At 38.7% G+C, this 144,179-nt stretch overlaps 2 long non-coding RNA genes across 8 annotated transcripts; both read right to left on the reverse strand.

Annotated features, from left to right (window-relative positions):
• Positions 1-19,408: 19,408 nt before the first annotated feature.
• LOC118833059 lies at positions 19,409-93,720 on the reverse strand. Of its 7 annotated transcripts, XR_005009271.1 has the most exons (15): positions 92,711-93,719; positions 90,859-90,999; positions 89,953-90,091; positions 88,956-89,091; positions 87,723-87,863; positions 86,823-86,963; positions 86,081-86,223; positions 84,682-84,822; positions 83,245-83,388; positions 82,219-82,360; positions 46,294-46,487; positions 44,596-44,715; positions 41,449-41,562; positions 40,744-40,803; positions 33,548-33,562 (listed from the first exon to the last, which is right to left on the reverse strand). It is a non-coding gene; the product is annotated as an uncharacterized LOC118833059 (long non-coding RNA). The 7 variants fall into 7 exon arrangements; XR_005009272.1 differs by lacking the exon at positions 40,744-40,803 and having other exon boundaries at positions 33,506-33,562; positions 44,529-44,715; positions 92,711-93,720; XR_005009270.1 differs by lacking the exon at positions 40,744-40,803 and having other exon boundaries at positions 33,508-33,562; positions 92,711-93,714.
• A 9,750-nt stretch (positions 93,721-103,470) lies between these two features.
• On the reverse strand, positions 103,471-109,436 carry LOC118833018. The gene is made up of 2 exons (XR_005009267.1): positions 107,228-109,436; positions 103,471-105,212 (listed from the first exon to the last, which is right to left on the reverse strand). It is a non-coding gene; the product is annotated as an uncharacterized LOC118833018 (long non-coding RNA).
• Between the last annotated feature and the right edge of the window lie 34,743 nt (positions 109,437-144,179).

Below are 144,179 nucleotides of genomic sequence, written 5' to 3' on the forward strand. Positions count from 1 at the left end.
TCTCAGCACCATGGGAGCTCTGCCAATCAATGTTCTGAGAGCCGCCCCCTAGCTCTGACACTGCGGTTTGGTGGCCCAAGGCAGTCCTGAAACTGTGTGCGCTGAGGCCTTTCCTGGCTCTCCTCGGCCTTCCTCTCTGTCCTCTGCCAGCTCTCCCCTGCTCTTCCTCCAGCTTCTTCTCCCAGGCCTGCCCTCTGTAGGCTCACTCAATCGGACAACTCTGGTTCTCAGGCTCAGGACATCTCCCACATTTGGTGTTTTACAGTCCCTTTCTCAGCCCTTTGATACTATTTGTTTCACAGACTCTCCCAAGTCCACAATTCCACCTTCTGTTTGAAAATCCATTTTTAACATCCTGAGCTTAGACCACCAGCTTAGTGCAGAAATTTGCCATTCTAAGCTCTACCCAGCCTCCAGTATATTCTCTTGCAATACATTTCCAAGTCAAACATTCTACATTCTAAAGAATCTACCAGCCCTGTCATTTCATGTTCAAAGTCTCCCAAGTCTGATAATATTTGAGGGTTTTGTTTCTTTTCCATTACTTATTCCGTTATATTAAATTAAATATATGCCTTATCAATGTTGTTCAGTTGTTTCAGTTGTATCCAACTCTCTGTGACCCCATTTGGGGTTTTCTAGGCAAGGATACTGGAGTGGTTTGCCATTTCCTTCTCCAGCTCATTTTACAGATGAGGAAACTGAGGTAAACAGGGTTAAGTGACTTGCTCAGGGTCACACAGCTAGTAAGTGTCTGAGGCCAGATTTGAACTCATGAAGATGAGTCTCATGAGTCTTCCTGACTCCCAGCCTGGTACTCTATCCACTATATCACCTTGCTGCCCTGTCCTAACAATACAATTATATAAATCACAAATGGTATCCCCTTTTCCAATTGGGTACTTAACACATTATTTGTTAAAAAAAACCAACAGCAATTCCTATTCATTACCAATAGTAGAAATATCCGTAAGTCTTACTATGTTAAAGCAGTACATAGAATTTCTTTTTGTCAGCAGAAATTTTTTATGATTTTCACTCAGCTAAGGTAATATATTTTTACATTTCTTCATTGGTTATGTTTCAGGTCCTGAATTTTAAATGAGTACATCGATATGGTTCTGATAGAAATTATATTGAAACATATGCTGCATGTCAATAATCAAACATTTTGATATTGGTTTTTAAATTTACTTATGACTCCCCCCGAATTAGACCTCTGAGCACAGGGACAAAACTCATGCCAAGTAATTCTATTATTGTGTGTTCTCAGGACCATCTGAGCTCTGGTAATCTGTGTTCTGAGAGCCTTCTCAGCTCTGATACTCTGCTGTTTTATGGCCAAAGGTAGTCCTGAAATTGCATGTTCTAAGGGCCTTGTGAGCTCTAATTATCTGTCTTCTCACTGCCCTGCCTCGTCTAACGTTCCTTTCTCTAGGGCTTGTCTCGGGCCCAACCTTCTCCGTGCTGACATGCCATGAAATCAGACCAGTTCAGTTCTCTGACTGACCATCTCTCACTCCTGCCATCTAAAGTTCCTCCCAAGTTTGGTAATCTACCTTAGAAGGTTCCATCCAGTTCAGCCCCTATTGCTTCTAAATAGCCTCCAAGCTCAGGCATTCAGTGTTGGATATACTCTCACATATCTTTATCTGACTTCTGTGTCAGCAATCAGGTCTGATATTCAGAGCCAGGACTAGGGTCCAAATATATTCTCTTGGAATCTCCAGGTTAGCCATTTGGTTCTCTAAAGACTCTTCAAGGCATATCATTTTGTGGATAAAATCCCCTCCTGATTCTTATATTCTGGGATTGTTTTTTCCTTTTCATTTATTTCTTCAATTCTAACATATTAAATTACATATATGCATTAGTAATGCACAACAATTCGAGAGCAGAAATACTCTCTTTTGAATTCTATTTATTTTTTTCAATGAATACTGACCATTCATTAACAATAATGGCGATATATACGGCAGCCTTAACCATTCAAGACACTGAAAGTAATTAAGCTGTTGTTGGTTATTTTTTTCCCTTTCCCTTTCCTTTCCTTTCCTCTTTTTTATTGGAACCAGATTAAGCACTGTATGTTTACCTTTCATCTTTGATTATATGATATAAGATATGAGTTTCAATTCAGAAATCATGATTGTGCCAATACCAATTATGCTGAAATAGATGTGGGATCTCATACCCTAACAATACTTTTGTGTGTGTGTGTGTGTGTGTGTGTGTGTGTGTGGGGTGTGTGTGTGTGTGTGTGTGTGTGTGTGTGTGTGTGTGTGTAAATTTGCCTGCTCTTCCTCATAAACTGGAACTCTGAGCAGAGAAACAAAATCCTTCCCAGGGACAATATCATGTTTTCTCAGGACCACGTGAGCTCTGATATTCTGTTTTCAGAATGCTCTGAGTTCTGACACTTCAGTTTTACAGCCAAAGCTAGTCCTGAAACTGCATGGTCTGCAAAGGCTTTGCCAGCTCTGAGATCCCTTATTTTAAGTGTCTCCTGAGATCTATCATTCTCTTCTCTCTGGCTTCTCCCAGCCTAACATTCTGGGTGCTCAGATCTCTCAGAATTGGACAGTTTCAGCTCTGTGACTCTGACCATCTCTGACTTTCTGTGATCTAAGGTCTCTCGCAAGTTTGATATTCTAGGTTGGAAGGCCCCATCGAACTCAGGCCTCAAAGTCTGTCAATTTCCTCTCACCTCAGACATTTTACATTGGACATACTCTCTCAAGTCTCGTATTTTGGCTTCTTTATAAACTCTCAGTTCTGATATTCAGAACCTCGACTATTGTCCTAACCCTCAAATTCTCCATTTTAAGCTCTATCTATCCTCCAATATATTCTCTTGAAAGGAACCTCCAAATCAGACATCCTATTCTCTAAAGACCCTTCAGCCCTGTCATTTTATTGTCAAAGCCCTCTCCCTCCTCTGAAATCCAAAAGTTTTTTTCTTTTCACTTATTTAATCAGTTTTAGCATGTTAAATGACATCTGCTTATTAGAAATAGTTATTTAAAATCACAAATTGTTTCCCTTGTGAATCCTGTGTACTTTATTTTCTCTATAAATACGGCCCATTTATTAACAATAATAGTAATGTATATATATCCAAGCAGCCTTAGCTTTGGATAGAATAGCCTGCTTTAACTTTTTTTGTCACTTACCCTCCCCCCACCCCACCTTGATTAGGTACTGTATATTCAAATTTCCACCTTGGCTAGCTGATTCAGGACTTGAGTTTTAGTTGAGAGAATCACCAGCATGTAGATTTAAATCATACGTTCATATAGGCTGCGTCTCATACCTTAATAAACATTTTTATTGTTGCTTCAATTTACTTGTCCTTCCCCATAACAAGCAACTATAAGCACAGAAACAAAGCTTGTCCCCAGCAACAATATGGGGTTTTGTCCCCTTTTCATCTGCTGGTCTACCTGGTTTCAACTCCAAGGAACAAGATGCCCCTCCCAGGATAAGCTCATCCTTTCTGATCTCATCACCAAGCTATTAACTCCAGCCTTGCTGCCATTTCCCTCAGCTTCCTCTTCCCTGATTGGAGGGCAGAGGACCAAATTCCTCCCTTTGTAGTAGCCTGAAGTTGGACTCAGCTCACTGTACTTTGTCTCATTACTCTGCCTGCTTTCAATTCCATGGAACAAGGTGCATCCCTTGCCAGGCACTCCAACCCCTTTTCTGCCTCTATTTGTGTATTATCCTCCCCCATTAGATTATTAGGATCTTGGCAGCAAGGGCTTTTTTCCTATTCGTATTCCTGGCAATTAGCACAGTGTCTGGCACATAGTAGGCGCTTAATAAGTGTTTAATGAATTGAATTAAATCAAGACCACCTGAGCTCTGATAATCTATGCTGTAAGAGTCCTCCTGACTTTGACATTGTATGGTTTTGGGGAAAAATTCTGTCCTGAAATTGCCTGCTCAAAGAGCTTTTCTAATTCTGATATCCCTTCTTCTCAGTGACATTCCCCTCTCTATGGCTTCTCCTGGGCTTGACATTCTGTGTGTTCACATCCCATGGAATCAGACAACTTCATTTGTCTGACACTGACCATCTCTCAGTCCCTCCCAAATCTGATATTCTAGATTAGTTGAGAGTGTCTATCTCAGGCCCCCTTGATACAAAATTGCCTAGAAACTTGGATATTGGATAGACCTTCTCCAGTACCATATTCCGGATACTCTGTCAATTCTAAGTTCTGCTATTCAGAGCCTAGACGGCCATCCCAGCACTGAAATTTTCCATTCTAACCTCTATCCATCCTCCAGAGTTTTCATGAAAGATACCTCCAAGTCAGACATTCTATTTTTTAAAGACTCTGCCTTCCTATTCTGTTTCTCTAATTTTCAACATTACTTTTTTTCCTTTTCACTTATTTAATCAGTTTTAATATATCACTATATTTGGTATATTAAATGGTTTATGTTTATTAGCAATATAATTATTTAAATTCACAAATTGTTTCCCCTGCAAATCCTGTGTCATTTTTAAAAATAAATACCTCCTATTTATTCACGATAATAGTGATGTGCATGCAGTATTTTTTGTCAATTATTTTTTCTTTCTTTCCTTTTTTCTTTCTTTTTAGGCTTAAATCCTGATTTGGCACAATATATTTAAATTTTCTTTTTGTGTGACTAAGAGCATGATTTTGAATTCAGAGGATCATCATTGTACTTACTGATATTATATTAAAATATATTACCTTATATACCATAGATATCCTTTTTCCAGTGTTTTTTAAATTTAACTTCCCTTCCATAGAACTTGGACCCCTGAGAACATAAACAAGATTCCTTCCCTGCACTAATACTGTGTGTTCTCAGGATCATTGGAGCTCTGATCATCTTTGTTCTGCCACTTTTTGTTCAAAGTAGCCACACTCAGGTACTATTCAAAGGTTTTTTTTTTTCTTTTCACTTATCTATTCACTATGATTATATTAAATTATATATATGTTCAAGCAATACAAATATTTAAAATCACAAACGGCTTCCTTGGTAAAATTGGGTGCTTAACATCTTATTTGTTAAAAAGAAGTCTCCATTCATTGCCAGTAATTGATGCAGCAACAGTAGCCTAACAAGATTAAGGCACTACATGGAATTTTGTTTCCTCAGCATATTTATTTTTTTTCTGATTTCCATCTGGCTTCTCTATCAGTCCTGCAGTATATACTCTTGAAAGGCACCTCCAAATCAGACATTGTATTATCTAAAGACCCTCCCAGCCTTGGGATTTTAAGATCAAAGTCCATTTCCTCTCTAATATTTAAAGGGGTTCCCCCCTTTTTACTTATTTAACTGGTTTTTTAGTATGTTCAGTGACATCTATATATTAGTAATGCAGTTGTCTAAAATGACAAATTTTTGCCCTTGTGAATCCTGGGTACTTCCTGTAATGTTTTTAGAAATGCGGTAAATATTCAATAACTATAATAATACTGTATACAGCAGGCTTACCCTTTGGAAACACAGCAAGCAGTTATTTTGGGGGGCAGCTTTTTATCCTCTTATCGTTTTCATGTTAATCCAGATTAGGCACTGCATATGCAAATTTCTGATTCAGGACATGAGTTTTAATTCAGAAGATGACCATTGTGCTTCTAGATATTATATTGACACATATGTTGTATTTAATACCATAAATATGTTTGAAAGTTTTTAAAATTTAACTTGTCTTCCCCATAACTTCCTCATAACCCTGAGCACATAAACAAGACTAATTTCCAGCAATGATAGTATGCTCTCAGGCCCATCTGAACTCTGATCACCTTTATTCTTAGAGCCTTCTTAGCTCTATGATCAAAGAGTTTTCTTGGCTCAGATATTACATCTTCTAAGTGTGCTTCTGGCTTTGATTTTCCCATTTCTCTAGCTTTTCCTGGGCCTGACAATGTCTGTCCTCCTCCGACTACCTTGCACATTTTGGGATCAAAAGTCGCTCCCACATTTGATAATCTAAGCTCTATGGCCCCATCTAGCTCAAGCTCCAGTGATTGCAAGTTGCCTCCAGGCTGAGACATTCTATATTGGACATAGTTCTTAAGTCTGGTGTCTTTGTTAATAATCAGTTCTGATATTCAGAGCCTAGAATAGGGTCCAAATACATTCTTTGAGAAGGCAGCTCTAAGCTGGACATTTAATTTTCTAAAGACCTTCCCTTGCCTATCATTTTAATATTAAAAGCCCTTCCCACCTTTTGTTCTCCGTTTTCTCCTTTTTGCTTATATCTTCAGTTTTAGTGCATTCAATTTCATCTCTGTATTAGTAGTGTAATTATTTGAGAGCACAAATTCTTTTTCTTTTGACTTATGTGTATTTACTATATTTTTTCAATGATTACTGACCACTTCATAACGTTAATGGTGATATCGACAGCAGGTTTAACTGTTCAAGGTCCTGAAACTAATAACTGTGTTGTCTGCTATGTCTTCCTTTTTTCCCAGTTTTTTTTTGTTTTGATTAAAGGAGCTTTGGCACTGTATGTACCCCTTTGATCCTTGACTGGGTCATACAGGACACTACTTATGATTTAGAAGATCCCCATTGTGCTCATGTCTATTATACTAACATATATGCGGGATCATCTACCCTAAATAGACTTTTTTTTTATGTTCGTTTGCCAGCTCTTCCTCATAAGGTAGAACTCTGACCACAGAAACAAAACTCCTTCCCAGGGACAATATTGTATTTTCTCAGGATCATTTGAGTTCTGACAATCCATGTTCTAAGAGCCCTCCTACCTCTGACACTGTATGGTTTTATGACCAAAGGTGGTTCTGAAATGTGTGTTCTGAGGCCTTTGCGAAGTCTGATATCCCTTCTTCTAAGTGTCTGCCCAGCTCTGACATTCCCTGTATGTTCAGATTCCTCAGAATCAGACCATTTCAGGTCTCTGGTTCTGACCATCTCTCACTTTCGGTGATCTAAAGTCCCTCCCAAGTTTGATATTCTGAGGTGGAGGGCCTCATCTAGCTCAGGCCCCATGGATTCCAAATTGCCTCCAAGCTCAGACATTCTATGTTGGCCATACTATGTCTCATATTCTGGATTCCATGTCACCTCTCAGTTTTGACACTGAGAGCCTACACTGCCATCCCACAACTGAAAATTTCTATTCTACGCTCTATCCACCATCCAATATATGGTCTTAAAGGCAACTCCAAGTCAGTTCATTTTCAAAAGACTCTGCCATCCTCCTTATTTTAAACAGCATCTCCCTTCTCTTATATTCTAGGAATTCTTTTCCCCTTTCACTTTATCATTTTCACTATGTTAAAAGTCATGTGTTTATTAACAGCTGTTGTTTCAATCATGTCCAACTCTTCTGAACCCCATTAGGGGTTTTCTTGGCAAAGATACTGGAATGGTTTGCTATTTCCTTCTCCAGCTCATTTTAAAGATACAAAAACTAGGCAGTCAGGGGTTAAGTAACTTGCCCAGGGTCACACAGCTGGTAAGTGTCTAAGGCTGGATTTGAACTTGGGTCTTCCTGACTCCAGGCCGAGTTCTCTATCCACTGTGCCCCCTAGCTGCCTGGTATTAACGATTATGTAAGATCACAAGTTACTTTTTTTTTGGTAATTCCTGTGTCCTTATCAGATTCTCTCCAATAAGTATGACTCATTCATTAACAATAACAGTAATATTATTATTGATATATTTATACTATACTTATACTACGATTATTTTTTATTTTAATATCATGTGAAGACATTGCATGCATTTACATTTTTGTCAGTTATATTTTTTTTTCTTTTTAATTCATGTTTGGCAATGTATCTTCAAGTTTCTGATGTGTGAGTTTGAATTCAGAGATTCAACATTATGCTTATGGATATTATATTAACATAAATGTTACATTTCATACCATAAACATACTTAAAATTTTTTAAATTTAAATTGCCTTCTCAGTAACCTAGCCCCAAGCTCATAAATAAGACTCCTTCCCTGCACTAATAACCTGTGTTCTCAGCCCCAGCAAAACTTTGATAATCTGTGTTCTGAAAGCCCTCTGACATTGCCATTTTATGGCCAAAGCTTGTCCTTAAATTCACTGTTCTGAGGTCTCTGATATCCCTTCTTCTAAGTATCCTGCATTCTCTGAAATTCTATCCTTGTATGGCCTCCCCCTACATTATGCAGATCCCACAGAATCTGACAATTTCTTTTGGTCTGACCACCTTTAACTTTCTTTCTTCTAAATCCCTCCCATGTTTGATTTTCCTGGTTTCAGGGTCCCATCCAGATCAGTCACTCTTTAAAAAAATTCTTTTTGTTCAATTTCATTTTATTTTTAGTTCTAAATTCTCTCCCTTTCCCCATCCCTTCCAACATCCATTTAAAACACAGTATATACAAAATGCATTACAAATACGAAATCATGCAAAACATACTTTCTCCTTATGTGTGTTCCAAGGAGAGAGAGCGAGCGGGGGGGCGGGGGGGGGACGGGGGGGGACCGGGGAGAGGGGTAGAGGGAGGGAGGGAAGGAGGGAAGGAGGGAAAGAGAATGATAATGAGAATGAATTGCTTCACTTAGCACTGAGTCCATTGGCTCTCTCTCTCTGGAAGTGGGTAGCATTTTTCATCGTGAGTCCTTTGAAACTGTGGGGGGTCATTGTGTTGATCAGTGTTACTAAGCCTTTCAATTGATTATCTTTATAATATTGCTGTTAGAGTGTGTATTGTTCTCTTGATGGGGTGTATGAGGTGTTCATAGAGTACTAGCACCTCTGGTGAGAGGGCTTGCTGAGCCCTTTTTGAGGGCTGCTCATCCACATTTGGTGTTTACCTGGCACCCAGCTCTCACCTGAGGCTCCATGAAGCTGTAGCAGGCACATAGGCCACATCCTGGTAAACCGACTTGGCAGATGGCTAAATGAGGTTGAGGGTAACTGATGGGCCTCAAACCCATTGGTAAATTGGGGGATATCTACCCCAAGCATGCGAAGACTTCCCCTGGCAGAATGGATGAATGAGAACAATTTGTTCAAATAGTCATGGGGGCAACTGAAGCAGGTGCTGTGGAGCGCTTAGAGCTTGGTCAGACATTGAAGATGCCAAGGTTCACTGTATCCCAGGCCATTACCAGTTGTCTTGACTTTTGTCTTGCCATTGGACTATAATGACTTGGGAAGAGAGAGTGAGGCTGATGACTGTGCAACTCTGCCTCATTTAAATTCATTTCACACACAAGTCAAGACATCACCCTGTGATGTCATTGGTCTTCAAAAATGAAGGGCAAACAACAATGTTCTCCTGGTTCTGCTCATTTACTTTGCATCAGTTCATGTATGTCTTCTTAGGTTTTTTTCTGAAACCATCCTCTTCATCATTTCTTATCAGATTCATATAAATTGACGTCAGCCATTTTCCAATTAACGGACATCCCCTCAGTTTCCAGTTTTTCACCACCGTAAAAAGAGTTGCTATAAATATTTTTATACATGAGGTTTTTTCCTTTTTCTTTGATCTCTTTGAGCATGTAGGCCTTGTAGGGTTTTGAAGAGTCAAAGGGTATGCACAGTTTAATAAGTTTTGGGGAATAGTTCCAAAATGTTCTCCTGAATGGTTGGACTAGTTCACAGTTCTACCAACAGTACATTAATGTGCCTATTTTGCCACATCCCCTCTAGCATTTGTAATTTTCCTTTTCTGTCACTTCGGCCAATCTTATGGGTATGAGGTGATACCTCAGAGTTGTTTTAATTTGCATTTTTCTAATTATTAGTGATTTAGAACATTTTTTCATATGGCTATTTATAGCTTTAACTTCTTCCTCTGAAAACTGCCTGTTCATATTCCTTGACCTTTTATCAGTTGGGGAATGGCTATTATTCTTAAAAGTTTGGCTCAGTTCCCTATATATTTGAGAAATGAGAACTTTATCAGAGAAATTTGTTACACGGATTCCTCCTTCCCCTTCACCCCTGCCAGCTTTCTGTTTTTCTTCTAGCTTTTGGCTGCCTTGGTTTTGTTTGTGCAAAATCTTCTGAATTTTAGGTTGTCAAAATTATTCCTTTTAACTTCCTTGGCCCTCTGTCATTTGGCCATGAATTCTTCCTCCACCCGTTGATCTGACAGGTAATTTCTTTTATACTCCCCTAATTTGATTATGCTATCACACTTTATCTAAATAATGAACCCATTTTGAGTTTATGTTGGTATATGGTGTGCCTAGTTTCTGTCTGACTAATTTCCAGTTTTCTCAGCAGTTTTTGTCAAACAGTGAATTGGGTTTATCAAACGCTGGGTTACTGTGCTCATTTGCTTCTATATTCCTAACCTGTTCCTCTGATTAAACACTATTTCTCATCCAGTCCCAAATTGTTTTGATGATTACAGTTTTGCATATAATTTGAGATCTGGTACTGTTAGGCCCCCTTCCTTCTGGTTTTTTTTTCATTGATTCCACTGATATCCTTGACCTTTTACTCCTCCAGATGAAATTTGTTATTGCTTTTTCTAGCTTTATAAAGTAATTCTTTGGTACTTTGATTGGTATGGCACTAAAGAAGTAAATTATTTCATGTAATATTGTCATTTTTTCTGTTGGCTTAGCCTACTCTTGAGCAATTAATATTTCTCCAATTATTTAGATCTGCTTTTATTTGTATGAAGTATTTTGTAATTGTGTTTGCATAGTTCCTGTGTACGTCTTGGAAGATAGACTCCCAAGTATTTTGTACTGTTTCCAGTTATTTTAAAAGGATTTTCTCTATCTCTTCCTGTAGGGTTAATGCTGACAATTTGTGTGGGTTTATTTTATATCCTGCAACATTGCTGAAGTTGTTAATTGTTTTGACTAGTATTTCAGTTGACTCTCTAGGATCCTCTGTGTAAATCATCCAATCTCTGTCTCTTTTGGCTCTCTCTGTTTCAGGTATTGAGAACATATTTATATGATAGTAGGGATTTGGTAAGACTCCCTTACCTATTTTTTCAAGTAGTTGACATAGTATCAGAATTGATTGTTTTTTAAATTTTTCTTTAGAATTTGCTTGTAAATCTGGTCCAGGTTTTTTTTTTATTTTCTTAAGTAGTTCATTTATGGCTTGTCCACTTCCTTTTTCTATGATTGGGTTATTTACGTATTCTATTTCCTTGTGTGTGAGTGTATGTGTAGTGTCTGAGGCTGGATTTGCACTCAAATATTCCTGACTCCAGGGCCAGTGTTTTATTTGTTGCACCACCTGGCTGCCTAGACGATTAACCTAAACAATTTATATTTTTTGTATATATTCATCCATTTCATTAGATTGTTAGCTTTATTGCCATATAGTTGGGCAAAATAAATCCTAATAATTGCTTTTTTATCTTTATTTGTTATGAATCCATCCTTTGTGTCTTCTATTTTATTAAATGTTCATTTTTTCCCACTGTAGGATTATGTTCAATTTTGCTGGCTAGATTATTCTTGGTTGTAATCCTTATTCCTCTGCTTTCTGGAATATCATGTTCTAAGATCTCTGTTCCTTTAAAGTTATAGTTGCTAAATCTTATGTGATTCTGACTGTGGCTCCACAGTATTTGGATTATTTCTTTCTGTATTTTTTCCTTGACTTCAGAATTGAATTTCAGCTATAATATTTCTGGAATTTTTCACTTTGTGATTTCTTTCAGGAGATAACTGGTAGATTCTTTAAATTTCTACTTTGTTCTCTGGTTCTTAGATATCTGGGCACTTTTTCTTTGTGATTTCTAGAAATATGATATCTAGGCTCTTTTTTCCCCCCGTGGCTTTCAGGTCAATCAGCATTTGTTAATCTCCTACTATGTTCCTGGCAGTATATTAATCACTTGTGATATAGAATGAGACAAAAGACCATCCCTTTGGGGGAGACAACATAAGAAGATATATACAAAGCAAGATACATACAGAATAAATAAGAAATAATCAACAGAGGGAAGGCACCAGAATTAAGAAGGGTTAGGGAAGGTTTCCAGTAAAAGATGGAATCTTAGTAGGGACTTAAAGGAAGCCAGGGAGGTCAATAGAGAAGAAGAGCATTTCAGCCATGGGTGACAGCCTGAGAAAATTCCCAGAGATGAGAGATGGAATGTCTTGTTTATGGAACAGCAAGGAGGCCATTGTCACTTGATTGCTATGTGCCTGAGAGTTAAGAAGACTGGAAAGGTAGGAGGGACTAGGTAATGATGGTCTTCCAATGCCAAATAGAGCATTTTGCATTTGATCCTGGAGGCAATAGGGAATCACTGGAGCTTATGGAGTGTGTGTTGGTGGCAGAGGGTGGGTTCTGATCAGAATATGATTTGGTGCATTTTCTAGGTCATTGTAGAGGGCAATGTGAAGGGAAGGCAAAATTTCTACCTCTCTTCTGCCATCTTGCCTCCACCTCTCTGGCACAGGCACTCTTGATTCTAAGTTGCCTCAGAACCCATTCATTTTGCGTTCCACATTCTCTCCCAGGTATAATATTCTGGCTTTTTTGTCAACTCCTACTTTTCACACTTAGATCTGGAACTCTTGTCCCAGCACTGGAAGAGTCTATTCTGAGCTCTCTCCAGCCTCCAATAGATTCTCTCGAAAGGGCCCTCCAAGTCAGACACTATTAATGATGTTCCCTCTTAGCCGGGGCATGTTATAGTCAACATCACTCCTTCTGCTGCTATTCTAAAACAGTTCTTTCCTTCTCTTATTTCTTCAGTTTTATTATATCAAATTACATATATGTATTAGTAATGCATAACAATTTGAGAGCAGAAATTTTCTTTCGCATTGTAATGATTTTTTTCAATAAATACTGACCATTTGTTAATAAAAGTAGTGCTATCTTTAGCAGCCTTAACCCTTCAAGACACTACCTGGGATTATTGTTAACTATTTTTTCTTTCCCTTTGCTTTCTTTTTTTTTAAATTAGGACCAGATTGTTCACTGTATGTTCACCTTTCATATTTGATTGTGTAATGAAGGACATGAGAATTAGTTCAGAAGATCCCCACTGTGCTGACGTCAGTTATACTGAAATATATGTGGCATCTCATATCCTAAAGATACTTTGTTATGTTTGTTTACATATTCCTGCCCTTCCCCATAAGTTGCAACGTTGAGCACAAGGAAAACAAAACAAAACACAACAAAACTGATTACCAGCAATGATACTGTGTGTCCTCAGGACCATCCTTGTTCTGATCGTCTATGTTCTAGGAGTCCTCCCAGCTCCGACACTGTTCAGTTTTACGGCCAGATTATTCCTGAAATGGTATGGACTTTCCTGGCTCTGATATTCCTTCTTGTAAGTGTGTTGCTAGCTCTGATGTTCACTTCTCTTTGGCTTCTCCCAGGCCTGACATCCTGGATGCTCACCTCTCATTGAATCAGACAATCTCTCATGCTCTGAGTATCTCCCACATTCTGTGTTTGAAAGTTCCTCACACCTTTGATATTATGGGTTGGAGGGCCCATAGGCTCCAATTCCTTCCAGGCTTAGACATTCTCTATTCTATATGCCCCTCCCAGTTCCAGTATTCTGTCTTCTATATGAAAACTGATTTCTAATGTCCTGAGCTTGGACTGCCACCCCAGTGCAGAAATTCTCCATTTGAAACTCTACCCAGCCTCTGAGATGTTCACTTGTAGTGCATCCCCAAGTAAGATGTTATACCTTCTAAAGTATCTCCTGTGTCATATGATCGTAATGGAATACTATTGTTCCAGATGAAATGATGATGGAGATTGTTTCAGAAAAACCTGGGAAAAGCTGTATGAACTGATTCAAATTTAAGTGAGCAGAATTAGGAGAACAATTTAAATATAACGGCAATATTGTAAAGATAATCAGTAGTGGAAGACTTAATAATAACTTTGATCAGTACAATGATCCAAGACTATTTCAAAGGACTCATGATGAAAAATACAATCCACCCACAGAGAGAACTGATGGACTCAGAGAGCAAATTGAAGCTTTTTCTCCCTTCCTTCCTTCCTAACATGGCTAATGTGGAAATTTGTTTTGCATGACTCCATATTTGTAATGAATTTTACATTTCTTGCCTTCTCAATGGCTGGGGCAGGTGTGGGAGAAGGGAGAGAATTTGGAGCTGAAAATAAAATACAATTAACTATAAAGAAATAAAACAGAAGATAAAGAAAATGTAGAATCTTCTGGCTTTGTCATTTTTTGTTCAAAGTCCCCTTCACTTCTGTGATATTCAAGGATTTTTTTCTTTTGCTTTCATTTGTTCATTCAGTTTTAGTATATTAATTTACACATCTCAGCAACACAAATTTTAAAATGACAAATGGTGTCCCTTTTAAAAGTGGATACTTGACACTTTGTTTAAAAAACACTCTCCATTCCTTATGAATAATAGGAATCTCAGTAGCAGTCTTACCAGAGTAAGAGTGCATGAAATTAGTTTTTCTGTGCATTTTTATTTTTTTTTCCAATTTTCATCCAGCTTAATATATTTTACTTTTCCTCATTACCTGTGTAATCATGGTGCTGATATAAATTATACAAAATACATATTTTGTTGTGTTTTAAATTTACTTGTCCCTCCCAATAAATTGGAACTCTGAGCATAGAAACAAAACTACTTCTCATCAGTGCTATCGTGTATTCTCAGGACCATCTCATGATCTATGTCCTAAGAGCCCTCCCAGTTCTGACACTGTAGGGTTTTATGGTCAAAGCTCATCCTGAGTTTGCATATTCTAAGGATTTTGTGAGCTCCGACATTCCTTTTTCATGCTTCCTTCCCAGCTCTACCATTCCTTCACTCTGGTTGCTCCTGGGACTGACATTATGGGTGCTCAGATCCCATGGAATTAGACACTTGCAGTTCTCTGGCTCCAAGCTCAGACATTCTGTGGTGGACACACCCTCTCAGATCTCATATTCTGGCTTCAGTGGCAACAGTTCTAATATCGAGAGCCTGAACTGCAGTCCAAATATATTCTCTTGGAAAGCACCTTCAAGTCATACATTCTATTTTTTTTTTTGAAGACCCTCCCTACCCTATCATTTTATGGATAAAATCCCTAATATTCTAAGGTTGCTTTTTCCTTTTCACTTATTTCTTTCACTTTAATATGTTTAATTACATATATGTATTAGCATCCTTCTCCAGATCATGCCCTCTAACCATAGGTGCCCCTCAGGGTCCTCTTCTCTTCTTGATTTAATTACCATCTCTATGCTGATAATTCTGAAACCCACCTCTCCTGCCGACCTCTAATCTTGCATCTCCAACTGCCTTTCAGACATCTAGAATTGGATATCCAGTTAACATCTTAAACTATACATATCCAAAACAGAACTCATGATCTTTCCCCTCTTCCCCTCCTACTTTTGCTACTTCTGTCTAGGATAACACTGTCCTTCCAGTTCCTCAGGCTCACAACTGAGGAGTCATCCTGGACTTCTAATTCTCTTTCACCCTCCAGATGGAAGATGTTGCCAAAACTTGTTGCTTTCATCTCTACAACATCTCTCTAATACATCCCCTTATCTCCTCTGACACTGCCACCACTTTAGTTCAGACCCTTATCATCTCACCCTTGGTCTATTACAATAGCTGCTGCTGGGTCCTGCCTGCCTCAAGTCTTCCACCCCCTCCACATCATCCTCTTTTTAGCCACCGAAGAGATTTTCCTAAAGCATAGGTCTCTGACCATGTCACCCCTCTACTCAATAAACTCCAGTGGCTCCCTATTACCTCCAGGACCAAATACAAAATGCTGTTTGGTATTCAAGGCCTTCATAACCTAGTTCCCTCTCACCTTCCCAGTCGTTTTACATCTTACTCCCTAGAAGGCACTTTTGATCCAAGTGACGCTTGCGTCCTTGTTTCATGAACAAGACACTCCACCTCTCAGTTCCTGGTGTTTTCTCTGGCTGTCCTCTGTGACGCAAATGGTCTCCTTCCTCAACTCTGCCTACTGACTTGCCTGGATTCCTGTGAGTCCCACCTAAAATCCTATCATTTACAGTAATCCATTCCCAACACCTCTAAATTCTAGTTACCTGCCCTCTGTAATCCTTTGTATATATTTGTTTGGTTGTTGTCTCCTCAATTAGATTGTAAACTCTTTGGGGGCAGGGACTGTCTTTTGCCTTTTTTTGTATACTGGGCTCTTAGTGTGTGCCTGGCACATTGTAGGTACTTAATAACTGTTTATTGATTGGTTGATTAGCAATACAGTTGAGAGCACAAATTCTTTCTTTTGAATTATGTGTACTTAATTTCTTTCAATGAATACTGACCATTTGTTAACAGTAATAATATCTATAACAGCCTTAATCCTTCAAGACACTTCATACATTTATGTGTCATTGGCTGGTTTTCTCTTCTTTCTTTCTCTTCCTTCTTTTCTCAAATTAAGCACTCTATGTTCGTCTCTTTGTGTGATATAAGACATGAGTTTTAATTGAGAGGATCACCATTGTGCTAATATCAAACATACTGAAACATAGCTGGCACCTCACACCCTAAATATACTTTGTCATGAAAATTTGCCTGCCCTTCCTCCTCAGTTGTAATTCTGGATACAGAAACAAAACTTGTTTCCAGCAAAAATGCTGCATTTTCCCAGAACCATCTGAGCTCTGATAATCTGTGTTCTAAGGCCCCTCTCCCCTTGGACACTGTGTGGCTTCATGGCCAAGGCTAGTCCTGGAATGATATGTTCTAAGGCCTCTGCTATTGCTTCTTCTTTGTGCCCTGCCTGTTCTGCCATTCTCTTCTCTGTGGTTTCTCCCGGATCTTACATTCTATATGGTATAGGCCATATTCAGTTTATATTCTATATTCCCATCAAATCAGCCAATTTTTGTTCTCTCTCTCATTTTGTGTGTTTCAAAGTCCTTCCTCCCAAGTTTGATAGCCCAGGTGGCTCAGGCCTCATTGATCCTAAATTGCCTCTAAGCTCAGACATTCTATGTTGGACATACCTTGTCAAGTCTCATGTTCTGGCTTCCATGTTACCTTCCAGTTCTGATATTCAGAGCCTCAACTGCCATCCCAAGTCTTGAAATTCTCCTTTCTAAGCTCTATCCATTCTCCAGTGTTCTCTTGGAAGGCACCTCCAAGTCCCATATTGTATAGGATCAGCCCATCCTAGTTATTTTATGTTTCTATCCTCTCATATTCACAGGTCTTTTTTTCCCTTTTCACTTAATCAGTTTTTATATGATAATTGAAACAAGTATATTAGAAATACAATCATTTCGCACCTGGCTGCACTACTTTGGGACCTGTCTGATTTCTCCATAATGCCCCTGGGAGCTCATTGAGACCACCTTATCATCTGTGAGATCTCCTCCACCTCTGCCTGATTGGAGGGTGGGGTCATAAACTCCAAACCTCTATTTAAAGAGAGAGGTGAGGGCAGACATCTCACCTGGTTGCATTACTTTGGGGTTATCTGATTGACTTCACCATGCCCCAGGGGCTGGTACCTCCCCTCCCAGCCTGGTCCCAACCCCACCTTTTCAGCTTCCTTTTTTGTTTTAGCTTCTCTCATTAGGTTATAAACTCCTAGAGGATAGGGACTGTCCTTCTCTTTTTGTATTTGCATCCCTGGAGCTTAGCATAGTGCCTAGCACGTAGTAGGAGCATAAATCATTGTTTGTTGCCTATTGGCTAAGATCATGAATTGTTCCTCCTGTGAAACTTGATTACTTACCTTATTTTTTTTGATAAATACACCCAATTCATCATTGTCAATAACAATAATATGTATGACAGCCCACTCCCTTGAAAACACTGCATATGTTAACTTTTTTGGTCATTGACTTATCATTTCATTGTTTTCTGATTCCTGATTGGACACTGCATATTCAAATTTCTACTTTGGCTGTTGTGATTCAAGATAGGAATTTTAATTCAGAGGATCACCATTGTGATTCCAGATATTATATCAAAATATATGTTGCATATTATATGATAAACATATTTTAAAAATGTTTTAAAAATTTAACTTGTCTTTCCCATAACCTGGACATACGAACAAGACTCCTTCACAGACAATGATGTTTTATATTTTCAGAAGCATTTGAGATCTGCCCATCTTTGTTCTAAGAGCCCTCCCAGCTTTGACACTGGTTTTATGGCCCTTGCTGGTCTGGAAATTATGTTCTAATGGCTTTCCTGGTGCTGATACTCCTAAGTGCCTTGCTAGGTCCGACACTCTTTTCTATGAATTCACCCAGGCCTGTATGCTCTGTATACTCTCATCCCATAGGATCAATTTCTCTACAAGTTCTCTGACTGCCCTCCACTCTCTTTGTGCTAAAGTCTCTCCCAAGTGGGATATTCTAAGTTGGAGGGCCCCATCTAGCTCAGACCCCATTGATTCTAATGTGCCTCCAAGCTCAGACATTCTATGTTGTACATACCTTTGCAAGGTCTCATTCTGGTTTCTCTGTCAACTCCCAGTTCTGACATTTTAAGCCTGGACTGCCATCCCATCACTGAAATCCTCCATTCTAAGTTCTGGCTAGAATTCTCCAATATGTTCTCTTGAAAGGTACCTCCAAGCCAGACATTCTATTTTCTTTTCTTTTTTTTAAAATTCAGTTTTATTTTCAGTTTCAATTTTTCCCCACCCCTCCACCCAATGAGAAGGTAAAAAATACAAAGCCTTTTACAAATATGAAGTCATTGAAAACAAATTTCTGCCTTGCCTTAGCCAAGTTCTGGAAAAAAAAAAAAACAAACACATACACACAAGAAAAAGAAATAAAGAGAAAAAAATCTGCTTCGATCTATGAGAGTCCATGAGTTTTCTATCTGGAGATAGCATGTTTCATCATGAGTCCTTTGGAATTGTGGTGGGTTATTGTGTTGATCAGTTACTAAGTCTTTCACAGCTGATTATCTTTACAAAATGTCTGTTACTGTGTATATTGTTCTCCTGGTTCTGTGACTTCACTCTGCATCTATTCCTTGAAGCCTTCCCAGGTTTCTGTGAAACTGTCCCCATCATCATTTCTTACGAACAGTTCTTTGCCACCACAAAGAGCTGCTATAAATATTTTTGGGTACATATGGGTCATCTTCCTTTTTCTTTGATTTCTTTGTGGTATAGACCTAATAGTAGCACTGCTGGGTCAAAGGGCATGCATGGTTTAATAACTTCGAATACTTGGAGTAGTGTCTAGTTCCACCATTATTAAGTAATGCTTGTCACCTCCCCTCCAGCATTGTCATTATTCTTTTTTTGTTATCTTAGCCAGTCTTGTGGGTGTTAAGTGGTGCCTCAGTTATTTTCATTTATATTTCTCTAATTGTTAGCAATTTATTTTTTCTTATGTCTATTTATATCTTTAATATCTTCCTCTTAAAACTGCCTATTTAACAATTGGGGAATGCATCTTTATTTTTATAAGTTTGGCTCAGTTCCCTTATATTTGAGAAATGAGACTTTTATCAGAGAAACTTGCTGCACAGATCTCCCCCTGACAAGTTTCCTGTTTTTCTTCTATTTTAGCTGCATTGGTTTTGTTTGTCACAAACTTTTTAAATTTTATGCAATCAAAATTATCCACTTTACTTCCTGGGAACCTCTCTTTCTCCTGTCTGGTCATGAACTCTTCCCTTATCCAATGATCTAACAGGTAATTTATTCCATGCTCCCCTAATTTATTTTATCACAGTTTATGTCTAAATCATGTACCCATTTGGAGTTTATGTTGGTATATGGTATGAGATGTTGGATTAGGCCTAGCTTCTGTCTGACTGCTTTCCAGTTTTCTCAGCAGTTTTTGTCAAATAATGAAGATCTTTCAAGATGTGATGTGAATTGCTAAGATGTGAATGAAGTTTTCCTTTACAATTTCTTATATGACCTGTAGAGCCTTTTTCATATTGTTCATAGCTTTCAGGTATTCCAGTGGTTCTTAAATTATCTCTTTTTGATCTATTTTCCTGGTCAGTTGTTTTTCATATGAGATATTTTACACTTTCCTTTTCTTCTTCTTCTTAGTTTTTGGATTTTGTTTTCTGTTTCTTGATGGCTCTGGTGTAATTAGCTTCTACTTGATCAGTTCTAATTTTTAAGGTCTTACCTTCAGTGAGGTTTTGTACTTCTTTTACCATTGGGACAATTCTGACTTAAAAGGAATTATTTCCTTTAGTATTTTTGTACTTCTTTTACTAAACTGTTAAATCTCTTTTCATAATTTTCTTGTGTAGCTCCTGTTTCCCAGTTTTTCCTCTTCTGCTCTCATTTGATTTTTAAAATCATTTTGTTTGCTCTCTTTTTAAAAATCTCTTTCCTTAACTCTTCTAGGAATTCTTATTTGACTTATGTTCAATCTGCATTTTCTTTGAGTCTTTACTTATAGATGTTTTCAAGCCATTGTCTTCTTCTGACTTTGTTTCTTGAGCTTCCCTGTGTCCACAGTAGCTGTTTATGGTCATGTTCTTTTTGTTGTTTGCTCATTTTTCCAGCCTATTTCTTGACTTTGGACTTAAGAGTTGGGCTCTGCTTGCCTCCAGTGGGAATGACTGGCCTGAACTTCTGTCTTGTATGTCCTTCTGCTGCTTTCACAGCTCAGTCTAGGGACCTTAAACTTTTTAGTGCTTTCAAAGTGGTGTGATCTGGGGAGAGAGAGGTGTGGTCACTGCCCTCCTGGTCTGGTGCTCTGCAAATTCCTGACTGGGTTTGGATCCATTGGCTTATGTGTGATTGAGTGTGTATAGGCTGCTGCTCAACTCAGTCTCCATTAACCTGCTGAGAGGTTCTGCAGATTCAGAGCCACTGACCTGCTGGCTCACTCTTGGTTTTCGTCACCTAGATCTGCCATTGCAGGTTTATGTGTGGGGTCCTTTAAAATGTTGTGTGAATTTACTTTTTTATCAGTTATTTTCTTCCTTCATTGCTTTCCTTTTTAATCCAGATGAGGCACTGCATATTCAACTTTCCATTTTGGCTGTGTGATTCAGGACATGAGTTTTAATTCAGAGGATTACTATTATGCTTATAGATATTATATTGACATATATGCTGCATTTCAAACCATCAATATACTTTTTAAATGTTTTAAAATGTAACTTACCATTCCCATAACATGGACCTCTGAGCATATAAACAAGCAATGATAATGTGTGTTTCCAGGCCCATTGGAGCTCTGCTAATCTATGCTTTAAGAACATTTTCAGATCTGACACTGCAGTTTTGGCCAAAGCTAATCCTGATATTGTATATTCTCTAGATTTCCTGTCTCTGTTATCCCTTCTTCTAAGTGCCCTGCCTGCTCTGATATTCTGTCCACTATAGCTTCTCCCGGGCCCTCCATCCTGTGTGCTCAGATCCCACATAATCAGGCAATTTCTGTTCACCGGCTCTGACCATCACTAACTTTCTGTGATCTAAAGTCCCTCCCATGTTTGATAGTCCAGGTTCTAGGGCCTCTGCAGGCTCAAACAGTCTTGGGTCCAAGCTGTCTCCAAGCTCATTCTATGTTCTACCTACTCTCTCAGGTCTGATAGTTTGACTTTCAGGTCAATTCCTGCTTTTTACACTTAGAGCTGGGACTGCTGTCCCGGCACTGGAAGTCTCTATCCAACTTCCAATGTATTCTTTTGAAAGGCACCTCCAAGTCAGACACTACTATAGAAGGACGCTTTCATCCATGTCATCTTATGGTCCCCTTCCTCTTCTGATATTCTAAGGTTATCTTGACTTTGCACTTTCAGTTTTATTATATTAAACTACAGATTATGTATATGCATATATAAGCAATATAATCATGTGAGAGCAGAAAATGTTTCTCTATTGAATTCTGTGTATTGACTTTATTTTTTCAGTGAATACTGACCATTCATTAACAATCGTAGTGATATCTTTAGCAGCCTTAACCCTTCAAGACGCTAAATGCAATTATTGTGTGGTCAGTTATTTTTTCTTTTCCTTTCCTTTTTTAATTAGAACTGGATTAAGCTTGTATATTCAGCCTCCATTTTTGACTATCTGATGCAGGATTTGAGAGTTAATTCAGAGATTCCCCATTGTGCTAACATCAGTTATGATGAAATATAGGTTCCATCTGAAACCCTAGATACCCTGTTACTATTGCTTACAAATCCTGTCTTTCCCTGTCAGTTGCAGCTCTGAACACAGAAACAAAACTCTTTTCCAGCAATGCCATTATGTGTTCTCAGGATCATCAGAGCTCTGTTAATCCATGTTCCAAGAGCCCTCCCAGCTCTGACACTGAGGTTGGATGGCCTAAGCTAGTCCTGGAATTGTGTGTTCTAAGGCCTTTCCTGGCTCTCCTACCCCTTCCTCCAAGTCCTAACTTTCCCCTCTCCATGTGTGGAGGCCTGACATTTTGTATGCTCACATCTCACAATTTGATTGCAGGCTCTGAATATCTCCCCCATTTGGGGTTTTAAGGTCCCTCCCCCCTTCGGTATTATTTGTTCTACATACCCTCCACCGTCTGCAATTCTGGCTCCTTTTTGAAAACCCATTTCTATCATCCTGAGCTTGGATTGCCATTTTAGTGCAGAAATTTGCCATTCTAAGCTCTAGCCAGCCTTGTCTAGTATATTCTCTTGTAATGGAATTCCAAAGGCAACATTTTGTGTTCTCCTAGCTATGTTATTTTAAGTTCAAAGTCTCCTCACTTTGGTCATATTTGAGGACTTTTATTTTTTTTCAATTATCTATTCAGTTTTCTTAAATTACATATGTGTCTTAACAGTACAATTATTTCAAATTGCGTACTTAAATCCTTATTGGTTAAAAAAGAAAACCACTCCCTATTCATGACAAATAATAGAAATATCAACAGCAGTCTTAGCACACTAAGGCAGTGTATGGGATTTGTGTGTATATATTACATACGTACATACGCACACACATCTATTTTGTTTTCTTCAGATTTCTATCTTGTTAGGGTATTTTGCCTTTCCTCAATGACTGTGTTTTGGGACCTGACTTTTAAATCAGAGCATATACATGGTACTGACAGAAATGATATTGAAACATATGTTTTATGTCATACTATTTAAATACTAAATACATTTTTTAAAATTTAAATCTCATTCCCACAAAATTGGACCTCTGCCCAGCCCTTGATACTGTGTGTTCTTTGGCCCATCTGAGAACCTGACACTGTGTAGTTTTATGGCCAAAGCTAGTCCCGAGATTGCAATTTTGGAGACCTTTACCATGTCTGGTATTCCTTCTGCTTGGTGCCCTGCCATTCTCTTCTCCCTGGCTTCTGCCAGGCCTGACATTATGTGTGTTCATGCTGTTCAGAATAAGACTGTTGCTGTTCTCAGACTCTGAGCATCCGTAACTTTCTGTATTCTAAAATCCCTCCCAAGTTTGATGATCCCAATGAGACGGTCCCATCCAGCTGTGGACTCTAAGAGCAAGACCTCCAACCTCAGACATTCTGTGCTGACCATACCTTCTCAAGTCTCATATTCTGAACGCTATCTCACCTCCCAGTTTTAATAGTCAGAGCCTGGCCTGCCATTCCAGCCTGGAAATTCTCCCTTCTCAGCTCTGTCTAGCCTCTAATACATACTCTGGAAAGGCATCTCCAAGTCAGACATCTCCTTTTCTAAAGACGTTCCCAGCCTAGTTTTATAGCACCTCCCTCCTCTGATACTCTAGGGTATTTTTTTTCTTTTCTTTCTTTTCACTTAATCAGTTTTAGTATGTGAAATGCCAGATGTTTATTAAGAATACAATTATTTAGGTAATAACTTGTTTACTTTTAGATTTCTGTATTCTTATATTTTATCTTATATTTTTTTTGTTGTTTTTTTGAGTATTCTTATATTTTAATAAACAAATATGGCCCATTCACTAACAGTAATATTATGTATAACAGCCTTACCCCTTGAGGGCATTGCAATTACTTTTTTTGGGCAGTTCTATTTTTTCCATTTTTTCCCTTTAAATCTGGATTAAGCATGGTATTTTCAAAGTTCTACTTTGCCTGTGTAAGTCAGGACATGAGTTTTAATTTCTAGGATCACCGCTGTGCATATAGATATTATATGGATATGTATACTGAATTTCATACCATAAATATACTTAACATCTTTTTAAAATCTCCATCCCCAAGACTGGAACCCCTTAGCACAGAAAGAAGAGCTCTTCCCAGCAATGATATTAGGTATTCTCAGGACCATCAGAGTTCTGACAGTGTTCTAGGTGGCCTCGTAGCTCTGACACCACGTGGTTTGATGGCCCAGGCTAGTCCTAAAACTGTGTGTGCTGAGGCCTTTCCTGGCTCTCCTAGCCCTTCCTCTCTGTCTTCTGCCAGCTCTCCCCTTCTCTTCCCTCCAGCTTCTCCCAGGCCTGCCTTCTCTGGGCTCCCATCCCACTTAATCAGACAGCTGCTGTTCTCAGGCTCAGGACATCTCCCACATTCAGTGTGGTAAAGTCCCACACCTTTGATATTATGGAGGGGAGGCCCTGGGACCTTACTTTGTTTCCAGGCTCAGACATTCTGGTCTACATGCATCATTCCAAGTCTGATATTCTATTTGAAAACCCATTTCTAACATTCTGGGCCTGGACTGGCATCCCAGTGTGGAAAATCCTCTCTTCTAAGCTCTCTCCAGCCTCGAATATATGTTCTTGAGATGCTTCTCCAAGTCAGACAATCTATGCACTCATCTATTTACCAGCTCTTATTTTATGGTCAAAGTCCTCTCACTGCAGTGTTATTCAAGGAATTTTTTTTCCCTTTTCATTTACTTATTCAGTGTTAATTAATGACATATATACACAATACAATTATTTAAAAACAAATTGCCTCCCCTGTGAATCCTGTATACTTACCATATTTTTTCCCCAATAAATATACCCCACTAATTAACAACAATAGAAACCCTTGGAAAAACCCCATGCTTTTGCTTTTTGTCACTTTTTTTCCCTTTTCAATGTTTTCCTGTTAATCCAGATTAGGCATCATAGGTTCAAATGCCCACTTTGGTTGTGTAATTCAGGACATGAGTTTTAATTCAAAGGATCACCATTGTGCTTATTGATATTACACTGCCATAAATGCTGTATTCTATCCCATAAATATACTGAAAAAACATTTTTTAGCTTCACTTGCTTGGGCCCCTGAACACACGAACAAGACTCCTGCCCAGCAATAATACTATGTGTTCTCAACTCTTGTGATCATTGTTCTAAGAGTCCTCCTGGCTCTGCCACTAGTCCTGAAATTGTATGTTCTAAGGGCTCTCCTGGTTCCGCTTTACCTTCTTCTGTGTGCTCTGCCTGCTCTGACATGCTCTTCCCTCTCTCTTCTCTCAGGCTCTCTGTTCTGTGTACTCACATTCCACTGAATCAGACCCTTTCTCTTCTCTGATCACCTTTCGGTGTTCTAAACTCCCTCCCATGTTTGTCATTCTGGATTCCAGGCCCCACCCAGCTCAGGCATTCTCCATTCTGAGCTGCCTCCAAGTTTATTCATTCTCTCTTCTACACTCTCTCCCAGGCCTGATATTCTGGCTTTTTGTCAACTCCCACTTTTCACACTTAGGTCCAGCGCTGGAAGACTATTCTGAGCTCTCCCTCCAAGTCAGACACCATTATCAATGTTCCCTTTTAGCCAGACCATGTTATGGTCAAAGTCTCCTCCCTCCTCTGATAATCTAAGGTTGTTTTTTCCCTATTTGCTAATTTCTTCAGTTTTGGTATATTAAATTACAAAATATATATTTTCAATACATTTGAGAGCATGAATTATTTTTCTTTTGAATTTTCTGTACTTTACTTTGTCAATAAATACTGACTGTTCATTAACAATAGTAGTACACTGCCTTAACCCTGAAAGACACAGCATGCAATTATATTTTAGTTATTTTTTCCTTTTCTTATTCTTTTTGTTTTAGTCACTATCAGACTAGGCACTATATGATGACCTTTAGTCTTTGACTGAGTGATGTAGGACATGTTTTAACTACGAGAATTACCATCATGCCAAAATAAATTATAACATTATTTAGGTTGATTCTTTTATCCTAAAGAAACTTTTTATATTGTCCAAATTTACTTTGCAACTCTGAGGTCAGAAACAAGTCTCCTTCCCTGCAATGATATTGTGTATTCTCAAGCCCATCTGAGCTCTGCTAATCAATGTTCTGAGAGCCCCACCTAGCTCTTACACTGTGTGGTTTGATGGCCCAAGCCAGTCCTGAAAATTGTGTGTGCTGAGGCCTTTCCTGGCTCCCCTAGGCCTTCCTCTCTGTCCTCTGCCCACTCTCCCCTTCTCTTCCCTTGTCTTCCTTCTGGCTTCTCCCAGGCCTGCCTTCTCTGGGCTACCATCTTACTCAACTAGACAACTCCTGTTCTCGGGCTCGGAATACCTCCCACATTCGGTGTTTTTAAGGTCCCTCACACGTTGATATGATTTGTTCTTCATGCCCTTCTGAAGTTAGATATTCTGGCTTCTATCTGAAAACATTTCGAACATCCTAAGTTTGGACTGCCATAGCTATTAAAAAATTCTCCATTCTAAGCTCTATATCCAGGTTCTCTTGAAATCTATCACCAAATAAAATATATCTTCTAAAGAATATACTAGCTGTCTTTTTTAAAATATAAAATCCCGTCACTCCAGAAATATTCAATATTTTTTTCCTTTTCACTTATTCAGTTTTATATTAAATTACATATATGTGTTAGCAGTATCACAAGTGGTGTCCCTATTAAAATTGGATACCTATAATTTTATTTGTTTAAAAGAAAACACTCCCTATTCATTACAAATAACAGAAATATCAGTAACAATCTTAACAGATAAAGGCAGTGCATGGAATTTTTTGTCCCTCAGCATCTTTTTATTTTTTTCCTACTATCTTCCAGCTTTCCTCATTGGCTGTGTCTTGGGACCTGACTTTTAAATCAGAGCATCAGCATTGTATTGATAAAAAATTACATTGAATCATGTTGCCTGTCCTACCATATACATGTGAATACAGATATAGATTCATAAATTTAGTCATCACTCTTCCCAAATTGGAACTCTGAGCACAGAAACAGGGTTCCTTCCCACCAGTGCTAATGTGTATTCTCAGGCCCATCTGAGCTCTCATCATCGATGTTCTAAGAGCCCTCCCTGCTCTGACACTGAAGTTTTATGGCCAAACCTAGTCCTAAATGCCATGTTCTATCTAAGGGCTTTCCTGGCTCAGGTCCCCTAAATGCCCTGCCACTGTTCTCTCTGCCTTCTTCCAGCTGCCCTCACCCTATTCTGTGCCCTCACATCCCATGGAATCAGATATCTCTGTTCTCAGGTTCTGATTGCAGGGTTGGAGGGTGGAGCATTAAACTCTACCATTCTAGCTCACTCTACTTTGCTACCTTAGCTCTACTTGGGCTCAACTCCATGGAACAAGATTTCCTAGATTCCTCTTGCTCCCTGTGCCCCCTGGTGTCCTCTGGCCTTCCCCAACCCCTGCTGTTTTCCAGCTTCCTCTTATATTATCTTCTCACTTTAGATTCTGAGCTCCTCCAGGGTAGGGGCTAACTTTCTTTTTTCTTGTTTGTGTCCTTAGTGCTTAGCACAGTGCCTAGCACACAGTAGGTGCTTATTAAATGCATATTGAATAGCACGGAATTGCCCTCAGGCCCTATTGATTCTAAGGTGCCCCAAGCTCAGACATTCCATGTTGGACATACCTTCTCAAGTCTCATACTCTGGCTTCCATGTAACCTCCCAGTTCTGATATTCAGAGCCTCGACTTCTACCCAAACCCAGAAATCCTCCATCCTAACTTCTATCCACCCTTCCGTATATGACATTAAAAGGCACCTCTGAGTCAGACACTGTATTTACTAAAGTTTCTCACATCCTAGTTATTTTGTTACTCTGCTTTCCTAGGGCTTTTCCCTGCCTTTTCTCTTATTTAATAAGTTTTAATATGTTAAGTGACATGTTCATAACAATACACATATTTAAGATCACAGATTGTTTCTCTTATGAATCCTATATACTTACCTTCTTTTTCCCAATAAATATGGCCCATTCATTAACAACAACAGTAATCTGAATGGCAGCCTTACCCCCCTGACAACACTGCATACATTCACTTTTTTGTCACTTTGTTCTTTTCATCAGCTTACTTATAATCTTGATTAAGCACTGTGTATTCAAATCTCTTCTACAACTGTGCGGTCCAGGATATGTCTTAACTTAATCGTGCTGCTAGAATTATACTGTATTATATATTGCATCTAACACCTTAAGTATAATCTTTTATCATTGTTTACCTGTTATTCCCTCATATGTGGAAACTGGGAGAAACAAAATTCATTCCCAGCAATGACACTGTGGGACCGACCATCTATGTTCTAAGAGCCCTCCCAGCTCGGATGCTGGTTTTCTATTTGTCTAGAACTTGTATGTTCTAAGAACTTCCCTGGCTGTAATGTTACTTGTTCTACCCACTCTGCCTCCTCTGACATTCTCTTCTCCTACTGTGTGCTCACATTTGGGGGGATCAGACAATTTCTCTTCTCTTGCTGTGACTTTTTCCCATCTGTGTTCTAAGCTCCCCTTTTCCTTTGATAATCCAGGTTTATGTATGTTTGATTCCTAATTGTCTCCAAACTCATTAATTCCATATTCTACATGCCTTCCCAAGTGTGACAGTCTGGCTTCTACATCAACTACTGGTTTTCGTATATACATACATACATACATACATGGGGCTGCCATCCGAATACTGGAATTCTCTGTTAAAAGGCACCTCCATGTCAGACATTCTATTTCCTAAAGGTACTTCCAGCCCTGTCATTTTATGATTAAAGTCTCTTCCTGACTCAGATATTCTAGGGTTACTTTTTCCTTTTCACTTATTCACTTTTATTATATTAAACTATATATATCCACAATGTAATTACTTGAGAGCACACATTCTCATTTTAATTCTGTGCTTATTTTTTTAGGTACTGACCATTAATAGTGATATTTAAAACAGCCTTAACTTGTCAATACAATGCATATAATTACTGTGTTTTCTGTTATTTTTTCCTTTTCTTTTTGAGGGGTGGGCAGAACCTAATTAGGCCCGGTATGCTCACCTTTCTGTGCAGGACATGTTTTCATTCAGAGGATCATCATGGTGCTGACATAAATTATACTGTATTATGTTATATCCCATACACTAAATATGTAGCATTATTGTTGCTTACATTTTACTGTCCTTCTCTATAGTTGTAACTCTGAAAGCAGAAACAAAACTTGCTCCCAGCAACGATACTGTGTATTCTCAGGACCATCTGAGGATTGATACTCCTAGCTCTGATACCATGTGAATTCATGGCGACAACTAGTCCTGAGATAGTATCTTCTACAGGCTTTACTAGCTCTGACATCACTTCTTCTACCTGCCTTGATATCTCTGACACCCCCCTCTCTATGGCTTCTCCAAGACCTGACTTTGTGTGCTCAGACCCCATGGAATCAATTTCAGTTCTCTGACTCTGATCATCTCTCACTTTCTGTGACCTAAATCCCTTCCAAGTTTGATATTCTAGGTTGGAGAGCCCCATCTAGCTCTGGTCCCATTTGATTCAAAATTACCACCAAGCTCATACATTCTATGTTCCACCTACCTTCCCAAGTCTCATATTCTTACTGTCCCACTTCTGATAGAGTCTGGACTGCCATCTCAGCTGATATTCTTCATTCTAAGCTCTATCCATCCTCCAATACATTCTCTTGGAAGATGGTTCCAACTCAGATATACTTAAATCAAAGTAAATTTCAAGTCATGTCATCATCTCCCTGATGTCATGGTCCTCTTAAAAAGTGAAGGAAAAACCACAACCTGTGAATAGTCTGAGCTACCTGAATGGGGACCCAGCCAGTTCCAGTTGGGCAACTCAGCTCCTCCTGTCCTATCCTCCCCTCCTCCCAATAAAGATTCTCAGAGCCCTGTCATTTTTAGGTTTTTTTTCCATTGATTTCTTTAGTTTTGTTCATTAAGTTTGATAGCCTTTTGAGAGCATAAATTGGTTTTCTTTTGAATCCTGTGATACTTTTTTTCAATATATACTGATTAATCCTTAACAAGAGTAGTGATATCTACGTCAGCCTTAACACTAAAAATCACTGCAGCTAACTACCGTATTGTCAGATTTTTTTCCTTGCCTTAATTTTTTTTCCCCTTTGGAATCAGATTAGGCACTGGCATGTTCACTTTTCCGCTTTGTGTGACACAGGACATGAGTTAATTCAGAGTCACCGTTATCGTAATATGAATTATACTGAAATACATGTTGTATCTCATGCCCTAATCATACTTCTTTTTGTTTAAATTTACCTGTCATTGCCCATAAATTGTAACTCTGAGGATAGAAACAAAACTAGTTTCCAGCAACGATATTGTGTTTTTTGGGGGGGAACCAGCTGAGCTGCTAATTTCTATTCTGAGAGTCCTCCCAGCTCTGAAACCATGTGGTTTGATGGTCCAAACTAGTCCTGAAACTGTGTCTGCTAAGGCCTTTCCTGGCTCTTCTCGCCTTCCTCTCTGTCCTCTGCCAGTTCTCCCCTTCTCTTCCCTCTGGCTTCTCCCAGGCTGGCCTTCTGTGGACTCATTCAGACAACTCCTGTTCTCAGGCTCAGAACACCTCCCACATTCAGTGTTTGAAGGGCCCCATCTGGCTCAGGCACTCGATATCTTAAATTGCCTCCAACTGCAGACATTGTCTGTTCTACATAGTCTGGCTTCTAACATTCTGAGCCTAGAATACCAACCCCAATGCACAAATTCTCTGTTCTAAGCTCTATCCAACTTCCCAAATTCTGATGAAATACATCTCAGAGTCTGACGATCTATGTTCTACAAACTCCTCTGGCTTTGTCATTCTGTGTTCAAAGACCCTCACTCTGGTGTTATTCAAGGATTTTTTCCTTTTTATTATTCAGCTTTATTATATTAAGTTACACACTTGTCTTAGAAATATAATTCTTTAAATTCACAAATATTTAACCTTTTAAAACTGTTCAACAAGCACTCCCTATTTATTACCAATTCAATAATATTCTTATCAGATTAAGGTAGTGAGTGAAATTAGTTCCCCCGCCCAGGGTATTTTTATTTTTTCAGATTTTTAGCCTTAGAAGGTAATATATTTTTACTTTCCCTCACTGGCTATATCTCAGGACTAGAGTTTAAAATCACAGTATCAGCATGGCATTGATATAAATTATATCAAAATGTTGCATGTCATACCCTTAAATAGTTATTTTCTTTTTAAATTTAAGTTCCTCCTCATAAATGGGAATTCCAAGCACAGAAATAAAACTCCTCCCCAGCAATGTATGACTTAGAGGGCTCTCAGGATCATCTGAGTTCTTCTCCTATTCTGCTGCATTTTCCCTGCTCTGACACACTGAGGTTTTGAGCCCCCCCGCTCCTCCAGTGATGATGCTGAATGGTCTACGGTCTTCCTTGGTTCTATCACTTGGTCCCTGCCTTGCCATCTTTGCCATTCTTTCTCCTTGGCTTCTCCTGGGCTCACAACCCATGAAGGCCCTTTCTGAGAACAGAGTCTCTCACGCATTGGATAGTCCAGATTCCTTTTCCCTATCTAGCTCAGGCATTCTTGATTCTAAATTGCTTCCAAGCTCATTCATTTTATGTTCTACATTCTCTCCTAGGTCTGATATTCAGGCTTCTGAGTCCATGCTCCTTTCTGATACCCAGAGCCCAGCCTATTATCCAAGTCCTGAAATTCTAAGTTCTATTCAACCTCCAATATAGTCTTTTGGCAAACTAGACATTCTTTCTATTTCCTAAAGATCGTCCCTGACATGTCATTTTACGGCCAAAGTCCCCTACCTCCTGCTATTCTCAGGCTTTTTCTTTTCACTGACTTGTTTTAGTATATTAAATTACATATATGTATTAGCAATGTAATTATTTGAGAGCATAAATTGTATCTTTTGAATTTTGAGTACTTGATTTTTTAAATAGTGACCATTCATTAACAAGTGATAGCTACAGCATTTTAACACTTAAAGAACCTCATGTGATTACTATGTTGTCAGTGTTTGCATTTCTTTTTGTTGGAACCAGATTAATATGTTAGTCTCACTTCTTTAACTGTGTGATGCAGGACCCATGAGAGTTAATTCACAGGCTCACCACTATGCTGACATAAATTATCTATTGCATTTCATACCCTAAATATACTTTATCATTTTCATTTAAAAGTTACCAATTATTCATTGTAAGTTGCAGCTCTGAACAGAGAAGCAAAACTTGAGAACTTTGTTCTCAAGACTATCTGAGCTTTGATAATCCACGTTCTAAGAGGCTTTCCAGCTCTGGCACTGTGTGGTGTTATGGCCCAAGGGTGTTCCAAGTGTATGTTCTACAGACTTTGGTGGCTGTTACCACTTGTTCTACAGATCTTCCCAGCTGGTCTTATTTCTTGCTTCTCCCAGGCTTGTCACACTCTATGCTCACATCTCATGGAGACAATTTCTATTCTCTGACTCTGATCACCTCTCACTGTGTTCTAAAGTCCTTCCCAAGTTTGATATTCTAGGTTGGAGGACTCCACTGATTTTAAATTTCCTCCAGCTCAGATGTTCTGTTTTGGACATACTCTCTCAAGTCTTCTATTTTGGCTTCTATGCCAACTCCCAGTTATAATATTCAGAGCCTGAACTGGCATCTCAGTCTTGAAACTATTCATTATGCTGATACAAATTATACTGAAATATATCTCTTGCACTAAATATACTTAATTTTTTTTAACTCTGAGCAAAGAAACAAAACTCCTTCCCTGAAATGGTATTGTATGTTCTCAAGACCATCTGTTTTAAGTTTCCCCAGCCACTTCTAGTCCTGACATTCTATGCCCTCTTACTTGTTCTGTCTTCCCAGCTCTGACATTCTCTTCTTTATGGATTCTTCCAGGCCTGATGTTCTGCATGTCTAGATCCTACTGAATCAAGCAACAGTTTTCTGGCTCTGACCATCTCTCACTTTCTTTGATCTTAAGTCTCTCCGAAATTTAAAATTCTGAGTGTCCCATCTAGCTCCTGTCCCATTGATTCTAAACTGCCTCCAAGTTCAGACATTGTATGTTGGGCACAACCTCTCATCTCATATTCTGACTTCTTTGTCAGTGTTCATTTCTGATATTTAAGTCTGGACTGTCAGCTCAGCACTGACACTCTCCATTCTAAGCTCCATCCAGTCTCCAAAATACTCTCTTGAAAGACACCTCCAAGTCGGATACTATTCTCTAAGAACCATTGCAACTCTGTTATTTTATTGTTAAACTTGCCTTCTACCACCTCTTCTCTAGGGTTATTTTCCTTTTCACTTATTGTTTTACTATATTAAATTACATATATAGTATATATTAGCAATACAGTTATTTGAGAGCACAAATTTTCTTTTTGTTTTATTTTTTCAGTAAGTTGATCATTCATTAATAATAATAATAGGACATCTAAAGTAGCCTTAATTATTGAAGCTACTACATGCAACTATTTTTACCTTTAAAAAAATGGAACCAGGTTTGGCACAGTATGCTTGCCCTTCCTCTTTCTGATTCTGTGAAGTAGAGTATGTTTTAATTCAGATCGACTTTGTGCTGATATAAATTATATTGTTATGTTTTAACTTATATTGTAAGTATCATTGTTGTTTACATTTTCCCATTCAACCTCTGAGCACAGAAACAAAACTTATTTTGAGTGCTGATAATCCAGAAGAGCCCTTCCAGCCCTGACATTATGAGGTTTTATGGCCAAAGCTAGTCCTGAGATTTGAGGCTGTTGGGGCTTTTTTGAACTTTGATATCTTTTCTTCTACCTGCCTGGCCAGCTCTGACAGTCTTGACATACTGTGTGCTCACATCTCGGGGTATCAGACAATTTCACTTCTGTGGCTCCGACCACCTCTCCCTTTCTGAGTTCTCAGGTCACTACTGAGCTTGACATTCTAGGTTGGAGAGCTGCATTATTTCTAAATTGTCTCCATACTCAGACATTCTATGTTGGGCACACCTTCTCAAGCCTCATATTCTGACTTCTATGTGGGCTCCCAGTTCTGATTTTCAGAACCTGGAATGCCGTCCCAGCCTTGAAATCCTCCCTTCTATCCTCTATCCATTCTCCAGTGTTCTCTTGGAAGGCACCTCCAAGTTAGATATCGTTTCTAAAGTCTCTTCTAATTATTTTATGTTCAAAAGCCTGTCTTCTGATATTCTACAATTTTTCCCTTTTCACTCATTTTATCAGTTTTAGTATATTAAATATTTAAGATCACAGATTGCTTCCCCTGGGAATCCTGGGTACTTACCTTTTTTTTTCTTTTCAATACATTCGGCCCATTCGTTAATAATTGTAATTTCTACAGCAGCCTTACTCCCTTTAATGTACTGTATGCTTTTTACTTTGTCAGTTATTTTGTTTTTCATTTTACTGTTTTCCTTTTCATCCAGGTTAGGCACTCTATATTAAAATTTCTCCTTTGGCTATCTGATTCAGGACATGAGTTTTAATTAAGGATCACCATTGTGTTTATAGATATATTGAAATGTGTTGCATTTCATACCATAAATATACTTTTGAATGCTTTCTAAATTTACTTTTTCTTCCCTGTAACTTGGACAAGATTCCTTCCCAGCAATGGTATCATGTCTTCTCTGGATGATAATCAGAGCCTGTTAATCTATGTTCTAAAAGCCAGCTAAGCTCTGACAGTGTGTGCTTTTTTTCGCCAAAACTAGTCCTGATACTGTATGTTTTAAGAGCTTTCGGAGCTCTGATAGCCCCTCTTTTTAAGTGCTTTCCAGCTCTGCCACTCCCTTCTTTCTGGATTCTCCTAACTCTTACCTACTGTGTGCTCAGATTGTACTGAATAAGACAATTTGTTTTCTGGCTATTATCTCCCACGTGATGTGTTTTTAGGTCCCTCACTCCTCTGACATTAAGGTTAGGAGGACGCCATCTAGTTCAGGCACTCTTGATAATAAATTGCCTCTAAGTTCAGTCATTCTATTCTATTGCACAGGCCTTCTCAGGTATGATATCCTGGCTTCTGAGCCTGGCCTGTCATCCCACTGCAGAGATTCTCCATTCTAATCTCTATCCAGCTTCCAATATATTTTCTTACAATGTCTCTCCAAATCATACAATCTACGTTCTAAAGACTTATTTTTTGTTCAGAGTTCCCTCACTGTGGTGATAGTTAAGCTTCCCTCTCCCACTTTTCACTTAGTCAGTTTTAGTATACCGTATTACATATATGTCTTAGCAATGCAATTATTTAAAATCACAAATGGTGTTCCTTTTAAAACTGGGCACTTAACACCTTATTGGTTAACACTCCCCATTTACTACCAATATCAATAGATTATCTGCAGCACTCTTGCCCGATTAAGGCTGCGCATGTAATGTTTTTTTTTAATTATTTTGGATTTTCAGCCAACTATGGTAATAAACATATTTTACCTTTCCTTATTGACTGTTTCAGGACCTGACTTTGAAACCAGAGCATCAGAAATTGTGCTGATGCCATATTGAAACTTATGCTGTATGTCAAACCTTAAAAATTGTTTCTTACTGTTTTTAACTTTTACCTGTCCCTCCCCGTAAATGGGAACCCTAAGCAATGGTATTGTGGGTTCTCAAGATCATCTGAGCTCTACAAGAGCTTTGTTCTAAGTTTCCTTAGCTCTGACACTCTGATGTTTTAAAGCCACTCCTACTCCTTACATTGTATGTTATAAGGGCTTTCCTGGCTTTGATATCTTTTTTCTAAGTTTTCTGACTGCTCTGACATTCTCTTCTCTCAGATCTAACACTCTATATACACACATCCCATGGAATCAGACAATTTCTGAGCTAGCTCTGACTTCTATCACTTTCTATGATCTAAGGTCCTCCTACCTTTGACATTCCAGGTACCAGGGTCCCTTCTAGTTCTTGATTCTAAATTTCCTCCAAGTTCATTAATTTAATGACATTTTATGTTCCATATATCCTGAGCTCTTATATTCTGGCTTCCTTGTCAACTACCAGCTTTGTCATTCAGAGCCTGTACTTTATTTTTTCAGTAAATACTGAACATTAACAGTAATAGTGATATCCATTGCAGCCTTAACCCTTTAAGATACTGCATGCAATTACTGTACTTTCAATGACTGTTTTTCCTTTTTTTAAACTGGAGCAAGATTAGGCATTGTGTGATCACCTTTACGCTGTGAGTTGTAGGACATGAGTTTTAATTCCGGGCATCACTACTGTGCTGATATTAGATTATACTGAAATACATATTGTATTACATACCATAAATACACTCTATTATTATTTAAAAATTTTTCTTGTCCCTCTGCATGACTTGGACCTCAGAGCACACTGTGAAGACCCCTTATCAGCAATTATACTGTGTTCTTAGGACTTTCTCAGCTCTGACAATTTGTGTTCTAAGAGGCCTGTCGGCTCTGACCCTCTCAGTTTTTAAAGAGACTTATAATCTTGAAACTGTATATTGTAAAGGCTTTCCTAGTAGCTAATCTAACATTTATATAGTACCTACTGTGTGTACTTTACAAACAGCTCTGATATTCCCTTTTCTATGGCTTCTCCCAGGACTGACATTCCATATGCTCACATCCCATGGAATCAGACAAGTTCCCTTTTCAAGCTGAACATCTCACAGTCTCTGGGTTCTAAGGTCTCTCTTAATTTTACTATTCTAGCTTTCAGGGCACAATTCATATTAGGCATTCTTGATTTTAACTTTCCTCCAAGTTCAGACATTCTATGTCCTACTTGCTCCCCCCCCCCACCAGGACTGAAATTTTATACTCTAAACTCTTTCCAAATTCCAACATATTCTCTTCAAATGCGCTTCTATATCAGACATTTTATGTCCTAAACACTCTCCCAGCTGTCATTTTATGTTCAAAGACTCATTTCTGTGACATTCAAGGGTTTTTTTTCTTTTCACTTATTCTGTTATAGCAAATTATATATGTCTTAGCAATACAATGTTTTAAATCCACAAATGGTGTCCTATTTTTCAAAGTGGGTTTTTATTGAAACAGTTTGTTTCAATAAAACAGTCCTTATTCATTACCAATTAAAGCAATATGAATTGTAGTCTTACCAGAACATTTTCTTTTGCATGGAGTTAGCTTGTCTGATAGGTTTGTTTCGAGTCAGCTAAGGCAATATGTTTTTAACTGTCCAATTTGTTTGTGTTTCAAGAACAGTTTTAATTCAGAGCATCACCATTGTTCTTTTATAAATTATATTGAAACGTGTTGTACCTCCTATTAAAAATAGCCTGAGTCATTGTTTTTGACATTACCTCTCCCTCCTCATAGTTTACAACCTGAGTACATAAATAAAACTTTTTGCCAGTGATGATACTGTGTGTTCTCGGGACCATCTCAACTCTAATAATATATGTTCCAAGAGCCCTCTCAGCTCTGACTGGCTGATATGGCCATAAATAGTCCTGCAATGGTATGTTTTAGGGGCTTTCCTAGACAGGTATCCCTTGTTATTAATGTCAGCTCTGACCCTTTCTTCTCTGTGGCTTCTCTCAGGCCTTACATTCTACATACTCAGCATCCTATGGAGTTAGCCAATTTTTGTTCTCTGGCTCTGTTCATCTCTCTCACTTTTTTTGTTCTAAAGTCCTTCCCAGGTTTGATATTTCAGGTTCCAGGGTCCAATCCAGCTCAGGGACTTTTGATTCTAACTTGCCTTCAAGTTCATTCATTTTATGATTGAATGTTTGACATATTTTTCAAGGTCTGATATTCTGTCTTCCATGTTTTGACATTTGGAGCCTAGACTGTTGTCCCACAGTGAAATGCTCTGTTCTAAGCTCTCACTAACCTCCAATATGTGTTCTTGAAATGTGCCTCCAAGTAAAAAATGGTGTTCTATAAACCTTCCCAGACTTGTGATTTTATTTTCAAAGACCCTCCCTCCTCAGATACTCTAGGGTCTTTTTTCTTTTTCACTTATTTATCCAATTATATGTGTCTTAGCAATATAATTCTTTAAAATCACAATTGTTTCCCTTTTCATAATTCTGTACTTACCTTATTTTTTCAATACATACAGCCCTTTCATTAACATTAAGAGTAATATTTACAGCAACCTTTAGACTTCAAGAGACTGCATGCAATTACTTTTTGGTTGTTTTTTTTCTTTTCTTTGTTGTCTTTTGGAGTCAGATTAGGTACCGTATGGTCACCTTTCCACTTTGGTTTTGTGATTCAGTGTGTGAATTCTAATTCAGAGCATCATCATGAAACATATGTTGCATCTTGCACCCTAAATGTAATTTTAAAAATATACCTGTCCCTCCCCGGGAGCACAAAAACCAAACTATTTGCCAGTGATGATGGTATATATTCTTAGTACCATCCCAGCTCTGACAATCTGTTCTACGGTTCTCCCAGCACTGACAATCTTTGCTTTTAGGGCCACTCCTAGTCCTGACATTGTATGTTCGATGGGTTTTCCTGCCTCTGATATCCCTTGTTTAATCTTTCCTGAGGGCTAGGCTATCCTCTTCTTTGTGGTTTCTCCCATCTCCCACATCTGATCTTCTACATGCTCAGATCCCACTGAATTAAACAACTGGTGTTTTCAAGCCCTGGCCTCTTTTCACCTCCTGTGTTCTAAGGTCCCTCCCACTCTTGATAATTCTGAACACCAATGTAGCTCAGGCGCTCTTGATTCTAAATTGCCCTTAAGCTCAGATATTTTATCTACATGGCCTCACAAGTCTGATATTCTGACTCCTATGTCAATGTTCAGTTTTGACATTCAGAGCCCAAATTGCCTTCCCAGGGCATAAAGTCTCTATTCTTAGCTCTAGTCAACCTTGGCCAAGTCAGACATTCTGTTTTGTAAAGATTTTCCCACCCCTGTCATTTTATGTTCAAAACCCCTCCCTTCTATTTTTTTGCCTTTTATTACATTAAATTAAATATAGGTATCAGCACAATGATTTAAAATTAAAAATGTATCCCTTTAGAATTGTTAACTTTTTTTCAATAAATACTCTCTGTTCATTAAAAATAACAGTTGTCTCTACAGTGGCCTTGCCCCTTGAAAACACTGCATGAAATGACTTTTTTGGTCTGTTATTTTTTTTTCTTTTCACTGTTTTGTTTTGGACACTGTATGTTAACCTTTCCTCACTGGCTGCGTTTGGAGCAATGAATTTTCATTTCAAGTATCACCATTGTGCTGATACAAATTATAGCTTGCTTAGCTCTGGCATCCCTTGTTCTATTTGCCTTCCCAGCTCTCATATATTCTATAGTTAATCTCAGGTTTGATATTCTGTGTGCTAAGATCCTACTGACTCAAACAATCTGAGTTCTCAGGCTCTGTCCAGCTTCCATTTGATATTCTAAAGTCCCTTCTACCTCTGGTATTCCAGGTTCTAGGGCTTCATTCAGCATTCTAGTTTTCCTGCAAGCTCAGATATGTTATGTTTAGTGTGCCCTCCCAGGTCTTATATTCTGGCTTCTGTGTGAGCTCCTACTTCTGATAATCAGGCCTGCATCTGCTATCTCAGTGCTGAAATTCTCTATTCTAAACCCTAGCCAACCCCCAATATATTTTCTTGAAAGGTACCACCAAGACTAGACAGTCTATGAATATTTTATATTCTAAGGCTGCTCCTTCCTCTCACAATCTAGGATTTTTTTCATTGTTCATTTGGTTTTATTACATTATGTTACATATGTCTTAGCAAAATAATGATTTAAAATCATGAATGATGTCCTTTTGAATCCTGTGTACTTACCTTAGTTTTTTTTAAACAATAAAAAGTTCCCATTCATTAACAATAAAATAGTAATGTCAGCAGCAGTTTTACTCCATCAAGTCACTGTATGGAATTACTTTTTTGTTGATTGTTTTTACTTCACTTTTTTGGTTTTGTTTTTAAGCCTGACCAGGCCTAGTGTATTCACCTTAGCTCTTTGTCTGTGAGGTTCAGGACTTGAGTTATAATTTCCAGCATTACCACTGTGCTGGTATAAGTTACATTGAAATATGTGTTCTATTTAATTCTCTAAGCATGCTTTGCTATTTATTATTTTCTTTAATTTGGATACCTTTCACTCCAAACACCTGGCCCACTGAGCACCTAAATTTAACAAAGCAAATTCCTTCCCTGTTTTGATATTCTGTCTAAGGCCCTTACCAGCCCTGACAATCTCTTCTCTATGGCTTCTCCCAGGCCTGATAGTTTCTTGACTAATATCTCACTGATTTGCATACTGTGTGTTCTCAAGTTCAGATCATCTCTTACTTTCTGGGATCTAAGGTCTCTCCAACCTCTGATAGTCCAGGCTCTAGGCCCCCATCAAGTTCAGGCACTGTTGCTTCTAAATTTCCTCCAAGTTGGGCCATTCTATGTTCTAAGTGACCTCCCTGGTCTGATATTGGCTTCTATGTTGTCAACTTCAATTTTTGTCATATGGAGCCCTGAATGCCTTTCAAGATCTCTAGCAGCCCCTATATTTCATCTTGAGAGGCATATTCCAGTCCAGATACTGTATGTTCTGATGGCCCTCAAAGCTCTGAAATTCTATGCTATAAGGCCACTCCCTAGTATGATAGTCTAACTTTTTTTCTTCTCACTTTCATTTCCTTTTATTTTATAATACTGAATGTCTCTTATCAATATAATGATTTAAAAGCAAAAATGAGGTCCCTTTTAAATACTCTGTACTTAACACCTACCTTATTTGTTTCAAAAATAGTCCCCATTCATTACCAATAATACAAATGTCAATAGCAGTCCTACCGGAACAAGACAGATCATGGAGTTAATTTTTTTTTAAACCAGATGAAGTACTATATTTTACCTTTCCTTTTTGGGTATGTGGTTCAGGATGAGTTTTAATTCAGAACAACATCACTGCACTTATATAAATGAGGACTCTTACAATATGTGTTCCCAGACACTAGCCATCTCTCACTTTCTGTATTTGAGGCTCCCTTCCACCTCTGAAATTCCAGGTTCCCTGGCCCCATGCAGCTCAAGAATGTCTGACTCTAAACTGCCTCCTAGCTCAGACAGTCCATGCTCTTTGTCAATACCCAGTTCTGACGTTCAGACCCAGACTACCTTCATAGTGCCCGAAGTTCAGACCCAGACTACCTTCGTAGGGCTGAAAGTCACTATGTTCTACCCAATGTCTTATCCTCAAAGGCAGCTCCAAGCTCAGCTATTCTGGCTTCTGAAGACCCTCCTTCTCTGATAGTCTAAGGGTTTTAATCTTATCACTTACTAATTCAGTGTTATCATATTACATATCTGTCTTAGCAATACAATGATTTAAAATCTCAAATGATGTTTCTTTAAAATCCTGTGTACTTACCTTATTTTTCAATACATATTCCACATTTATTAAACAATAACAGTAACATCAACAGCAGTCTTACCCCATCATGGCAATGCATGTAATTACTTTTTTTTCATTTTTTTTCTTTTCTTTTTTTTTTAGCCAGATTAGGCATTGTATGTTCAACTTTCTTCTTTGGCTGTGTGTTCAGGACCTGAGTTTTAATTCAGAGTATCACAATTGTGCTGATAGAAATGATATTGAACCATAAATATACTTTGTATTTTTAAAAATAAATTTACCTGTCCCTCCCAATACCTATGTCATAGGGTAAATTAAAAAAAAAACCACACATAACCACCCTCCTTCCCACATGACATTATGTGTTCTAAGTCCCTTTTCATGTCTCAAAATCTCTTTTCTATGAGCTCTGCCAGCTCTGCTTTTAAGGAAGCTCTTAGTAGTGACATTCTGTATGAGAATGACTCTCCTGACTTTAAAATTCTCTTCTTCTAAGGACCTTCCTAGCTCTGAAATTTAACGTCTCTATGACTATATGACTACTCTCAACTCTGGCATTAGGTTTGCTAAGATCCTAATAACTTGGACAGGTTCTGACCATCTCCCACTTTCCGTGGTCTAAAGCAGTGGTGCCAGACTCAATACAAATGAGGGCCACTAGTCCACACATAAGGATCCCTAAGAGCCACATACTGACTTGACTTTAAATGCAATGTTATCTATGTTTTATTGTATTTTGATTGATTTTGTTAAGTAGTTCCCAACTTCATTTTAATCTGGTTAGGAAAGCACTGGGGAGTTTTGTGGGTGTGCCCAGTGTTTGACATCTTTGGCCTAAAGGCCCTCCCAGCTTGGATACTACAGGTTTCAGGGTCTCATTTAGTTCAGGCATTCTTGATTCTCTCCAACTTCTGAAATTCTATGTTCTAAGTACCCTGGCCAGGCCTATCATTCTGAGCCCTGACTGCCCTCTCAGCTCTGAAATTCTCCATTCTACACTCTCTGGTCTCATAAACCCAGGCACGCTAAGGCTTCTCCCTTCCAGGCCTGGAATTCTATGTTTGATGGCCACAACTGGCTATGATATTTCAGGATTTTTTCCTTTTCTATTATCCACTTCTTTTTATTTTATTACATTGCACATGAGTCTTGTCAACATAATGATTTAAAAGAGAAAATGTTGTGCCTTTTAAATCCTATGCACTTACCACCTTGTTTCAATAAACACTCCCCACCAGATTAAGGCAGTATATTGGAATTACTATTTTTGTGAAGCCTTTTTCAATGGTTTTTTTCCCTAAGTAAGATAAGGCAATGAATGTCCTTTTCCCTTTGACAATGTGAATGAGGATCAGAATTTTAATTTGGAGCATCATCACTTTCTGATATAAATTGTATTGAAACATATGTTGCATCTCATAATATATACTTTATTATTGTTTAGATTTACCTGCCCCATCCTCTAGCTCAGGCCCCTGAGTACATCAAGAAAACTCCAGGACCATTTCAACTTTGCCAGTCTCTGTTCTAAGAGCCTTCCAAGCCCTGCCCTTCTGTGACATGAAGGCCACCTACTCCTAGCTCTGACCTTCTGTTTCCTAATGGCCTGAGTCTCATGTGCCTTATTTCTATGTGCCCTGCTGGCTCAGACATCTTCTCTGCTCCTTCTCCCAAACCTGACATCTGGTACTTTGCTCCCTCAGAATCAGTCTTATTCTCACGCTCCAATGCTCTCTCACCTTCTATGTTTTAGGGTACCCCCCCAATGGCTGATATTCTAGGTTCCAGATTTCCATCTAGCTCAGGCCTTCTTGGTTCTAAGTCTCCTCTGAGCTCATTCATTCTATATTCTACATTCTCTCCCAGGCCTGATGTTCTGGCTTTCCTAGCAGCAACCCATTTTGACATTTAGAGTCTGGGCCGCCACTCTAGTTATAGAATTCTATGTTCAAAACTTTCTCCCACCTCCAGTTTATCTTCTTCAAAGGCACATCCATTGCCAGACATTCTATGTTCTCAAGGTCCTCCCTCCGCTCATATTTTGGGGTATTTTTACTTCTAACTTATTTGCTAAGTTTTATTTTACTACATTATATGTGTCTTAACAATACAATAATTTAAAATCCCAAATGTTGTCGCTTTAAAATTTTGCATACTTACCTTATTTTTTCCAATAAATACTCTCCGTTCACTGGCAGCCTAACCAGAGCAAGGCAGTGCATAAATTATTTTTTTCAGGACTGTTTAGTGGGGGTGGGAGTGGGGGGAAGGGCTGTTAAAGGCACCATATTGTCACCTTTCCTCTTTGAATAGGTACACCAGGACCTGAGTTTTATTTCAGAGTGTCACCGCTGTGCTGCTAGAAATTATACTGAAATAAATGTGCATCTCATACCGTAAAGAGCATTATTGCTGTCTTGTAAATTTACCTGTGACCCCCAATATCTTGGACTCCTGAGAACATCAAGAAAACTCCTTCCCAGGGATGATACTGTGTGTTCTCAGTCTGCTAATCTGTGCTCTAAGAGCCCCTCCTCTCAGCTCGGCCACTCACGCCACTTGGTGACTCGGTGTTGGAAAGTGTCTCCTGGCTCTGATATCCCCAAGAGCACTACCTGCTCTGACATTGCTACTCCCAGGCCTGCCATTCCATAGGCTCAGATCCCAATGAGTCAGACAATTTGAGTTCCAAACTACCTTCCCCCTTCCATATTCCAGACTGGAGGCCCATTCTAGGTCAGGCACTCAATTTAAAATCACCTCCAAGCTGAGATAGTCTCAATGCCCTCCCAGGTTGGATATTCTGCCTTCTAGTTAAACCTCCAACATTATAGTCTCAGTGCCCTCCCAGGTCGGATATTCTGCCTCCTAGTTAAACCTCCAGCATTCAGAGCGATGACCACTATCCCAGTGATGAAATTCTCTACTCTGAGCTCTATCCAGCTGCCAATATGTTCTCTTGAAAGGCCAGACATCCCACATTCTAAAGACCCTCCCAGCCCTGACATTTTAGGTTCTAAGTCTCCTCCCTTTTTTGATAGTCAAGGGTTTATCCCCCCTTTTAATTTATTGGTTCAGTTTTATAACTTTAGATACAAGTCTTAAAAATAAATTATTTAAAATCCCAAATATTGTCCCACTTAAATCCTGTGAACTTACCTTATTTTTTTTTCAATAAATACTCCCCATTCATTAAGAATAATAGGAATAGCGACAGCTGTCTTACCCTTCAAGGCACTGCATGGGATTACTTTTTTGTCGGGTTTTTTTCTTTTCTTTTTTTTTTTAGGGGGGGAGCCAGATTAGGCACAGTATGTTCACGTTTCCTCTTTGTGTGGTTCACGACCTGAGTTTTAATTCAGAGCATCACTATTGTGCTGATATAAATTATATTCAAATAAATGTTGCATCTCATGCCATAAAGATACTTAATCATTTTAAAAATTTACCTATCCCTCCTAATATCTTGACCACTGAGCATCTTGTAAAACAAAACCACCAAAACCTCCTTCCCATCGATGATGATGCGTGTTCTAAGGACGAGCCCAGCTCAGATAATCTATGTCCTAAGAGCCCTCCCAGCTCAGACCCTGTGGTTTAAGGATGTTCTTCCTGACCTCGTGTTCTTAAGGCTTTCCTATATTCTAAAGGTCGATCTAACACTGACATTCAATATTCTAAGGCCCTATCCTCCTCTGATATTTGAGATTTCTTCCCCCTTTTCATTTAGCTATTTGGTTTTATTACATCACTTATGTGTCCCAGTGGTAGAATGACTGAAAATCACAAATGGTATGTACCTTTTAAACCTTTTATATCCTGTGTACTTACCTTATTTTTCAATAAATACTATTTATTCATTTACAATGATCGTAATAATCATAGCAATCTTTCCCCGTTTCTGCATGGAATTACTTTCTTTTTTTTCCTTTTCTTTGTTACAGTTTTTTGGGTTGGGGAGGAGCCAGAATAGGCTCTGTATGTTTGCCTTTCCTCTTTGAATGCTTCAGGACCTAAGTTTTCATTCAGGACATCACCATTTTGCTAATATAAATTATACTGAACTATATATTGCATCTTATACCATAAACTTCATTTTAGAATTTTACCTCTCTCTCATAATACCTTGGTCACTGAGAACATTTAAAAAACCAAACTATACTTCCTTTCCGGATATGATATTGTGTCTCCTAAGACCCTTCCCAGCTCTGCTATTTTGTGGTTTTAAGGTCATTGCTGGTTCTGACATTCTGTGTCCAAGAGCTCTCCTACCTCTGAGATTACTTGTTCCAAGGATCCAAGCACCTCTGACATTCTCTTCTCTACAGCTACTCCCAAGCCTGCCATTCTGTGTGCTAAGGTCACAATGAATAGGACAACTTATATTCTTAGGTTTACCCATGTTTTGCTGTCCATGTTCCATGGATCCCCTCACATTTGATGCCCAAGCTTGGGCGTCCCAACTAGCATAGGCACTCTTGATTCTAAAGTTGCTACAAGCTTGGATATTGTATGAACCCTTCCAGAACTGAGAGAATGTCTTCCACACCCACTAAAAGTTCAGACATTCAGAGCCAAGACTGTTCTCCAAACTAATAATCTCTATTCCAAGTTCTCTTCTAAATCAATCTCCCCTGAAAGGACATCCAAGCCGAGATGTTTTATGTATTAAGTATCCTCCCAGCCCTAACATTTTAAGTTCTAAGGCCCACACCTCTTATAACATGTTAGGGTTTTTGATTTCCTTATTTATTTTTCTCTAATTACACTGCATATGGGTCTTGGCAAAAAACTGATAGTACAAATGGCCTCCTTTTAAAATACATTGTACTTAATACCTTATAGCAGTCAATAAATATTCTTCAGCTCTTAGTAATAATAATCATAATAATCATAATAACAATAATATCACTAGCAGTCTTACCTGATCAGGGCACTATGAGGAACCGTGTGTCTTGTCAGGAATTGTTTTTATTTCTGGAGCCACATATAGGGCTGGATTTTAAATTTATACCTTTAAGCTCTGTGGTCCAGAACCTGAGTTTTAATTCAGATCATCAACACTGTCTGATATAAATTATATGGAAATAAATGTTGCATGCCTTGGCCAACTGATCACTAAAAAAAAAACAAACAAATCTCAAGGATGACATTGAGGTGTAAGGCACCACCCAGCTCTGAAAGTCTACTATGACCTCTTAGCCCCTCAGCTCTGAAATTTGGTCTTTTAAGGCTCCCCCTAAGTCAAATATTCAACATTCTATGTGCTCTCCTGCTTTGCTATCCCTTGCTTTAGATGTCATTCCAGCTCTCACATCCTCTTCCCTATGGCTTCTTCCACTGTACTATGGTCCTACTGCCTCAGACCATTTGTGTTCTCAGCCTTAGCCCAGCTCCCATTTTCTGTCTTCTAAAGTCCTTTCTACCTCCCATGTTCCAGGTTCTAAGGCCCCATCCAGATCAGGCAGTCTGGATTCCCAATTTCCTCCAAGCTCAGATATTCTATGTATCACATACTCTCCCAGGTCTGATATTTTGACTTCATTGTCTACTCACAATTGTGACATTCAAGGTCCGGACTGCCTTCCTTGTTCTGAAATTTTCTAGTCTATTTTCCTTGAAAAGTACTAAGACCTTCTCTGTGCTAAGGCCCCTCCCAGCTTTGACAGTCTTTATTCTAAGATCCATCACAGCTCTGTCATACGACTCTAAACTCTGACATTCCCTGTTCTAAGTTGTCTCCCAGCTCTGACATTCTCCGTTCTAAGGTCCCATCCTCCTATGAGTTTTGTTTTTCTCTGATTACACTGCATGTATAAGACAATAAGTGATAATACAAATGGTTTCTCTTTGAAATGGACTGAACTTAATACTTTATAGTAGTCAATAAATACTCTCCATCCATTATCAATAGCAGAAATCTCAATATAGGGTTTAACTGATCAAGGAATCACTTAGTTTTTTGGAAGTTGTTTTTAGTTTTTTGAGTTTCATAAGGGAATAAGCATTTATATAGTGCCTACTATGTGCGAGGCATTGTGTTAACACTTTTACAAATACTATCTCATTTGATCTTCAAAAAAATTGAGGTACGTGCTATTATTATCCCCATTTTAAAATTAGGAAACTGAGTCAAGGTGAGGTTAATTGACTTGCCCAAGGACCACAGAAGTAGTTAAGTGTCTGAGGCTGAATTGGAACTCAGGTCTTCCTGATTCCTTAATTTAAACCATCACCACTATCCTAACAAATTACATGGAAATAAATATTCCATTTCAAACCACAAATATCTATTGTCACTGGGTTTTCAATTAAATTGTCCCTCTCCATCTTTTAGCCCACTGAGTACATAAAAAACCCATCTTCTTAGTAATTACATTGAGAGTTCTGAGGCTCTTCTCAGCTCTGAAGATCCACATTCTATGACCCAGCCTCAGCTCCGATATTCTGTTGTTGGTTTTTAAGACATCTCCCAGGTCAGACATTGTGGATTCTATGGCTACTCTAAGGCCTGTGTTAAGATCCCACTGTCTCTGTTCCTAAGTTCTCACCATCTCCTACCTTCTGTGCTCTAAGGCACCTCCCATGTCTGATATTACAGGTTCCAGATCCCCCTTCAGCATAGACACTTTTCATTCTCAATTTCTTGCCAGCTCAAATACTGTGTACCGCATACACTGCCAGGTCTCATCTGGCTTCAGCATTCATTCTCAGTTCTGCTTAGCCAGCTCTAATACTCTGTATTCTAAGCTCTCTCCTATCTATACCATTTTTCTTTCAATAACACTTCAAGGCCAAGACTAATAACTCTGATAGTTGATGGTCAAAGGCAACACCTTATCCTAAAATTCTAGAATTTTCTTTTCACCTATGTATTTAATTTTATCTTATTAAAATGATTATGCCTCATCAATACAATGACTTAAAAAGAGAGGAGAAAGGGAAAGGAATAATCATTTATATGGTGCCTACTACATGCCAGGCACTGTGTAAGTGCATTAAATATATTATTTTTATTCTCACAACAACCTATGATGTGAGTGCTGTTGTTATCGGCATTTTACAGTTGAAGAAACTGAGATTAATTAACTAATTAAGAGGTTAGTTAATTCAGTGTATGGCCAAGTATATCAGACAGTCACCACTTACCTGATATAAATTATATGGAAATGCATTTTCCATTTCAAACCACAAATATCTTTTGTTATTGAGTTTTCTATTAGACTGTCCCTCTCCATGGCTTGGGCCACTGAATACATTACAAAAACCTATCTTCTCAACAATAATGTTGAGTTCTAAGGCACCTCCCAGCTCTGAAGATCTCTGTTCTATGATTCCCCACATGAGGCCCACAATATTTGAAGTGCAGCCAAATCAGATTAAAATGTAAATGTGGAAATTTGAAAATATGTAAAAATAGAAATATTTAACAAAATAAATAAAATACAATAAAACCTAAATAACATTATATTTTAAAACTAAGTCAATATTGCAGCCCACAGGGATCCTTACGTACAGTTTTATGGCTCCCATTAACATGTGAGTTTGACACCACTGGTCTAAGGCAACACCTACTCTGAAATTCTACGTTTTTCTTTTTGTTTCTGTATTTCTTTTTGTCTTAGTGAACTTTATATGTCTCTGTAAGAAATTGATTTAAAAGTGGAAATACTATGCCTTTTACATATAATGGTATTGTTTATCCTTCATGCTCAAAGAGGACCAAAATGACATCACTGTGTCGGGGGTCAATGTACAGTATGTCTGGCTGTGGCTGATCAGACTAATACGTGCTTGGAAGGCTCTACCACAGGTCAGGCACAAATAGTCTGTATGACCATTTAGGAGGGAGATGTCTCTAAATTGGTCCATCTTACATTTCTTTTGAGTAACCCCAATTCTGCTTGGCTCATAGAGCACAGGTCTTTCTATTCCTCATACTTTACCACTAGCAGGATTCTCATTTAAAGGAATCAAAATTTTTTTCTAATTTTTGAGACAGATAAGACCATATATCTTAACTATTCTACCTTCCTGAGATGGGTGGGAAACTGAATTGTAATTCCTAGCATCACCTTTGCGTTAATCTAAATCATACTGAAATAACTGCCACAATTCTTACCATAAATAAACTATGTTATTGTTTTTAATTACCCATATGTTCCCCATGTACTGTCCACTCCTTCTCAGCTGTGATCCTGCTAATTCTAAGGCCCATGCCAAGACTGAAAATCAGTGTTCTAAGTCTTCTCTCAGCTTGAACATTATGTGGTTTTCAGGCCACCCCTGAAGCTGACATTTAGCATTCTATGTGATCTCTTAGCTCTGATAGCCTCTTTTTAAGTGCTCTCCCAGGTCTGACATTCTTTTCTTTGTGGCTACTCTCAGGCTTCCTCGTCTGTATGATAAGGTGCCAATGGCACAGACCATTTTTCTTCTCTGGCTCTGTCCACCTCTCACTTTCTGTCTGCTAGTGTCCTTTCTACCTCTGCTATGTCAGGGTCTAGGGCCCCATCCAGATCAGGCATTCTGGATTCTAAATTTCCTCCAAACTCAGATATCCTATGTGTTACATACTGTCCCAGGTCTCATATTCTACCTTCAATACCTACTCCCAGTTTTGAAATTCAAGGCCCAGACTACCTTCTTTATTGTAAAATTGACAATCCCTTGAAAGGTACTTTCTGGCCAAGATATTCTATATTTGAAGGATTCTAACAGCTCTGACATACTATGTTCTAAGGCCCTTCCCTGGTTTATAATCTTTGTTCTTTTTTTCTTTTCATCTATTTATTTATTTTTATCTAATAATACAATGTATCCTAGAAATGATGATTTAAAAGCATCAATATTGTTGCTTTTAAATACATTGTCATTTACACCTTATTATAGTCAAGAAATACTCCATATTTTTTACCAGTAGCAGTCCTAAGCATTCAGGAAACTAGATCGAATCAAATTAATGCCCATTTGTTACTTTGATTTGATTTCATTTGATTTGCTATGCAGTTCTGCCCTTTGAACCCAAATATTCCAATATCTAAGCTCTTCTCTCCCTCAAACTTTCTCCCTTAAATGGCACTGCCTAACCAAGACTTTCTATGTGCTTAGGACTCTACAAGCCCTGAAATTTTTTGGTCTAAGGGCCAATTCTCTGAGGATATTCCATAGATTTATCGGTTTGTATATTTTTCTCTTATTGCATTGCCCATGGGTCTGGGTCAAAAAGTAACAGCATAAATGGTCTCCCTTTAAAATGCACTTCTAATACCTTATAGTAGTCACCAGATACTCTCCATCCATTCTCAATAACAGGAATATAAATAGTCTTACCTGATCACAGTACTCCAAGGTATTACTTGACTTGTCAGGGATTGTTTTTTATTTCTTGGAGCCATAAGGCACTCAAATATAAACTTATACCCTGGACCATCTGGGCCAGGATCTGAGTTTTAATTCAGACAATCACCACTCTCATAATATGAATTGCGTAGAAATAAATACAGCATTTCAAGCCACAAACATCCTTTGTTACAAGAATTTCCATTAAGCTATCTCTCTCGATGCCTTGGCACTCTCAAAACATGACAAAACCCATGTTCCCAAGGATGCCCTTGAGAGTTCTGAGGCGCTTTCCAACTCCAAAAATCCAGATTCTATCACACCTCCTAGCTCTGTTGTTACATAATCCTCCTACACCAGAAAATCAAAATCCAATGTGCTCTCTTGCTTTGCTACTCCTTGTTCTAGGTGCCCTTCCAGCTCACATCCTCTTCTCTCTGGCTGTATTCAGGATCCATAGTCTCTGTGTAAAGGTCCCAATGGCTCAGAATATCTTTACTCTCTGGCTCTCTCTCCCACCTTCTGTCTTCTAAAGTTACTCTTCCCCCTCCTATTCCAGGATCTAAGGCCCAATCCGGATCTGGAAATCTGGATTTTACATTTCAGCCAAGCTCAGATATTCTATTTTTTACATACTCTCTCTAGTTGATATTCTGCCTTCAGTGTCCACTTCCATATGTGACATTATGCCTACCCCTGTTCTGAAATTTTCTATACTACCTTCCCTCCCCTCTCTACTATTTTCCGTAGGAAGGAACTTTCTAGCCATGACATTCTGTGTGCTAAGTACTCTAACAGCCTTAATATTCTATGTCCCACCCTGCTCTAAAATCTAGGCCCTTTTATCTTTTTATTTGTTTTAGAAGACTGCAAATGTGTGTTAGTAATATAATGATTCAAAAAACTAATGTCTCTTTTAAATATACTCCCTTGAAAAGTTATTGTTAGGCAAAAAATACTGGCTATTCATTACCAATAGCAATCTCAAGTCATCAAGGATCTGCATGGAATGAAATTGATAACCTTTTGGGGGAATTTTTGTTTTTTCTCTCATGTCCTTTTGCCCTCCCAGCTCTCTTCTGCCTGGAATATTCTCCCTTGAATGGCACTTCCCAATGTGCCAAGGACCTCCATCTTCTGATATCTTATATTCCAAGGACAAATCTTCCTGTTATGTGTTCTATTCACTTACTGGTTCATTTTTCTCTTCTCGCACTGTCCCTGGGTCCTAGTAATAAAGTGACAGCGCAAATAATCTCCCTTTAAAATACTTAGTACCTTATGGCAATCAATTAATACTCTCTGTCTATTCCCAACAGTAGTAATGTTAATATCAATCTTACCTCATCAAGGCTCTATAATGAGTCATTTGTTTAGTTGGGAGGTTTATTTTAAAAAAAATTTAAGCTATATGAGGCATTGTATTTTTTAAACTTATACTTTTACTGTTGTGATGCATGACATGAGTTTTAATTCAAACAAATGTCACACTCCTGGTATAAATTAAATGGAAATAAACCTTACACTTCAAATGACAAATCTTTTTTTGTTTCTGGGGTTTCAATGAACCTATTTATCCCCATGCCTTGGCACCCTAAGGGAAAAATCCCCAACTTCTCAAGGGTGATGACACGGAGAGTTCTGCTACTCCTACTGGCTTGAAAACCCAAGTTCCCTGGGCCCTCTTACCTCTGTGATTTCTGATGCCTCCTACATGGGACATTTAGCATTCTGTGAGTTGCCTTTTACATGGACTATTCTTCAAAGGTTATTGGAGGCAATGAATGCCCATAGGCATGATCAAGAGCAGTATTAAGTAATCAAGGAAATGCACTGAATAATGCATTATATAATATAATAATTTGTTTTTTGATATTGTGCAGTTCTTCCAACTGTGGTCTAATATTCCATAATCTAATTTCTTTTCTACCTGGAACATTCTCCCTTGAATGGCACTACCTAACCAAGACATTCTATGTGCTAAATTAGAGGCAGCTAGGTGGCTCAGCGGATAGAGTGCTGGGCCTGGAGACAGGAAGACCTGAGTTCAAATCCAGCCTCACACACTTACTAGCTGGGTGACTCTGGGAAAGTCACTAAATCTTGTTTGCCTTAGTCTACTGGAGAAGGAAATGGCAAACCACTCCAATTATCTCTGCTAAGAAAACCCCATGGACAGTATTAACGTGTTATGGTCCATGGGGTCACAAAGAGTGGGACAGGACTGAACAGCAACAACAAATGTAGCTTTTGAAGTCACAAATATACTTTGTCACTAGAATTTCAATTAACCTGTCTCTCTTCATTCCTTGGTTCCCTAAGAATATGAAATAACCCATGTTCTCAAGGATGCCATGGAGAATTCTGTCCTCACTCTAATGATAGTACTCTAAGCTCTCTACTACTTGGAAAATTCTCCCTTGAATGGCACCTTCTAACACCAAGTCTTTCTGTATGCTTAGGGTCCTCATGGCTCTGACGATATGTGTTCCAAGGGCAAGCCCTGCTATGATATTCTATCCATTTGTTGGGTTAGTTTTCTCTTATTGCACTGTTCATGGATCTTAGTTATAAAATGACAGTACAAACAGTCTCTCTTTCAAATGCTTTAGACTTAAAAGCTTATGGTAGACAGTGAAGACTCTCCACCCATACCTCCAAACAGGAATTCATTAGTAGGTTTTACGTGATCAGGACACTACAAAGAACTATGTCTTTTCTCGGGGCCTATTTTTATTTTGTGGAGTCATATGAGGTACTAGATTATAAACTTATACCTTTGATTCTGTGGTCTGGGACTTGATTTTTAATTCTTATAGTCACCACTCTCCTGATATAAACTATTTGGAAATAAATATAGCATTTCAAGTCTCAAATTTCCTTTGGTAGTAGGATTTCAAATATCCTGTCCTGCTCTATGTCTTGGTGCCCTAAAAATATTTTTTTAAAAACCTTCTCATGGATGCCACTGAGAGGTATAAGACCCCTTACTAACTCTGAAAATCTAGGTTCTATCACACCTCCTAGCTCTGTTCTTACAGAACCCACCCACACCAGAAATTCCATGTTCCATGTGCTCTCTGGCTCTGACACCCCTTGTTCTAGCTCTCACATTCTCTTTTCTATGGCTACTCTCACATCGCATACTCTAAGCAGTAAGGTCCCCTTGGTTCAGACTATTTTTGTTCTATGGCTCCATCTAGCTACCACTTTCTGTGTTTTAAAGTCCTTCCTATCTCTCATTCCAGGTTCTAGGACTGGGTAGTTCTTATTCAATCTATCCCTGGAATATTCTCCCATGAATGGCACCTCCCAGTCCAGACTATTTATGTGCTAAGGATTGTCCTAGTTCTGACATAGTATGTTTTAAAGGCAAACACATACATGAAATTCTATCCATTTCATAGGTTGTTTTTCTCTTATTGCACTGCCCATCTATTAAGTTATGGTAGTGAACAAATACTCTCAATCACTTTCCAATAACAGGAATTTCAAGAGCAGTCTTACCTATCACTGATATCCTGTATTCTAGGTACCCTCCCAGCTCTCACTTTTTCTCCTTTCTGGCTAGTTTCATGGCCCATGTTCTATATACTTATGCTCACAGGCTCACACTATTTTTTATTTTCTGGCTCTGTCCCTCCTAACTTTGATAGTCCTGGTTTAGAGCTCATCTAGATCTAAGTTTACCTTCTAAATTTTGTCCAGCTCTAACTGGAGCTTCAATCAACCCATCTCCCTCTATTCCTTGGCACCCTAAGAATATAAAAACCCATCTTCTCAAGGATGACATTGAGATTTCTATGGCCCAAGTATGCTCTGAAAATAATCTAAATTCTACTGTCTTTCTTACCTGTCTAATTTCAGACATTCAGCAGTCAATGTGCTCCCTTTTAAAGGAACAGTACTTCAAAAGTTATTGTGGGCAATAAATTCTTCCTAGACATTGCCACTAGCAGTACTTAGTAATCAAGTATCTGCATAGAATGAAATTGATGATCATGTTCGTGTTTTTTATAATGTGGAGTTCTTGATCATAAACTTTTATATATATATATGTGTGTGTGTGTGTGTGTGTGTGTGTTTGGCTCTGTGGTCTGAGACTTCAGTTTTAATCCAGTCACCACTCTCATTATACATACATACATATATATATATAAAATCTCAATATATGTAACCAATTCAAGCCACAAATGTCCTTCATTTTTAGGTTATCATTTAACCTGTCTCTCTGCATGCCTTGGCACCCTGAGAACTCAAAAAAAAAACCCATGTTATTAAAGATGAAAATGACAGCTCTTTTTTTATCTTTTAAATATTTTTTGGTACATTTTATTCTTACAGCACCTCAACTTTCCTCCTGTAGCCCTCCCCTTCCTTCAATAATCCAGTGATCTTTTTTCCTTTCCATATCTTCCATGATCTTTCTAAATCTTGAAAATGAGAGTTCTAAGGCCCCTTCAGCTCTGAAAATTTGGTTCTATCACACCTCCTAGCTCTGTTCTTACAGAATCCTCCCACACAAGAAATTCCCTATTCTGTGTTCTCTTCCTGTAACATCCCTTGTTCTAGGTATCCTCCTAGCTCTCACATTCTCTTCTCTATGGCTACTCTGAGGTCCCAAAGTCTATGTAGTAAAAGCCCCCAGGCTATCGTATTCTATCTATTTATCAGTTTGTTTTTTTTCTTACTGCACTGCCTATAGGTCGTAGTAGTAAAATGACAGTACAAACGGTCTCTCTTTGGCATACCTTGGACTTAAAACCTTATGGTAGTGAGTAAATACTACTGATTAATTCCCAATACCAGAAATATCAATAGAAGTCTAACTTGATCATTATACTTCCAGGAATTATTTGTCTTGGAAGATTGTTTTTATTTTTTGGAGGCATACTAAGGTACTAGGTTATAAACTTACGGATTTGGCTGTGTGGTTGGAGACTTGAGTTTTAATTCAGGCAATTACTAGTCTCCTGATATAAATTATAAGGTGATAAAGGTAGCATTTCAAGCCATAAATATCCTTTGTTCCCAGGATTTCAATTAACCTGTCTCTCTCCATGCTTTGGTGCCCTGAAAACATTTTTTAAAAAAATCCTTCTTCTAAAGGATGCCATTTAGAGTTCTAAGGCCCCTTCTAGCTCTGAAAATGTCGGTTCTAGGTAGCTAGGTGGTGCAGCAGTGAATAGGGTGCCAGGCCAGGAGTCAGGAAGACTCACCTTCCTGAGTTCAAATCTGACCTTAGACAATGCTGTCTGACCGTGGGCAAGTCACTTAACCCTGTTTGCCTCGGTTTCCTCAGCTGTAAAATGAACTGGAGAAGAAAATGGCAACTACTCCAATATCTCTGCCAAGAAAACCCCAAATGGGGTCTCAAAGAGTCTGACACAACAGAAACAAATTAACAACAAATGAAGGTTCTATCCTGTTAGCTCTCTCCTTTTGGCACTCTTCCACTCCAGGAAGTCTACTTTCTATGTGCTCCTTGGCTCTGGTATCTCTTGTTCTAGGTATCCTCCCAGCTCTCACATTTTCTCCTCTCTGGCTACTCTTAAGGTTGATGCTCAATGTGCTTATGACCAGTACATCAGGAGAATTTTTTGTCCTCTGGCTTTGTCCATCTCCTAATTTTTGTCTTCCAAAGTCACTCCTATCTCTGACACTCCAGGGTAGGTTCCTCTAGATTCAGTCACACTAGATACACTTTAAATTTTGTCCAGCTCTACTTGGAGTTTCAATTAACCTGCCTCTATTAGCCAGCTAAGAACATAAAAAATAACCATTTTGTCAAGGATGACGAGATTTCTATAACCTATAATGGCTCTGAAAATCAACATTCTATTGCCCTCTTACCTCTGTAAGACCCCTTCTACATCATACAATTAACATACTACATATATACCCTTCTAAATGCAATGTACTTCGGTAGTTAGCAGACGCAACTACTTCCTGGTCATTACCCAGTGCAGTCAGAAGTAATCAAGAATCTGCAAGGATCAGATTGATTGATTCATCAACCTGATCAGATTGATTACCAATTTTTTTCCTATTTTGATATGATGCAGTTCTGCCCTCCCAGCTCTAATAGTATGTATTCTAATCTCTCTTTTACCTGAAATATTCTGCCTTGAATGGCACCTCTCAGCGTCCAGCTTTTCTAGGTACTAAGGAACCTCATAGTCTGACACTATCTGTTCTAAGGGCAAACTGTCCCATATTTTATCCATTTATTGATTTATTTTTCTTTTACTGCACTGATCATGGGAATTAGTCATAAAGTGACAGCACAGTCTCATTTTGAAATGCCTTATCACTGATGCTTTATGGTGGAAATGAAATACTTTTGATCCATTTCTAGTTATAGGAAAACCAATTTAAGTCCAGTCTGATTAGGGCACTATAAGGAATTTTGTTGTATTGGTAGATTATTTTTATTTCTTAGAAACATAAGGCTCTTGATAAATTTATACATTTGCCTGTGTGGTCTGGTACCTGAGTTTTAATGTAGAAAATTATCACTCTCCCAATATATATTGTGTGGAAATAAAGGTAGCATTTCAAGACACAAATACCATTTCTAACAAAGGTTTCAATTAATCTGTCTCTCTCCATGCCTTGAAAAGGCATGAGAACATAAAATAACCCATGTTTTCAAGGATGCCATTGAGAATTTTAAGGCTCTTTCTAGCTCTGAAAATTTAGGTGATAACTTCCTAGCTCTGTTCTTTCTGAACAGTTCCAAACCAGAAATTCAACATTCTATGTGTTCTCCTGCTCTGATAGCCCTAGTTCTAGGTGCCCTCCCAATTCTAAAATTCTTTCCTATAGCTACTCTCAGAATGCATACTCTACATACTAAGGTCAACTGGCCCACACTATTTTTGTTCTATGGCTATGTCCTTCTCCTACTTTCTGTCTTTGAAACTCCCTCCTACCTCTCATATTCCAGGTTCTAAGGCTTGTCCATATCTGGCAGTCTAGATTCTAAATTTCATTCAATGTTCTGCTTTTTAAAGGCACCATTCTTCAAAAGTTATTGTAGGTAATAGATACTCCTTGATAAATAATATCAGTCTTAAGTAATCAAGGAACTGAAAGGAAGCAAATTGATGACCACTTGATGAGGGGAAGGGAGGCTTTTTTATTTTTCTATCATGCAGTTCTGTTCTGCCAACTCTAATAGTCTTTAAGCTCTCGTACCTGGAGAATTCTCCCTTGAATGACAAACCAGTCAAGCTTTTCTATGTGCTGAGAACCCTCACAGCTCAGACACCATATGCTGTAAAGGCAGACCCTCCAATGATAGTCTGTCCATTCATCAGTTTCTTTTTCTCTTACTGCACCGCCCATGGGTGTTCATTATAAGGCGACAGCACAAATGGTCTCTCTTTGAAATATCTTGCACTTAGTATGTTAGTGAGTCAATATCGTGACCCACTCTGAATAACTGGAGTACCAATAGAAGTCTAACCTGATCAGGGTTGGACAGAATCAGTACAAGGAATCACTTGCCTCAGTGGATTGTTTTTACTTCTTAAGAGTCAAATAAGGCTCTCAATGACAAACTTATAATTTTGGTGTGTAGTCTGGTACCTGAATTTTAATCCAGACAATCACACTCTCCTGATATATACTGTATGGAAATAATGACAGCATATCAAACCACAAATATAATTTCTTACTAGAGCTTCAATAAACTTGTCTCTCTCCATGTCTTGTCGACATTCAAACAGAAAATAATTCATTTTCCCAAGGATGACATGGAATATTCTATGGCCCACAATGCCTCTGAAAATTTAAGTTCTCTCCCTCCTCTTCCCTCTCTAATTTCACATCCCTCTGAGACAAGACATTCAGCATTCCAGGTGCTCCATCTTAAATGCACTGTACTTCCAAAGATATTCTGGGCAATAAAGGCTCCCTAGTCATTATCAATAGCAGTACTGAGTAATCAAAGATCAGCAAGGAATCAAGTCAATGATCATTTTGTTGTTGTTCTTTTAATGTTGTGCAGTTCTACCCTCCTCACTCTAATACCCTGTACTCTAAGTTCTCATATATTTGGCAATTTTTCTAATGGATGGCATCTTCCAACCAAGTCTTTCTATGTGCTAAGGAATCTTAGAGCTCTGACATGTTAACTTCTAAATATAAATGCACCTCTGATAGTCTATCCATATATTGGTTTGTTTTTCTCTTACTGCCCATATAAGTCTTAGTCATAAAATGACATAGAAATGGCCTCTCTTTGAAATGGCTTGTACTTGAAACACTATGATAGTGAATAAATGCTCTGGATATTTTCTGAACAGCAGGAAAATCAATAGAAGTCTAACCTGATCAGCATTACACTACAAAGAATCACTTGTCTTGGGTGATTATTTTTATTTCTTGGAGCCATATAAGGTATTTGATTATTAACTTAAACCTTTGGCTGTATGAATGGGGACCTGAGTTTTAATTCAGATAATCACCACTCACCTGATATAAATTATATGGAAAACATGGTAACATTTCAAGCCACAAATATTCTTTGATTCTAGGGTTTCAATTAACCTGTATCTTTACATGCCTTGGTGTCCTGAGAACATAAACCAAATCCATCTTCTGAAAGATGCCATTGGGAGCTCTAAAGGTGACTTCCAGGTCAGAAAATATAGGTTCTATAGTACCTCACAGCTCTGTGCTTTTGGAACCCTGTCACACCAGAAATTCTGCATTCTATGTGCTCCCTTCCTCTGACATCCCTTGTTCTTGGTGTCTTCCAAGCTCTCACGTTTTCTCCTCTCTGGCTATTCTCATGGCCCAAGTTCTATATACTCATCCCCCCTGGCTCCAACTATCTTGTATCCCTTGGTTCTGTCTATATCTCAATTTTTTTTCTTTCAAAGTCTCTCCAAATATCTGATACTCCAGGATTATGACTAATCCAGATCCAATGGTCAATCCTCTAAATTTCGTCCACTTCTAACTGGAGTTTTATTTAATTTATCTCTTCTCCTTGGCTCCTAAACAAGCCTTTCTTTGTGCTAAGGACTCTCATCCTTGTCATTCATGTTGTAAGGGCAAACCCTCCTATGATGTTCTATCCATTTATCTTTTTAAATTTTTTTTCTCAAATACAGCTCTAAAAGACTCATGAGAAAGACTCCAGAGAAAGAATCATGGCGTCTCAATGCAGATTGAGGTAAACTATTTACTCTCTCTTTTCCCTCCCTTTTTTTTGGTTTTGTTTCTTCTTTCTCATGATTCATTCCGTTGGTTATAATTCTTCTTTACAACTTGACTATTGCGTAAATAAGTTTAATGTGAAGGTATATGTAGAACCAATATCGGATTACAGGCCATCTTGGGGGGGTGGGGGAGGGGGAGAAAAATTTGGAACCCCAAAACTTGTGGAACCAAGTGTTGTAAACTAAAAATAAAAATAAACTAAAATTTTTTTCTCTTACTGCACTACCCATGGTGCTTAGTCATAAAGTGACAGTGAACCGCACTTAATCCTTATGGTAGTGAGTAAATACTCTCCATCCATTCCCAATATGGGAATATGAACAGCAGCATTATCTGATCAGGGCACTACAGGGTATGACTAGTCTTGTCAGGGGATTGTTTTTAATTCTTATTGTAGATATATATATATATATATATTGTAGATATATATATATATATATATATATATGATATTCTGTTCTGCAACCTGAGTTTTGATGCAGGCAATCACTATTCTCCTGATATAAATTATGTGGAAATAAATATAGCATTTCAAGTTACAAATATTTCTCTTTAGTAGGGTTTCAATTAAACATGCCTTAGTGCTGAGAACATAGAGAAACCCAGGTTCTCAAGGATGCTATTGAGTGTACTGAGGCCCCTTCAAGCTCTGAAAATCAAGGTTCTATCTCACTTCTTAGGTCTGTTCTTTCCGAACAGTTCCAAATAAGAAATCCAGCATCCTGTAGGCTCTCATGCTCCGATATCCCTTGTTCCAGAAGCCCTTTCACTTCTCACATTCTTTTCTCTATGGCTTCTCTCAGGTCCCATAGTCTACATACTAAACTTCCACTGGCTTAGACTATTTTTGTTCTATGGCTTTGTCCTCCCAATTTCATTCTAAAAGATTGCCTCCTGCCTCTCACATTCCAGATTCTAGAACTTGCTGCAATCAGACAGTCTGGATTCTAAACTTCTTCCATGCTCGTACTGGAGTTTAACCATTCTCTCTCTACTCCTCGCCCCACTGTAAACATTAAAAAAACCAAACCCATCTTCTCAAGGATGACATTGAGATTTCCATGGCCTATGTTGACTCTCAAAATCTAAGTCTGATTGTCCCTCCTACCTCTCTAATTTAAGAGCCCTCTTACATCAGACTTCCAGAATAATATGAGCTAACTTTTAAATGCACTGTTCTTCAGAAATTATTGTAGGCAATAAATATTCCCTAGTCAATACCAATAGCAATCTTCTGTAATCAAGGAACTGAAAGGAATCATATTGATGACCATATTTTATCCTATATTTATATGATGCAGTTCTGCCCTCCCAGCTCTAATAGTCTGTGCTTGAAGCTCTCTTCTCCCTGGAAAGTTCTGCCTGAATGGCACCTCCTAGTTAAGACTTTCTATATGCTAAGAGCCCTCAGAGCTCTATCACATTTTTCCTAAGGGGTGACTCTTATTCATTTATTCATTTATTTTTCTCTTAATTCATGCCCATAGGTTTTAGTAGTAAAATCACAGCTCAAATAGTCTCTCTTTGAAATTCCTTGTACTTAATACCATATGATAGTGAGTCAGTACTCTCCCTTCCATTCTCAATAATGAGAATATCAATAACAATGTTACCTGATCAGGGCACTGTTGGGGGATTGTTTTTATTACTTGGAGCCATATAAGGTCCTCAGTGAGAAACGTATACATTTGGCTCTTTTGTCTAAGACCTTAGTTTTAATTCAGATGATTACCACTTTCCTGATATAAATTTGTGGAAATAAAAGTAGCAGTTCAAGACAGGAATATCCTTTGTTACTAGGGTGTGATTCAACCAGTCTATCTTCCTGCCCCAGTGCCATGAAAAGATAAAATAGCCCCTCTTCTCAAGAATGACATGGAGAACTCTATGGCCCACAATGCCTCTGAAGATCCAAGTTCTATTGCTCCTTTTATGTCTCTAATCTCAGACCCCTCCAAGATCAGACATTGAGCATTCTATGGCTCCCTTTTAAATGTACTGTTCTTTAAAAGTTACTGTGGACAATAAATGCTCCTAGTCATTACTAATAGCAGTCATTAGTAATTGAGGATCTGCAAAGAATCAAATTAATTACCTTTTCCTTTTTTAATAGTGTGCAGTTCTACACCCCTCCCCAAATATTCTGTACTCAAAGCTCTCTTCTCCTAGGAAAATTCTCCCATGAATTGTGCCTCCCAATCAGGTCTTTTTATGTGCTAAGGACCCTCATGCCTCTGACACGTTCTCTTCTAAGAGCAGACCCTCCTATGATATTTTATTCATTTTGTGCTTTGTTTAGTTCTCACGTTTTGCACTATCTGTAAGTCTTAGCTGTAAAGTGACAGTACAATTGATCTCTTTGACATGACTTGTACTTAAAAGATTATGGTAGGGAGTAAATGCTCTCTATCCATTCCCAATAAGAAGAATATCAATAGCAATCTTATCTGATCAGGGTACTATAGGGAATCACCTTTTGGAAGGGGATTGTTTTTCCTTGTTCAGGCCATATGAGATACTTGATTATAAACTTATATCTTTGGCTGGTGGTTTGGACCCCGTGTTTTAAGTCAGACAATCACTTCTCTACTGATTTAAATTCTATATATGGTTATAAAGGTAGCATTTTGAGCCAAAACTATCCTTTGTTACTAGGGTTTCAGTTATCCTGTCTCTCTTCATGCCTTGATGGCCTGAGAACATAAAGAAAACCATGTTCTCAAGAACGCCATTGGGATTTCTACCCATTCCAGCTCTGAAAATCTAGATTCTATAACACCTCCTACCTCTGTTTTTTCAGAACATTTCCAAACCAGAATTTGAACATTCAAGAGGCTTTCCTACTCTAATATCCCTTGTCCTGGATGGCCACCCAGAGGTCACATTCTCTTCCTTATGGCTGCTCTCAAGTCCCACTGGCTCATACTATTGTTTTTAATCTCTATGCCTTTCTTCCACTTTCTGTCTTGAAAACTCTTTCCTATGTCTTATATTCCAGGTTCTAGGGCTCATCCAGATCAGATGGTCTGGATTTCAGATCACTTTAAGGACCTTAACTGAATTTCAGTTAATATGTCTTTCGCTATTTCTTGGCTACCCACTAACATAAAACCCTTGTCTTCTCAAAGCAAATTTAAGCTCTATCGTCCCTGTGACCTCTCTAATTTGAGAGCACCATTACATCAGATAGTTAGCATTCTGTGGGCTCCCTTTAAGGATTATTCTTCAAAAGCTATTGGAGGCAAAAGACTTCCTATGTACTAAGGATCCTCATAGGTCTGACACTATATGTTCTAAGGGAAAACACCTATGATAGTCTATCCACTTACTGGTTTATTTTTTTTCTTACTGCACTGCCCATGCATCTTAGTCATGAAGTGATAGGACAAATGATCTTCCCATGAAATGTCTTGCATTTAAACCTTATGGTAGTGAGTAAATATTCTGGATACATTCAGAATAAGAGGAAAATGAATGAAGTCCAACATGATCAGGTAACTACAAAGGATCACTTGTCTTGTCAGGGGATTGTTTTTACTTCATGGAGACCATAATGCCCTCAATAACAAACTTAAACATCTGGCTGTGAGGTATGGCATCTGAGTTTTAACTCAGACAATCACACTCTCCATATAGGAAAAAAAGTTCTAAAGAATGCCACTGAGCATTTTAATGCCTCTTCTAGCTCTGAAAATCTTGGTTCTATTGAACCTCTGGCTCTGTTCTTTCAGAACAGTTTCAAAATGGAAATTCAACACTCTACAGGCTCTCCTGCTCTGACATCATCCCATATCCTAGGAGCCTTCCCAGTGTTTACATTCACTTCTCTAAAGCTACCCTCTGGTCGAATAGTCTGTGTACTAAGTCCCACTGGCTCGGACTATTTTGTTCTATGGCTCTGTCTTCCCACATTCTTTTTCGTGAAATTCCTTCCTACCTCTCTTATTCCAGGTTCCAGGGCTCATCTAGATCCTGCAGTCTAGATTCTAAATTTCTTCCAAGTTCTCTCTGGAGTCTCTCTTTTTCTCTCTGTCTCTGTCTCTCTTCCTTCACCACCTGGGAACATAAAAATAAAACCTATCTTCCCAGGGATGACACTGGGATTTCTATAGTTCTGAAAAATTAAGTTCTATTACCCCTCTCATTTCTGTAATTTCAAACCCCTCTTAAAGCAGACATTTAGCAATGTATTAGTTCCCTTTTAAATTTACTGTTCTTCAAAAGCTATTGTAGGCAATAAATATTCTCTACCCATTCCCAATAATAGGAATAGCCATAGCAGCTTTCCCTGTTCAGGGCACTACAAGGAATCACTTGTCTTGTGAAGGGATTTTTTTAATTCCGGGAGCCATATAAGGCTCAAGATGTTAAACTTATACCTTTCGCTCTGTGATCTGTGACCTGAATTTTAATTCAGACAATTACCACTCTCCTTATATAAATTATATGGGAATAAGGGTAGAATTTCAGTTCAAAAACATCCATTGTTATGAGTTTTATGTAATCTGTCTCTCTCTATGCCCTGGGGCCCTTGAAAACATAAAATAATTCTTCTTCTCAAGGATGAAATGGAAAGTTCTATGCCCTATACTGCCTCTGAAAATCCAAGTAGTATCATCCTTATTATCTCTCTAATTTCATTTCCCTCTGAGATTGGACGTTCAGCATTCTGTGTGCTCCCTTTTAAGTGTACTCTTCTTCAAAAGCTATTAGAGGCAATAAATAGCCATAGTCGTTGCCAGTAATTAGCAATATTGAGTAATCAAGGGTCAGCAAGAAATCAAATTGATGACCTTGTTTTTTTTTTATTATTTTGCATTTCTTTCTTCCCAGCTCTAATAGTCTTTACTCTAAGCCCAATTATACCTAGAATATTCTCCCTTGAATGGCACCTCCCAGTAAAGATTTTCTATGTGCTAAGGATCCTCCTAGCTCTCATACTAACTGTTCTGTGATATTACATCCATTTAGTGGTTTATTTTTTTCTTAGTGCACTGCCCATAGGTCTTAGTTCTAAAGGAACAGTACAAATGGTCTCTTTTTGAAATGTTTTATACTTAGTACTTTATAGTAGTGAGTCAATATTCTCCATCTATTCCCAATTACAGGAATATCAATAGCAGCCTTAATCAATCAGGGCACCAAAAGGAATCATGTGTTTTGTTGGCAGATTGTTACTTGGAGTTGTATCAAATCATAATGACAAACTTATACCTCTCACTATGTGGTCTGGGATCTGAGTTTTAGTTCAGACGATAACCACTCTCTGGATATAAATTATATGGAAATAGAGGAAACATTTCAAGCTACAAATCTTTTGTTAGTAGGGTTTCATGTAACCTGTCTTTCTCCATGCCCTGGTGCCCTGAGAATACAAGGCCATAACTAAAAGGAAACTATGGATGGTCTGACAGCCCATATTGCCTGTGAAAATTGAAGTTCTATTACCCCCCACTCCCGCCCTTCCCTTTCTAATTTCAGACCCTTTCCAGATCAGACATTCAGCATTCTAGGTGTTCCCTTTGAAATGTGGGTGATAAATGCTCCCTAGTGATTACCAAAAGAAGTAATCAAGGATCTGCAAAAATCAAACTGATGACCTTTTTCTTTTTCATATCATGCAGTTCTGCCCTCTCAGCTCTAATATTCTGTACGTGAATCTCTCTGCTACCTGGAAAACTCTCCTGTAAATTGAACCTTCCAACCAAGCCTTTCTATGTGCTAAGGACCCTCATGGCTCTGACACATTCTCTTCTAAGGGACACTTGACTATGATATTCTAACCATTTATTTGTTTGTTAATTTTTCTCTTATTGCACTGCCCATAGTTCTTAGTATTAAAGTGACAGCCCAAGTAGCCACTCTTTCAAATGCATTTTATACTTATAAACTTATGGTAGAGAGTAAATAATCTAGATCCGTTCCAAAAACAGGCATATCATTAGAAATCTAACCTGGCTGGGCATGCAATTAAAAAAAAAACTAGAAAAAAAACCAACTTAAAAATCCTTAATTAAACACCAAATTGGAAATCCTGAAACACTGATTTAAGAAAAACATTGGACTAATAAATAAAACTAGGAGCTGGTTTTAGGAAAAACCAATAAAATAAACTATTTCTTAATGTGATTAAAAATAAGAAAGAAGAAAACCAAATTACCAATATCAAAAATGAAAAGGACTACCAATGAAAAGGAAACTAACACAATTATTAGGAGCTATTTTGCCCAATTACATGCCAATAAATCTAACAGTCTAAGTGAAACAGGTGAATATTTACAAAAATATAAATTGCCCAGAGTAAGAGAAGAGAAAATAGAATACTTAATACTTAATGCTGTCTCTTAAAAAAAGAAATTGAACAAGCCATCAATAATCTCCCTAAGAAAAATCTCCAGGACCAGATAGATTCACAAGTGAATTCCATGAAACATTTAAAGAACAATTAATCCCAGTACTATATAAACAATTTGGAAAAACAAGAAAAGAAGGAGTCCTGCCACATTCTTTTTATGACGCAAATATGGGCTGATACTTAAACCAGGAAGAGCAAAAACAGAGAAAGAAAACCATAGACAAATTTCCCTAATGAATACTGATGCAAATTTTTTAAATAAAATACTTGCAAAGAGATTAAAGCAATATGTCATAAAGATCATACATTATGACCAGGGCTGGTTCAAGATTAGGAAAACTATCAGCATAATTGACTATATCAATACCAAAACTAACAAAAAATACGTGATTATCTCAACAGAAGGAAAAAAGCTTGTGATAAAATACAATACTCATTCCTATTAAAACACTAGAAAGCATAGGAATAAATGGAGTTTTCTTTAAAATGATGAGTAGTATCTACCTAAAACCATCAGCAAGCATTATCTATAATGGAGATAAGCTAGAAGCCTTTCCAGTAAGATCATGGGTGAAGCAAGAATACCCATTATCACCAATATTATTCAATATTGTCCTAGAAATGCTAGTTTATAGCAATAAGACAAGAAAAAAATCAAAAGAATTAGAATAGGCAATGAGGAAACAAAACTATTACTCTTTGTAGATGATATGATGGCATACTTAGAGAATCCTAGAGAATCAACTAAAAACTTGTTGAAATAATTAACAACTTCAGCAAAGTTGCAGGATTTAATACAAACCATAAATCATTAGCAATTATATATTTTATATATATATATATATATATATTTATAAAACCAATAAAGTCCAACAGGAAGCGATAGAAAGAGAAATTCCATTATTTAAAATAACTACAGACAATATAAAATACTCAGGAGTCTACCTGCCAAGACAAACCCAGGAACTATGTGAACATAATTATAAAACACTTTTCACGCAAATAAAGTCAGATATACACAACTGGGAAAATATTAACTGCTCATGAGTAAGCCAAGCCGATATAATAAAAATGACAATTCTACCTAATTAAAAAATGTGAAGGAAGGTGGCCTAGCATATTAGATCTCAAACTGTATTACAAAGTGGTAATCATCAAAACAATCTGATACTAGCTAAGAAACAAGAGTGGTGGATCAGCAAAATAGATTAGGTACATAATACACAGTAGTAAATTGCCATAGTAATCTAGTGTTTGATAAACTCAAAGATCCCAGCTTCTGGGATAAGAATTCACTATTTAACAAAAATTGCTGGGAAAACTGCAAAGAAGTTTGGCAGAAACTACACAGACTGCATGCTGAGATAAGGTCAAAATGGGTACATGAATTAGATGTAAAGGGTGATATAATAAGCAATTAGGGGAGCATGGAAAATTATACCTGTCATATCTATAAATAAGGGAAAAAATTTATGACCCAACAAGAAATAGAGAGCATGATGGGATGAAAAGCAGATAATTTTGATTACATTAAATTAAAAAGATTTTACATAAACAAAACCAATGCAGACAAGATTAGAAGGGAAGTAGAAACTGGGAAAAAATTGCACAGCAAGTTTCTCTGATAAAAGTTTCTTTTCTCAAACATATTGAGAACTGAGTCAAATTTATAAGAATACACATCATTCTCCAATTGGTAAATGGTCAAAGGAGATGAATAGGCAGTTTTCAGAAGAAGAAATCAAAGCTTTCTATATAGTCATATGAAAAAAGTTCCAAATCACTATTGATTAGAGAAATGCAAAATAAAACAACTCTGAGGAATCACCTCATACCTATCAGATGGGCTAACATGACATAAAAGGAAAATGACAAATGTTGGAGGGGATATGGAAAAATTGAGACACTGATGCACTGTTGGTGGAGTTGTGAACTGGTCCAACCATTCCGGAGAGCAATTTTGAACTATGCCCAAAGGACTATAAAACTGTGCCTTTGACCCAGCAATACCACTACTAGTCTGTATTCAAAAGAGATCAAAGAAAAAGGAAAAGCTCTTTCTGTGGCAAGGAATGGGAAATGGAGAAGATGCCCATCAATCAGGGAACGGCTGAACAAACTGTGGTATGATTGTGATGGAATACTATTGCGCAATAAGAAATGATGAGCAGGATGGCTTCAGAAAAACCTGCAAAGATTTATATGAACTGATGCAAAGTGAAGTGAGAACTAGGAGAACATCATACACAATAACAGCAACATTGTATGATGATCAACTGTGATTGACTTAGCAGTTCTGAGCCTTACAATGATCCAAGACAATTCCAAAGGATGTATGATGAAAAATGTTATCCACTTCCAGAGAAAGAACTGATAGAGTCTGAATGAAGATTGAAGCATACTTTTTTAAAAACAAATTTCTTTCTTTTTCTTTGTCTTTATTTTTTGTCTGTATATTTTCTTTTGCAACATAACTAATATGGAAATACGTTTTGCATTACTTTACATGTATAATCTATGTCAAATTGCTTGCCTTCTCAAGGAGGATGGAATGAGGGACAGAGTTTGGAACTCAAAATTTTAAAAGAGAAATGTTTAAAAAAATTACATGTAAATGAGAAAAATTAAGTTAAATTAAAAGAAATCCAACATGCTCAAAACACTACAAGGTAGCACTTTTCTTTGAGGAATGTTTTAATTTCTTAGAGACAAATAAGGTACTCTATTATAAACATATACCTTCAGCCGTGTCGTTTGGGACCTGAGTTTTAATTCAGACAATCTCCACTCTCCTAATATGGAAATAATGACAGTATCTCACATTTACTATCCTCAAAGTACTTCTTCCCTCTCATATTCCAGGTTCTAGGGCTCATCTAGATCCCACAATCTGGACTCTAAATTTCTTTCAAGATCTCACTGGAATGTCTATTAACCTGTCTTGTCTCTGTCTCTCTCTGTCTCTCTGTCTCTGTCTCTCTGTCTCTCTCTCTCTCTCTCTGTCTCTCTCTCTATCCGCCCCCCCCCCCCCACTTTGGACAGCTGAGAACAAAACAAAACAAACAAAAACAAAACAAACCAAAAAACCCCAACCTCATTTCTCAAGGAAGACATTGAGAGTTCTATGGCCCATACTGCCTCTGAAAATGCAAGTTCTCTTGCCCCCTTTACTTCTCTAATTTCATTCAGACCCCACCAATATGACATACTCAGCATTTGATGTGGCACAACTTAAAGGCACTGTACTTCAAATTTTATTGTAGGCTATAAGCAATTACTAGTCAATATCAGTCATAGTACTGAGTAATTAAGGAGCTGCATAGGACAAAATCAAAGATCATCATTATAAGTTTTTTTTATTTTTTTTATATAATGCAGTTCTACCCTACCAAGCTTTAATAGTCTATACTCTCTACGCTTTTTCTCCCTGCAAAATTCCCCCATAAATGACACTTCATAATCAGGATCCTCAAAACTCTGACACATTGTCTTCTAAGGGCAAACATTCCTATGATATTCTGTCGATGTATTAGTTTATTTTTCTCTTATTGCACTGCCCATGTGTCTTAGCAGTAAAGAGACAACACTCTTTGAAATACCTTGCACTTAAAATATTATGGTACTGAGTAAATACTCTCTATCCATTCCCAATAAGAGGAATATCAATAGAAGTCTAACCTGAGAGTTAGGATACACTTGTCTTGGGGGTTGTTTATACTTTATAGAGACCAATAAGGTGTTCAATTATAAACCTCTATCTTGGGTTCTGTGGTTCAGGAGCTAAATTTTAATTCAGATAATCACCACTCTTCTGATGTAAATTATATGGAAATAAAGGTAGCATTTCAAGCCACAAATATAATTTTTTATGAGGGTTTCAACTATTCTGTCTCTCTCCATGCCTTATCGACTTAAGAACATAAAATAACACATATTCCCAAGGATGCCACTGAGAATTCTAAGGACCTTTCCGACTCTGAAATGTAGGTTCTATAATACTTAGTTCTATTCCAAACCGGAAATTCAACATTTGATGTCGCTTAGTGTTCTGATATCCCCATTCTAGGTGCACTCCCAGAACTAACATTCCCTTCTCTATGGCTTCTTTCAGGTCCCATAGTTTATGTACTAAGGTTCCATTAGCTCAGACAAATATTGTTTCATGGCTCTATTCTTCTTCCACTTTCTTTCTTTGAAAGTCTCTCCTACCTCTTGCAGTCTAGGTTCTAAGGCTCATCCATAACCTGTGGTCTAGCTACTAAATTTTGATCTTAATGGAGTTTCAATTAATCTGTCTCACTATATTCCTTGACCCCTGTAAAAACAAAAACCTCATTGTCTCAAAGAGATGACATTGAGATTTTTAAGTCCTCATGCTAGCTCTGAAAATCTAAGTTCTATTGCCACTCTTATGTCTCTAATTTCAGACTTCTCTTACATCAGATATTTATCAATCTATGTGCTCCCTTTAAAGATATGAGGCACTGCAGTGGATAGCACACAGGGCCTGGAGTCAGCAAGACTCATTCACTCTCAGACACTTACTATCTGTATGACCCTGGACAAGTCACTTAGCCCCGTTTGCCTCAGTTTCTCCAACTGTAAAATGAGGTGGAGAAAGAAATGGCTTTGCCAAGAAAACCTCAAATGGAGTCACAAAAAGTCAGACACAACTGAAATGACTGAACAACAACTTCAAAATTATCGTAGGCCATAAACACTCCCTAGTAATTAAGGAAACTGAAAGGAATCCAATTGATGACCATTTTCTATGCACTTTTGGCCTCCCACCTATAAAGTTCTCTCATGCCTATAAAATTATCCCTAGAATATTCTCCCTTGAATGGCAGTCAAGGCTTTCTTTGTGCTAAGGATGCTCATATCTATGACATATTATCTTCTAAGGGCAGACCCACCCTGTGATATTCTATCAATTTATTTTTCTCTTATTGAAAAGGCCTTAGTGGTAAAGTGACAGCAAAAATACTCTTTGAAATGCCTTGGACTTACTACCTTTTGGTATCACATCTCTGTCCATTCCCAATAATAGGAATATAAATAGCAGTTTTACCTGATCAGGATACTCCGAGGAACCACACATCTTGTTGAGGGATATATCTTGTTTTTATTACTTAGGGTCCCTCAATGATGAATTGATACCTTTGGCTCTGGGTTTTAGTTCAGACAATTGCCACTCTACTGATATAAATTGTATGGGAACAAAGGCAGCATTTCAAGCTACAAATTTCCTTTGTTACTAAGGTTTCATTTAACCTCTCTCCAGGCTCTGGTGCCCTGAGAACATAAAACAGCCCATCTTCTCATGGATGAAATGGAGAGTTCTGTGGCCCACAATACCTCGGAAAATCCAAGTTCTATAGCTCCTCTTACCTCCCTAACTTCACACCCCTCCAAGATCAGACATTCAGCATTCCAGGTGCTCCCTTTGAAAGGCACTGCACTTCAAAAGTTATTGTGCACAACAAGCACTCCCTAGTCATTACCAATAGCAGTCTTATGTAATCAAGGATTTGCAAAGAAACAAACTGATGATCATTTGTTTTTGTTTCATTTTGCTATTTTTCCATTGTGCAGCTCTGCTAATAGTCTCTACTCTAAGTTGTCTTCTGTCTAGAAAATTCTCTCACGAATGGCACCTCCCAAAAAACCTTTTTCCTTATCTAAGGGCTAACCCTCCTATGATACTCCTTCCATTTAGTGTTCTGTGTATTTCTCTCTCCTTGCAGTGCCCATAGGTCTTAGTCATAAAGTGACAGCAACAAATGCTCTCTCTTTGACAAGACCTGTACATAAAACCTTATGGTAGTGGGTAAATATTTTTGATCTATTTCAAGTAACAGGAATATCAACAGAAATCCAAACTGATCAGGGCACAGCAAGGAATCACTTGTCCTGTTGGGGACTGCTTTTACTTCTTAGTGACATAATAAGGCTCTTGAAGATAAATTTATACGTTTGGCTATGTGGTCTGCTATCCTGATTTTAATGTGGATAACTGACATTCTTCTGAGATAGATCTATATAGATAGATAGATCTATATAGGTATCTATATATGAAATAATGGTAGCATTTCAAGTCACATATTATTTCTTACAAGGCTTTAAACCATTCTGTCTCTCTCCAAGACTTTTCGACCTGAGAACATAAATTAAGCCATGTTCTCAAGGATGCCATTGAGTGTTCTAAGTTCCCTTTAGGTCTAAAAATCTAGGTTCTGTCACACCTGCTAGTTCTGTCCTTTCAGAATAGGTCTAAACTAGAAATGCAACATTGGAGTAGGGTCTGCTGCTCTGATATCCCTTGTTCTATGTGCTCTACCCCTTCCCCCACTGACAATCTCATATTCTTTTATCTACGTCTACTCTCAGGTCCCGCAGTCTATGTATGAAGTTCCCACTGCATCAAATTATTCTGGTTCTCTAGTACTGTCCATCTTCCCACTTTCTGTTTTCAAAAATCCCTCCTAACTCTCACATTCCAGTTACTATGGCTTATCTAGATTCCACAGTCTGGATCATAAATTTCTTTCAAGAACTTACTGGAATTTCAATTAACCTGTCTCAATTATTTGGCCAGCTAAAAACAACAAAAACACTCCATGCTCTCAAGAATGACAGTGAGAGTTCTATTACCCATAGTGCCTCAGAAAATACAAGTTCTATTGCCCCTCTTACCTCTTCAGCATCATTCATTGCCCTCCAAGATGAGACAAGTCAGTATTCCCTGCACTTCCTTTTAAATGTACTATTCTTCAAAAGTTACTGAAGGCACCAAATACTACCTAGTTAGTCCCAAATGGAGTATTGAGTAATTAAGGATCTGCATGGAATAAAATTGGTGACCATCTTTTTGATTTTTTCTTTAAATGGTGCAGTTCTACCCTCCTAGATCTAAGACTCTAAGCTTTCTTATGCCAGGAATATTCTGCCTTGGATGGCAGCTCTTGAATTAGTCTCTCTAAGTGCTGAGGACTCTCACAGTCTGACACCATATAGCCCGAGGGCAACCCTTCCTGTGATGTTCTATCCATTTAATTGATTTGTATATTTTTCTTTTATTGTGTTAGTCATAAAGTGGTAACACGAATGGTCTCTCTTTGAAATGCTTTGTACTTAAAACCATTTCCAACATGAGGAATATCAACAGAAGTCTAATCTGATTGTAGGCTATGAGGAAACATTTGTCTTGAGGAATTGTTTATGCTTTATAGACACAAATAAGGTATTCGATTATAACTTCTACCTCGGGCTCTGTGGTTTAGAAGCTAAGTTTTAATTCAGATAATCACCACTCTCCTCATATAAATTATATGGAAATAAAGGTAGCATTCCAAGCTACAAATATAATTTCTTACTAAGTTTCAACTATTCTGTCTCTCTCCATGCCTTGTCAGTCTAAGAACACAAAATAACCCATGTTCTCAAGGATGTCATTGAGTGTTCTAAGGTCCCTTCCAGCTCTTAAAAATCTAGGTTCTACCTACCTCCTAGCTCTGTTCTTTCAGTACAGTTCCAAACTAGAAATTCAACATTCTATGGGCTCTCCCTTGTTTTATGTGTACTCCCAGATCCAATATTATCTTCTCTCTGGCTTCTCTCAGCTCTTATAGTCTATGTACTAAGAACCCACTGGCTCAGACTATTTTTATTCTATGGTTCTGCCCTTCTTCCACTTTCTTTTGGTGAAATTCTTTCCTACCTTTCATAATTCAAGTTTTACCAGTCATTTAGAACCTGCAGTCTAGATTCTAAATTTTTTTCTATGATCTTATTGGAGACTCAATCTGTCTCTCTATTCCTTGGCTACAATATAAAAAATGATCTTCTTAATGCTGATACTGAGATTTCTAAGGCCACTGCTGGCTCTGAAAATCTAAGTTCTGTTGCCCCTCTTTCCTCTTAAAGATCATACTGTTCTTACATCAGCATTCTATGAATTCCCACTTAAATGCACTATATTTAAAAATTTATTGTAGGCAGTATTCCCTACTCATTAACAAGAGAAGAATTGAGTAATTAAGGATCTACACAGAATGAAATTGATGACCATCATTTTGTGTTTTTGATTTTTTTTAATATGATGTGGTTCTGCTCTCCCATCTTTAACAGTCTGTACTATAAGCTCTCTATTCCCTGGAAAATTTGCCAACAAATGGTATCTCACAAGCAAGCCTTTCTATGTGCTAAAGATCCTTGTATTGCAAAGGACCAACCCTTCTTTGATATTCTATTTGTTTATTTTTTGCTCGTTGCACTGCCCACAGGTCTTCATCATAAAGTGACAGTAGAAATGGTTTCTCTTTGAAATGCCTTGTATTCAGTACAGAAATATCAATAGGGCACCACAAAGAATTACTTGTCTTGTGAAAGGATTTTTTTATTACTTGGAACCATGTAAGATACGCGATGATAAACTTATACCTTTCACTTTGTGATTTGGGATCTGAGTTTTAATTTAGACAACTACCACTCTCCTGATACAAATTATATGGAATAAGTAGCATTTTAAGCCACAAATATCCTTTGTTAGTAGGGTTTCATTTAATCTGTCTCTCTCCATGCCTTGGTGCCCTGAGAATATAAAGTAACTCATTTTCTCAACGATGAAATGGAGAGTTCTTTGGCCCAATACCTTTGAAAATCTGAGGCTCCTCAATCTCCTGAGCTCTTGAATTTGTGCTCCTTTTGTATTCTCTTATTCAAAAGTTATTATGTAAAATAGCTCCCAGTCATTCCCAATAGCAATCCTAAGGAATCAAGGATCTGCAGGGAATCAAATTGATGACCGTTTGGATTTGGTTTTCGTTTTTTATTTATTTAATATTGTGCAAGTCTGCCCTCCCACAACATTCTATACTCTTGTATTCTGTACTCTCTTCTTCCTGGAAAATTCCACTTCCCAGTCTAGATTTTTGATGAGCTAAGAATCCCCACAGGATCCCTCTTGACACTTTATATTCTAAGAGCAGATCCTCCTATGATATTCTATTTATTGGTTTATTTTTCTCTTATTGCACTGCCCATAGGCCTTAGTCAAAAAATTGCAGCACAAATGGTGTCTCTTTGAAATTCTTTTACTTAATACCTTATGGAATTGAGTCCACATGCCTGATCCATGCCCAGGAATATCACTATAACTGAAATAGCATTAGATGTATCATTAGAAGTCTGACCTGATTGGGGCACTACAAAGAATCTCTTATCTTGTTGGAAGATCTTGTTTACTTCTGGGAGACCCATAAGGTCTTCAATGATTAACTTAGGCATTTAGCTGTGGGATCTGACATCTGCATTTCAATTCAAACAATCACTACATTCCTGAGATATATTCTACCAAAATAACAATAGCATTTCAAGCTACAAATATAATTTCTAAGGTTCCAATTATTTTGTCTCTCTCCATGCCTTGTTGACCTGAGAACATAAAGTAACTCATTCTCAAAGATGCTATTGATCATTCTAAGGTCTCTTTCTAGCTCTGAAAATGTAGGTTCTATGCCACCTCCTAGTTCCAAACCCCAAATTCAACATTGTAATGTACTAAGATCCCATTGACTCAAACTATTTTAGTTCCCTAGCACTGTCCATCTCCCACTTTCTGTCTTCAAAAATCTTTCTTCCCTCTCACATTCCAGGTTCTAGATCAGGGGTGGAGAACCTGTGGTCTTCTAGCTCCTTGGGTGCGGTCTTTTGACTAAGTCCAAGTTATACAAAACAAATCCTTTTATTAAGGGGATTTGTTCTGTGAAGTTTGGATTCAGTCAAAGGGCTGCACTTGAGGACCTGGAGGGCCACATGTGGCCTTGAGGCTGCAGGTTCCCCACCCGTTCTAGATCTCATCTAGATTCCACAGACTGGATTCTAAATTCCTTCCCAGAGCTCACTGGAATGTCTATTAACCTGTCTCTATTCATTGGCTAGCTGAGAATAATTTTTTAAAAACCCTATGATCTCAAGGATATTTAGAGTTCTATGGCCCATCCTGCCTCTGAAAACACAAGTTCTATTGCCCCTTTTATCTAATTTCATTCCCCTCAGAGATCAGACACTCAGCATTCTATGTGCTCCCTTTGAAATGCACTATTCTTCAAAAGTTATTGTAGGTAATAAATATTCCCTAGTCATTACCATTAGGAGCCTTAAGTAACCAAGGATCTCAAAGGAATCAAATTGATGACCTTTTTTGTTTACTGATTAGTGTACTATAAGGAATCACTTATTTTTATTTCTTAGAGCTATGTAAGGTACTCTATTATGAACTTAAACCCTGGCTGTTTTGTTCAGGATTTAAGTTTTTATTCAGACAATCACTACTCTCCTGATATAAATTATATTGAAATAAATGTACATTTCAAGTCACAAATATCATTTCTTACTAGGGTTTCAATTATCTTGTCTCTGTCCATGCCTTGTTGACCTGGGAACATAAAATAACCCATGTTCTCAAGGATGTTACTGAACATTCTAAGGCTCCTCCTAGCTCTGAAAATCTAGGTTCTATGGCACCTCCTAGCTCTGTTCTTTCAGAACAGTTCCAAGCAAGAAATTCAGCATTCTCTGGGTTTTCTTGCTCAGAGAGATATCTTCCTTTTAGTACCCTCCGATCTCTCACATTCTCTTCTCTATGGCTATGCTCAGCTTTCAGAGTCTGCCTACTAAGGTCCCACTGGCTCAAACTAGTTTTGTTCTATGGCTCTGTTCTGCTGCTTTCTTTCTGTGACGTTCCCTAACTCTCATACTCCAGATTCCACAGCTCATCCAGATTCCACATTTCTTCCAGGATCTTAATGGAGTTCCAATTAATCTCTCCATTCCTTGGCCTTCTGAGAACATAAAAACACATCTTCCCAAGGGTGAAATTAAGATTTCTCAGGCCCATTCTGGCTAACTCCTATTGTCCCCTCTTACCTCTGAAATTACAGACACCTCCTATATTCAGCGTTTGACGTGTTCCTTTTTAAATGAACTGTATTTTAAAATGTATCATAGGCAATAAATGTTCCCTAGACATTGCCAATAGCAGGATTGAGGAATTAACAATGTACATGGAGTGAAATTGTTGACCTTCATTTTGTGGGTTTGATTTTGTTTTTTTTAAGATGCCATTCTGCCCTCCCAGCTCTTGTTCTCTAAGCTCTCTTCTCCCTGGAAAATTCTGCTATGAATGGCACCTCTCAGTCCAGTCTTTCTGTGTGCTAAGGACCCTCATAGTTCTGTCACTGTATGTTACAAGGTAACCCCCCTCCAATGATGCTCTCTGCATTTAAAGGTTTGTTTTTCTCTTATTGCATTGTCCATGGTCTTAACTGTAAAGTGACAACATATATTGTCTCTGAAATACTACTTTGTACTTAAAACCTTCCATTAGCAAGTAAATGATCTTGATCCATCCTGAATAACAGGAACATTAATAGAAGTCTAATCTGATCAGTACACAAAAAGTAATCACTTCTCTTGTGGGATTATTTTTTTACTTCTTGGAGCCATATAAGGTACTTGATTATAAACTTATACCTTTGGTGTGTTGTTTAGGACCTAAGTTTTATTAAGACAATCACCACTCTCCTGATATAAATTATATGGAAATAAAGGTAGCATTTTAAGCCACAAATGTCCTTTGTTACTAGAGTTTCAATTAACCTGTCTCTCAGAACGTCTTGGTAGCCTGAGAATGTAAAAAACCCATGTTCTCAAAGATGCCATTGAGATTTCTGAAGTCCATCCCAGCTCTGAAAATCTAGGTTCTATGGCACTTCCTAGCTCTGTTCTTTCAGAACAGTTCCAAACTAGAAATTCAGAATTCTCTGGGCTCTGCTGATGTTATCTCTTGTTTTAGGTCCCCATCCTCCTTTAATCTCCCTCTCCCCCATTGCCTTTCATATTCTGTCATTTGTGTCTTCCCTCAGGTACCAGAGTCTATGCACTAAAATCCCATTGGCCCAAAGTATTTTAGGTCCTGGGCACTGTCTGTCTCCCCACTTTCTGTCTTTGAAATTTCTTCCTCCTTCACATTTTCATTCCAGTTTCCGTAGTCTGGATTATAAATTTCTTCCAAGATCTCACTGGAATTTTTACTAACCTGTCTCTCTCTCTATCCATTGGTCAGCTGAGAATAAAACAAAACAAAAATAAAACAAACGAAAACATGTTCTCAAGAAAGACACTGAAAGTTTTATGGCCCATACTGCCTCTGAAAATGTCACCCCCTTAGCTCTCTAGTTTCACTCCCTTCAGAGATCAGACATTGAGTAGTCAATGTGCTCCGTTTTAATTCACTGTCCTTCAGAAGTTATTGTGGGCAATAAAGATTCTCTAGTCATTTCCATTTGTAGCCTTAATTAATCAAGAAACTGAAAGAAATCCAATTGATGACCATTTGTTTTGGTTTGTCTAACCTGATTAGTGTACTACAAAGAATCACTTGTCCTGGGGCACTGTTTTTATTTCTTAGAGCCACATAAGGTACTGCATTATAAATTTATACCTTTGGCTGCACTGCTCTTCAGGACCTGAGCTTTCCTTCACACCATCACCACTCTCTGGATATGGATATGGAAATAAAGGCAGCATTTCAAGCCACGAATATCATTTCTTATTAGGGTTTCAATTATCCTGTCTCTCTCCATGCCTTGTCATCCAGAGAACATAAAATGATCCATGTTCTCAAGGCTGCGATGTAGTGTTCCATGGTCCCTTCCAGTTCATAAAATCTAAGTTCTATGGTACCTTCTAGCTCTGGTCTTTTAGAATAGTTCCAAAGCAGAAATTCAACATTTCATGTACTATCCTGATATGATATCCTTTGTTTTAGGGTGCCCTCTGGCTCTCACATTCCCTTCTCTATGGCTACTCTTAGATCCCCTTGTCTACCTACTAAGGTCCCACTGGCTCACACTATTTTCTATGGCTCTGTCTATCTCCCCCTTTTTGTTTTCTAAAGTCCTTCCTACCTCTTATATTACCAGTTCCAGGGCTCATCCAGATCTGGCAGTCTGGATTCTAAATTTCTTCCAAGCTCTTACTGGAGTTCCAATTACCCTGTCTCTCTCTATTCCTCGCCCCCCTGAGAACATAAAAAAACTGATCTTCTCAAGAAATTCATTGAAAGTTCTTAGACACCTTCCAGCTGTGAAAATCTTGGTTCTATATGAGCTTGGTTCTTTCAGAACCCTCTCACAACAGAAATTCAGACCCCATTGACTGGTTCTGTCCATCTCCCACTCTCTTTCTTCTAAAGTCCCTTCTACCTCTCATAGTACAGGTTCTTGGTCCCTATGGAGATCTGGCAGTCCAGATTATAAATGTCTTTCAAGCTTAGGTATTTTATATTATGATACGCTCTCTGATCTGATATTTTGTCTTCAATATCCTCTCCTACTTGTGACATTTGTGACATTCAGACTGCCTTCCCTTTTCCGAATCCTCTTTTCTGTCCCCTCCACTATTCTCCTCTGAAAGGCTATGACATTCTATGTGTTAAGAACCCTAACAGTCCTGAGATCCTATGTTCTATGTCCCACCCTGCTCTAAAATTTGAGGTTTTCTTTCATCTGTTTTTGTCTTTTCATACTACACATGTGTCTTAACAATATGATTGAAAAGCTCTAATGTTGTGTCTTTTAAATACACTACATTTCATAATTACTATTTCACTACTAAATATTAAATATCCCTATTACCAATAGCAGTATTAAGTAATTAAGGAACTGCACTTAATCAAATCAATGCCCCCCCCTTTTTTAAAATGAGTTATAACAATATTACCTGATCAAGGCCATAGCACTTCTCTTATCAGGGGATTTTTATTTCTTGGAGCCACATAAGGCTCTGAGATTTTAAACTTATACCTTTGGCTCTGTGGTCTCGGACCTAAATTTTAATTCTTACAATTACCACTGTACTGATATAAGTTATTCGGAAATAAGCATTGCGTTTAAGCCACAAATATCCTTTGTTACTGGGCTTTCCACCCAGCTGTCTCTCCATTCGTTGGCCTTCTAAAGCCATCAAAAAACTTATCTTCTCAAAGGTTACATTGAGATTTCTACTCCTGGTGCTAAAGTCCTCTCTCACCTCCAACATTTTTGTTATTTTAAAGGCACCTCCCAGTTGAGACATTCTGCCTTCTTTGGCTCCTCCCTAATCCGATAAGTCTGTTTGTTATGCTCTCATTGGCCACAACAACCTGTGTTCTCAGCTTTTCACCATCTCCCACTTTCTGGGTTCTGAGACCCCTCCCACCTTAAAGAAGCCAGCCCATAGTGCCTCCTCCAGCTTGGATAAGTCTCTAAACCACTTACCCTTCTCCATCTATCAGCTATCTTGGCTTCATTTTTCACTCCCAGATCTGCTTAGCCAGCTCTAAGAATCTGGATTCTAATGTCTTCTCCACCACCAACAGTTTTCCTTGAATGACACCTCCCAGGCAAGATAATCTATGTCATAATGACCCTCCTGGTCCTGACAATCCATGTTCTATATCATCCTCTTCCTCTCAAATTAGGATTTCTTTCTTTTCGTTTTTGAATTTGTTTTTATCCTATTGCAGTCTAAATATCTTGGCAGTGGGATTATATAAAAGCAATTCTTTTAGCTTTAAGTACATGGTACTTAACACATTATGGAAATCAATAAATATTCCCCATTCATTATGAAAAGTAGTCATTTCAGTCACAATCTTACCGCATCAAAAATTGCATGTAATCATTTTTTTGCCTTTACTTTCAAGCCACATAAGACTCTGAATTTTCATCATTCCTTTTTAGCTATCTGGTTCAAGATCTGAGTTTTAATTCAATGTACCACCTCCATCCTAATATAAATTATGTTTAAATAAATATTCCATTTTATAACATAAATAAACTTTGATATTCTTTTATAAATTAACCTGTCCATCCCGCCTACCTTTGGTCACTGAGGACAAGAAACACCTCCTTCACAGCTCTATTGTGTGCTAAGGTGCCTCTCAGCTCAGAAGAGCTATGTTTTAAGGTTCAAGCCAGTCTAGGCCTTCTGTGATTTTTGAGGCCACTTCTACTTCTGACATTCTGTGTTTTAATACAGTTTGTCAGTATTTTAAAATTTAACCTGTGCTTCTCAATAACTAGGTCCACTGAGCACATTAAAAAAAAAACTCTCCATCCCAGCTTTGGTACTGTGGGGCCTTGGAGGTCTAAAGACTTGTTTTAAAGGCCATCTCATCTGTGACATTCTGTGATGTCTAGGCCACTCTTACTTTTAACATCCTCTGTGCAGCTAGCTCTGGTTTCTCTCCTTCTCCATGCCCTACTGATTCTGATGTTCTCTCTATCCAGCTCCCAAGCTTGACATTCTCTGTGTTAAGGTCCTTAGACTCTGAAATTTGTATTCTCAGACTCTCATCATCTCCCACTTTCTGTGTTATAGGGTCCCCTGAATGGCCAGCTCTGATATTGCAGGTTCTAGGGTTCCACCCAGCTCAGACATTCTGGATTCAAACCTGGCTCCCAGCTCCCAGATGCTTCCTTCTGAATGCTCTCCCAGCTCTGCTATTCTGGCCTTTCTGTGTGCTCCCTGCATATACTGCCATTTAGAGGCAGGACTGTCCTCCAGCTCTCCCATTCACTAAGCTCTCTCTCACTTTTAACCTTCTCTTTGGAAACACACGTCTCAGCCCAGGCATCTATGATCTAAGGCCCTATATCCTAGGAATTTTTTTCTATTAATTTCTTAATATTTAGTTTATTACATTATATATATGTATGTGTATATATATATATACATAATATGTTTTAGCAACACAGTCATTTAAAAAGACAAATGGCTTCCCTTTAAAAACCTATGTACTTAACACCTTATCATTATCAACAAAGACTTGTCATTCGTTACCAATAATAGTAATATTAATCGCAGTCTTACCAGATCAAGGCACTTCTGCAATTACTTTTTTGCCCGTTTTTTTTTCTTTTTGTGGAACAAAATAAGGCACTTCATTTTCACCAATCCCCTTTGGCTGTATTGGTTCAGTCCCTGAGTTTTAATACAGAGCTGCACCACTGCGCTGAAATAAATTATATGAAAATTCATTTTGCAGATGATACCACAAATATAATGTTTTGTTATTTTAAAATTTTACTTGTACTTCCCGATACATAGACCCATTGAACACGTTACAAAAACTTTTTCCCTGCTATGCTACTGTTTGTTCTAAAGCTCATCACAGTTCTGAAGATCTATGTTGTAAAGGCCATCTCATCTCTGACATTCTGTATTTTAAGGGCTTTCTTAGCTCTGAGATCCCTTCTTCAAAGTGTCCTAGAGGTTCTAACATTCTCCTCCTGATGCAACTCTCAGGTCTGACATTTGGAGTGCTAAGGTCACCTGCGCTCTGACAATTTGTATTCTCACACTCTGACCATCTCCTACTTTCTTTGTTATAAGGGGCCCTCAGTGTCCCCCCGCCCCAAAATTCCAGGTTTCTAGGGCCCAATCCAGCCCTAGCATTCTGGATTCTAAGATACCTTCCAGATCAGAAGAGCTATGTTCTAAATGCTCTCTCACATTTGATATTCTGGCTTCTATGGCTACTGTCTGTTCTACCATTCAGAGCCTAGAACTCTCCTAGCACACAGATTCTCCATCCTAAACTCTCTCCTACATTTAACATTTTGTGTTAACAGGCACCTCCAAGCCTAGACATCCGAGGTTCTAAGGACCCTCCCAGCACTGTGATTCTCTGTTCTGAGGCCCCATTCATTTCTGATATCCAAAGCTTTTCTTTTTCATTTATTTTTATGTTCCTCCACGCATGTGACTTAGCAAGCCAATGATGTGAAAGCACAAATGAGGTCCCTTTTAAATCCTATGTACTAAAGACCTAATTTTTTTTTCATTAAACAGCCCCCCCCCCCCCCATAGTAGCAGTATCAGTAATGGCAGTCTTACCAAATCAAGGCGCTGCATGGAAATAATTTTAATACCCGTTTTGTTTCCTTTTTATGGAACCCGAGTAGGCACTGCATTTCCCCCTTTCCTCTTTGGCTGAATTGGTTCAATACCTGAGTTTTAATTCAAAGGATCACCACTGAGCTGAAAGAAATTATACAGAAATTAATGGTATATATGATGACACCACTGCCTTATTGTTTTTCAATTTACTGTTGTTTCCTAAGACTTTAACGCACAGAGCATATAAAAACTTCGCCGATATGTTGTTTGTTCTACAGCCCCTCACAGGTCTGAAGATCTGTGTATAGCTGTCTCAGCACTGATATTATTCCGTGTTCTAAGGGCTCACCTTGCTCTGAAATCCCTTGTTCTAAGTACCCTCCTATCTCTGACACTCTTCCACGTCTACTCCCAAGCATGACATTTCTAAGCCAAGGTGCCCTGACAATTTGTGCTCACGAGTTCTATTTCCCTAACAGTTTCTGTGTTATAGGGTTCCCTGAATGCCCACCTCTGACATTGCGGGTTCTAGGGCCCCACTCGAGTCAGCTCAGACATTCTGCATTCAAACCCGGCTCCCTGTTCCCAGGTGCTTCCTCTGCTAGTCTGTCCTCTCTGGGTGCCCCCCTGCATATATTGCCATTCAGAGGCAGGACTGCCCTCTAGTTCTCCCATTCTCTATTCTAAGCTCTCTCTCATCTCCAGCATTCTCTTCTGAAAGGCACCTCCAGGCTAGACATCTAGAATCTTCCCTGGTGTCACATCGTAGGGATTTTTCCTTTTTGTTTCTTAGTATTTATTTTAGTACACTGCATGTATCTTAGTAATACACTATTTTACAAGCACAACTGGTATCCTCTTCAAAACTCACATTTACAAAACTTTATTTTTAAGGATCAAATACAAAATGCTCTGGCATTTGAAGCACTTCATCACCAGCCCCCTCCTACATTTCAAATCTTAAACCTTATACTCCAACATGTACTCTTTGAACCAGCCCTAGTCTCCTGGCTGTTCCAGGAACAAGACCCACCATCTCTAGTCTCTAGACATTCTCTCTGGCTGTTCCCCCTGCCTGGAAATGCTTTCCCTCCTGTGCTCTCACTTCCGACCTCCCTGGCTTCCTATAAGTCACAGCTAAAATCCCCCCTTCCACAGGAAGCTTCCCCACCCCCTCTTCATTCCAGTGCCTTCCCTCTGGTCATTATTTCCTAGTTAGCCTGCATAACGCTTGCTCTGTATGTATGTTTTCATGTTGTCTCCCCCAATAGATTTAAAACTTCTTGAGGGCAGGGACTGTCTTTTCCTCTTTTTTTATTCTTAGGGCTTAACACAACGCTTAATATATAGCAGGCACTTAATGAATGTTTACTGATTGATTTTCAACTCCTTTTTCATTAGTACTACTACTAATAATATCATTAACATTCTTACCAGATAAAGGAACTGCATGCGATTATGTTTTAGCCTGTTTTGTCCTTATTTTAGAGACATAGAAGGCACAACATTTCCCTCTTCGCTCTTTAGTTGTATTGGAGTAATACCTGAGGTTTAATTCAAAGGTTCACCACTGAGCTGAAATGAATTGTATGGAAATTAATGTTACATATCACTGTATGATTATACTTCCTAATTATTTTTAATTTACCTGTACTTCCCAATACCCTATCCCACTAAGTACATTAAAAAAAGTTATTCCCCAATAGGATATTCTGTTGTCAGAAGATCTATCTTCTAAGGGCGGTCCTGATGACATTCTTTTGTTGTAAGATCACTCCTACTTCTGGTATTCTGTGTTCTAAGGGCTCACCTCATACCACTATTCCTTGTTCTAAGTACCCTCTTACCTCTCTCATCCTCTTCTCTATACAACTTGCAGGCCTGTCATTCCTCTGTACTAAAGTCCCCTAAGGTCTGATAATTTGTATTCTCAGACCTTGAGCACCTCCCACTTTCTGAATAATGTTGGGGTTTTTTTGGGTTCAGTCATTTCAGTTGTGTCCGACTCTTTGTGACCCCTTTTGGGGTTTTCTTGGATAAGATACTAGAATTATCTGCCATTTCCTTCTCTAGCTCATTTTACAGCTGAGGAACTGAAGCAAACAGGGTGAAATGACTTTTGCCCAGGGTCACACAGCTAGTACCTGTTTGAGGCTGGATATTAACTCAGGTCTTTCTGATTCCATGCCTGGAGCTCTATCCACTGTGCCACCTAGCTGCCCCTTTATGTACACATGCATGGGCTAGGAATAAGCGCCCCCCCAATCCCCACCTCTGATATTTGAGTTTCTTGGGTTCCATCCACCCCCAGCATTCTGAATTCTCCCAGATCTGATATTCTGGCTTCTATGGCTGTTGCCTATTTTGCCATTCAAAGCTCAGAGCTCTCCCAGCACACAAATTCTCTATTCTAAAACTTCTCCCACATTTAAAGTTTTGTGTTGAAAGGCACCCCCCAGCCTAGACATCTGAGGTTCTAAGGGCCCTCCAAGCACTACCATTCTTTGTTCTGAGGTCTCACTCTTTTCTGGTAACTGAGGTGGGTTTCTTTTTTCCATTTATTTTTATTACGTTCCACTGCACATGGGACTTAGCAAGACAATGATCTAACAAAGGCCTGCACAACCTGCAGCCTGAATGTCCTCTACATTTTTCACTGGCCACCCAAAATCCTTTGGTGTGCCAAGCAGCCTGCTGGCCTACAGGCCAGAGGTTGTGCAAGCCTGATCTAAAAGAATCAATGCTGTCCCTTTTAAATCCTAAGTACTAAAGACTTTATTTTTCTTTCATTAAGCAGTTCCCATAGTAGCAAAAGCAATAATAGCAGTCTTACCAAGTCAAGGCACTGCATGGGAATAGTTTAATACCCGTTTTGTTTCCTGTTTATGGAGCCAGAGAAGGCACTGTATTTCCCCCTTTCCTCTTTGGATAGATTGATTTAATACCTGAGTTTTAATTCAAAGGTTCACCACAGAGCTGAAATGAATTATATGGAAATTAACGTTACATATCATGGCATAATTTCACTTTCTTATTGTTTATAAATTTACTGCTGCTTCCCAATACCTTAACCCACTGGGCACATTAAAAAAAACCAAACTCCTTTCCCCAATATGTTTATCTGTGTTCCAGAGGTCAGTAGATGTATGTTCTAAGGACTAACCTATCTCTGACATTCTTTGATATTAATGCCAATCTTATTTCTGACATTCTGTGTTCTAAGGTTCTCCTGGCTCTAATGTCTCTTGTTCAAAGTATCCTAGAAGTTCTGACATTCTCCTTTCTATGCAACAATCAGGACTGACATTCAGAGTACTAAGATTTCCTGGCTTCTCATCTCCTACTTTCTTTGTCATAAGGGTCAACTCAGTTTCTCCACCTCTGACGTTCCAGATCCTTTGGCCCCACCCAGCTCAGGCACTGTTTTTTTTTTAATTTTTCACTTATTTTTGACATTTATATTTTAAGATGTGAGTTGCAAATTTTCTCCCTCCCTTCCACCTCTCCATTAAGAAGGCAAGCGTGATATCAATTATACATGTAAAGTAATGCAATATTAATAATGGTGGTCTTACCAAGTCAAGGCACTGTATGGAAATAGTTTAATACCCGTTTTGTTTCCTATTTATGGAGCCTGAGAAGGCACTGTATTTCCCTTTCCTGTTGGCTGTATTGGTTTTAGTACCTGAGTTTTAATTCAAAGGATCACCACAGAGCTGAAAGAAATTATACAGAAAGTAATGTTGTATATCTTGGTAAAATTTTACTTTCTCATTGTTTTTAAATTTCCCGCTTCACGATACCTCAACCCAACATGTACATTAAAAAGAAACTCTTCCTCCAATAAGATATTGTTTGTTCTAGAGCTCTTTACAGGTCAGAAGATTTATGTTTTAAAGGCTGCCCACCTCTTACATTCTCAGATTTTAAGGACACTCCTACATCTGAAATTCTCTTTTCTAAGGGTTCCCCAAGCTCTTACAGTCTCCTCTCTATCCACCAGACATTCTCTGTGCTAAGGCCCCTAGATTCTGACAGTTTGTGTTCTCAGACTCTCCTCATCTCCCACTTTCTGTGTTATAGGGTCCCCTGAATGGCCAGCTCTGATATTGCAGGTTCTAGGGCTCCACCCACCTCAGACATTCTGGATTCAAACCCGGCTCCCAGAGACTTCCTTCTGAATGTTCTACCAGCTCTGCTATTCTGGCCTCTCTGGGTGCCCCCTGCCATTCAGGGGCAGGACTCTCTCCCACCCCAATATTCTCCTTTCAACAGCAGCTCCCAATCTAGCAGCTAGCATCCTAGCCTCCTCTGACATCCTAGGGATTTTTCCTTTTCCTTCCTTGATATCATTATATCATGCTGCCTATGTTTCTTAACAACACAGCATTGCTTTTAAAACTTAATGCCTTACTGTTTTCAACAAAGATTCCTCATTCATTATCCAATAATGGCCATTTCAACTGCAGACTTACCAGAAACAAGGCACTGCATGGGATTATTTTTTGCCTGGTTTTCCTTATTTTAGAGCCACAAAAGGCACAGCATTTCCCCCTTTTTCTCTTTGGCTGAATTGATTTAGTACCTGAGTTTTAATTCAAAGGTTCACCACAGAGCTGAAATGGAGTATATGGAAATTAATGTTACTTTCACCTTCTTATTGTTTATAAATTTACTGCTGCTTCCCAATACCTTAACCCACTGAGCACATTAAAAACAAAACAGAAGCACTTTCCCCACTACCATACTGAGTGTTCTTTAGAACAGCCCCTCACAGGTAGTAGGTGCTTAATAAATGTTTATTGATTTATTGGGAAGATCTATGTTCTAAGGGCCTCATCTATGACATTCTGTAATTTCAAAGCCACTCTTACTTCCCACATACTATGTTCTAAACGTTCTCCTAGAGCCTGTACTCTCCCACCTCTTCTTCAAAGTACCCTAGAGGTTCTGACATTCTCCTCTCTCTCTAGAGCTCCCAGGCCTGACCATCTCCCAATTTCTGAATAATAAGTCAGCCTATTCCTGCCCCCACCCTCCAAACCCTCACCTCTGCTACTTCAGGTTCTAGGGCCTCACCTTGGTCAGGCATCATTGACTCTAAGGCACTTCCCTGCTCAGAACAGCTGTTCTGCATTCTATGTGTACTCCCAGCCTGACATCTTGTGGGCCGTTTCCCTGAGCTCTGAAAAATCTGTGCTCTCTGGTTCTGGTCACCTCCCACTTTCTGTGTTATAAGGTCCCCTGAACAACTCCCTCTGATATTCCAGGTTCTAGAGCCCCATTCACCCTGGGCACTCTGGATTCTAAGATACCTTCCAGATCAGAACAGATATGTTCTAAAGGCTCTTCTGGATCTGATATTCTGGCTTTGATGGCTATTACCTGTTCTACCATTCAGAGCCCAGAACCTTCCCAGCATGCAAATTCTCTATTCTAATTAACATTTTATTTTGTGTTGACAGGCACCTCCCAGCCTAGGCATCTGAGGTTCTAGGGACCCTCCCAGGAGAGTCATTCTTTGTTCTGAGGTTTCACCCTTTTCTGATATCTAATGTTTTCATTTATTACTTTTCATCATATTCTAGTACAAAGACAATGATCTAAAAGAACCAATGCTGTCCACTTTAAATCCTATATACTACACACAATATTTTGCTTTCATTAAACAGTCCCCATAATAGCAAAAGCAATAATAGCAGTCTTACCAAATCAAGGCACTGCATATTTTACCCGGTTTTTTTCCACTTTATGGAACCTGAGAAGGCACTGTATTTTCCCCCTTTTCCTCTTTGGATAGATTGATTTAATACCTGAGTTTTAATTCAAAGGATCACCACTGAGCTGAAATGAATTATACAGAAATTAATGTTGTATATTGTGGCATAATTTCACTGTTTTCAAATTTACTGGTACTTCCCAATACCTTAACCCATTGGGCACATAAGAAAAACCAATTCTCCCATGTGACATTGTTTATTCTAAAGCCCTTCACAGGTCAGAAAATCTGTGCTCTAAGTGTTGCCTCCTCGCTGATATTCTGGGATTTTAAGGTCACTCCAACTTGATACTGTATGTTCTAAGGGCTTCATGAGCTCTCTTATCTTGTTCAAAGTACCTTCCTAACTTTGCCATTCTCCCCTCCAAGACTCCCAGCAGGCCCAATGTTCTGTGGGCCCAATGCTCTGCCCCAGGCTCAGTAATTTTGTCTTCTCAGACTCTGACCATCTTCCACTTTCTTAGTTATGGGGTCTCCTGACCGCCCAGCTAAGACATTCTGGATTCAGACACACCTCCTGGCTCACTAACGTGATGTTCTAAAGGCTCTGCCAGATCTGACTTTCTGGATTCTTACAGCCATTCCAAGTTTCATCACTCAGAGGCAGGACTGCTCTCCAGCTCACACATTTGCTATTCTAAGCTCTTTCCCACCCTCAACATTTTCCTTTGAAAAGCACTTCCCAGCCTGGATATCTGTGATCTAGCTCCTATCAATTTCTGACATGCTAGGGATTTTTTCTTTTCATTTTTCAATGTTTATTTTCGTGTGTGTGTGTGTGTGTGTGTGTGTCTTAGCAATACAGTAATTTCAAAGACCATATGCATAAGGTATCTGTTTTAAAACCTATGAACATAACATATTATTGTTTTCAACAAAGATTCCTCATCATTATCCAGTCATAGTAATGTCAGTTGAAGACTTACCAGATCAAGGCACTGCATGGGATTATTTTTTGCCTGGTTTTCCTTATTTTAGAGCCACAAAAGGCACAGCATTTCCCTCTTCGCTCTTTAGTTGTATTGGACAAATACCTGAGTTTTAATTCAAAGGATCACCACTGAGCTGAAATGAATTATATGGAAATTAATGTTGCCTATCATGGCATAATTTCTTTTATTGTTTTTCAATTTATTGGTGTAATCCACTGAGTATATTCAAAACAACTCATTCTTGGCTATGATATTATTTCTTCTAAAGCTCTCCAAAGTCAGATATATTCTGAAGGCTGTCCTGTCACTGACATTCTGTTATTTTAAGGCTATTCTTACTTCTGAGAGTCTATTCTGATAGTTCTGATTTCCCTTCTTCTCCACGCCCTACTGATTCTGATGTTCTCTCTATCCAGCTCCCAAGCCAGACATTCTCTGTGCTAAGGTCCCTAGATTCTGACAGTTTGTGTTCTCAGACTCTCCTCATCTCCCACTTTCTGTGTTATAGGGTCCCCTGAATGGCCAGCTCTGATATTGCAGGTTCTAGGGCTCCACCCACCTCAGACATTCTGGATTTGAACCCGGCTCTCAGAGACTTCCTTCTGAATGTTCTACCAGCTCTGCCATTCTGGCCTCTCTGGGTGCCCCCTGCCATTCAGGGGCAGGACTCTCTCCCACCCCAATATTCTCCTTTAAACAGCAGCTCCCAATCTAGCAGCTAGCATCCTAGTCTCCTCTGACATCCTAGGGATTTTTCCTTTTCCTTCCTTGATATCATTATATCATGCTGCCTATGTTTCTTAACAACACAGCATTGCTTTTAAAACTTAATGCCTTACTGTTTTCAACAAAGATTCCTCATTCATTATCCAATAATGGCCATTTCAATTGCAGACTTACCAGAAACAAGGCACTGCATGGGATTATTTTTTGCCTGGTTTTCCTTATTTTAGAGCCACAAAAGGCACAGCATTTCCCCCTTTTTCTCTTTGGCTGAATTGATTTAGTACCTGAGTTTTAATTCAAAGGTTCACCACAGAGCTGAAATGGAGTATATGGAAATTAATGTTACTTTCACCTTCTTATTGTTTATAAATTTACTGCTGCTTCCCAATACCTTAACCCACTGAGCGCATTAAAAAACAAAACAGAAGCACTTTCCCCACTACCATACTGAGTGTTCTTTAGAACAGCCCCTCACAGGTAGTAGGTGCTTAATAAATGTTTATTGATTTATTGGGGAGATCTATGTTCTAAGGCTGCCCCACGTCCGTGATTTTCAAGCCATCCCTACTTCTGGCCTGCTCTTCTAGCTCAAACATTCTCCTCTCTATGAGTACACTTGGGCCTGACATTCTGTGTGCTAAGCTTTCCAAGGCTCTGTGTTCTAAGATTCAGACCATCTCCCACTATCTATGTTGGAATGTATCCCATACCCTACCCATGACACTCCAGGTTCTAGGGCCCCATTCAGTTTTAGGCATTCTGGATTCTAAAATGCCTCCCAGGCCCTAAATGCTCAGCTGGGCCTGCTATTACAGTTTCTCTGGCCCTTTCCAAGTCTGCTGTTCACAGTCAGGACTTCCCTCACTGCTCACAACTCTCTTCCACTTCTAACATTCTGGAGCCTGGACTACCAGCTCAGACAGTGAGGTCTTACCTCCTCTAACATGTTAGGAACTTTGTCTTTTCATTTCTTAATATTTATTTTATTACACTACATATTGTCAGTCAATAAATATTTATCAAGTGCCTACTACACTATGTGCCAGGTAGCGCTAAAGGGCTGGGAACACAAAAGAGGCAAAAAACAGTTCCCTCAAGGAATTCACAGTCTAACTGGGGTAGACAATAATCAATCTGATATGTACAAACAACCCTGTACAGAATAAAGAGGAAATTATTACGTGAGGTAAAGCACTGGAATTAAGAGAGGCTATGAAAGGCTTCTTGTAGAAGACAGGATATTAATTGGGATTTAAAGGAATAGAAAGCATTCCAGGCATAAGAGACAGCCATAGTGGGAGAAAATGCTCAGAGCCATGTCTCGTTCATGAAACTACAAGTAAGCCAGTGTCACTGGATTGAAGAATATGTGCTGGAGACCAAGGCATAGGAGGGAGGGGGTGGGGAGATTATGAAGGACTTTGGACACCAAACAGGATTTTGTGTTTGATTCTGGAGGTGACAGGGACCCAGTGGAGTTTATCAAGCATGGGAGTGACATGGTGGTACCTGAACTGTACCACAGCTACTTTTGGTGGCTGAATGGATGATGGTTTGGAGTGGGGAGAGACTTGAGGCAGCCAGATCAACCATCAAGCTATTGTTATAGTCCAGGCTTGAGGGGATGAGGGTCTGCACCGGGGTGGTGGCAGAGCCAGGGGAGAGAAAGGCAAGTATTTGAGAGATATTACAAAAGTGAAGTTGCTAGGCTTTGGCAATGAATTGGATTTGGTGGGGTAAGAGAGAAGGAAGAGTCCAGGATGACTCCAAGCGTATGTTGAGAATGGCATTGCCCTCTACAGCAACAGGGAAGGTGGGAGGAGGAAGAGTTAGGGCAAAGGATTATCAGTTCAGTTTTGGATATGTGAATTTAAGATGTCTACCGGACATCCAACTGTCTTATCAATACAGTATTTTCAAAGCATACATGGTGTCCCCTTTAAAATTTATGTACTTAACACTTTATTGTTCTCAACAAAGACTTGTCATTCATTACCAGTAATAGTAATATGAACAGCAGTCTTACCAGTTCAAGGCACAGAATGGATTACTTTTTTGCCCGTTTTTTTTCTTTTATGGAGCCAAATAAGGCACTACATTTTCACCAATCCCTTTTGGCTGTTAGTTCGGTCCCTGAGTTTTAATACAGAGCTGCACCACCTCACTGAAATAAATTACATTGAAAATTAATGTTGAATATTTACCATAAACATACTTTGTAGTTGTTTTTTAAATTTACTTGTTGGTCCCAACACACTGACCCACGGAGCACATTAAAAAGAAAAATATCCTTTTCCATTATAGCATTGTTTCTTTTAAAGCCCCTCACAGGTCAGAAGTTCTGTACTCTTAGGCTCGTTCCATCATTGTTATTCTATTATTTTAAGGCTTCTGCCATTCTCTGTTCTATGTGTCCTTCTAACTCTGACATTTTCCTAGGCTCTGACCATCTCCCACTTTCTGTGTTATAGGCTAGTTCCCTGATGGCCCAGCTGTGATATTTCAGCCTCTAGAGCCCCACCCAACTAAGACATTGTGTATTCAAACATGCCTCCCAGCTCACATACATTTCCTTCTAACTGCTCTCCAGGTTCTGCTATTCTGGTTTCTCTGTGTGCTCCTGGTACAGCTTGCCATTCAGACGCAGGACTGCCCTCCAGCTCTCAAATTCTCTATTCTAATCTCTATCCCATCTTTACCATTTTCCTTTGAAAGGCTCCTCCAGCCCAGATGTCTAGACATCCTAGGGATTTTTCCTTTTCATTTCTTAATATTTATTTTAGTGCACTGCATATGTCTCCTAGTAATACAATATTTTAAAAGCACAACTGGTGTCCCCTTTAAAATCCATGTACTTAACACCTAATTGTTTTCAGTGGACTTGTACTTTCTTATCAGTCTTGCCAGATCAAGGAAGTACATGCAATTATTTTTGTCTGTTTTTTTTTCCTTTTTCTTCTTTTGGAGCCAAATAATGCACTGCATTTTCCCTAATCCCATTTGGTTTTGTTGGTTCAGGATCTCAGTTTTAATAGATACATACATACATACATGTGTATATATATAATAAATATAAATATAAATATAAATATATTATATATATATATATATATATAATGTCATCATGGTGCAGGAATTATATGGAAATTAATCTTATATATCATACTGTAAGTATATTTTTGGTTTTTAGATTTACCTGTGCTTCCCAATGCCTTGACTAAATACATTAAAAAACAAAACAAAAACCTTCTCTTACCTCTAGTATTGGCTGTCTTAATGGAATTCAGAAATCTGCGTATCTTTAATCTGAGTCCTCAGAACCCCAGTATCCTCCTACATTGCCCACTCCCAGGGCTCATCATCTGTGGGCCACAGTCCCACCAGCTCAGTCCATCTCCCACTGTCTTCTAAGACCTCTCCCATTTTCCATATTCTCCAACTCAGAAGTATTTTATTCTTAGACAACTCAGAGCTCAGAAAAACCTTGTTCTAAGTGATCTGGTAAGTCTGATATTTTGACTTGTATTTCAAATTTCCCTTCTAATATTTAGCATCCCAAATGAACTCCCAGCTCTGAAATTCTGTATTTCAAATTGCTTCCCAAATCCAACATTTTCTGTTGAAAGGCACCTCTTGGCCCAGGCATTCTGTGTTTTAAGCAGACTTTCTAATCCTGATATTTTATCTTCCAAGAGTTCTGTTCTGCCCTTCTGGAAATTTTTAAATTTAATTTTATTCTATCACAACACATACTTATCTTTAAAAAAATGATGTAAAAGGTAAATTATGTCCCTTTTATGTCCTACGTACTTTATTTTTAAATAAATACTCTCCACCATCATTGACAATATCAATAGAAATCTTATTGGTTCCAAGCATTGCATGGAATTATTTTTGTAGGGTGTTTTGTTTTTACCATATAAGGCGGCATATTTTCACCTTTTCTCTTTGGCTCTGTAGTTCAGTACCTGACCTTAATTCAGAGCATCACCCTTTTGCTGATATAAACGATATTGAAACAACATTTAGTTGCATAGTGTACCGTGTACATTTTATTTTACAAATTAACCAGATTATTCCATTATTTTCAGCCCCTGATCCCCCCCCCCAAATAAAACAAAACAAAAAACTCCCTTTCCAGCTGTGGAAAGTGTGTTCTAAAGCAGAGGTGTCAAACTCAGGCCAGCAAAATTTTGGAGCGCAGACACAATTCAAATGCCACTAGGTCACTATGTGGTCAGGAGGGATTCATTTTTATTTGAGTTTGATACACCACTACCCTAAAACACCTCCCAAGTTTGAGGATCTACGTTCTGAGGTTTCTTGCAACTCTGACATTGTGGTCTAGGAGCTCTCCTAGCTCTGATATCCTAGTTCAAAGCACATTATCTGACATTCTCCTTTCTGGCCAAACCTAAGACTTAAATTCTATGATCTAAGCTGCCCACTTGCACAATGTGTGTTCTCAGACTCTAAGCATCTCACATTTCATGTTCTAACTTCCCTCCTACCTCTGGCATTCCAGATTCTAGGGCCCTACCTATCATGCGAATTCTTGATTCTCAAGCTTTTCCTATTTTAAGTACCTTCCCAGGTCTGATATTCTGGCTTCTTTATCCACTCCCTGTTCTGACATTAGGTGCCTAGATGGGACTCCCAGCTCTCAAACTCTACGTGTAAGTTCTTTCCTCCCTCCAACATTCTCTCTTGAAAGGTTCCTCCCAGCCCAGTCTTTCTTGGTTCTAAGGAAGGGAACTAGCATTTATTAAATATCTACTATGTGTCAGTCACTCTGCCAAGTGCTTGACAAATAATTTCTCACTTAATTCTATTTGATCTTCACAGCGCTGCGAGGTAGGTGCTATTATTAATCATGCTGAGGAAACTGAGGCACATATTATGACTTGCCTAGGGTCACACAGCAAGGAAGTGTCTGAGACTGGATTTGAACTCAGGCCTTCCAGATCGCATCTACCTGCCTCAGTTCTAATAATCTAAGGACCCTCTCCAGCTTGACATTCTATTTTCTAAGTTCCAGTCTTGCTCCAACAGTGTATTTTTTTTTCTATCAATCAGTTTTTACACTGAATTTTCTTAGCAGTGAAGTAACTTAATAGTGTCCTTTTAATGTCCTGTGGATTTAACACCTTATTTTTTAACTAATAAATATTGCTTCTTCATTGCCTGTAATAGCAATATCATTAGCAGTTTCCCCAAATTAGGAGACTGCCTGGAAATTACTAATTTGTTTATTGTTTTTGAGCCAGAGAAGGTACCACACGCCTTTGTTTCCTTTCTGGCAGTGTGGTTAAGGAACTAAGTTTTTATTCAGAGCATCCCCAATGTGCTGATATAAATTCCGTAAAAAAAAAAAGTTGCAGAAATACTTATCAAAAGCAGCAATTTCAAAAGATCTCTTCCCAACCATGCTGTTCTATGTCCCCAGCTCTGACCACCCAAGTTCTAATACCTTTCCCATCTGTGGCATTCTGCGCTTTTAAGGTCACTCCTACTTTGGGCGTTCTTCATTCTGAGAGCTTTCCTAGCACTAACATCCCACGTTCTAAGTGCCCTTCCAGCTGGGAAATATTGTAGAATAAACTTTCTCCCAACTTCAGCTTTCTTCTTTGAAAGGCACCTCCCAGCCCAGACATTCTCTGTATCAGGGTCCAACCTACTCTGGTCTTCTAGGAATTTTCTTACATTAGTAATACAGTATTTTAAAAGCACAAATGTTCCTTTTAAATCCTATGTACAGAATACCTTTTTTCCAAAAATGCTCCCCATTCATTACCAAAAATAATATCAACAGCATTTTATCTGATTACTTTTTTTGTCTTTGAGCTACATAAGGTACTGTATTTTCTTTGCGGCTGTAAGGCTCAGGACCTGAGCTTTAATTCAGAGCCATCACCAGTATGCTGTCATAAATTACATTGAAATAAATGTTGTATCACATACCATACATTTTATTATTTTAAAATTAACCTGTTCTGATTACCTTTACCAACTAAACACAGATGAAAAACCCTCCTCAGTTATAATGTGTATTTTAAGGTTCTTCATAGCTCTACACGTTGTAAAGTCTTACATCAATGATAATCGATGATTTTGAGGGTACTTGTACTTCTGACATCACATTCTAAGGCTTTTTCCAAGCTCTGATATCCCTTCTTTTATGTGGCCTCCCAGCCCTGACAGTCTCCTCTCTATGGCTAATCCTAGGCTCCCATTCTGTGTTTTCAAGTCCCACTGACTGTTACCAATGTTTTCTCAGGCTCTCACTGTTTTATAAGGCCCTCCCTTCCCACTTCTGACATTCCAAATTCTGAATATACAGTGTCATCAAAGTTAGCCATTTTTAATTCTATGACATGTCCCAACTCAGAAAAGCTGTGGTCTAAGTGCTAAAGTCTACTATTCTGACCTTCCAAATCCAGACTGTACTCCTGGCTTTCAATTTCTATATTCTGTACTCTCCCACCCCCAACATTCTCCCTTGGTAGTCACATCCCAGTCAGACATTTTATACTCTAAAGAACCTTCCAGGGCTGACATTCTTTGTTCCAAGGCACCATCTAGTTCTGATCTACTCCTGTTTTTGTCCTTTTCATTTATTTAAATTTATGACAGTACGTGTTTTTTTAGTAATCCAATGATTTATCACAATGATTCTTTTAAATCCCATGTCCCTCCCTATACAGTAACTTCACTATCAATGACAATTTCAATAGTATATACACACACACACTGCTTTTACTTTTCCTCTCATATGTGGTCCATACTTTATAGTTCAGAGCATGAACACCGTGCTGATACAAATTAAATTGAAATGTGTGTCATGCCATACACCCTATTAAGCAATTCCTCCCAATACTTTAGACCACTGAGAAAACTGAGAAGAAAAAAAGACTCCTTCCCAACTCTAATATTGTGTGTGCTTAGATTCTTCCCAGTTCTTATGTTCTAAGAGCCCATCCTACTCTGACATCCTGTGGCTTTAAGGTAACTCCTAAATCCGACATTCTCCTGTCTAGGGTTATGCCTGAGTAGAATAATCTGTTATGCCAAGGTCCCATGGGGACAATTTAGGCCAGCACAAAGGCTATCCATCACAGGCCAGGCACTAAATCAAATGAGGTATTTGTTAAAGGCTTAGCACAGTACCTGGCACATAGCAACTGCGAAATAAATGCAGTTTCCTTCCAACTCTCTCTCACTGCCTGTGTTCTAAGGTCCCTTTGTGACAATCCCAGAAGTTAGACAACTACTACTACCATTTCCCAACAAGGTACAGCATGGAATTATTTTTCTAGTTGGAAGTTTGTTGTTTTTAAGCTCTGTAAGACACTTCATTTTCTCCTTTCCTCTTTGGCTGTGTGGTTCAAGACCCGAATTTTAATTCAGAGCATCACCACCATGCTGATATAAACAATACTTTAAAAACATATTTTGGCTCACTGAGCAAATTTAAAAAAAATTTCCCCCCACCCCAGCTATGATAGTCTATATTCTCAAGCCTCTCCCAGTGCAGCCATTGTAGTTTTAAGGCCACTCCTGCTCCAGAATGTGTGTGGAAAGGGCTCTCCTATAGTCCAATATCCCTGTTCCAAGTGCCCCTCTGACATTCTCTTCTGGAGGGCTATTCCCAGGCCTGACATTCCATGTGCCCGGATCCCACTGACAATTTTTGCTCTCAAACTCTGATCATGTCCCATTTCTTGATACAAGGTATCTGGTACCTGACATTTCAGTTTCTAGGGCCCCATTTAGCTCAAGCATACCTAAGGGGCCTTCCAGTTTGGACAGTCTGTATTTTAAGGTTCAAAGCATTCTGACAATTGATATGACCACCTCCACCTTCTCTTTTTTGCACTTTCTCCCACTGACATTCCTATAGGCCCCCTTTCAGCTTACACAATCTGGAATGTAAGCTGCCTCCTAGCTCATAGATTCAGTCTTCTAAATAGCCTCTCAATTCTGATACTTTGGCTTGGGTGTTCAGTTATCTCTGGAATGCCATCCTAGCTTGGAAAATTCTAAGATCCAACATTTTCCAAATGTAGTTTTTGTCCTTTGCATTTTAAAAAAAATGCTGCGATGATTTAAAATCACAAATGGGGGCCCTGATATTGTGTACTTTTCCCAACAGATATAGCAAATTTGCTACCAATAAAATGAAAACTCAACAGCTGCCAGACCAATCAAGGTAGTGAATAAATTTTTGTTGGGTACTCTGAGGAAGCTCTTTATTTTTACCTCTCCTCTCCTTATGTGGTACAGGACCTGAGTTTTAACTCAGAGAATCAGAACTATGGTGATATAAATCATACTGATAAATGTTGCATTATCTATAATCATATTAAAAAACCCAACCCACCCCTCCCAATACTTTATTGTATATATCTGTATATAAACAGAACTCCTTCCCAGCTACATTACTGTCTTCTAAAGCCCCGTCCAGCTTTGACTATGTTCTAAGAGCCCTCCTAGCTCTGACAAAATCTGTGTTAAGGCCACTTCTAAATGTTATCTCATTTGACCTGCCCTCCCAGCTCTGACATTCACCTATTTAAAGCTATGCCCAAGCTTGGCGTTCTGCTTTCTAGGTCCCACTTGGTCCACTGAATCCAAGATTCTGGGTTCTCTGGCTCTTTTCCACATCTATTCTCTGAGTTTTAAGATACCTCCTGCCTCTCCTATTACAGGTAGGGTTCCTTTCAGCTAAGGCATCCTAGATGCCAGAACACTTCCTAGGTGAGCCATTGTATTCTAAGAGTACTGCCGTTCTGATATCCTGACTTCTGTCTACTCCCTAGTTCTGCCATTTACTGTCTGGACTACCTTCACATCTCTGAAAATTTGTATTCTCACTTCCAACATTCTCCCTTTAAAGGACTTCTCAGCCCTGGTATTTGGTTTACAAATTCCTTCCCTCTGCTCAAACCTTTCAATGTTTTTGTTTTGTTTTCAATTTAAAATTTTTTTTATTACATCTCACTTTTAGCAACCCAATTATTTAAAACATAAACGATGTTCCCCTTGAATCTTGGTTTACATACAGACTTCCCCCAATATAGATAGGTAACTCATTAATAACAGGATTTAGCAATAGCAGTGTTACTGATACAGAACTGGTTACTTTTGGTAGTCAGTTAAGACAACATATATACATTCCCCTTTCTTCTGTTACTATGGTTCAGAAACCAATTTTTAATTCAGTGTTAAAATAGTGCTGACATAAACTATATTAAATGCTGCAATCATACCATATTCCTTAATGTAGTAACTGGTCCTACCCAACACCTGGGCTTATGAATTTAGCAGCAATAAAACACTCCACCCCAGTTATATGCCATAAAGGCCCTCTCAGTTATTACAGTATGTTCTAAGGGCCCTCCTAGCTCTCATACTTTTATGATTTTAAAGCTACTCCTTTTCCTGATATTCTGTGTTCTAAGGAGTCTCAGATTTATTATCTTTTGTTCTAGATGTGCTCCCAAGCACCGAGACTCTTCTCCAGGGCTATTTCCACACTTGACATTGTGTTGTTCAAAGGTTCCGTGGGCTCTGACAGTTCGGATTCTCAGACTGCCCATCTCTCAATTCCTGTTATAAGGTGCCTCTAAACTCTATATTCTAGGTTTAAGTGTTCCATCAGCTCAGACGTTGTTTATAAAATTCCTCAGATATACTGTTTCCTAAAGTTCCGTAAGCCCTGACAGTTTCTGTTAACCAGAGGGCGACCTTTCTACTCCCCAAGGCTCTTCCCACCTTCGGATAATCCCCGTTCTATTGGCAATTTCATCATTCTTCACTCTAAGATGACTCCTAGCTCATGAATTGTTTTAAGTGCCCTCTGAGCTCTGAAATTCTACATCCTAAGATCTCTCCCACACCCATTATTTTTTTCTTGAAAGACACCTCCAGTCCTCACTTTCTGTGTTCTAAGGCCCCACCAAGCTGGGATTTTTTTTCCCTACTCATTTTTTATTTTATGACATTGAATATAGTCCTTAGTCATCCAATGACATAAAAGCATATATCATGTTTCTTTTATATCCTACATGCTTAACAGTGGTGTGGTCTAGCCAGCTCATCCTAGATTGTGAAACCCTAATGTCCAAAATTTTGTATACAACTTGGAAATCAACAAAAGCTAAAAATTAGGGCTTGATTTGTTTTGTTTGTTGTCTAGACTTAAAGTGATAGAAAAAATGTTATTAAAGCAGATTAAATGTAAAAGTGTGTCGTGTCAATCCCCATCCCCTCGAGCCCATTGTTCAACATTTACAAACACACCCTTAACACTTTATTTCTTCAATAAATATAGTCAGTTAATTACAAATATTATTTAAGTCTTACCTGATCAAGGACCTGCATGATAGTACTTCCTCCTGGCAGCCAGATAAGGCTCTTTATTTTTCCTCTTTGAATGGTTTTTAATTTTAATTAAATTTAAATTAATTTTAATTCATCAGAACTATTCTGATATAAATTATATTGAAATAAATGTGTATTATACCACAAACGTACTTTATTATTATTGCTTAATTAACCTGTCCCTCCCAATTCCTTGGCCTATGTGGAGCACATAAACAAAAATCTTTCCCAGCTATGTTGTGTATTCTAAGGCCCCTTCTAGCTTTGATAATTTGTGTTCTGAGTGTCCTTTAAGGCATTGCATGGAATCACTTTTTCTGTATTTTTTTTGGGGGGTGGGCAAATAAGGCACTGTATTTTCCCCTTTGGTTGTGTAGTTTAGGACCTGAGTTTTAATTTGGAACATCATTTTATTGATAAAGTTTTATTGAAATATTTATCATTTCTATCACTGCTTTTTAAAAAAATCAATGTGACTATACCTTGGCCCGATGAGATTAGAACAAAACATAATGCCTTCTTACCTTTGCTATCATGTGTTTTAAAGAGCCTACTTACCTCTGGATTTTAAGCTCTAAGAGCAGTCCGATCCCTGAAATTTTCTGGTTTTATAGCCACTCCTAGTTCTAACGTTCTGTGTTGGAAGGGCTCTCCTAGGTGTTATCCCTTCTCTATATCTACTCCCAGACCTGACATTCTGTGTGCTAAAGTATCCCAGGCTCTTGCCAATTTGGTCTCTGGTCCTGAACATCTCCCACTTTTGTGTATTGTAAGGTCCTTTCCACATCTGATATTCCATGTTCTAGAGACTCATCCAGCTCAGGCTTTCTTGATTCTAAGATGTTACCTTGCTCAGAAATACTGTGTTCTAAGGCCCCTCCCAGGTCTGATAGTCATTCTTCTATCTATATCAATTCCCAGTTCCTTCAGTCCAAACTCTGAAACTCTGCATTCTAAGCTCTCTCCTACCTCTCAAACATATTCCCTTGAAAGGCACCTATGCACCCACACATTCTATGTTCTAAGGACCCTAATATCCTTGGTCCCAGGATGACATTGGATATTTTTCCCCCCTTTCCATTTCTTTTATTGTTACGCTGCATATGGGTCTCAGCAATATGATTTAAAGACTAAAGATGTCTCTTTTAGATCCTGTGCAGTTAATACCTTTTTTAAAAAAATACTCCTTATTCATTACCAGTACTTTAATATCAACAGCAGTCTTATGTGACCAAGATGCTGCATGACTTAGTTGTCTTTTTTTATTTAGCCTGGTAAGGAACTGTATTTTCAAATTTTTACTTTGGTCAGGTGATTCTACGTTCTAAGGACTTTCTAAACCAGACATTCTTGTAATTTTGAGGCCTCATGCAGTTCTGACCTCCCAGGGATTTTTCTTTTCATTTTTTTTTGACACTGCTTATGTTTCTCAGCAATACAGTGATTTAAAAGCACAAATAGTGGTGCTTCTGAACACTGCATACTTAACACTGTTTTCAATAAATACAACCAATTAATTATCAACAACATTAACATCAATTTTATTCTTACCCAATCCAAGCAGTGAACAGAAAACATTTTTATTTTGTACCCAAATGGTGCTGTGTTTTTACCTCTCTTTATCTCTGGGCAGTTCGGGACCTGACTTTTAAAATTCTGAGCATCGATAGTGTTGATATAAATTACATTGAAATGAATGGTGTAATTTATACTGTAAGTATACTTCGTTAGTCTTCGTTTAATTAACCAGGCACTTCCAATATCTTGGCCCAGTGAGCAAAAACAAAACAAAACAAAGGAACAAACAAACAAAAAAAGCCAAAACAAGCAACCTTCCATCCAAGCTGTGATATTCTGCGTTCTCAGGACCCCCTAACTCTAGCACTCAATATTCTGAGGGCCCCCCTTCTCTTCTAGTCTGTGATTTGCGCCCCAATTCTACCTCTGACATCCTCCATGATTCTGGCATCCTTTTTGTTAAAGGGCCTACCAGACCTACCAAGCTAGGAGATTCATATTCGAAGGCCCTACCAGCTTGGCCGTTCTGGGTTTTTAGATGTTCCACGATCATTTCTCACTGTATGAGCTTTAGGGTCCCTTCTGCTGCTAATATTCCCTCTTTTCAAGATCCTTTCAGCTCAGCTATTCTTGATTCTAAGAGGGCTCCAGACTCAGACCTTTTATGTTCTAAGTGCCCTCCCAGGTTAGCTATTTTGGCTCTAAGGCCACTGACGATTCTGACATTCAGTTCTAACATTCACACTTCAAAAGACACATCCAGTACAGCCATTCCATGCGCTAAGGACCTCCTGGGCCTAACGGTCTATGTGTCGCCCAACTCTGATCTTCAAAGGTTTTGTTTTCATTTAATTATTTAAAAACACAAATGGTGTCACTTTTGAATCTTGAATACTCAGCACTTTATTTACTTCGATAAATCCAGCCAATCCATTCCTAATAACAACGGTATCAATAGCAGTCTTACCTGATCAAGGCCATACAGGGAATTACATTCTTTTCTGGTAGCCAGATAAGGTACCATATTATTACTGGTCTTCTTTGTGTCTGTGGTTCAGGACCTGACTTTTAGTTCAGAGCATCAAAACTGAGCTGGTGTAAATTATGTTGAAGTATATGTTGTGTCTCCTATCATAAATATGCTTTGTTATTTTGTTTCCTAAATTAACCAGTCATTCCCAGCATTTTAGCCCACCTGACATTCTATGTCCTAAGGTCTCATGGGCTCTGACCGTTTGGGTTCTTGGACTCTGACCATGTCCTACTTCCTGTTTTAGAAGATCCCTCCAAACTGGGATATTTTAGTTTTCTAGGGCTTCACTCACTTCAGGCCTTCTGGATGCTAAGATGCCTCTCAGCTTGTACATTCCATATTCTAAGTCTCATCCCAGGTTTGGTATCCTGGCTTCTGTCCACTTTCAGTTCTGACCTTCAGTGTTCAGCCTAACCTCCTACTTGTGAAAATCTGTTGGCTAAAGCTATCTCCTACCTCCATCATTCTACTTTAAAAGACAACTCCTACCCCACTCCCCCAACCTCACAATATTTTGGACTATGGCCCAACCTCACTCTGACCTTCTAGACTATTTTTCTTTTCCTTTATTTTTATTTTATCACATCGCATATGTTTACAATGATGTTAAAGCACAAATGGTGTCCTTTAAAAGTCTTGTATATTTAATACTTCATATTTTTCAGTAAAACCAATTCATGTCCTGGGTCACACAGCAAGTTAAAATGTCTGAGGTCAGATTTGAACTTAAGTTTTCCTGATTCCAGGTCAAGCACTCTATGTTTTGCATCACATAACATTAATATCCAATGGCAATCTTACCTGATCCATGCTTACAATTTTTTTTTGTATCCAGGTAAGGCATTATATGTTCACCTTTCCATTTTGGCAGTGTAGTTCAGGACCTGACTTTTAATTCAGAGCATTAAAATTATGCAGAAATAAATGATAGCAAAATAAATGTTCTATCTCATACTATACATATACATAATAGTCTTTCAAAAATTTATCTGTCCCTTCCAATACATTGGCCCTCTGAACACATTAAAAAAACCTTCTTCCCAGCTCCGACATTATGTTTTAAGGGCCCTCCCCATTGACATTCTGTGATTCCTAGGTCACTCCCACCTCTGAAATTCACTACTCTAAGCTTTATGCAACCTTCAGTATATTGTCTTGAAAGGTACCTTCAAGTTAGACATTCCATATTCTAAAGAACTTTATAGCCCTGTTCCTTCTCTGATATTTTGGGGTTCTTTTTTCTTTTAATTTATTCATTTTTATTTATTACATTGCATATGCTTAGCAATACAGTGATTTAAAAGCACAAATGGTGTCCTTTTAAAGTCTTATGTATTTAACACTTTATATTTTTCAAAAAATACAACCAAATCATGTCCTGGGTCACACAGCAAGTAAGTGTCTGAGGCCAAATTTGAACTCAGGTCTTCCTGATTCCAGGTCCAGCATTTTATGCACTGCATCATACAATATTAGCATCCACAGCACTCTTACCTGATCCGTGCTTAGAACGGTTTTTTTTTGGGGGGGAAAGTATCCAAATAAGGCACTGTATGTTCACCTTTCCACTTTAGCGATGTAGTTCAGGATCTGACTTTTAATTCAGAGCATCAAAATTGTGCAGAAATAAATTATATTGAAATACACGTTGCAAATCATAGCATAAATATACATTTTAACTTTTTAAAAATTTACCTGTCACACCCAATACCTTTGCCCACTGTCCTTCCCAATATGTTGGCCCATTGAGCAGATTATAAAAAAAGCTTCTTCCTAGCTATGATATTGTACATTGGAAGGTCCTTCCCAGATCTGATAATCTGTGTTTTAAGGGCTCTCCCCACGCTGACATTCTGTGGTTCTTAGATCACCTGTACCTCTAAAACTCACTATTCTAAACTATAGCCAACCTCCAGTACATTCTCTTGAAAGGCATCTCTTCAAGTCAGACATTTCATGTTCTAAAGAATCTCCCAGCCCTGTGGTCTTAAGCCCCTCCTCACTCCTCTGATATTCTAGGTTTTTTTTAAACTTTTAATTTACGTACTCATTTTTATTTTTATTAAGTTACATATGTCTTAGCAATACAGTAACTTAAAATCCTGTGTGCTTAAAATCTTAGAAATAATAATAGCAGTCTTTCCTGGTGAAGTCACTGTATAGAATTTTGTTTTTAAAAGGTTTGGGGTTAGTTGGGTAGCCAAAAAAGGCTACCCAAAATTTGCCCTTTGACTATGTGGTTCAGAACACGTTTTAATTCAGAGTTATCACCTCTGTGTTGATGTAAATTATACGGAAATAAGTATTTCATCTCATACCAAATATATCATTTGATATTGTCATTCCTAAAGCTTTGCCTCACTAAGCACATTAAAAAATGCAACTTTCTTCCTGCTATACTTCCTGTTCTCAGCACTGAAATCATCTTCCAGCTTAGACATTCTATGTTCAAAAGCCCCTCCTAACTCTGACCTGAAATTTTCTTTTCTTTTTAACAACACTGCAGATTTTTCTTAACAATTCAGCAGAAATGATGACCCTTTCAACATTAACACTTAATATTTTTAACAAATATAACCAATTCATTATCAATAACATTAATATCAGCAGTGTTAACTGATCAAAGCAATGATAGAAATTTTTTTTTATGCAGACAAAGCACTAAACTTTCACCTTTCTTCTTTATCAGTATAGTTCAAGACCTGCCTTTTAATTTAAAACATCAAAACTGTGCTGGTATAACCTTAATTGAAATAAATTTTGCATAACTTTATTATTTTTAAAGTAACCTATCCCTTTCAATATCTTATATTGTGTATCCTAAGGCCCTTCTGACTTATGACATATCATGTTCTGTGAGCTTTTAAAGCTCTGATATTCCATGGTTTGAGTGACACCCTTAGTTCTGACATCCTGTGGTCTAAGTCCCATACAGGGTTAAGACCCACAGTTTAAAAAGTGCTGAGGGGGTCGAGAGTAGAAAAAGTTTAAGAAGCCCTGGTCTAAAGGCTACTTACAGCTGATACCACTTATTCGAAGGCCCTCCCACCTCTGATAGTCTCTATTCTAAAGTCCCACTGGCTCTGTCATTCCGGTTTCTTAGTTATAATCTCCTACTTTCTGAGTTTTAAGGTCCTTCCCATCTCTGATATTCCTTGTTCTCAAGATCCTTTCAGATCAGGCACTCAAAATTCTAAAACACTTCTCAGCTCAGACATTTTATGTTCTAAGAGCCCAACTGGGTCTGATATTCTGGCTTTTATATTTACTCCCAATACTGACATTTAGAATCCTAATTGCCTTCTCAGCACTAAAATTCTGTATTCCAAGTTCTCTTCAAGCTCTAACATTCATTGCTCAAAAAGCATCTTCCAGCTGAGACCTTCCATATTCTAAGAACTTGCCTGAGGTCCCACCCAGCTTTAATTTGCTAGGATGTTTGTACTTTTTACTCTATTTATTTTTATTTTATGATACTTAATATATTTCTTAATAATCCCTTCAGATTGCTAAAAGCACAAATAATTTCATTTAAATCTCATATACTTAACACTTCCCCCTCCCAATAAATACGAATTGATTATCAATTAAGTATGTATTAAGTCTTACCTGATCAGGACTGTGCAAATAATTACCTTTTTTTTGGTAGCAATATATGACATTGTATTTTCACCTTTCCTCTTTGGCTGTGTAGTTCTGGAACAGTGTTTTAATTCAGAGCATCACCCCTGTGCTGATACAAATTATATTGAAATAACTGTTTCATATCAAAACACTTTTTTAAAATTAACGTGTGAATCCCAATACCTTGTCCAACTCAACACGTTGAGAAAAAAAAAAAAACAACACCCAACTCCACCCTGCTCTAACCTCCCAGGGTCCCCCCCTTTTCAATTTTTTTTATTCATTTTTAACATATTGCTCATGATGTGTCTTAACATTACGATTTAAAATCACAAATAGTATCCCTTTTAAATCCTATTTAACACCTTATTTTTTCAAAAACGTTCCCCATTATAATGATGAGTAATAGTCTTACCGCATTAAGGCTGTCCATAGAGCTACATTTTTGTTTTTATAGCCAAATCCGGCTTTGTATTTAATTAAAACACCACTTCTGTGCTGATATAAACATATTGAAATGAATGCTGTATATCGAAGCATAAACATGTTTTGTCATTGATCACTAAATTAACCTGCTCTTACCAATACTTTGGCCTACTGAGCACATTAAAAAAAGAAACAACCCAGGACCCTTTCCGAGGGGTAAGAAAAGGAGCAGCTTCTCTTCTCCCACCCACCCACAATTGAAGGATGCTTTACCTGAAAGATGACAAAGCCGACTCTGGCTGGGCTCTGATTGGCCCACGTCTTGGCCGTACCTTCCCTGGCACAGCCCCCTTCCCCACCCTCTTCCACCTTTGCAGCAAACATAGAGACTCAGAGGCTCCCAGGATTGGTCCTGGATTCTCTGACGCAAACTTCCCCGCCCCCTTTTCCACCGTCGCAGCAAAGGCTAGGACAAAGCTGCCTCTGGAGTTTGGTTGGCCCTGGATTCTCTGACGCACTTTCTTTCCCCACCCTCCTTCCACCATTGCAGCCAATAGCGAATAGGCCGACAACTCAGCCCCTCCCATGATCTGATTGGCCCTGGATTATCTGACGTAACCTCCCCTCCCCTTTCCCACCTTTGCAGCAAATGCAGGCAAGTTCTAGAACAAGGCCGCTTCTGGGACCTGATTGGCTACGGATTCTCTTGACGCACTTTCCCCTCCCCCTCCCACCTTCCGCAATAAACGCTAGCTGGGGTGGGACAAATCAGCCTCTGCAACTTGATTGGCCCTGGATTCTCTGACGTACTTTCTTCCCCCTCCCTCTTTCTACTTTCGCAGCCAATAGTGGATAGGCCGAGGACTCAGCCCCTCCCACAATCTTACTGCCGCAGGATACTCAAACTCCTCCCCCTTTTCCACCTTTGCAGCAAACACTGGCAAGGCCTAGAACAAAGCTGCCTCTCGGGTTGACGGCCTCGGATTCTACGTAGCATTTTTCCCCCTCCCCCCCTTCCACCTCCGCAATTAACACCAAATAGGCCTACCTAGAATAAAGCTGCCTCAGGGGCCTACCAGTCGCGGGACACTATGACGCACTTTCCTTCCCTTCCTTCCACCTCCGCGGCCAACACCAGATAGGTCTAGGACAAAACTGACAGGCCCTGGATCCTGTGACGCACCTTCCTTCCCTTCCCCTCCTTCCACCTCCGCGGCCAACACCTGCTAAGTCTAGGACAAAACTGACGAGCCCTAGATCCTGTGACGCACTTTCCTCCCCTTCCACCTCCCCGCCGACACCTACTAGGTGTAGGACGAAATTGACAGGTACCAGATCCTGTGACGCACTTTCCTTCCCTTCCCCTCCACCTCCGCGGCCAACACCAGCTAGGTCTAGGACAAAACTGACAGGCCCTGGATCCTGTGACGCACTTGCCTTCTCTTCCCCTCCTTCCACCTCCCCGTCGACACCTCCTAGGTCTAGGACAAAACTGACGAGCCCTAGATCCTGTGACGCACTTTCCTCCCCTTCCACCTCCCCGCCGACACCTACTAGGTGTAGGACGAAATTGACAGGTACCAGATCCTGTGACGCACTTTCCTTCCCTTCCCCTCCACCTCCGCGGCCAACACCAGCTAGGTCTAGGACAAAACTGACAGGCCCTGGATCCTGTGACGCACCTTCTTTCCCTTCCACTCCTTCCACCTCCCCGCCGACACCTACTAGGTGTAGGACGAAATTGACAGGTACCAGATCCTGTGACGCACTTTCCTTCCCTCCCCCCTCCCCCCCACCCCCCCCGCGGCCAACACCTGCTAGGTCTAGGTCAAAATTGACAAGCCCTGGATCCTGTGACGCACTTTCCTTCCCTTCCCCTCCTTCCACCTCCGCCGCCAACACCTGCTAGGTCTAGGACAAAACTGACAAGCCCTGGATCCTGTGACGCACTTTCCTTCCCTTCCCCCGCTCCCCCCCCCCCGCGGCCAACACCTGCTAGGTCTAGGACAAAATTGACAAGCCCCGGGTCTTGTGACGCACTTCCCTTCCCTTTCCTTCCCTTCCCCTCCTTCCACCTCCGCGGCCAACACCAGCTAGGTCTAGGACAAAACTGACAGGCCCTGGATCCTGTGACGCACTTGCCTTCTCTTCCCCTCCTTCCACCTCCCCGTCGACACCTCCTAGGTCTAGGACAAAACTGACGAGCCATAGATCCTGTGACGCACTTTCCTTCCCTTCTCCTCCTTCCACCTCCCCGCCGACACCTGCTAGGTCTAGGATGAAACTGACAAGCCCTAGATCCTGTTACGCACTTTCCTTCCCTTCCCCTCCTTCCACCTCCGCGGCCAACACCGGTTAAATCTAGGACAAAACTGACAGGCCCCGGACGCTATGACGCATTTTCTTTCCCTCACCCCCACCCCCCCACCCCTCTTCCACCTCCGAAATGAACACTAAATAGGCCTAAAAAAAAGCTGCCTACGACGCACTTTCCTTTCCTAGCGCTTCTTCCCCCTCCGAGACCAACACTAGCTAGATCTAGGATACAGTTGCCTCTGGGACCTGACTGGCTTCCAGCTTCCCTGGCAAAGCTTACTTTACCCACCCACCTTCCAATTTCACAGCAATCAGGCCGTGCACAAAGCTGCCTCTTGGACCTGACTGACGCAGATCAGTGGCGCAGGTTCCTTCCCCATCCCCCTTCCACCTTACCAGCCAACATGAGATAGGCCGAGGACAAAGCTGCCTCTGGTACCTGGTTGGCCCTGGATTCTCTGCCGCACTTCATTTCCTCCCCCCCCCTTCCACCTTCATGTTGTATAGGCTGAGGACAAAGCTGCCTCTGGGACCTCAGAGAAGCACACCAGTGGAGCTGCCTCCTTCCCCATCCACCTTCACAGCAAACACTGGCTAGGTAAAGGACAAAGCTACGTCTGATACCAGATTGTCGCAGTCAGTGCTGCAGTTTCCTGCCCACCCACGCACCTTCCACCTTAGCAACAGATATGGGATAGGTCGAGAACAAAGCTGCGTCTGCGACCTGATTGGCACAGTCAGTGCTGCAGTTTCCTGCCCACCCAACTTCCCCCTTAGCAACAAACACGGGATAGGCCAAAGACAAAGCTACGTCCGAGACCGACCAGATTGTCGCAGTCAGTGCTGCAGTTTCCTGCCCACCCACGCACCTTCCACCTTAGCAACAGATATGGGATAGGCCGAGGACAAAGCTGCGTCTGAGACCTGATTGACACAGTCAGTGCTGTAGTTTCCTACCCACCTACCTTCCACCTTAGCAACAGACATGGAATAGGGCGAGGGTACAGCTGCGTCTGAGACCTGATTGGCGCAGTCAGTGCTGCAGTTTCCTACCCACCCACCTTCCACTTTAGCAACGAATACGAGATAGACCTAGGACAGAGCTGCGTCTCAGACCTGATGGGCCCTGGATTTTCTGAAGAACTTCCTTTCCGCCATCTTAGCCAACATAGCTGCCTCTGAGATCCGATTACCTTCCGTTTCCATTCCCCACCCCGGTGCCAACCTCGGATAGGCTAGGACAGAGCTGTCCTCGGCAGTTGATTGTTCATCTCCCCCACCCCACTTCCCTGAAGTAATCTCTTGTTCACCCAGGGACTTGAAAATTCCTAGCGCCCAAGACAATTAAGACTCCAGCACTACGTTGGTTTCTGAATCAGATGTCTTGTGCCCCTATTGTTTTCCATGGGACAGAGGGAGGAGAGGCAAAAGGAAACTGTCTAGGGAAGCTATGCCCCTTGGCCTTGTTGCATGTTCTTGTATTAGGGCAGAAAGGTCACTGGTCACTGGTCCAGTGGAGTCATTGCTGCTTAGCAACTAATTTCTCTAGCCTGGGGAACTCTTTGAGATTCTATCTCTATAATCAATTTAGGTTACTAAAATTTCCAGCCCTCAGTTCAGTTTGTCTTCTTTTAAGTAGCTAAGATGGAGAGTTCTTTGCCCTTTTAAAGGTGATTTTCCATTGCAGCAAGCTCCTCAATATGCAAGGGAAGGAGGGCCTCGGTCAACAAACATTTATCAAGCACTTCCCATATGCCAAACATGATGAGAATACAAATGTGAATAAAGCAGTTCCAGACCTCAAGATGCTTACAACCTAATGGAGGAAAACAATACAAAAGAAAAATGAAAGGAGTAGAGGGGGGTGGGAGAGGAGAAGAAAATATCTTGTAAGGGGTGGTGAAATTCAGTCCCAAAGAGGGCAAACTGGGGTGGAATGAAGAGATGGCTGTCCTGGGAGTCCTCTTTAAAAGGACTCATTGGGAGGATATTTTTCCTCCACCTTCTAGCCTTCCAATCAGAAAGGCAGATGGTACTGAGAGTACCGATAAGCTGTTAACACCAAAGTTGATGCAATCTTGAAGGATGATGAGTTTCCTGATAAGATTTCCTGAGGACATAGTACAGTCCAGTCCAAGGAGTGCATGCTGGTAGAAAATGAAGAGATGAAAGGGGTGAAGTTTTAAAAGAAATGGGTTTGATAATTCGGATTTATGAGGTTCTGCCCCCCACAGCCTACCATACCCAATGACCATTCAGTCCCAAGGACAATTAGATTTGGGTAAAGCCCCACCCATAATGGCTTCAGACTTTAGCTATGGGTCTCCCCTACAAACAACCAAGCAGGTGTGGGCTGATCAACTGGTAACATTTCAGCAGGAAATTGGGGCAATGGTGGCTTAGGCAAATAGTGATGTTATATGGAACAGGCACTTTGGGAACAGAGGGAGTAGTCACACAGTCCTACATTCTGCTGGTGGGCCGAAGGGAACAAGCATTTATTGAGCACCTAGTATATGTCAGACACTGTGCTAGATGCTTTACAAATATGATTTCATTCGAACCTGACAAGAACCCTATGAGGCAGATGTTATGAACACCATTTTACTAAGGTTAAGTGACTTAAGCAGGGTAGCAAAGCTAGTGTCTGAGGTAGTATTTGATCCTGACTTGAGGTCTAGTTCTCTACCCACAAAGAGTTGGTGACTATTCCAGAGATTGAGACCTCTAGTAGAGACCCGGAAACCCTGCTCTTTCTGCTGGTGCAATGGACCCTCATCTATAAAGACCTGGCTCCTAAGGAATACCATGCCTGGTTAATCTATGGTTTCATCTGCTACAAGAGAAAAAGATGCAATTGGACTTCAACTTCTCCAAATCCAGTAACAAGTTGTGGTAGGACCAGTGATTTCCTTGCCAATTTCCTTCAGCCCCAGGTTCCCAGATGTAGTATTCTCCCCTCACACAACCTGATTAATCTCAGTGTTCCTCATGGAACTTCTTGGTTAAGACGCATAAAAAGTCCCAGCTGCACGTGGTTTGGGCCTCTGGGATTTGGTGGGTACCCAAGACAACGAGAATCACCACATCCTGAAGATCTGCCGATCAGATGTGGGGCAGGCTTCCCTTACCAAAGCTGAATATAAGTGCCATTTTATCCTTTTTGTTTGGGCAAAGTAAACTTCCTTTGATAAATTTTCAATGATTTATTAGTGCCTCATTTCATCCTCAAATTGAGATTGAATGAAGTACGTACTGACATTAGAGACATGCCTACAATATGGGGGATAGCCTAAGGGCCTTCAGAGCTTGAACATTTTGTGATTTTCGGGACCCTATTATTTCTGACATTAAAGATTCGAAGGGCCGTCTCCCCTCTGAAATTCTCCTCTCTATGGCTGTTCCCAGTCCTGACATTCTATGTGCTAAGGTCTGAGGGGCCTAGCAATTTGTATTCTCAATCTTTAAATTCTCCCTCTTTCTGAGTTATAAGGTCCCTGCCACGTCTGATATTCCAAGTTCTAGGACCCCATGGAGCTCGGCCACTTTGTGTTCTGAATGTTCTTCCAAGATCGATGCAGCTTCATATTCGGCTCCAAGTTTTGACATTCAGTCTAAACTTCCCTCCAAGCTCTGAAATTCTGTATCCTAAGCTCTCTTCCAACTCCAACATTCTCCCTAAAAAGTCACCACTCAGCTCTGACATTCAGTCTCTTAAGGAACAACCCTGATATAATTTCTCAGAGTTTTGTGTCTTTCATTACAGTAGTTTAAATCATAAATGGTGGCCCCTTCAATTCCTATGTACTTATATTATTTAAAAATACTCAATATTCATTATCATTAATATTAATAGCAATAGCAGTGTTACACAATGAAGGAACTGGGTGGAATTACATTATTTTCTGTATGTATGTATTTTTTAAGCCAAACAAACCACAATACTTCCACCTTTTTAATCAAAGCATATTCATTGTACTGATATAAATTATACTGAAATAAATGTTTTAGCTCATGCCAAAATCACATTTTATTATTGTTTTTTAAAAATAAAACTGTTCTTCCCAATATTTTGAATCCATGCAGATTTAAAAAAAATTTCCAAGCTATGATATTGAGTGTTCTAAGGCCTCTCTTAGCTCTGAAGATTTATATTCTTGGAGTCTGCATAGTCTGACATTATGTAGTTTTAAGGACATCCCTAGTTGTGGTAATCTGTGTTCTAATGCCCAACCTTGCTATATCATGACAGGCATTTTTTTTCCTTTTCACTTTTTTTCCTCTGCTTTTCTTTTAGTATATCACATTGGTGTCATTAATTTAAAAAAATTAATAGCACAACAAATGGTGTCCCTTTTAATTACTGGGCACTTAATATGTGTTTTTTTAAATGCTCCACATTCATTATCAACACAAAAATTTGAAAGGAAGTCTTATCTGATGAAGGAATTAGGAAGAGATATATTGCTTTCCTGGTTTGGTTTGGTTTGGTTTTCTGGTAGCAAGATTATGTGCATATTACTTACATACACTTTTTGCTTTACACTGTGATTCAGGAGGTGAGTTTTAATTCAAACATTATTACTGGGTTAACATAACTTCTATATAAATGTTTTATCTCAAATCAAATTCCTACTGTTAATGCTTCTCAAATTAAAGTGCCTGTACAATTATTTTGGCTCACTGAGCACATAGCAAAACCTCTTTTGTTCTACAGACCATTCAAACTTGGGAAATCTGTGTTCTAGAAGATCTACTAGCTCTCATGTTCTGAGTAGGCTACTCCTAGTTAAGACATTCTGTGTTATAAGTCTCTCCTCTCTCTGATATGCCTTCTTCTAAATGTCCTACCTCTCTCATTTTTTTCTCCACGGCTACTCCTTGGCCTGACTTTCCATGTGTTAAAATCCCACTGGCTTTGACATTTTCCATTTCAAGGTCTTAAGCATGTTCAATTTATCGATAATAAAGTCCCAACCAACATATTTTAGGCTCTAGCTCCCAATCAAGCTGAGTATTCTTCAATTCAGATTTTCATACAAGCTCAGAAATTGTATAAGTTCCCTCCTCGGTCTGACTTCTATGTTCAGTACAAGTTGTGACATTCATAGCCAGTACTTACCTCCCAAACAGGAAATTCGGTATTCTAAACTCTCTTCCAACTCCAACATTCTTCCCTGAAAATCACCTAGAAACCAATAAATTTTATCTTCTAAGGTTTCACCCAGCTGTGACATATCAGGAGTAATTTTTTTTATTTATTTAGGATTCATTATGATGCAAATGTGTCTTACCAATAAAATGATTTTAAATCCTATGTATTTAACAGCTTTTCTTTTAAAAAATGCAGCATATTAATTATCATTAACTGTGATATAAATAGCAGATTTTATGAATGAATGAACTTCATGGACTTCCTTGTTATCAGTGTTTGTGGAATTAGTTTTAATTTGTTTTTTTATTTTGTAAGCTACTCAAAAATAGTACTTTGACCATAAACTTTTGGCTCTATCATTGATGATACAAGGTTATTTTTTTAAAAAGTTATCACGGGGCTAATGTAAATTAAATTGGAATAAATGATTAATTTCATATGAAAATCTATTTTGTTCTAGTTTTTTAATTTAACTAGAACTTTCCAACATTTGGGCCCATGAATAATATATATTCAAAAAAAGATGATTCCTATTTTTGATATTTGCATTCTAAGGAACCTTCAAGGCTGATGATTTATCTTTTCAAAGCCCTAGCAGCTCCCATATACAATGGCATTGAGGACTATTTTTGCCATTTTCTGTTGAAAGCCCTCTCCTCTCTCTGATATCCCTTCTTCTAAATGTTATCCTACCTCTCTCATTCTCTTCTCCATGGCTACTCCTAGGCCTGACATTCTGTGTGGTCATATCCCACTGCTTCTGACCACTTCCATTCTCAGCCCAAGAACATCCCCTTCTCTCTCTGTTCTAATCCCTCCCAACATTGATATTCCAACTTATATAGTGTTATCCAGCTTAGGAATCTGGATTTGAAATTTCCTTCAAGCACAGACATTCTAGGTTCTAAGGACATATCCGGACTTGGCCTTCTCCTTATCAAGGCCACAAGCACCATGGACCTACAAGGGTTCTTTTATTCCTTTAACTTTTTCAGTTATATTGATTTTAGTACCCATCACTTGTTCCTGATCATTACACTGATTTCAAAGCACAAATCATGTTCCTTTTAAGTCCAAGGACTTAACACTTGTTTTTTTTTTACACAAAAATACTCCATAATCATTATTATTAAGAGCAATATCGATACTTGATTTACCTGATGAAGGGACACAGGGCATTAAAGGTTTTTATTATTTTTTCCTTAATGTTTTCACCTAAATGAAGCACTTTGAGGCTTTCTTATTTGTCTGGGTGTTTGAAGAACTGGGTTTTCACTCAAAGCATCACTGCTATGCTGATATAAATGCTTAATCTCATGCCAAAAATATACTTTCTTCTTGTTTTTAAAATTATCTGGTCCTTCCCTATAATTTGACCCACTGAGCACACAACCAAGAAACCTCCTTCCCAAGCACAAATATTTTGTGTTCCTGAGCTGAAGATTTACCATCTTATGGCACACCCAGCTTTGACATTCTCTGCCTTCAAGGCCACTGTTACTTCTGACATTCTATGTTCTAAGAGCTCTTCTACCTCTAATGTCCCGTGTTCTAAGTGCTCTCCTACCTTTGCCAATCTCCACTCTATGGATCCTCCCAGTCTTGGCCTTCTCTGTTCTCAGGTTCCACTGGCTCTAGAATTTTCTGTTCTCAGGCTCTGGACATCTCTCACTTTCTGTCTTCTAAGGTTCCTCCCAAAAGCTATTAGGACAAATTCTATGGCTCCATCTTGATTTGGAAATTCCCCCAAACTCAGACAATCCCTGTTCTAAGCAACCTCCCAGTTCTGATATTCCGACTTCTATGTACATTCCAAGTTCTTACATTCAGAAGTCTTACTGTCCTACTAGCTCCACAATGTGATATTTTAGGCTCTCTCCCACTTCTAAGCTTCTCCTTTAATGGACATCTCAAAGCCCAGACACTCAATGTTCTAAGGAACCTGCAAGTCCTGACATTTTATGTTCTAAGGCCTCATCCTGTTATGACTGAATAATACACATGTGCTTAACCAATACAATAATTTCAAAGCACAAGTGGTATTCCTTTAAAACCAGTGTACCTAACTTATTTTTTCAAAAAATAGACAATATTCATTATAATTATAGTAATGTGAAGAGCAATCTTTATCAATGCAGAAACTGCATGGAATTACATTGGTTTTAGTGTGAATTGGGGGTGGGGTTGATAGCCAAAAAGTAATTAGTACTTTTGCCATAGCCAAGGCTGTATGGTTGAGGATGTGAGACCAGTGGGCTAATCTACATAAAATTAGAATAAATGATTAGTCTCCTAAGAAAAATCTACTTTCTTCTTATTTTTTTAAATTACCCAGAACTGGCCAATATTTTGACCCATTAAGAATATATATATGAAAATAAGTCATTGCCTTTTACAGTATCTTCAATTCTAAGGCCCCTCCCAGAGCTATGAATTTATGTTGTCAGAGCCCTCCCAGCATCACCTACAATAGATGTTAGGACACTCCAACTACTGATCCTTTGTGTTCTAAAAGACATCTTCACTCCGATATCCCTTCTTCTGAATGTTCTACTACCTCTCTCATACCCTTCTCTATGGTTACTGCTTCTCACAATTCTCAGCCTCGGAAAATCTCTCTATTCTAATTACTCCCACCACTGACATTCCAGCTTCTAGAGTTTCATCCAGTTTAGGATTCTGGATTAGAAATTTCCTTCAAGCTCAGACCTTCTAGGTTTGAAATGCCCTCCCTGATCTGATATTATGGCTTCACTTTTCATTTCAATTTGGGCCATTCAGAGGCAGGACTTATCTCCTAGCTAAGAAATGTCGTACAGTATTCTAAGCTTTCATCCACCTTCAGCATTCTCTTGAAGGGTACCTGGAAGTACTTCCATAGCATTCAAGGTTCTAAGGACTTTCCCAGCCCTGACGGTTTTTATTCCAAGGTCACACCCTGCTATGATCTACAAGGATTTTTTTTTCCAAATTTTAATTTATTTGGACATTACTACACTGCACTCTTGCTGACATAAAGATTTCAAAGTATGAGTGATGTCCCTTTGGAATCCTCAGTACTGAACACCTTATTTGTTTGTGAAAAAGACTCTATACTGATTATCATAAATGTAGTAACAATAGCAGTCTTTACCAAAGAAGTAACTGCATAGAATTGCGCTAGATTCCCTGGGAAGGTTTTTTGTTATGTGGGGATTATTTGAGCAAGGCAAAAAATAGTATTTTCACCTTTTTTAACTGTGTGGTTGAGAACGTGAGATTTTTAAAAGCATCACTACTGAATAATATAAAGTTAGAGTAAATGATAGATCTCAATACAAAAAAAATCTAATCTCTACTTTTTAAATTTACAAGAACTGGCCAATATTTTGGTTTACTAAGACTGTGTGCGTGTAAAGAAATCCTTGTTCTTTTCCTATTTTCTTTTCTAAGGACTCTTCCAGAGCTGAGGATTTATGTTCTCAGAGCCCTCCCAGGTAAGGCATATGGAAGTTTTAGGACACTTCAGGTTTGACCTTTTCTGTTATAAGAGCTCTTCTTGCTCTGATATCCTTTCTTGTGAAAATATCCTATGCTCTGATATCCTTTCTCCTTCTCTTCTCCATGCTACTCCCAAGGCTGACATTCTGTGTACTGAAATGCTACTACTTCTGAAAATTTCCATTCTCAGCCCATGAACATCTCCAGCTTTCTCTAGTCCTTTCCAACACAGACACTGGATTCAAAATTTCCTTCAATCTCAGACATTCTAGGTTCTAAGTGTCTTCCCAGATGTGATATTCTTGGATTCACTTTCCATTCCAAATTGGGATATTCAGAGGGGGAACTAACCTCTTAATTAGGAAATTCTATATCCTAAGTTTTCAGTCATATCCAGCCTTACCCCATGAATGGTGCCTGGTAATACTCCATAACATTCAATGTTCTAAGGACCTGTCCAGCTCTGACATATTTTTTTTCAAAGGCTGAATACTGCCATGGTCGAGAAGATTTGTTTCCTTTTTTTAAAAAAAATTTCTAATGTTTTATTTGCATATTATTATACTGCACATGTCCTTATATATTTTAGAAGTATAAGTCATGTCCTTTTGAAATCCTCTGTAAAGAACACTTTGTTTATTTGCCAAAAAGACTATATTGATTATTATTAATAGTCATAACAATAGTAGTTTTTTTAACCAAAAAAGGAACTGCATGGTATTGTATTTGTTTTAGTGTGCAGGTTTTTGACTTTTGGGGTTTTTTTGGCTTGCTATTAAATAGAGTGTAATTTCAGCATACTCTTTTGGCAGTGTGCTTGAGAATGTGAGATTTTTTTCAGTATCACCACTGGGCTAACAAATTAAAATTTAAAAAAATGTTAATCTCATATGAAAAATATTTCTTTTTTAAAAAAAATTCATTCAAACTGGCCAATATTTTGGCTTACTTAGAATTTATAATAAAATGTAACCTTCAAACTTATATTAGTTTCCATTCTGAAGACCCTCCAGATCTGATCACTTGTCTTCTCAGAGACCTCTCAGCAATCACATACCATGGTACTGAGGACACTCCTATTTCTAATATCCTTGGTTCTAAGGCAGGGGTGGGGAACCGTACTTGAGGACCCAGAGGACTGCATGTGGATTTGAGGCCGCAGGTTCCCCAACCCTGTTCTAAGGGTTCTCCTTGCTCTGATATCCCTTCTTCTAAATGTTCTCCTACCTCTCTCATTCTCTTCTCCATGGCTACTCCCAGGCCTGGCATTCTGTGGTCTGAAATCCCATTGCTTCTCACCATTTCCATTCTCAGCCTCTGAATATCTCCCACTCTCTCCTTTCTAGTTCCTAGACTGACATTCCAGATTCTACTGCCTCATTCAGCTCAGGATTCTGGATTTGAAATTCCCTTCAAGCTCAGACATACAATGTTCTAAGTGCCAACCCTGATCTGAAATTCTGGTTTCATTTTCCATTTCAATTTGGGACATTCAGAGGAGGGGCTTACATCTTATCTAGGACATTCTGTATTATAAGTTCTCAACCACCTTCAGTATTCCCTCCTTGAAAGATACTGGGAAGTACTCCATAACATTCAAGATTCTAAGAGCTTTCCTAGTTCTGACATAGTTAGTTTGAAGGACTCTGCTATGGCCTAGAAGGTTTTTATTTTTTATTTATTTGGATTTTATACTACATGTGTGTCTTGTCGATATAATGATTTTAAATATGTTATATCTCTTTAAAATCCTCTGTACAATATACCTTGCTTATTTTCTAATTTGATTATCATTAGTAGTAATAACATTAGCGGTCTTTACCTAAAATGGAACTGCATGGATTTTTTTTTGATGTGCAGGTGTTTTAAGGTTTTTTCGACTAGGAAAAAAATGGACAGTATGTTTACTATACCCTTTTGGCTATGAGGTTGAAGGTCAGCTTTTTTTTAAAGCATCACCACTGGGCTAATACATATTTTTATCGTTGTTGAGTCATTTTCAGTTGTGTCCGACTCTTCATGACCCCATTTGAGATTTTCTTGGCAAAGATACTGGAGTGGTTTGCCATTTCCTTCTCCTCATTTCACAGATGAGGAAACTAAGGCAAATAGAGTTAAGTGACTTGCCTAGGGTCACACAGCTACTAAGTATCTGAGGCCAGATTTGTATTCAGGGAGATGAGTCTTCCTAACTCCAGTCTGGGCACACTAACCACTGCAGCAGTACCTAGCTCTCCTAATGTATATTAAATTGAAATAAATTATTAATAAATTAATTTTCATAGGAAAAATCTACAATCTTGCTTTTTTACATTAGCTAGAATTAGCCAATATTTTGGCCCAATAAGAATATATATTAATGTAAATCTTTGTCATTTGTGGCATTTTCAATTCTAAGGCTCCTCCCAGAGCAAAGGATTTATGTTCTCACAACTCTAACAGCATGGTGGTTTTTAGGACACTCTAAGATCTGTCCTTTTGTGTTATAGGGCCTCTTCTTGCTCTGATATACCTTCTTCTAAGGGCTTTCCTACTTCTCATATTCTATTCTCTGTGGCCACTCCAAAAGCTCACATCAAGTGTTTTAAAATCTCACTGCTTCTGACAATGCCCATTCTTAGCCCATGAACAGCTCCCATTTTCTCTCTTCTAGTCCCTCCCATCACTGACACTCTAGTTCTACAACCTCATCTGGCTGAGATTCTGGATTGGAAATTTCCTTCAAGCTCAGATGTTCTAGGTTCTGAGGGCCTTCCCTGATCTAATATTCTGGTTTCATTTTCCATTCCAAATTGGGACATTTAGAGTTGAGACTTACCTCCTAACTAGACCTTTCTGTATTCTATGCTCTTGGCCACCTCCAATTTTCTGCCTTGGAATGTAGTTGGAATTACTCCCTAACATTCAACCTTCTAAAGTCCTTCCCAGATCTGACAATCCTGGTTCTGAGGCCATACCCTCTTAAGATTTATAAGGGTTTGTTTTTCATTAGATTATTACAATGTACATGGGTTTTACAGATATAATGATTTAGAAAAAATTTATATCCTTTATAGCTCCTTGGTAAGTAACAACTAGGTTTTTGGGGGTTGAGATACTCTATATTCATTATCATTAATAGTAATGTCGATAGCAGATTTAACCAAAGACAGAATTGCGTGGAATTGCATTTGGATTGTTGTGCAGGTGTTTTTAGTTATTTTTTTAGATAGCCTAAACATTGACAATATATTCACTAAACCTTTTCAACTGTAATTGAAGATTTGTTGTTTAACATTGCTGCTGGGCTAATATATCATCATTTGGAATAAATGATTGATCTTATATGAAAAATATACTTTCCTTTCATTTTTCAAATCAACTAGAACTGGCCAATATTTCTGCCCACTAAGAAGATGTGCACAAAGTAAATCTTTGCCACTTATGAAGTTTTCCAATCTAAGACTCCTTCCTAAGCTGATGATTTATACAATCAGAGCCCTCTCAGCTGACACATATGGTGGTTGTCAGAACATTCCACATTCTGACCTTTTGTCTTTTATAGTTTCTCCTTTAAGTAGTGTCCATTTTAAATCCTCTGTACAGAACTGTTTTATTTGCTAAAAAGTCTTTATATTGATTATCCTTAATAGCAAAAATAACAGCAATCTTTCCCACAGAAGAAGAAACTACATGGATTTGCATTTTAACCAAGGGAAGTTTTTTAGTTATGGGGAGATTATTTTGGTAGCCAAACAAAACATTACTTTCACCATACCCTTTTGGCTGTATGGGTGAGGATGTGAGCTTTTCATGAACATATTACTACTAGGCTAATCTAAATAAATTGCAATAAATTATTAATCTCAGAGGATAAGTCTACTTTCTTCTTATTTCTTATTATTTTTATTTCTTCTTAATTAACTAGAACTGCCCAATATTTTTAACCACTAAGAGTATGTATTTAAATAAATTCTTGCCATTTACGTTGTTTTCCATTATAAGGCTCCTACCAGAGCTGATGATTTATGTTCTCTGAATCCCCCAGCTATCACATATGGTGGCTTCGAGGACAATGTATACTCTGACTTTTGTATTCTAAGGGCTATTCTTGATCCTTCTTCTGAGAGGTCACCGCTCTCTCTCTCTCATTCTCTTTTACATGCCTACTTCCAGGCCTGACATCCTGTGTGCTAAAATCCCATTGTTTCTGGCAATTTCCATTTTCAGCCTCTGAATTTCTTCCACTTGCTATTCCAGAATCTTTCCTATTCTGATGTTGGAGGGTTTTTCCCAGTCTTTTTTACTAACCCCCAAAATAGATATACCCTTGAGGCTTTAGGGTTGAGAATGTGAGAATTTTTTTTAAATTATCACCACTGCACTAATCTACATTAAATTGGGATAAAACATTGTCATACCAAAAAAAATCTACTTTCTTCTTGTTTTATTAAAATACTAGAACTAGCCAATACTTTGGGCAACTAATGTGTGTGTGTGTGTGCGTGCGCGCGCATGTGTGTATGAATGAATCTAAGTCCTTGACATTTATGAGATCTTCCATTCTAAGATCCCTTCCATGGCAGATAATTTATCTTCTCAAAGTCCTCCTAGCTATCACATATGGTGATTTTGAGGACATTACACATTCTGACTTTTTGTATTTTAAGGAATCTCTTTGTTCTGATATCCCTCATTCAAAAGGCTCTCCTCCCTTTCTCATTCTCTTCTCCATGGCTACTCCCAAGCCTGAAATTCTGTGGGCTAAAATCCCACTGACAATTTCCATACTCAGTCCCTGAACATCTCCCACTCTCTCTGTTCTAATCCCTCCCAACACAGACATTCCAGCTTTTACAATCTCACCCCACTGAAGAATCTGGATTTGAAACTTCCTTCAAGCCCAGATAGTCTAGGTTCTAAGTGCCCTCCCTGTTTTAATAGTCTTTCTTTGCTTTCCACTCCACATTGGAACATTCACAGGGGTGATGATTTACCTCTTAGCTAGGAAATTCCATATTCAAAAATCTCAGCCACCTCCAATTTCCCCCCTTTGAATAATACCTAGAATGCTAGACATTCAGTGTTCTAAGGACCTTCCAAGATATTAAATTTTTGGTTCTAAGGCCATGCCGTCCTATGATATCATAAATTGTTTATTTTCTTTCATCTTTTGGATTATTGTTACAATGCACATGTATGTGTTACTGATAAAATGATTTCAAAACATGTTTTCTCCCTTATAAGTCATCTCTAAGTAACACCTTGTTTTTGTGGTCCAAGATACTCTATATTGATGATCATTAAAAGCAATAACAATAACAGCCTTTACCAAAGAAGGAACTGCATGGAATTGCATTTGTTTTGGTGTGTAGTTTTTTGGATTTGTGGGGTTTTTTAGGCTAGCAAAAACACAGTACTTTCACCATATCCTTTTGGCTCTGTGGTTGAGGATGTGAGTTTTTTTAAACCATCACCGCTGGGCTAATATATATTAAATTGGGATAAGTTCTTAATCTCATACAAAAGAGCTACTTTCTTCTTGTTTTTCATATTAACTAGCACTTGTCAATGTTTTGGCCTACTAAGAATAAATTGCCATTTATGAGATTTTCCATTCTAAGGCCCCTTCTGGTGCTGATGATTTATGCTCTCAACAGCCCTCCCAGGTATCAAACATGGTGGTTTTCAAAGCATTTCAAGATCTGACCTTTTCTGTTCTAAGGGCTCTCCTCACTTTGACATTTTTTCTAAGTACTCTCCTAACCCTCTCATTGCCTTCTTCATGGCTATTCTCAGGCCTGACATTCTATGTGTTCAAATCCTACTGCCTCAGAACATCTCTGACTCTGTTCTAGTCACTCACAATTCTGATGTTTTGCTTCTAGAGTCTCATCCATCTCAGGATTCTAGATTAGAAATTTCTTTCAAGCTCAGACATTCTAGGTTCTAAATGCCTTCTCCCCATCTTATATTCTGGCTTCACTTTCCACTCCCATGTGGGATATTCAGAGGCAGGGCTTAACTCCTGGTGAGGATATTCCGTACTCTAAGCTCTCGGTCACCTACAACTTTCCCCCTTGAATGGTACCTGAAAGCCCAGACATTCAATGTTCTAAGGACAATCCAAGACATGTTATTTTTACATCTAAAAAATACCCTCCTGTGAACTACAAGGTTTTTTTTTAAAGATCAGATTATCATTACACAATTTTGAAACATAAATCTTCTCACATATAAGTCCTCTTTACATAACAACCTGTTTTTGTGGCTAAAATACTCTATATTCTTTATCAGTAATAATAGAAATATTAATAGAACTCTTTATCAAGGAAGGAACTGCATGGGATTGCATTATTCCTGTGTGAAGTTTTCAAAAAAATTTTTCCTGGGTTTTTTGGCTGGCCAAAAAAATTGACATTACTTTCACCATATTTTTTTTTTTGGCTGTGTGGTTGAAGATGAGATTTTTTTGTTTTTATTAAGGCATTTATTATTTTTATTAATGTGACTTTATTAAAGTCACATAAAAATCGATTTTCTTCTTTTTTTATTTACCTAGAACTGGCCAAAATTTTAGTGCATTAATAGTATATGTGAAAATAAACCCTTGTTACTTATGATATTTTACATTCCAAGGCCCATGCAGAGCCCTCCCAGCTATGACATATACTTCAACAAGATCAGACCTTTTGTGTTCTAAGGGGTCTCCTCCCTCTGATGCCTCTTCTAAGTATTCTCCTACCTTTCAAATTCTCTTCTGCATGGCTACTCCAAAGTCTGACATTCTATGTGCTAAAATTCCACTGTTTAAAAATTTTCATTCCCAGCCTCTGAACTTCTCCAGTTCTCTCTCATTTAGGTCCTTCACAGTTTTGACTTTATAGCTTCTACAGTGTCTTACAGCTCAGGATTCTAGATTTGAAATTTCCTTCAAACTCATACATTTTAGGTTCTAAGTGTCTTCCCCCACCTGATATTCTGGCTTTGCTTTCCATTCCAAAATGGAACTTTCAGATGTGGAACTTACCTCAGAGTTAAATTCTATATTGTAAGCTCTTGGCCACATCCATGATTCCCCCTTGTGATTGCAAGGCCTCTTTCGGAGCACCACATGATTTACGTTCTCAGGCCACCTCACCCCACCCCCAATATGGAAGTTTTTGGACACTACAAGTATGATCGTTTGTATTTTAGGGCTCTCCTCCCTCTGATATCCCTTCTTCTAAGTGCTCTCCTTTCATTCCCTCTGCCATGGCTGCCATAGGTCTGACATTCTCTGTACTAAAATCCCACTGCTTACTAAAATACAAAAAAAAGAAAGCACAAAAAGAAAATCAACCAACTGGAAAAAGAGATCCAGAATCTTAAGGAAGAAAACAAGTCCTTGAAAATTAGAATTGAGCAAGGGGAAGTGAATGACATTATAAGACACCAAGAAATAATAAAACAAAATCAAAAAATGAACACTAGAAGAGAATCTGAAACATCTCATTAGAAAAACAACTGATGTGGAAAACAGATTGAGAAGGGAAATATAAGAATTATTGTACTACCTGAAAGTTATGATCAAAAAAGAATTTTGATACAATGTTATAAGAAATAATTAAGGAAAATTCCCCTGACGTTCTAGAACAAGAGGGTAAAATAGAAGTAGAAAAACTCCACCGATCACTGCCTGAAAGAGGTCTCATGATGAAAACTACAGGAATATCATAGCCAAGTTTCAAAACTCCCAGGTTAAGGAGAAAATATTGCAAGCAACAAGAAAAAACAATTTAAATACTGCAGAGGTATAGCTAGGGTTTCACAAGACTTAGCAGCTTCTACACTAAAAGACTGCAGGTCTTGGAACACTATACTTTGAAGAGCAAAAGAACTGGAGTTGCAGCCAAAAATAACTTACCCAGCAAAGTTAAATATAATCTGGAATGAAAAAAGAAGGATATTCAATGAACTGACAGACTTTCAGGTATTTGTAACAAAAAGACCTCAACTTAATCAAAAATTTGACATATAAGACCCTGGAGGAATATAAGATAAACATCAAAGACCAATTACAAGGGACTCAATAAAGTCAAACTGTTTACTTCTTAAAAAACAAAACAAAACAAAAAAACCCACTGCTTCTGACAATTTGCTTTCTTAGTCCCTGGACATCTCTCAATTTCTCTATTTCCTTCCAACTGACATTTCAGCTGCTACAACCTCATCCAGCTTAGGATTCTGGATTCAAAATTTCTTTAAAGGTCAAACGCTCTAGGTTCTAAATCCTCTTCCGGATCTAAAATTCTGGCTTCACTTTCTACTCCCAATTGGAACATTTAAAGGTTGGACTTACCATCTAGCCTGGAAATTCTGTATTCTAAGCTCTCACTCACCTCCAACTTTCCTCATTGAATGGTAACTGGAAGCCCAGACATTCAGTGTTTTAAAGACCTTCCAAGACATGGCATTTTTGGATCTAAAGAAACTCTGTACTGTGATTTATAATTTTTTTAAAGTTTTTTTAAGCATTGGATTTTTATGAACTTCCCAGCTGTGACACTTTTGCTATACCACATTATGCTATAATTTTTAATTTTATAATTTTTTCACTTTTTGTTGTGTTATTATAATGTACATGGGTCTTATGGATGTACTGATTTTGGAAACATATGTTGTGTACCTTTTAATTCTACTTTATGTAACACCTTATTTAGTGGCCAGAAATGACTCTCTATTCTTTATTATTTATAGTAATATTAATAGCAGTCTGTTTCAAAGAAGGAAATGCCTGGAATTGCATTTTTCTGTGTGCCAGTATTTTAGGTTTTGGGGATTTTTATGTAGCAAGCCAAAAAATAATACTTCTACCATACCTTTTTGACTATGTGGTTGAACATGAGATTTTTTTTTTAAAAAGCACCAACACTGGTCTGATCCATAACTAATTGTAATAAATTATTAACCTCATAGGAAAAATCTACTTTCTTCTTAATTTTAAAAAATTAATTAGAATTGGCCAATATTTTTGGCCACTAAGATGTAGATTTAAATACATCATTGCCATTTCTGGTATTTTCTGTTATGAGCTCCTTCCAAGTTGATGATTTATGTTCTCAGAGCCCTTTTCAGGACACTTCATGTTCTAACCTTTCATGTTCTAAGGTCTCTTTCTGCTCTGACAGCCCTACTTCTAAATGCTCTCTGACCGTTCTCACTCTCTTCTCCATGGCTACTTCCTGGTCTGACATTATTTGCTAAAATCCCATTTCTTCTGATCATTTCTATTCTCAGCCTCTGAATTCTTGTTTTTTCTCAGTTCTAAAGACTCTCCTCAATCTGATATTAAGGTTCTAAGGCCTCTTCCAGTTCAGGATTCTGGATTTAATATTTCCATTAAACTTAAACATTCTTAGTTCCAAGTATCCTTCCAGATCTTACCTGCCTTCTCTGTGCAATTCCAAGTTTTGACATTCAGAGCCACAACTTCCATCCTACCTAGTAAAGTTCTGTGACTTCCAATATTCTTCCATGAAAATCATCTTGAAGGCCAGACATGTTCTAAGGACACTTCTAAACCTGCATTTCTAGTTCCTGAAGTCAAAACATCCTCAGATATGCAACGGTTCTTTTATATATCTAACTTTTTCAATTTTATTGATTTCAGTACACTTGGCTTCTGCCTTATCATTAAAACGGCTTCAAAGCATACATCCTCTTCTTTTTAATTCCAGGAACTTAACACTTCCTCGCTGCCCCCCCCCCCCAATACTCCACTATCATTATCATTAAGAGGGATATCAATACCTATCTTACCTGAAGAAGGGACTGCAGGCTATTACAATTTTTTCTTTTCTTGCATGGATTGCATTGTTTTAGTGTGCCTTTGGGGTTTTGTTGGTACAGAAAAAAACAAACAGTACTTTCACCATACCCTTTTGGCTCTGTAGTTACAGATGTGAGATTTTTTTAAGCATCAATAGTTGGCTAAGCTATATTAAATTGGAATAAATTATTAATCTCATGCAAAATCTATATGCTTTTTAAAAAATTTACCTAGAACTGGCCAATATTTTGGCCCTCTAAGAATATGTATTAAAATAAATCCTATCCATTTATGATATTTTCCATTTTAAGGACCCTACAAAAGCTGAGAATTTATGTTGTTAAGAAAATTTCCAAGTATCCCCTGCAATAGTTTTTACGATACTTCATCTTCTGAAGTTTTTTGTTCTAAGAAATCTCCTTACACTAATATCCTTACTTGTAAATGCTCTGGTTACTCTCATTCCCTTTCCCATAGCTACTCCAAATCCTGACATTTCATATGGTGAAATTCCACTGCTTCTGACTGTTTCCATTTTCTACCTCTGAACATCTCCCACTCTCTCTATTTTAGTCCTTCGCAGCACTGACATTCCACCTTCTACTCCCTCATCCAGCCCAGGATTTTGGAATCAAAATTTCCTTCTAGCTCAGACAGTCTACATTTTAAATACCCTCCTGGGTCTAAAATTCTGGCTCCACTTTCCATTTTAAATTGGGACATCCACAGGCAGGAATTAACCTGAGCTAGGAAATTCTGAATTCTAAGTTTGCAGCAGCCTCCAATATTCTACCTCGTAAGTTACCTAGAAGTATTACCCTAATATGTGGTGTTCTAAGGACCTTCCCAGACCTAATATATTTTGTTTGAAGGCTGCACCCTGATGGTTGATTGGTTTTTGTCCTTCGTGCTCAAAAATGACCAAAATGACTTCACTATGTTGGGGATCAAGGTACAGTGTATCTGACTGTGGCTGATCAGATCAATAGGAGCTTAGGAGGCTCTCCCACAGCTTGGGCACAAATAGTCTACGTGAACATTTGGAGTGGAGATGTCTCTCAATTTGAGCATCTTACATTTCTTTTGAGTTATTTCAATTCTGCTTTGCTCATAAAGCACAGCACCTTTTTTGCTGTGGGCACATCATGCTGGGCGGTCCTGTCCCCAAGCCTCCCATGTCTAACAATTGATTCCAAAGTTCTTCAGAGAGACCTTGAGAGTGTCCTTGTATTGCTTCTTCTGACCTTTGTGTGAGCACTTGGCTTGTATGAGTTCTCTGTAAAACAGTCTTTTAAGCAAATGTACATTAGACATTTGAACAATGTGGTCAGCTCATTGGAGTTGCACTCTCCGCAGTGGAGTTTGAATGCTTGGCAGTTCAGCTCAAGAAAGAACCTCATTATACCTTATCTTGCTAGATGATGTTCAGACCCTTTCTAAGACAATTCAAATGGAAGCGATTCAGCTTTCTGGGATGGTGCTGGTATACTGACCAGGTTTCTTTGGCATACAACAATGAGGTCAGCACTGCAGCCCTGTAGACCTTCAGTTTGGTAGACAGCCTAATATTACTCTTCTCTCTCACACTTTTCTTCAGAGCCTCCCAAAAACTGAGCTAGGCTGCATCCTGCTATTATCTTGAAATATTTCTTTAAATTTTTTTAAAGTTATTGGACATTTGCCTTGACAATATATTTCTAAAGTATAAGTATTATGCCATTTAAATACTCTATGTGGAACAACTTAATTTTGGTAAAAGGGTTTATATCATCATTAATATTCATAAAAATAGTAATCTTTCCCATAGAAGGAAGTGTATCAAATTACATTTGATTTCATTGGAAGGTTTTATTTTATAGGGAGATTGTCTTGACTAGCCAAAAAATAGGCGGTACTTTCACTGTATCTATTTGGCTGTATGGTTGAGAATATGAATTTTTTTTAAATCATTACCACTGGGTAATATAAATTAAGCTAAAATAAATGATTGATCTAATTAAAAAGATTTATTTTCTTTTTGTTTGTAAAATTAACTGGAACTGGCCAATATTTTTGTCCATTAAGAAGATATACATGAAAACTGATACTTGCCATTTATGAGATTTCCCATCCTAAGGCTTCTTCTAGAGCTGATGCTCTACATTCTCAGAGCCCTCTCAGCTCTCACATTGGGTAATTTGGAGGCCCCTCCATATTCTGACCTTTTGTTGTGGCATCGATTTTAAATCCTCTATACAGTACTGCCTTTTTTGCCATTCTTAGAAATAACTATAGCACTCTTTTCCATAGAAGGAAATGCATGGATTATTTTGGTGGTGTTGGAAAGAAACAATACTTTTACCCTACCCTTTTGGTTGTATGGTTGAAAACGTGATTTTTTTAAAGCATCACCACTAGGCTATATTAAATTGTAACAAATTATTAATCTCCAAAGAAAAGTCTGCTTTCTTATTTTTAGAAATTAACTAGAACTAGCCAATATTTTTGCTACTAAAAGTACATATTTAAGTATATTTTTGTCATTGATGATATTTTCCATTATAATGCCTCTTCCAGAGCTAATGATTTGTGTTCTCAGGCACCTCTCCTCTTCCCTTCCATCCCCCACCAGCTATCACATATAGTGGTTTTTAAGAATAATCTAGGTCATGACTTTTTGTGTTCTAACATCTCTAACATCTCTCCTCCATCTGATATCCCTTTATCTAAGGGCTCTCCTACTTCTTTCATTCTCTTCTTTTAAAAACATTTAATATTTTATTTTTCCCCAATTATATGTAAAAACAATTTTTAACATTCTTTTAAAAAAATTTGAGTTAAAAACCTTCTCCCTACAGCCCTGCCCCCACCATTGAGAAGGCAAGCAATTTGATACAGGTTATACATGTGCAGTCCTGAAAAACATATTCCCATGTTAATCATGTTGTGGAAAAAACAGACAAAAAACTTCAAGAAAAATAAAGAAAGTAAAGAAAAAAGTATGCTTTGATCTGCATCCATTTTTCATCGTAAGTCCTTAGGAATTAACTTGGATCATTGTATTGCTGAATAGCTAAGTCATTTACAATTGATCATCATACAATATTGCTCTTACTATATAAAATGTTATTCTGGTTCTGCTCTCCTCACTTTGCAACAGTTCATGTAAGTCTTTTCAGTTTTTTCTGAGACCATCCTGCTCATCATTTCTTATAGCACAATAGTATTCCATTACATTCATATACCACAACTTGTTCATCCATTCCCCAACTGATGGATATCCCCTCAATTTCCAATTCTTTGCCACACAAAAAGAGCTGCTATAAATATTTTTGTACATAGAAGTCCTTTTCCTTTTTTAATCTCTTTGGGATACTGACCTAGTGGTAGTATTGCTTGGTTAAATGGTATGCGTGGTTTTATAGCCCTTTGGGCATACTTCCAAATTGCTCTATGGCATGATTGAATCAGTATACAACTTAACCAACAGTGCATTAGTGTCTCAATTTTCCCACATCTACTCCAACATTTCTCATTTTCCTTTTCTGTCATATTAGGCAATCTTATTGGTGTGGAGTGGTAGCTCAGAGTTGTTTAAATTTGCATTTTTCTAATTACTGATTAGAGCATTTTTTTTTCACATAACTATAGATAACTTTGATTATTATGGACTGAGTTTCACTTTCACTGTGATGCAACAGACCTTTCCAGCTGAGCTTATAAGTTGTCTTGGGCTGGAAAATTATTTTACCCCATCCTTTTGTGAGTTCTGTCACTCCAGAATTTGTTTTAAGGCATTATTTAAAGTTGTTCGGAGAAGTTTTGGGGAGAGTTCAGGTGAATCCCTGCCTGTTCTCTGACATTTTGGCTCCACTCCCTTTCATTCTATTCTATATGGCTACTCCCAAACCTGACATTCTGTGTGCTAAAATCCCAGTGTTTCTAACCATTTCTGAATTTCTCCTACTTTATTTATTCTAAAGGATCTCCTAGCTCTGATGTTGCAGGTTCTAAGGCCTCCTCCAGCTCAAGACTTTGGATTTGATATTTCCCTCAAGCTCAGACATACTCAGTTCTAAGTGTCTTCCCAGATATGATATTCTGGCTTCTCCATCCAATTCAAGTGCTGATGTTCAGAGCTGCAAATTCTATCCTAATTGGGAAACTCTGTATTTGATCTTGTGACCACCAACGTTCTTCCCCCAAATCATCTTGAAGCCTAGTCATGTTTGGTTCTAAGGACACTTACAGACCTGGAGTTCTAGTTTCCCAGGCCACAGCTTCCTAGGACCTACAAAGGATTCTTTTATTCCTTGAACTTTTTCAATTTTGTTGATTTCAGTAAACTTCCCTTCTGCCTTATCATTATAATGACTTCAAAGCACCTACCCTATTCCTCTTAATTCCAAGGACTTAACAGCTACATATTCCCTGACCCCACCCCCTACCATACTCTACAATCATTATCTTTAAGAACACGATCAACAGGGACTATGGGATATTACAAGTTTTTCTTTTCTTGCTTTTTGTCCTTATTGTTTTCAGGTAAATCTTTTTACCTTGCAAGATTGTGTGAGTGTTTGGAAGACCTGAGTTTTCATTCAAAGAACAGGACTATGCTTGATATAAAATCTATTTATATAAATGTCTAAACTCTTCCCAAAAATATAATGCCTCCTTGTTTTTTTTAATTACTTTGTTCTTCCCCATACTTTGGCCTACTAGCACATAAAAAGCGACCTCCTTCCTAGCAACGATATTTTGTGTTCCAGAGCTGACAATTTACCATCTCTTGATACCCCCAGCTCTGACATTCTCTGCCTTTGAGGCCCCTCTGACTTCTGACATTCTATCTTCTAAAGGCTAGGATAACTCTTAATGCCACTTGTTCCAAGTACTCTCCTACTTCCGCCAGTCTCTGTTCTATGTGTCCTACTAGTCTCAACCTTCTGTGTCTCAGGCTGCCACTGACTCTGGAAATTTCTTTCCTCAGCCTCTGTACATCTCTCATTTTCTGTCTTCTAAGGTCCTTCCTAAAGCTGTTAGCACAGGTTCTAGTGCCCCATCTTGATCTGGAAATTCCACACAACTCAGACAATCCCTGTTCTAAGTGACCTCCCGCTTCTGATATTCTGACTTCTGAGCACATTCCAAGATCTGACATTCACAACCTGCATTGCCCTGCCAGCCCTACCATGCTATATTCCAAATCCTCTTCCACTTCTATGTTTCTCCTCTAAAAAGGACATGTAAAGCTCAGACACTGAATGTTCTAAGAAGCCTCCCAGTCCTGACATTTTATGTTCTGACAATCCTTTTAGATTATTTGAACCCCAATAAGATCCAAAGCCTGAATTAATCAACCAAACTGCTTTGCTGTATTCTAAAAACGTCCCTTTCTGTGTCAGCAACTTCAAAGACCAGATAAGATTGACAAGGGGTATCTTTCCTATTGGTGACAGGATGTCTGCAACCAGAACAGTGGGATTTCTCTTATCTTGATATTCTATACAGGAGAAGCACAGACTTCCTGGGATCCTAATCTCTAACTGACACTACTTTGTCAAATGTCTTGTCTTACTGTATTTACAACTCATTCCATTAAGAAAGTTCCTGTCTTATGATATGGAGACCATAAACTGGAGCTGGGATTGTTAAGTGTACTTAAACCTTGTCATTCTTTTGTCAGTCAGTCAGAACTTATGTTTCGGCTCTGTGCAGCAGGCATCTACTAACTTTAAGGGAATAAACAATAGGAATTTATAATCTCCCAGCCTGTTTGCCTCCTTTAACCAAACTTTCAGGTCGACAGTTATGGTGCCATAGACATCAGATGGAACTGATGGAATGGCAACACATTACCCCAACCTTGCCAACGCTAATGATTCAGGTGCCTCAGGATACATTTTTCCTAGAGTCTTAACCTTGATGGGATCAGGTAAGTTCCCCTTATTCCAGATTCCAAAGGACTCCCACTAGTTTGGGTGAAGTGTGCAATTCTCTTTGAGCTAGTTTGGGACGGGGACTAATTCTCCATTGCTTTGGATTAATTAGGTCCACTTTGTAGGTCCATCTTTAAAAATCAGCACAAGTACTGCCAGTGCTAGTGTCAGTTAACTAAAGATAGCCCCAAATTATGTTGGCCACAATAGGGCTCTTTTGGACCAGTCAAAGTTACTTTATCTTAAAACCAAATTAAGTTTAAAAGGCCAACAAAACATCTAGCCAAAACATCTAGGTGGGAATGTTTGCACTGCAGGTTTGCTAAGATGGTGGAGCGAGAAAAAAAGGCAGAAGCCTCTTCCCTCACTAAGCTGCTTCACCATCACCCCCAGGATTGGCTAATTCTCTGTACTCCACTATTTATTCTTTCACAACAGCCCCAGCTGGTCTATCTCCTCCAACCTCTGCTCCTCCTCTATACTATGCCTTGCTTCCTCCCTCGCCCCTTTCCCTTAAGGATTTCCCGCAATTTAGAGCTGAGCTTCCCTTCTAGCTTGGCCAGATGTTAGCAACACAGGCTGAAGAGGACCTGAAAGCAAAAATGGAGCTTTGAATAGGTCCCATCCCAAACTCACAACCCACCTCTAACATGGTAAGGGACCACGAATCTGGTATTTGTCACTATTGCAAGAGACCAGAGCATTGGAAATCTGAATGTAGGACCCATCTCAAGGTTATGGAAAGTCAGAAACATCAGGGGTGCCAAGGCTCCCCCACCCCAAGGATCATAGAGGTGCTCCAAACAAAGGTTGCAGGATCCATCCCTGTCAGTTCTCGAATCCTTGCAAATTCCCCAACCCCCTTTCCTTGGAATAATAATATCCAATTCATGATGGGGATTTCTAACAAGCCTCTAATTTCCCTTCTCTCTGTTGTTAATTGTGAGCTCTGTTTGTATTTGTTGGGTCAAATTTTGTCTGTCAGTGTGTGTTTCTGTGTCTATATTGTATGCTGTGAATGAGTCTATTAACCTCGTAAGATTTAAAATTCAGGCAGCCAGAGATTTCTAAGGCCTGCAGCTAGGAAAACAAACAAAACTGTAAGACTCTTTTTCTTGTGATTCCTGGTCTGGCCAACTCAGAATTACAGTGAAAACAGATACAGCCAAAAACATTTTAGGAGATTCTGGGATTAATCATCCAAAGGTTTTGAAACTGATTAGTTGGAATTATGGGAAAAATACTCCTGAGACTGTAGGTAACTTCAGGAGCTTACCCTTGCTAAAACACCTCCCCCCAGTCCTGATCACTTATTCCCCACTCCCTCCCCAGAGTGAAGAAGGTATCTCACTGTGGGGGTTTTTAACAGCCATAAAGGTTCTTGTTAATTCCTTTCATCCCAGATCAGATTAAGAGAAGAAAATGGAGGAGAATTATAGAGAAAACTTAAATCACCCTTCTCCACCTGGCAAGAGATGGGGAGGGATGGCACTCGCACACTGGCAGTGATGCTAACAGTCCTGTGCCCCTGGGCACCTTGTAGCCCACACTTCTAGGCAAAGCTTGGAAATGTCATACAGGTCCTATACATTATGCCCACCCTGTCCCAGCAGCTGCAAACTGCCCTAGGCTCAGTAAATTCTGCAGTTGTTGGGGAAGGGAGAGGTAGATGGATTGGGCCTGTGGCTAGCATTCCCTAAGCCCTGCCTCCAAGAATTATCATCACTAGGAAACCAGCCTCTGCTCTTGGTAAACTCCACTCTTCTCTGTTCCAGTTGCAAAATGTAAGAACTTCTGACAAGCTATTTTATCTCTCTTTGACCTGCTTCCTGATTAGTAAAGGGAAAATAATAATGGTTGTTGTTATGAGATCAAAATGATATAATGATTGTAACATGTTTAACATAATGACTGGTATATGTTAGATACCACATTATTATCTCTCTCTAATTTAATGTAATTGTTAACTTTGAAGAGGTTTTTAAATACCAAAAGTAATAAGCTGAATAATTTCTATATGTGATGATCTGGAAATGCAACTTATGTTAGCTAAAGTTTATTGGTTTTGTATTTCTAAAATTGTATTATATTTCTAAAATTCTCTTAGATTGTGAAATTTGAGAGACCATTGTGTGGTAGAAATGGTATTATAGCAATTTTAATCTGAAAATTTTGTTGTATATGAATTGAGTTTTTAAAGGGATGTGATAAAAATGTGTAATTTGAAACTGTTACATTTGGTTATAAACAAGTAGTAATAATACTGCTGATATTTACTATGATAGCAGATTTTCCATTTGAAATCTTGTCTATTACGAAAATATATGGTGGTTTAAAGTTATAGCTTCAACATATTAATGATGAGATGAATGACTCTCTGTGCACAGAGATTTAGAAATGCATTCACCTAATTTGATAATAGGTTGTTTCAAATTTTAAATACATAATGATGTTTAGGGCATTGCAAATTTTTAAAGGCCAGATAAACTTTGTTAATTGTGATAAGGCTAATTTAATTGGGTATTATAAGAAAGGGGAGGAGGAGTTTTGTTTCCACAGAACTAAAGGTGTACTCCCCCACCTCCCCTACCCCAGCTTTAGCAGAAACCAGGCCTCAAGGTCGGTCAGGTGAGAGGTCAGAGGCTTGTATGCATACATATGCTTTTTGAGAAGGCAGTCAGGGGAATTAGAGAGGCCAAACCCTTGAGCCAGTTCAAGCTTATCTAGGGTCTTGTCTTGGTCAAGAATCTAGGCCTACTGATTTGCATAATTTGCATATGTTAAAGAGGGAAAGTAGGGAAAGTAAAAGAATGTAGATAAATCCTAAACTAAGACAAAGAAAATCTAATTAACTTCACTTTTGCTTCTGTATCCTTATTATCCTATTTATATAAACTGTATAACCTAGGAAAACTATGTGAAAAAGTAAAGATTGTAAACTAACCATAACTCTAGCAGGAGTGGAGGGAATGGTTACCCCTGCTCCTGCAGCTGTATCAGTGTGAGTGTTCCAGTGAGCACTACACATGCTTTCTCAAGGAGTGTAATAAAGTGCCTTCCTCTGCCCACTCTAGTCCTGAGTTCTTTGGGTGAGAATGGGCAACTCACATGGATTTTCCTAAGGCTAAGGAAAGGAAAGCAATGAGCAGCGGAAGCTTGTCTTGGGCTTACTTCCTGATCCTGCCTTGGGGAGTCCTGTGATCCCCACTTTGGTGTTAAGAGGGTGACCACTTGGGATTTCCCTGGGGAACCCTGTGGTCTGCATAGCCTTCTTAAGGGGACATCACTTGGGACTTCTGGCCCTGTCTCAGGAGCATTGTGATCTTACCACCATCCTCAGGGGCCATCACTTGGATCTTCCTTAGGGTCTGACCCCTAGGAGGCCCTGTGATCCCCACAGATTAAGGGGGGCTACCACTTGGTCTTCCTCTGGAAGTCCTGTGGTCTGTACAGCCTTCCCTAGGGATTATCACAGGGTTCTTCCTCAGGACTTTGGCCCTGCCTAGGAAGTCCAGTGATCCCCAAAGCTGTGTTTTCTCACAATTTGGGGAAGTCCAGTGATCTCCAAAACCATGTTTCTCACAGTATGTTCTTCTTCACTTATAGAAACTTATAGAAATTTCTCTCTATTACGAACACCTTTTTGAGTAAGGAACTTTGTGATATCTAAGGAATTTAGTTGTTATGATACTTTGGGAATTTATGAAAAAGCAATTTCTCTTATACTCTAGATGTTAGGCAAAGAATTGTGCAAAAAAAATTAACGAAGAAAGAATGAATTAGGATAAACTTCCAAGCTTTGTCTATATTTTAAGTTCTTATAAACTGTTCAAAAGTTTTCTGTGTTATAGAATTCCTATTGAGGAAATGAGAATCCTTTGAAAACAATAGGGGTATGATTTTCAAGCCTGTTTCATCTAAGGATATATTTATGTATGTTAATTTGGAGGTTTATGGACTAATTTGTGATGACACTTTGGGAATTTGTGAGGAAGTGGTACAGTGGTGGCCATAGCAGCAGCAGGAAGCTCCTGAGGTTGTTCCCAGAGCTCTAGCATCAGCTGCTTCCTGAATCCCTGGCTCACACTGTGGAAGGAATCTAGCAGCAGATCAGAGCAGGAGGGCAAGGAGCGCTTTGTGGGCACCAAGGCAGATTCTCTTGCTGTGCCCTGCGTGGAACTGTATTGCGGTCCCGGTTGGCAGTTCTTGGGGGAGGAGGAGCGCTGCTGGGACAGAGCCTGGGGTGACTGTGGAGTAGAAGTAGCTCTGAAAACAGCAGTGCTTGAACCCTAAAGCTTGGGACAAAGCACTCTCTACTCTACAAGCAGTCATATCATGAAAAAAAGCTCAAGGATCAAGTAGTTGGCTGGCAACATGAACAGGCAGCAAAAACAAACTCAGACTCAAACTCAAACTCTAGATTCCTTTTTTTGGTGACAGAGAAGACCAAAACATACAGCCAGAAGCAGTCAACAAAGTCAAAGAGCCTACATCAAAAGCCTCCAAGAAAAATATGAATTGGGCTCAGGCCATGGAAGAGCTCAAAAAGGATTTGGAAAAGCAAGTTAGAGAAGTAGAGGAAAAATTGGGAAGAGAAATGAGAAGGATGCGAGAAAATCATGAAAAACAAGTCAACAACTTGCTAAAGGAGACCCAAAGGAATACTGAAGAAAATAACACCTTAAAAAGTAGACTAACCCAAATGGCAAAAGAGCTCCAAAAAGCCAATGAGGAGAAGAATGCCTTGAAAGGCAGAATTAGCCAAATGGAAAAGGAGGTCCAAAAGACCACTGAAGAAAATAAAAGTTTAAAAATTAGATTGGAGCAAGTGGAAGCTAGTGACCTTATGAGAAACCAAGATATTATAAAACAGAACCAAAGGAATGAAAAAATAGAAGACAATGTGAAATATCTCAGTGGAAAAACCAATGACCTGGAGAATAGATCCAGAAGAGATAATTTAGAAATTACTGGACTACCTGAAAGCCATGATAAAAAAAAAGAACCTAAATGTCATCTTTCAAGAAATTATCAAGGAGAACTGCCCTGATATTCTAGAACCAGAGGGTAAAATAGAAATTGAAAGAATCCACCAATCGCCTCCTGAAAAAGACCCCCCCCCCTCCAAAAAAAAATTCCTAGGAACATTGTGGCCAAATTCCAGAGTTTCCAGGTCAAGGAGAAAACACTGCAAGCAGCCAGAAAGAAACAATTTGAGTATTGTGGAAACATAATCAGGAAAACACAAGATCTAGCAGCTTCTACATTAAGGGGTCCAAGGGCTTGGAATATGATATTTCAGAGGTCAAAGGAACTAGGATTAAAACCAAGAATCACCTACCCAGCAAAACTGAGTCTAATGTTCTGAGGCAAAATATGGACTTTCAATAAGAGAGGACTTTCAAGCTTTCTCAATGAAAAGACCAGAGCTGAATAGAAAATTTGACTTTCAAATACAAGAATCAAGAGAAGCATGAAAAGGTAAACAAGAAAGAGAATTCATAAGGGACGTATTAAAGTTGAACTGTTATGTTTACATTCTTACATGGAAAGATGATGTGAGTAATTCATGAGACCTTTCTTAGTATTAGGGTAGTTGAATGGAATATACAAAAACATAGACAGAGGGCACAGGATGAGTTGAATATGAAAGGATGATATCTAAAAAAATAAAATCAAATTAAGGGATAACAGAGGAATATATTGAGAGAGGGAGAAAGGGAGAGGTAGAAGGGGGTAAATTATCTCACATAAAAGTGGCAAGAAAAAGCAGTTCTGTTGGAAGGGAAGAGGGGGGCAGGTGAGGGGGAATGAGTGAATCATACTCTCAATTGGATCCAAATTGAGAGGGAATAACATATACACTCGATTGGGTATCTTACTCCACAGGAAAGTAAGGGGAAGGTGATAAAAAGGGGGATGATAGAAGGGAGGGCAGATAGGGGGAGGAGGTAATCAAAAGCAAACACCTTTGAAAAGGGACAGAGTAAAGGGAGAAAACTGAATAAAGGGGACAGGAAAGGATGGAAGGAAATATAGTTAGCCTTTCACAACATAAGCATTGTGGAAGTGTTTTACATAATGATACATGTGTGATCTATGTTGAATTGCTTGCCTCCCTTGGGAGGGTGGGTGAGAAGGGAAGAGGGGAGAGAATTTGGAACTCGAAGTTTTAAAAGCTATCCTGCCCTACAAGAAAGTAAGGGGAAAGGCGATGGGGGGGAGTGGGGTGAAAGAGGGGAGGGCTGACTGGGGAACAAGGCAATCAAAATATATACCATCTTGGAATAGGGGGAGGGTAGAAATGGGGAGAAAATTTGTAACTCAAAATCTTGTGGAAATCAATGTTGAAAACTAAAATATTAAATACATTTAAATAAAAAAGATTATAAAAAGCAGATGAACTCATTTTATGGTTGGACCTTCACATTTTAAAAGATTTTTATACCAGGTACAGGATTTAGGTAAGGATAGAAAGAGCATGATATATGAACTGAAATTCTCTGAAGTTTCAAAAATGGAGAACCAAATTTAAGTGATTGTACTAAGTTATATTAAGTATGAATTATCTGGGAACTTCTAGACCTGAACCAGAGAAGCAGAACTCCCTTTTTGAACTGTCCGAAGAATAAAACCTACTGTCAAAGAAAGGACCTCTAGGGACCAGATAACTACATCAGGCATCTGAGATTCAAAAAGTGCTGCTTAAATGGACATTGGGAATAGGTAACTGGGATACTAGGAACTTAATTTTGGTTAACATTGTTAATAATGATTGCATTGATTTGTATGGTTCATGTTTAAGTTTTCTTGGTTATCTTGGTGACATGTAAATCTCCCTTCTCAAAACCAGTCTGTTGTGAGCCATCGAAGTAGTTTAATCTGTACCTGACTTAATGTAATTATGCAATTTTGTGAATTGTGAGAAAAACTTTATTGTATTCGAACCTAGCCCTGCATAGCTGGGAAACTGAACCATTTCTATATGCCTTTAGCCATGTTAGCTATGTAGTATTGTTTCCTCTCAATTATCAAATAATATGTCTTCTGGAAGCCCTGTCAGGTCTGTCTTACCACTGCGATAGCTGCCAACTTGTGGATATGAACTCTTTGATCCCTCTGTCCCATCTAAAGATTGCCCTTGCTCCTGAGTGGACATCTGAGCCCATAGGAGAACTTGCCCTCCTGTTTCCAAGGGGCCTGAAAAAGACGACATCAGACGTAGACAGCTTTCCCAAGAGTCTGAACCAGACCTGCGCTAAGCAAAGCTCTGTTCCCACCTGAAGCCTCTCCCCTAGTGTGGGCAGCTTACTCAGATCCCTCCTGCTTTCTGCTGTTGGGGTGCTTACTATGTTTGCTCTCTTCTTACTAAGAGTCTGACTAGGGCCTACTTTGGCCCACAAATGTTCGACCACCTTGGTAAACAAAATAATGCTGTCCATGGTTGTTTTCCCTCAATCTGAGAGGCCCACTCCAGATGCAAAGAACAGCTCATCAACCTGGTCAACAAAGGAAGGATTTTTAGAACTTCCTTTCCCATTCCCTGAAGAAGCGTCCCATACCTTCTTTGGTCTATAGGTGTTGCTTTCCCTCACCTTTGAACAAAAGGAGGAAGTGACAATCCTCTCAGATTATTTGAACCCCAATAAGATCCAAAGCCTGAATTAATCAACCAAACTGCTTTGCTCTACTCTAAAAATTCTCTTTCCTACGTCAGCAACTTCAGAGACCAGATAAGACTGACAAGGAGTATCTTTCCTATTGGTGACAGGATGTCTGCAACCAGAATAGTGGGATTTCTCTTGATATTCTACAGAGGAGAAGCACAGACATCCTGGGATCGTAATCTCTAACTGATACTACTTTGTCAAATGTCTTGTCTTACCGTATTTACAACTCATCCCACTAAGAAAGTTCCTTTCTTACGATATGGAGACCATAGACTGGAGTTGGGATTGTTCTAAAGTGTACTTAAACCTTGTCGTTGATTATTGATAGTTTCAAAAAATTATTGGTATTTTCAAAACATTTACCCATTTCGTAATGTATTCTTGACTATTTTCCATACAGTACCTTATGTTCTTTGTTTGGTCATAATAAGTTTTTGTCTACCTTGTGTCCTTAGGATAACGAATGCTATGTTTAAGCCTTATTTCATAATCAGAACATTACAGCAGAAATTACCCAGTTGTTGCAATTGGCCACTGAGGAAGAAAAAGCAGCACGAGAACTTACAACCTGACAGTGTTATAGACGACTTTCTGAGTCATGTTAAGACCTTTTTAACCCCCAATTGGCTTACTCATGTTTTAGAGACTGTGGCCATTGTGGGAGGCCTTGCCCTTTTTGCTATGTTGTTGCACTCCTTTAGTGCTGAGGATGTGTCTTGGGGCCCTGTATACAGCCATCGATTCAGTACGTGTTGACTCTTGGCGCAAAAACAAAAAGGGGGAGTTGTAACGGGACGAGTTAGAGCTGACTCCTGCCCTCCTCGGACCTCCGCGCCCAGGGCTCTGCGATATGGGAGGGATATGGGAGGAACAGGACTGAGTCAGGAGGAGGGGTCTCACCTTTGTTGCCTCCCTGGCAATTCCAGGTCTTTGCCCGGACCTGCCTGAACACATGGCACTTCCGGTTCTTTATCTGGACTAGCCTGACCACAGGGAGCTTCCGGAGAGCGGGAAAAGAAGGGGAGGAGAGTAGGTGGAACCAGGGTGGCCCTAATGCAAGGGGAGGAGAGTAGGCGGAACCAGGGCGGCCCTAATGCCTACGTAACCAAAGATATAAAAGTTTGCTTCTAACCTGAATAATTTGAGTTCTTTCCATCTTATCTTGGCTCCCGCCTCATTCATTGCGTCCCAAGACAGGTCCTTGCTGCTCAAGGACTACCAGGGGTGAGAAGACCCCAACAAGAATATGTATTAAAAAAAATCCTTGCCATTTATATTTTCCATTCTAAAGCCCCAGACACAGCTGAGGAGTTATATTGTCATAGATTTTCCATCTATTGCCTGCAATAGTTTTTAAGACTCCAAGTTCTCACCTTTTGTTTTCTAAGAGATATTATCTCTCTAATACCCTACTTCTAAATGATCTCCTACCTCTCTCATTCTCTTCTCCATGGCTACTCCAAGTCCTGTCATTCTGTGTGGCCAAATCCCACATTTCCATCCTAAGCCTTGGAACATCTCTCATTTTCTTTGTTCTAGTCCCTCCCAACTCTTAACATTCCACTTTCTAGAGCTCCAAAGATTCTGAATTTCAAATTTCTTTCTAGTGCAAATATTCTAGATTCTAAGTGACCTCCCTGATCTAATATTCCAGCTTTACTTGCCATTCCATATTAGGACCCGCTCACGCTCTTCTCCATGGCTACTTCCAGGCCTGACATTCTGTGGGGTAAATTCCCACTGTTTCTGAAAATTTCCATTCTTATACTCTAACATGTCTCAATCTCTTCTAGTCTTTCCCAATACTGACATTCCAGCTTCTGAAGACTCAGCTCTGGATTCAGGATTAGAAATTTCCTTCATGGGGCAGCTAGGTGGCGCAGTGAGTAGAGCACCGGCCCTGGAGTCAGGAGGACCTGAGTTCAAATCTGGCCTCAGACACTTGACACACTAGCTGTGTGACCTTGGGCAAGTCACTTAACCCCAATTGCCCTGCCAAAAAAACCAAAAAAAAAAAAAAAGAAATTTCCTTCAGGATCAGATAATCTAGGTTGCATGAGTTCTTGCCAATCTGATTTTTCTAGCTTGACTTTCCACTCCATATTGAGACATTCAGAGGCTGGATTTACCTCCTGGCTAAGAAATTTTGTATCATAAATTCTCAGCCACCTCTAACCCT

This window comes from Trichosurus vulpecula (assembly GCF_011100635.1).
Source record: "Trichosurus vulpecula isolate mTriVul1 chromosome X unlocalized genomic scaffold, mTriVul1.pri SUPER_X_unloc_1, whole genome shotgun sequence".
Lineage (NCBI taxonomy): Eukaryota > Metazoa > Chordata > Mammalia > Diprotodontia > Phalangeridae > Trichosurus > Trichosurus vulpecula.